General features: G+C 33.7%; 1 protein-coding gene and 1 pseudogene across 1 annotated transcript; both read left to right on the forward strand.

Annotated features, from left to right (window-relative positions):
- The first annotated feature begins 9,597 nt into the window (after positions 1-9,597).
- ADAM18 (ADAM metallopeptidase domain 18) lies at positions 9,598-89,971 on the forward strand. Its single transcript, XM_039853766.1, has 20 exons — positions 9,598-9,687; positions 10,201-10,283; positions 20,692-20,747; positions 23,163-23,241; positions 27,763-27,839; positions 28,314-28,491; positions 38,893-38,958; positions 47,026-47,097; positions 47,329-47,495; positions 48,478-48,559; positions 56,912-57,048; positions 60,504-60,690; positions 69,325-69,423; positions 72,150-72,345; positions 72,927-73,017; positions 73,284-73,476; positions 75,222-75,308; positions 77,552-77,672; positions 87,330-87,492; positions 89,908-89,971. The coding sequence occupies exons 1-20, from the start codon at positions 9,630-9,632 to the stop codon at positions 89,969-89,971; spliced, it is 2,256 nt and encodes a 751-aa protein (XP_039709700.1). The 5' UTR covers positions 9,598-9,629.
- Positions 37,468-37,586, forward strand: LOC120595739 (uncharacterized; annotated as a pseudogene).
- Positions 89,972-144,179: the final 54,208 nt, after the last annotated feature.

Consider the following 144,179-nt stretch of genomic DNA (forward strand, 5'->3'; position numbering starts at 1 on the left):
TACATACAGTGGAATGTTGTTCAGCCATAAAAAGGGAGGACATGTATGCATATGTGACAACGTGGATGAACCTTGAGGACACTGTGCTAAATGAAACGAGGCAATTACAGAAGGACAAATAGCTACATGATTCCACTTATATGCAGTATCTAAAATAGTGAGACTTATGGAAGCAGAGAGTAGAGTGGTAGATGCCTCAGACTGGGGGCAGGGGGAGATGGGAGTGTTTCTAATCAACGAGAATAAAGTTTCGATTATGCAAGATGAATAAGTTCTAGAGATCTACTGTACATTTTCACTATTAACAATATTGTACACTTAAAACCTTGTTAAGAAAGTAGATGTCATTTAAGTGTTACCACAATATGATAAATTTTTAAAAATTGAAGAAGTTTTGCTTCCCAAAAGAATTCGTTATGAAAGGGAAAAGGGGAGAGAAAAAAAATGGCATAGATGATAGAGGCTCTGTTCATCCTCTGGCAACCAAATCAAAGTTGTGACAGAAACAAGGAGCAGCAGCAAGAAAAAATCACCTGGGATGAACAAGCCATATAATTAGGGAGAAATCCAAGAAATCACCCTGCAACTTCAGAAATTAGGACGGGACGAGGATGTGGGGCTGCCCAGTCTCAAGCGCCCCGAGTGAGATGGAGGCTGCCACAGTAGTGCCAGCAGTGGCAGAAGACTCTTAAAGGGGCCACGTCTGTAAGCAGATTTTCACAGTAATGGACCTGCTCACGCTGAGCACCAGTGCTGATTCCACTGCTTGCAGGGGGCACCAGGGACTTACAGGTTGACATTGTTGCAGTGAGGGCCAAGGTGAGACTCACTACCTACAGGAGTGTTAGTGGTATCCATTGTTCCCTGTTGAGCCCTCCCCACTCCCAGTGTGCGAACACAGTGCTGCCATAGCCCAGACATCATCAAACTGGATAATAGAGGTCACTCTGCCCAAAGGATTCCCTGAAACCGTACCTCCTCCAACTTGTAGCCCCACCCAAGCCATATCCAGGTACATCCACAGCGAGTCAGGTGCTCCTTGCTGACCTAGACTCTCACTTTAGGTAGCAGTGCCTAGACTCTCACTTTAGGTAGCTGGCCTCGGTTTCTGATGTGGCCTTTTGAGGCAACTATAAGCATGGCATCTGTGGATTGCTTGCTGAATCTTAACAGGTGGCTCCAGAGGGGCACAGGCTGGGGCTAAATTTGGCCTGCAGCTGAACTCCTCTCAGGACTGTGCCACTGGACACCTGCTGCACAAATCCACACTAATAAGACCAGGAGATTTAGGAGCTTTGCTTAGTACATAGAAACCGACATGGAAAGATAGTCAAAATGGGAATGAAAAAAGGAAAAGCCATATGAGAGAACAGAACAGAGATCCAGATATAATGGAGTAAATCTAATAGATGCAGAGTTCAAAGCACTGGTTATAAAGACGCTCAATGAACTTTTGGAAAGTGTAGAGAACTTCAACAAAGGGATAAAAAAACATAAAATTGGAAATGGAAATTATAAAAGGGGACTAGTCTGAAATGAAGAACATATTATCTGAGATGAGAAGTATATTAAATGGAATAAAGAAAGGAATAAACAAAGTGCATACAGGAGAGGATCAAATGCCTTATCTAAAGGATGGGAAAGCCAAGGACACACAATCAGAATAGCAAGAGATAAGATGCCAAGACTTTAAAAATAATTTAAGGAGAATATGGGACACTACTAAGGGTCCAAATATCTGTCTAATCGGTGTAACTGAAGAAATCAGGATGTTGAACAGCTGCTTGAAGAAATAATGATGGAAAACTTCCCTAATCTGGTAAAGGAAATGGACATAAAACCCCAGGAAACTCAGAGGATTCCAAAAATCAGGGGCCAATTCCAAAGAGGCCTATAGCAAGACACATCATAATTAAAATGCCAAAGTTTAAATACAAGGAAAGAATATTAAAAGCAGCAAGAGAAAAACATAATTACTTATAAGGGAACATCCATAAGACTGGCAGCTGATTTCTCAAAAGAAACTATGCAGGACAGAAGGGCTTGACAAAAAATATTCAACAGGATGAAGACCCAAGATCTACCATCAAGAATAATTTATCCAGCAAAACTATCACTTAGAGTTGAAGGACAGATAAAGAGCTTCCCAGACAAAAATAAGCTAAAGGAATTTATCACCGCCAAGCCAGTATTACAGGAAATATTGGAGGGACTTCTTTAAGAAGAAAAAACATGTATCAAAAACAAGAATAAAGAATGGTAACAACTACATTTCTATCAATAAGTACCTTAGATGGAAAAGAATTAAGTGCTCCAACCAAAAGACAAAGTGGCTGAAAAAATAAGAAAACCCCTACATATGAAAAGGAAGGAGATGGATAAAGATATTTCTTTGATGGACCTAGAAGGTATTTAAGTCAGACAGAGAAAGATAAAAACTATATGATTTCACTTATATGCACATTTTAAGGAATAAAAAGACCAAACTAAAAAAAAAAAAAAAGGTGGTGGGGGGAAGGGAAGCCACAATGAGAAGGAAGATTTTGTAGTACATATTTCCAGTGAGGGACTCATATTCAGAATATATACGGAATCCCTACAAATTAGTAATAAAAGGTGGCAAAATATTAGAAGAGTAGGCAAAATATTAGAAGAGACACTTCACAAAAGACGGTATCTAAGGGGCTCGAAACATGTAAGATTGCTCAACAGAAAAAGTCAAATTAAAATCAAAAGTAGAGTTCCCCTACACTCCTATAAGAGTAGAAGAATTTAAAAGATCTGACATCAACAGTTGGTGATAATATCAAGCTACTAGGACTCTCACACATTGCAGGCGGGAGTGTATATATATTTTTTATTACAGTTTAGCAGTTTAGCATCTTCTAAACCTATTAGATTTCAATTAAATTATAACTCATTTTTATTTTAAAAACTATCATATTTATCATCTTTAAATTTTACATTTACTTTATAATTAACTCAACATTTATGTCCTAGAATTATGACAAAAGAAATTTCCCATGAATTCTGAGTCTAATTAGCTAAAATATTTTTTTCTTTTTCTATTTACCTTGAAGCTGACTGTCTTTACAACTCCCCTTTTTATCTTAACTTTAAAGCTTATCCTCTTCTTTTCTAGCATCAGTAATCTGAGCATATGTAGGTTTCTGTATGTTTAACATAAACTTAACCAAAATATTTTTTGTATTTATGAGAATGGAGAATTGTAAGGTTCTGAAATTCGTATGAAAGGAAAATAGGGTTATCCAGGTAAAATTTAGCACTAGTACCAAACGAACAATGAGTTAAAATACAGGGCATTTTATTTTCAAAATATATCTTTCTGATTTTAGTGTACTACCAACTATTTATTAAAATATCTAAGATACATTATTCAATAATATGAATTAAAGATAAATTTCTTGTAATCGTAATGCTCAAAGACAATTTCTATTAACAATATAGATGCATATTTTCTTAAATGTTTTTCTAAGGAAAACATAAAAATACTTATCCTTTTTTTAACTTAGAGACTATTATGGACAACTTTTTATCTTAAAATTAAAATATAGGCCTATATCATTTTTTGTGACATATAATATTCAATTTAAAAGTGAAAAATACTGTATTTTAAAAATCCATTAGTATGAATATTTAGACTACTTTCAGTTTTTCATTGTTACAAACACCCTGTAAAATCTATCCTTATATGGATACACATTTTGGAATAATTGTCCAATTATAGCCTCAGTATAATTCTTTAGAAGAGATTGATCAAAACATTAACATAATATGTACTCTGATGCTTTTTGATATCTATTGCCAAGTTACCTAGTTGTAATGCTCACCACTAATCTATTTGTATCAAGTTGTAACTTCATAAGTTATTTATTTTTTGTCAGTTGGACATGTGAGTGGTATACGTTCTGAGACCTAGCTCTCTCAAATTTTACATTTTTTGCTACCTTATTTTTTTGTTATTTTCTGCTATGTCATTTAATAAGGAGTTATTTTGATAAAGTGCATGGCATAGAAATAGAAAATACACAATATAATCATATGGAGTTAGAGGTAGTTTTGAGACTCCATTTAGTATAAGGGATGCTAAGTATAATTTTACCTTCTTCCATCTCTTACTCCACTGATTTTTCTATTATGTAAGTTGAGATTTTAGACCTAGCCTACTGTTAATAACTTGTTGTTTTTTAACATTATTTATCTTGATTTCAAAAATCTTTCGTTGTTTTCAGTTTTGCACTTAAGTGTACAACAAACATTTTGACTTAATTTGATGCTTAACTGGTTTCATTTTTCATAATTTCGAAGAGTGATTTCAGATTTTAAATGACATTAAGATCCTTTTCCATCCAGAGACCTTGGAATACCCAGTTCTTGCCTTGACTGTCCTATTCATTCAGTAAATTGTATGTGTATGTGAGTTGTGTGAACCATTCTGCTTATTACAGAAGTAACAAGTAATAAACATTCATTTAAAGAATATCGGTATGCAAAAGAATGAATCATCATCATTGTTAAAATATTTCAGTGTATAGATGTACACCCATGTGTGTGCATGTACAGCATTTTTATTTTTTATAAAATGTGATTGTACTTGGAATGATCACAATATTTTCCTTTTTCTCAATTAAAATCAGTTCACATACTCGAATGGAAATGTCAAGTCATGTTCCTTTATTGACCTAAATAGTTAGCAAACATGGATAGATACTTAGAGTAGCTTAGAAAGCCCCTTCTATTGCAAAACTAAGAGTTTTTGCAGTTGCAGTAACAGATAATCATTTTTTCTGGAATTAGTGTTTATTTCCTTGATCCTTTCCTTTCAATTACCCACGCCTTTTAAATTACCTGTGTTAGAATTACGTCAGCTCAGGGGAAAAAAAAAAAAGTAAGACTGCTATTTTTTTTCTGTTTTATTTTGTTTCATTTTCTCTTATAGTAACAGTCTCTAAGTACATTGGACTGGAGAGAAGAGAGTACCAGAAACTGGCCAAAACCAAGAAGGAGAAAACAATTTCTTCCTCACTTCTATTGTCACTACTGAAGGTTTTAATTCTGAAATAGTAAAGCCTCTACACCTGAATTATGTGTCCAGTGTCTTTACTGTATTTCAGTCAGAACTTTTACCCTGTCTACTCCACCTTGAATCCAGAAGAAGCTCCAATGCAAGTGAAAGTAGCCCAGGATCTTCATTCATGAAGCCAAGGGTAGAGAGTATCCCATTTTCCTTCTGCTCTTTAGGTTGACCCGAATCTCCCTCCCCCAGTCTGCCCTTCCTCTTTCCCTTCAGAGCTCCTAGCCTTCAGCTGGCTTGTGACCTTTCCCAGAGGCAGGATCCCTTACTCAGATGGGATCTGACTACAATCCTTCTCTTGTTACTGCTTCTTCTCTTTGAAAGCTGTATACTCTCTTCAGTGTGTTAAGATACCTGTTACCAAAAGTAGACCTATCATAAAGCTAAGGAAGAAAAAACATCAGGGCCACTTGCTTGCACAGGTCTGTTTCAAAGTCATGGACTTAATTTTGTGTTCTTTTCCTCAGAGAGAGTTCATCAAATTTTATATAGTTCAGGCCCCACTGAACCTGGATCTGCTTGTTCACCATCTCCCCTGGAGTGGTGTACTGGAGGCAATTCATATCAGCTCACAAGAGCTAATCACTCAACTATTATATATTTGGCTCTTATCAAAAAAAAAAAAAAAAGACTAGTATTGGTGATGATGTGGAGGAACTGGAACCATTGCATACTGTTGGTGGGAATGCAAAATGGTGCAGCTGTTATGAAAAATAAGATGGCAGTTCCTCAAAAAAATTAAAAACTGAATTACTATATGATCCAGCAATCCCACTTCTGGGTATACACTCAAAAGTTTTGAAATCAGGATCTATAAGAGATGTTGGCACTCCTGTGTTTACTGTAGCATTATTCACAATAGCCAAAATGTGGAGATAACTTAAATGTTCATCAACAGATGAGTGGAGAAATAAAAAGTGGCATATGCATTCAATGGAATACTATATAGCCCTAAAAAGCAGAAAATTCTGCAATATGCAGCAACATGGATGAATCTTGAGGACATTATGCTAAGTGAAATAAGCCAGTCACAGACAGACAAATACTGCATAATTCCACTTACAGGAGTATCTAAAATAGTCAAATTCATGCAATTAAAGAGTAAAATGGTGGTTTCCAGGGACTGAGAGAGGGGAGAAATAGGGAGTTACTAATCGGCGGGCATAAAGTTTCAGTTAAAGAGGATAAATAAGCTCTAGAGAGCTGCTGTATAGCATTGTACCTACAGTCAACAATGATGTACACTTAAAATGTGCTAAGAGAGTAGATCTCATGTTAAGTGTTGTTACTGTTAGGTAGCTAGTCAGACATGAACTACAGGGGAAAAAGGAATAGAGACCCAGCTCTGTAACCATAGAAACTTCCCTTGAAGACCTTTCTTAAGCACCTCCCAGAAATACCTCCCTTTTAGGGTTATAAATTACCCCAAATCCTAGAGCACAAGGCCATAAAAGCTGCTGGCTTAAACCAACTAAAAACACATGCACAGAAAGTATTGCCCCTAACTTCAGCCTCATTACACCATCATTATACTCTCATGACTATGCCAGGAAGTTCATAAATCTAATTATAATGGATCAAATTCTGGATAAACATGCGCAGTAGGAAAAAAGTTATATAGTAGCCAATTATCAGTCAAGGTGACCTCACATAGGGATCATCTAGGACCGCCCATCATGGCCCAAATATAAACAGATCTTCCCATCTGTACATTGTTACAGCTCTCCTGGCTGGAAACCTGCCTCTCCTTTTGGGGTGTACTATCTTCTCTTTATCTCCTAAACTCTTAATCTCTTTATCGCCTTCCTTAGCACAGCCCATCTCCTTCTAAATTGTACTTTCAATAAATCTTACTTTTTCTCAATCTCGCTGACCTGTAATTCTTTACTGCGTTGGTGGGGAAGAACCGAGGAACAACACACAACACCACCATCCACTGTAGTCCACTATCCACCACCATCCTCCTCCTCCCCCATGCCTTTTAGTGTGGGAAATCCAAACAGTTGGAGGAAAAAAGTTGATATTTAACTTTTTTAGTCTCCTAAGCCAGATTGTTCTAAGATGCCAAAATATACACAAGGAATAAATAGTGGGAAAATAAAGTTGTATTTCCAAAGTATTCATATTTGTGATATTTTTATACCTGATACTTAAATTCTATCTCCATACTGGGGGATTTAAAAAAAATACGCACATTTAATATTTAGTTTCTTTTTCTTTTTCTTTTTTTTTTTGGTATAGCACTTTTGACTTTCATTTCTTTTAAAAATACATTTTCTATTTTACATTTTTATTAAATTTACTGGGATGAGATTGGTTAATAAAATTATATACATTTCCAGTGTACCATTCAATAACATCATCTATATATTGCACTGTGTTTTTACCATCCAAAGTCAAATCATGTTTCACCATGTATTTGACCCCCTATCCATTTACCTACCTCCCTTTCCCCTTTTCCTCTGGTAACCACTAAACCTTTTTCTGTGTCCATGAGTTCTTGTTTTTCTTGTTTGTTGCTTTCGGTTTTATATCTCACATATGAGTGAAATCCTTTAGTTCTCAACTTTTTTCTGTCTGACATATTTTACTTAGCATGATAATCTCAAGACCCATCCTTATTACAAAAGGCAGTATTCCATCTTTTCTTATGGCTCAATCATATTCCATTGACCTGGTTGGCTTGCCAAATAATGTAGGGAAGAGGCAAGAGAACTAAATGTTAAATCAAGCTTTATTCTGAGATGGCAATGTACTGATCAGCCCTATGGCCAGACCACAAGAAAACCTACCGAATAAAGGAAGGTTTCTGTTGGGATTACCATGAAGGAAAAACAGGAAAATAGAGTCTTTAATTTAATGCCCTACACAAAATTAACATATTCATTCATTCCCTATGGCTAAAACCATGGGCAACCTATGGACCAAAGGCTGACAATTGCCCTCAGGTCTTTCTCACTACATACTCTTATCTCTCACACTGTATGCTTTCTGAAGAAAGGAAAATGAGTAAAAAAAGTCTTTAAAGTGTAATTCACAGAAAGTAAGGATGCTTTATAAGCTGAATTCCTTGAACACTTGCAGTCCCTCTCACTGACTTTTTCTCGGTCCCTCTCAATGTCTCTCTCTGTGTCCCTCTGAGTCTTTCTTAAGTCTCATTCACTTCTTGCCTCTGAGAGGAGACAACACTGTCTATGGAGTATTACTCCTTCTTTAATCAACTTTCCTTTTGACTCTTAAGTGTGGTGTGTGCTTGAATTTCTTTTCTGTCTTCAGTCAAGAACACACACACTCTCTCTCCCCCTCCCCCTCTCTGTCTCTGTCTCTGTCTCTGTCGGTCTCTCTCTCTCTCTCTCTCTCTCTCTTTCTCTCTCTCTGTCTCTCCTCTCTCTCTAATACAGGGCTTGAGCTCATCCCCCCTCAGAGAAATTTGCCCTGTCCTTCATTACAGGTACCACACTTTCTTCATCTAATCATCTATTGAAAAACACTTCTGGTGTTTCTATGTCTTGGCTACCTTTTCCTCTAAGATCAGAACTAAGACAAGGATGCCCACTCTCACCACTCTTATTCTATATAGTATTGGAAGTCCTAGCTAGAACAATTAGGCAAGAGAAAGAAATAAAAGCCATCCATATTGGAAATGAAGAAGTCAAATTGTCACTTTTCACAGACGACATGATTGTTTACATAGAAAACCCTAAAGACGCTACCAAAAACCCCTTAGAAACAATAAATAAATGCAATATTGTTGCAGGATACAAAATCAGTGCACAAAAACCCAATGTGTTCCTATATACAATGGAATTTTAGAGAAAAATGAAAAAAAAATCTTTTGGAATTGGAAGAAACAATAAATTACTTAGGAATAAACTTAAAGGATGTGAAGGATCTATACCCTGAAAATTATGAGACATTATAAAAAGAAATTGAAGAAGAGACAAAGAAGTAGAAAGATGTTCGTATTCATAGACTGGGAGAATCATCATAGTAAAAATGGCTGTATTATCTCCAAAAATATATATAGATTAATTCATTTTCTTTAACCAAAGACTTTTCTAAGAAACAAACTCATCGGCAATATTGAAGAATTGATTTACATTTTTTCACAATCTCTCTCTGTGTGTACCTTTTTATCTGCAACTTAAGCAGAAATCCCCCATTACATGTGGTTAAAATCGGCAATTGTCTGCCATTAAACATGTTGTGAATTTCTACATCCCTTGCACCATTTCTGGTGCCATTGAACCAGAAAGCTATGACATGGACCCTTATTATTGCCAAGAACTTCAAACGCAAATGTTCTACTTCCAGAGGAGAAACGTTAAATTTGGGGAAAATAAATGCGTGGGTAGGGATCCAGCTCCCCCAGCTCCGCATGCAGCCGGCCTGGATGGGCGGCCAGCTGGGTTGGGCGGGGCTGAGCAGCTGATCCCTCCAGCCGCCCCGTGGGGCAAGCGACCGCGCCTGCGCTCGAGCTGCCTCCAATCCGGGGCCAACTGCCATCACCGCGGAGAGGCCCGCCGGCCACGCAATGCTGTCTCTCTTACTGATCCTCTTAAGTCTGGGCCGGCTGACCTCCACTGACCATCGTAAGCTGGGCCTGCAGAGCAGTGCCCTCCTTGCTCCAGAATCCTGGGCCCGGCCAGGGACAGCCCAGCATTCCGTTGGAGCTCTCTTAGTTTCAGGATCCTGCTAGTCCTGGTGATTGGAGGGCTGAGAGCACTCCTGGAATAGTTGTCCTTCACTTACCTGACCCTGTACCGGCAGGAGAGGGAGCTCTGCTTCTGGGGAGGAGGGTGAAGGAGAGACCCTGGATGAGGTTCTCAGACCAATACTTCTTTACCTAGGGAGGGCTGAGGTCACCGAGTCCCAAGCGTCTCTGGAGAGCAGTAGGGTGTAATACTCCCAAGTCCAGCGGAGACTCCTCCTGGAATCGTACAACATATGATTTTGCCCTGTGTGTGTGTGTGTGCGTGTGTGTGTGTGTGTGTGTGTGTGGGTCTGGGAAGTTCAGAGAGTGATATGATAGAGGAGGACAAGTATGTGAAGAATAAAAATGCTCTATGTTCTGGGAATGCTCACACACGTTTCCCTTCCTGCAGACTCTGAAGCATCACTTCTGCAAATTACAGTGCCAGAGAAGATTGAGACCAACACCAAGGATGGCGATATGTCAGAAACGCAAGTAATTAAGAAATCTTTTTGTTTGTTTGTTTAAATGAACGTTTTATATTTCCCGGATTACACGACCCAAATGAATCCACGCATCTTTCTTGTTCTATTACTGTTAAAGAACCATTTTGTCTGAATAAGAGCAAGTTTTGTTGATTTGTTTTCCATTTCTCAAGTAATATATGAACTTTATGAAATTTTAAAGTTACACGGTGATCTGATAGGAATCCAAGGGTTGGCATCTCAGTAGCAAGTCTGAGAAGAACATTGAATTGCCAACTGAAAAAACTATTACACATCAAGGCAAGTTTTATAAATTGTATGGTCTATCTGACCGTCTCCTTTTGCTCACCAAAAAAATCCAGTGAGAATGTGTTTGTAAAAGCTATTACACCAAAAATATAAATATCCAGAGAGGTTAAATTGTTTAGGAGAGTATAACATATACTTGGAAAATGCTAACAAAAAGAAAATGTGAATATCCATGATAATAGCAGGGAAAAAACCAAAAGCATTGAATGCACAAACACTTAATACACACATTTTCATGCAAACATTATGAGTAATACGCATCATTACTTAAAATAGTTCAGTGAGAATGTATAACAATTCTAAATTTATATGAATTTAATAAAATGCCCTCAGCACATATAAAATAAAAACTGATAGCACTGGAGGGAGAAATTTTCAGATCCATTTTCATAGTGAGATCTTAAAATATTTTTCTCCAATGTTGGTTGACATATCATAAAAATATAAAGACAATTTGAACAACAAAAATAACCATTTTATTTCATGGATATATGTTTATAAAAGCGAGCCTATGGAGTAAATGTACTGTTTTCCTCTTTCTGCTCTTTGTTAGGACTGACTAGACCCAACAGGGCAGCAGTCCCCAACCTTTTTGGTACCAGGGCCCAGTGCTCCTACGAGAATCTAATGCCCGGTGGTCTGAGGTGAAACTGAGGCGGTGATGCTAGCTAAAATTGAGGAGCTGCTGCAAATATAGATAAAGCATAGCGGGGTAGCCTACCACTCACCTCTTGCTGTGAGGTTGGGTTACTGCCAGGCCACGGACCCAAACCTATCCGGGGCCTGGGGATAGGGGACTCCTGCCACAGGGTATCACACATGAGGCTTGCCTTTAATGGCAAAGCATATGGTGCAGCAAGAGAAAGAATTCAGGTAAATATCAGGATCCAAGAAACATCCAACAGTCAGCTCTCCATGAACCCAGTTTCTGCTCCTGGAACATGCTGAGTCTGTGGCTTGAAATAACAAGACCAATGGGAAGAATTTGGGCCTTGGGAGAACTCCTTACAAAGCTTTCGGTGACTCTAGCCAAAGTCACAGCCTTGTCAAAGTAGGCAGGGAAAACTAAGGAAGCTAACCTTGGCCAGGGGACTGTTGAAACCTAAATGGTGCATTATAAATCTCATTGCCTTTTTCTTAACTAAGAGTCAGAAACATTCAGGCCTGTAGGCATCCCCAGAAATCAGGATAGAGCTTTTCTAATCCAGCAGTAAATCAGCTCTGTCTACACAGTAGTTCGTATTCTTCTCTAGAATATACAGGTCATTTAACAAAATTTATAATAGCAAGTTAAAAAAATGAAAAATAAAAAAAATATCGTGCAGAACTCTGGTAATAATTTAATTTAAAACTTAACAAAGAGACTGGAAAATGTATTTGGTAATTTAAAAAAGCACTCGTACATAATTCATGGGTTGAAGAAATCATAAATTATAATGGATATTAAATAATAAATAATGGACAAGAATAAAGAAATTACAAACCGAAATTTGAGTCACGCTCTTAAGATGGTATGGTATAAGGGTATAATTTATAACTTCAAATACTTAAGTAAACAAAAAAATATGAAAATTAGAAGTTAAAAAATATCACCTTAAAAATGTTAAGATGTTACTAAAATTAAGAAGTAGAATTAATGAAAGTTAAGTTATAAGAAAATACCCCATATTCATAATCTCAAAAATTGATTTTTGAAAAGAATATAAAATAGATATTTTGATGAGATAGACTAAGGAAAAGAGAAAGGAGAAGGAAAAAATATGTCATATCAGAAATGAGAATAATGCAAAGTAGTAATAAAAATCCCCAAAATATATGCTAATGATTTGTTTAAGCAAAATAGTTAAGTGCAGAAAAATACTAGTGACCTACAAGGAAATAACAGCACCGATACTCTCTCCCCTGCCTCTAATTACAAGCTATACCGATTGTTTAAGAAATGTGTATAATTAGGGCAGCAGTAACGGGTCCAGGTGTCTCCAGAGGGGACCCGGCCACAAGGCAGGAAGTGGCCAGACTGTTTTATTAGAAGGCCGGCGGCCTATAGGATCTCCACTCAGGCAAGGAGGGTACACACAAGGCTGGTCAAATCAAGGTGACCCCAAGAAAATGTCTCTTCCCTACAATGAAGGAGGAAGAAGATAAAGAAAATGAGAGCAGAGGAGAGGTTATCATTCCTCAGAATAAAGGCAAGAAAGCTACCACAACTCCAGATAAGAGGGTGATGGTTTCCTCAATAAAAAAGGTTGCAGTCGCTACACCAGCAAAGAAAGCAGTTGTCACCCTGACAAAAAGGCAGCAGTTACACCAGCCAAAGCAGTAGCGACACCTGGCAAGAAGGGAGCAGCCATGGCAGCCAAGGGAGCAAAGAATGGCAAGAAAGAGAACAGTGAAGAGGATGCAGAGGAAGAAGATGTCTCTGAAGACGAAGCTGTGGGGATTGTAGCAAGCCAAAGGCAAGATAGCTCCTGCAAAAGCTGTTCCTGTGAAGGTGAAGAGCACTGCATTGGATGAAGAAGAAGTGGAAACTGTAGAGAAGAAGTTGAGAAGGAGGAAGAGGAGGAACAACCTGTCAAAGAAGCACCTGGAAAAGGAAAGAAGGAAATGGCCAAAGAGGAAGCAGCTCTTGAAGCCAAGAAACAGAAAGCAGAAGCCACAGAATCACTCCATCTTCCAGTCTCTTTGTTGGAAACCCGAATTTCAACTAATCTGCTTCTGATTTTAAAACTGGTATCAGTGTCATTTTTGCTAAAAATGATCTTGCCGTGTGGATGTCAGAAATGACGTGTCTAGGAAGTTTGGCTATGTGGATTTTGAATTTGCTGAAAAAGCCTTGGAACTCACTGGCTTAAAAGTCTTTGGCAATGAAGGTAAACTGGAAAAACCAAAGGGAAAAGGCAGTAAAAAAGATTGTGATGCAAGAACACTTTTGGTTAAAAATCTGCTTTACGTAGTTACTCAAGATGAATTAAAAGAAGAGTTTGAAGATGCTAGAGATCAGATTAGTCAGCAAAGATGGAAAGAGTAAAGGGATTGCGTACATTGAATTTAAGACAGAAGTTGATGGAGAGAAAACCTTGGAAGACAAGCAAGGAACAGAGAAATGGGCAATCCTTTTCCTTGTACTATATCAGAGAGAAAGGTCGAGGTCAAGAGTATAGCAGTGTAGAAAATAGAACTTGGTGTGGCGATGAAAAACTCTGGTTTTAAGCAACCTCTGCTGCAGTGCAACAGAAGAAACTCTTTAGTAAGTATTTGAGTAGACAACTTTATCTAAGTGCCCCAGAACCAAAAGGGCAAATATAAAGGGTGTACATTTATAGAATTTGCTTCATTCGAAGTTGTAAAGAAGCTTTAAATTCCTGTAACAAAAGAGGAATTGAGGATAGAGCAATCATGCTGGAGTTGCAAGGACCTGGGGGAACACCTAGAGCAAGAAGCCAGCCATCCAAAACTCTGTTAGAGGTCTGTTTGGACAAGGGTAGTCACCAACTGGAAGGCTAGATCTTCCAAAGGGTTTGGTTTTGCAGCCTTCAATGGTGAGGAAGATGCCGAAGCCACCAAGGAAGCCATGGAAGATGGTGAAATTGATGGAAACAGTTACTTAGGACTGGGCCAATCCTCAGGGGAAAGATGCCTTTGGGGGTCCTGGCGGAGGCAGAGGTGGCTTTGGAGGAGAAGGTGGTGTCAGAGAAGGCCATGGTGGATTTGGTGGCAGAGACCGGGGTAGCTTTGGAGGGTGAGGAGGCTTCCGAGGAGGCAGAGGAGGAGACCATAAGCCTAAAGGAAAGAAACGAATTTTGAATAGTTTCCTCAATCCCTATCTTTCCCACTTCCATTTGAAAGGAAGTTTTTACTGTTACCTGATCAATGACAGAGCCTTTTAAGGACATTCCGAGACAATATAGGGCCCCGTGGTCTACTTGGAACTCCATATAGATACCACTTAAAGGGAGATCCCCTGTTGGTTTGACTGCATATTCATATATTCATATAAACTTCTTAAAGAGGTGAGTGTTAGAGCTAACCCTCATCTGTAATTTTCAAATTTATATTGTTTCTACCTTTGTACCAAACTATTTGTTTCCCTACACATAGTTTTGTTTTGTTTTGTTTTGTTTTCTGCGTTGGGTTGTAAAGGAAAGCAGAATGTTTTATTGTAATTTTCCTTCAATAAATTTGAGACAAATTAAAAGTCCTAAACTCCGGTGAAATAAATGTGCATAATTATATCGAAATACACAAATCTGTAATTTATTTGTACATCTAAACTTCTGTGTACTCTCACCCAGATCAGAAAGTTCTCTTGTGCTTTTTTCAGACATTACTACCACCTTCACTATTTTGTTGTCTTGAACTTCACATGAAAGGGATTATTCAGTAGTACTATTTTTTGTGTTTCGTTTCTTTGATTGAACATTCTGTTTTAGGGATTCATTTACATAGATGCATATATGAATTAGTTCATAAATTTTACAGCTGCATAGCATGCTGAGAATTGAAATATTAACCTGGTACTGGACATTGTTTCCAGTTTGTAGCCATTATGAATAACTCTGCTCTACAGAAAGAAGTGTTTTGTTGATGTATGCTTTTATGTGCATATTTCTAGTGGTGAAATGCTGATTTATAGAGTATGCACACATTTAAATTGATAGAAATGTGGTAGATCATTTACTTTAATGGTTATAATATTTTTCATTTCCATTAGCAGTGTATGAGAGTTTTGATTGTTCCATATCTGCACCAACACTTGGCATTGTCACTCTTTTCATGTTTGCAATTTTGATAATTTTATTCCTTTTTCTTTATGCTTCTGGTTCATTTGGCACCCCATGATGAATAGTGATGATGAGTGACTTATAGATCGTTGATGGTCCAATTGGATGTGAATTGCAAATACCATTCTTCAGTCTGGGGATTGCTTGTTAACATTCTTAATCATGTCTTTAGATGAACAAGTTTTTAATTTTGATGGTGTCCAAGTAATCAACCATTCTATGGCTGTTCCTTGTCTTCTACTTAATAATTATTGGCCAATATGGATTGTGGAAATAGTCTCCTATATTTTCTTCCAGAAACTTCATAATTATAGTTTAGATTTGGGGTGGTTATGTCTAAATTAATTTTAATGATATGGTGCAGGGGTCAAGGGTCATTTTTTCCCATATGAGTGTCTATTGACTTACCTCTATTTATTGAAAATATCACCCATTTCCCATTAATTTAAATAGGTACCTCTGTCAAAAATATATATATTTTTTGTAGATTATTCTAGCCTTAATTCTTTTCAGGTGTTCTAATAGTCTTAACATAAGTTGTGCCCTATATTAATTACTATAGCTTTTGAGTAAGTCTTGAAATTTAGTGTTTTAAGTCTTTCTACTTTTTGCTTTTCTTCAGAATTATTTTATGTATTATTATAGGTCATTTGCATTTATATATAAACTTAAAATTATCTTGCCAAATTTTACCATTAAGCTAACATTCAAACTACAAGTCAATTCTGATTGAAATAAAATCTTAATATCAGCATGTCCAATGCATGAAATTGGTACATCTTTTTCATTTATTTAGGTTTTATTTAATTTTCTCTGGCATGCTTTGTATTTTTTATGTAGAGTCTGGATATCTTTTTATGCTTTCTGATGCTTTGGCAAGTGTTCTTTATAACTCTTTCTGTCTCATTTTATAGAAATAAAATAGATTTTTATATATTTAAGTATGTTAATTTTGCAAATAATCACTGTCATTAATAATAATTTTCTGTTCCCCTTTCTTGTCTATGTATTGCATTCATATCATTTCCCAATGAGGACAATTTTGTTCTTTTTCCCCTGATATTTCAGTCTTTTTTTGTGCTGGAATCCCATATGGTATTAAATAGCAGGTAATAGTTCATCTAGTTTATTGATGCTTTTGTGTTTGTTCTTTTTTTACTGTAGGAGGAAACAATATTTCAAAAATGAATATGGTGTTGGCTCTAGATTTCTCAAATGTCTTTTATTAATTTTTAGGAAACTTTATTTTTTTTGATAGATCGATTTATCTGCAATTACATATTAGTATACATATCTTTGTGTGTATTTATATATACATTTCTGTCAGTGTAGTGAATCAGCCTTTCATTCCTGGGATAAGAGCCATTTTGTCATGATATATTTTAAGTGGGTTGGATATAATTTGTGAGTACTTTGTTCAGGACTTTGTAATTATGACCATGAGAAGCATTTTACTTTCTTGGAATATAGTTGCCTTGTTGCCTTGTTGGATTACACTGCCTCATAAAATTAGATGGGAAGGGTTCTGCCTATATTCCATGAATTTCTGTAAGATTAGCATTTTTTTCCTTATTCACATGTTTAGTAGAGATCACCAACTGAATGAATATCTCTGGACCTGGAGATTCCTCTGTGAGAATATTATTAATTACAAATTCAAATTCTTGATATAGTTGGGTTTAAACCTATCGATTTTTATTATCTCCGTAAGCCCTTTTTTTCTGTTAAATTTTTCAGTTCTTACCATGTTTTCTTCTTTACTGTTCAGTATATGTCATTAATTGGATTTTAGCTAATTTATAATTAAAGAAACTATGTGCTCTTAGTGGGGAGTGGAAAATGGTGTTTAGAATCCAATCTCTGTATGCTCGGTATGCTAACTGCTACTGGGGTTTCATTGCTTATATATAACTCAGTGGCCCAAGCCAGAAAATATGTGTGCATACTCCCAGAAATACAGATATAAGGTGTGTGTGCACATGTGTGTAGATGTGTGTATAAATATGCACATGTGTAAATATTAAAGTTTATATTGATAGATCATGTTTATAAGTTTATCAATATGTTTATATTGATATATCTAATTCCCATTGAAAAATATAGAAGAAAGAAAATGGGGGAAAGAACAGATGATAAGATATGCCGTAAAGGAACAGCAAGAGAGTTGGCTTCTACTCTGATACATGAATTTCATTAAAAGTAATTGATGTGAACTTTGCAACTAAAGTCAGAGATTGTCATAATGGGTGAAAAAATTGAAAGTTGTCTACAAGAAATACTCTTTAAGTATAAGAGATGAATAGATTAAAATAAAGGAATAAAGAAACCTATATTTTACTAAAATCCAAATCAGAAGGAAGCACAAGTTGATAAATTGATATCAGGATGGTGGACTGAAGAACAAGGATATTACCAGGATGAGTAGTAGCATCTCATAATGATAAACCAATTACTTTATCATGATGGCATAATAAAACTAAAAATATTTGCATCTACTAAGAATGCATCAAGAACGTGAATTAAAAACCTATAGATGTGAGTAAAGTAGACAAATCCATAATTATATTAGTGACTTAAAAACTCAGTAAATGATAAAAAAAATCAGATTGATAATCAACAGGGATCTAGAAGCCTTAAAATACTAATAATCACCTTGACTTTAATTAGTATGTATAGAACACAGGAAGTGGGTAGAGAAATTTTATCAAATTCTTTTTCTATGGTTATTGATATGCTTTGTTAAGTCTGCCATGTTGACATTTGTTTTTCTGCCCATAATTTTATTTTATTTTATTAAATTTAATAGGGGTAACATTGGTAAATAATATAGGTTTCAAGTGTACAATTCAGTAATATGCCATATGTATATTGCATCGTGGGTTCACTACCCAAAATTAAATTTCCTTTCATCACCATATATTTGACCCCCTTTATCCTTAAGTACCTTCCCCTCCCCACTTTCCTCTGGTAACCACTAAACTGTTGTCAATGTCCGTGAGTCTCTGTTTGTCTTGTTCTTTTGTTGCTTTCAGGTCTATATCTCTCATGAGTGACATCAAAAACGCAAATCATATGATTTCACTCATATGTGGGATACAAAACTCATGTTTCTTTTGATTCAGGTGGAAATACAATATCTGATTGTAGATTATCCTTATAATCATGAAAGTATTTGAATTCATAATTTAAATAAGTTGCCCTCAAAATCTTACTAGTCCAATGGTTTTATGGCTTTACACAATATTCAAGGAAAGAAAGATATCTTTTTCAGAGAATAGAAGATAAATTAGCTAACCCTTCAGATTATGCAATATCATTTAAAAATGTAATGTTGTTATATAGAGGACAAATAAAGTATGAGAAAAGGAAGTTCTAGGTCCTTTTACTTACAAAATAATTAAAAAGCAAAATTCGTAAATAATTGTAAAACATGACTAAGTAGGTGTTCTCTCTGTGGAAATATGTCATTACTAAAAAAATGCATTAAATTAACTCACCACACTAACATATTGTTAAAAATTTAATTAATGCATCCAGAAAGAGAATTTTAGAAATTAATCACACATGTCCACACACATGCTCACCATCTACTCATAAAATATTTCATTTTAGAAGAGAACAAACTCAATGTGATTTTAATAAATCTAAGCAAAATGGCAGCATCAACAAAAGCAGATTATAACAGATATAATGCTTTTTGTTTTAAACAGTGCAGCATCTTGTTTTAGGGCCAGACTAAAGACAAAGATGCCCATTATTACCACTTTATTCATTTACAATATAAAAATCAAGGAAAAGAAATATAAAACAAGTATGGTTTCAAAGATAAGACATAGTCTAGTTATTACATAGACCAGGTTTTGTCTTGACTATCTGGGCATACGGTGATACCATTATCTAATGTCCAGAATGTAGAAAGCAGATTATACAGATTTATGCCAAAACAACAAAATAAAGATGGAATACTAAAAGAAATACTACTGAAATCTGTTTTTTTTTCTTTATTGTATGCATATGCACACAAATATAGTTATAAAACCCATCATGAAATAAATCACATTTGGGAGGCATTTTTTATACTAGCAAAGCTCTGGAAATTGAAACTTGCTTTTATCCTTCAGAATGCATCACTAAATTTTAGGTGAATATGAAAATTTTTTTAAAAACTACCTATGACATCAAAATGGATAAAAAGTTAAAATAAAAAAGTGAAAACATCGAAAGTAAGTTGGTACAACTATGTTAGTATCAGACAGAATAGAATTTAAAGAAACACTTCTAGAAATAAAAGATACCTTATTATGGATAAAGTAACCAATTTATCCTGGAATAACACCATGCTAAATCTTTTAACACACAACAGCAAAGTTCCAAAAACGTAAGCAAAGAAAAAACCCTATAGATTAAAAGGAGAAAGAAACAATGCAGAGTAATTTTGGGAAATGCCAACATACCTTTTTCAGTACCAGTAAGGTTACAGAAGACTGAACAGAAAAGGTTGAAAATGACATTTACAGAAAACTGCGCCCAAAGAAAAATTCACGTCCTTTGCAGATATGGAACATTTACCAAAATTAACCATGTGCAACCCCAAAAGATTGCATATGTTTTATGACGATGTCCCCGAGAGGATTCTTTGGGATGCAGTCGCTGAGAGGATTTGCGTGAAGGAAGTTTATTAGGGTATGCCCTTGTGGTGAGCCCTATGGAAAAAGAGGGAGAAAAGCAGGAATGGGGAGAGGGAGACTCAACTGAGTCTCAACAAGTGGGAAGCTGGCATGCCCCATCATAATATCTGGAGGTGGGATGAGAGAGCTTCTCGCTAAATGTGAGCTGTTCCCAAAAGTTGTGAGGCAATTCCTAAAGAGAAAAGCAAGACAAAGACTGTCTGCAGGTGGGGTTTCTGACAGCTATGGGACACTTCCTTTAATTTTAAAAGGGAACTTGCATTGCATTATTTAATTCTAAATTTATTTGTGCTAGAAACCGCAAGCTAGAAAAAAAGATAATAAAGATATTAAATTCAAGTTTCTTCAAAGGTTACGCAGCATTTCTATTGGAAATCATTTTTAATTTAAAATTTATTATGATAATACAAGCTAATGACTAATGCTCCTAATATGAAATAGATTTAGACTCCTTGATTTTCTATCTTACTTATCAAGGTTGAAGAAAGATAGAAATAGAACTATATATGTATAAATAATTTTGAGATGTGTTTGATACAATCTGTTTCTACTAAAAAGTACATTTAAAAAGTAGGTTACTTTTGACTTTAAGAGTTTCATATTTCTAATAATTACTTTCTCTCTGAACATGTTGCTGTAGGTCACTTATGCCATCAAAATTGACCAACAAACATATACTCTCCATCTTAAAAAACAGTAAGTGAACATTTTTCTTTTCATACAGTTGTTTTCTGTTGTTTTTTTTTCTTGGTCTTTAAACATTTTTTTTATTTTTATTTTTCAATGACAGTTGACATACAACATTATATTAGCTTTAAGTATACAACATAGTGATTGGACATTTATATACCTTACGAAGTGATCACCTGATAAGCCTAGTACCCATCTGACACCATGCGTAGTTATTATAGTGTTAGAGGCTATATACCCTATGCTGGGCTCTACATCCTCATGATTGGCCTTTTTCATGTATCCTCCAAACCCCTCCTTCCCATCTAACAACCACTAAAATGTTCTCTGTATCTATGAGTTTGTTTCTGTTTTGTCAGTTCATTTGTTTTTCAGATTCCACATATAAGTGAAATCATATGATATTTGTCCTTCTCTGTCTGACTTATTTCACTTAACATAATACCCTCTAGGTCCATCCACATTGTTGCCAATGGCAAGATTTCTTTCTTTGTTATGGCTGAGTAGTATTCCATTGTATACATGTACTACCTCTTCTTTATCCATTTGTCTACTGATAGACACTTAGGTAACTTCCATTCTTAGCTACTGTAAATAACGCTGCAGTGAACTCAGGGATGCATATGTCTTTTCAAATTAGTATTTGGGTTTCTTATGATAGACACCCAGAAATGGAATTGCTGGGTCCTTCTTTGTCTCTTGTTATAGGCTTTATTTTAAAATCTATTTTGTCTGATATAATTATTGCTACCCCCAGCTTTTTTGTTTTCATTTGTATAAAAATATGTTTTTCCATCTCTTTATTTTCAGTCTCTGTGTGTCTTTTGACCTGGAGAGGTCTCTTGTAGGCAGAATAAGTATGGATCTTGTTTTCTTATACATACAGCTACCTTATGTCTTTTGTTTGGAGCATTTAATCCATTTACATTTTAACTAATTATTGATGGGTATGTAGACATTGCCATTTAATTCATATTTTTGATATTCTTTTTCAAGAAGATCCTTTACCTTTTCTTGTAATACTGGTTTGGTGATGAACTCCTTAAAGGAAAAGTCTATCTGTCCTTCAATTCTAAAAGATAGCCTTAATAGGTATAGTAATCTTGGCTGTAAGTCCTTGCTTTTCATCACTTTGAATATGCCTTTTCAATCCCTTGTATCCTGCAAAGTTTCTATTGAGAAATTAGCTGACAGTCTTATGAGAGGTCCCTTGAATACAAGTAACTGCCTTTCGTAGTTGCTTTTAAGATTCTCTCTTTGTCTTTACCTTTTGGCATTTTAATTATGATGTGTCTTGGTATGGGCCTCTTTGAGTTCACCTTTTTGGCCCTCTTTGAGCTTTTTGGACTCGTATGTACATTTTCTTCACCAGGTTAGGGAAGTTTTCCATCATTACTTCCTCAAATGGGTTTTTCAATTTCTTGCTCTCTCTCTTTTCCTCTGGTATTGCTATGATATGAATGTTGACACCCTTGAGGCCCCTTAAGTTATAATTAATTTTTTAGATGCTTTTTTGTTGTTGTTCCGATTGGGTGTTTTCTGCTACCTTATCTTTCCAGTTGCTTTTGATCCTCTGCTACATCTAATCTTTTGTTGATTCAACGTGTTCTTCATTTCAGGTATTGTATTCTTCATTTCTGACGGGTTCTTTTTTAATGTATTCTGTCTCCATTTTTCTGTTTCCTATCTCTTTGTTAAAGTTTTCACTGAGTTCATCCATTGTTCCCCTACGGTCCTTGAGCATCCTTATAACAAGTGTTTTGAACTCTGCATCTGGTAGATTGCTTGTCTTCATTTTGTTTAGTTCTTTTTCTGGAGTTTTGTTCTGTTCTTTCGTTTGCCATGTTTCTTTGTCTCCTCATATTAGGGGCCTCCCTGTGTTTCTTTCTGTTTATCAGGTAGAGAGGCTACATCTCCCAAGCTTGGTAGAGTGGTTTATGGATTTTTATAATTCTGTTTAAGCTTAAGATGTAAATCCAGTGCTTTCAGCTACCTTTCTAAACAACCGTTTTGCATTTTTCAAGTTTAATCATGACATTCTTTTTATTTTTTCTTTTGTTGCAATTTTATGCTGACCCAGGTATTATTTAGTTAGAATGCTTTGAGATTATTTTCCTCGGATCGAACATGCAGATGGCATGAAATTTTGTGGTGAGAATCTGGAAGCCTCAATTTTCACTACAGATAAATCTACTTCATCATAGCATCCGTACTGGTATTTGCTTATACTGGTTATAATTTTTTCTTATATTCATGATATGCTTTCAGAAAGCAAGGTAGATAATGAGATGAGTCCATTTAATTTTGGATATTTGATTGAGCTTTTATAATTGAAAGTAAATTTTGTTTAATTTTATGATTCTTGAAGTTACTTTTTAATGATATTATTCTAATGAAGTGTCCTTATTTTGGTTGAATTAGGTCATTTTTAGACCCTCATTTCCTTGTATATTCATACAACAAATCAGGAACATTGTATCCAGATTCTTCATTGATAAAGGTAAATTTTGATTTATGCTGTGTAAATTATATATATATTTTTTATGTAGTTAAGGTCTCTTGATGGGAAAAAAGGAATACCCCAGAATTATTGAATAAACAGATCACAAATCCAAATGTAATGTGACAATTTCAATAAAATTGTATTGAATAGAACAAATATTTCTTGGATTTGGAACTCAAGAATCATTTATCTGAGAAGTTCATTTTAACTGTCTAGAATTATTATTAGGAGTTTGTGAGGAAGCCAACAACGACAAATGGGTGAAGGCGCTAACAAACCTCTAAATAACACGGAATGTTTAAATTGAGATGTCATAGGATCTGACTGGTAGACATAATAATGGAAATTATTTTATAGAATTACCACAGGGAAAGTGAGAATGCAAAAGCATATTGGATACAGAACCTGAATATGTTTACATGTGAAACATAGGAATTTGAATTTTTTTTCCCAAAATACAGGTAAGAGTCAAGAAATTTTTCAAGTGTTTGAGAAAGTTAGCTTCATTCTGTGATCTATTTAATGCCAGAACATATTTGGAAGAAACAAATTGTTTACAAATGATTGGTCAGATTCAATTGCTATATTGCAACTGAGAGATAATAAACTTAAAATACATGGTAAGTGGTACAATGTCTGTCTTTCTCACCAACTACAAGGAAAAAGCAGAACAAAATTCTGTACACGATGTACCTGTCTGTTTTCTGACATTTGACAATAGGAAAATCAGGAATTTTCTCTCAGAGAAAGGAGATATAAAAGGTGAGTCTCACATTCAACTTGGCCCTCTGACTGGGGGTAATGTCTTAACCGCAGCATAGGGAGGTGGAACCAAGCAGATCTCTTAAAAGTTAGAGTTCAAGACTGCTAAAGCAGCTGGGATTTCCATGAGACAGGACCGAAGATGAAGAGGGCCTATCAGATGTATGTTTTTTTGGGAGAGGGGAGTTTTCCTTAAGTCCTCAACTGAAGATCAGGCTGCACATGTGCTGTGTCACACTCTACTGAAGGGTAGAGAGTAAAACAGAGGTAATACTATATAAATCAAACAGTGTTGGGAGATGTTAGATTTTCAACCCAGGCAGAGTAGTGAGACCAGGCGTTTAGATGAGACCTGAAAGACTAATCCTTGGGAAAAAGGATCATGCTCTAGATTACGAAATATATTTATCATCCCCATTTCTCCTTCCATAGCCTAAAGCCCAGCAACGAGAGGATCAAGGAGGGATACCATTAAATTAGTTGTCTTCCAGGAAAAAAGGCAATACTCTGTAAAGGGTTACAAGGTAGTAGAGTAAGCCAAGAATCCAGATGAGGGCAGAAATCAATGAGATAGAAAAAGGAAAAAGAATAGAAAAAATTAAAGCCTTGAATTAATTCCGTAAAAGAAATAAAAATTAATAAGTAAGACATATACAGAATAAAAAATAATTCCATCAGTATTAGGGCTGAAAGGAGATAGTATTAATCATAGAGAAAATAAATATCTTGGAATATTATGAAGGCTTTATGCTCATAAATTTGATAATTTTGAAGAAATGTAAATTTTAATTTCTCTGGAATACATCCCGAGATATATAATTGCCCAGTCATATTGTAAGTTGTATGTTTATATTTTTCAAAGAAACTATCAAACTATTTACCAGATAGGCTGTGCCATTTTACATTTCCACGGCAATGTATGAGAGAGTGTCTGCATTCTTGCCACTGTTCAATCCCTTTTTAATATTTACAAAAAAACCCTACTCATTCTGATAGATGTGTAGTAATAGCTTATGTCATTTTGATTTGCATTTCCCTAATGACTAATGATGTTGAACATATTTTCAACATATGTTTATGAAGTTGAACATATATATGTGCTTACTTGTTACTCTTTGTGAAATGTCTATTAAATGTCTTTTACCCATTTTCTAGTTTATTGGTTGGATTTTCACTGTTGATTTTGAGCAATTGATATATTCTAAATACAGGTCCTTTGCCAGATACGTGGTAGGCTGATATTTCCTCTCATGCTGTAATTTGTCTTTCCATCCTTTTCATGAAGTCTCTCATTGATCAGAAGTTTATGCATTGTTCTCTTGACCTTTGATGTTTATAAGGGTTATTTTTAATTCTCTGTCAGGTAAATCATTTAACTTCATTTTATTTGGTTTATTTTGCTTGATTGTTTGAGACATATTTTCCTAATTCTTCATCTTACTTAATTCTTTGTTTTGGTGTCTACTTATTAAAAGACTCCTCCAGTCTTCACTGACTGGCCTTGTACAGCAGAGTACCCCTACAAATCATCCTGGAAAGTGATTTTGGAGCCTTCTACTAACTCTTTCCCCCTTCAGGGCAAAGCAGGCATTTTTCCCCCTCCCTACTTTCTGTGCTGGGTATGAGGGAGGATCAGTGGCATCTACCATCCCAGGCTGCCGCCGGTTGTTCTTTCCCAGGCAACTAGATTATGCTGGACCCATCAGTGCTCCAGGATTGGTGGGGACAGAGGGCAGGTATTTAGGCAGTTTGATTGAAGTGGGTGCACTGCATGCATGGATCAGTTCTTTCCTTCTCCATGGGAGAAGCAGAGAGCTGGGATTTTTTATCTACTCGCTGTGTGAAAAATGGGGTGGGGATGAATCAATGCTGTCTACTAGCCACCGTGTCCATTGTTGCCTGGGTAGCTCGACTGTCCTGAACCCATCAGAGCTCCAGGACTGGTCACACCTATATGCATTCTTTGAGTAGGCCCCTCAGAAACACAGAGGCAGTGAACATGTGAACCAACCCCTTTCCTCCCCGGGTCGAGCTGGGAGCTAGAGTGTTTCTTTCTGATCATATGGCAGTGCTCTGGAGCAGAGTGTCTGGTGAAAAGGTATCCCAAAACTCCCTACTGCTCTTCATGAGTCTGATTTTTCATTCTTTAGGAGTGTTCAGGAACCTTTCAATTTGCTCTTGATTTTTCACAAAGGAAATTTGTCAGCAAATTGTGGCTGAATTGGTAAGTTTGTTGGGGCATGGAGGAGCCAGGGCTTCCTACTCCACCATTTTTCCTAACCAGAATTTCATTTCATTGTTAAATTAAGGCATTTTTTACAGCTGTTTTAAAATCTTTGATAGTTTCACCATGTGACTCATTTCAATATTGGCATCAATTGGTTGTCTTTTCTCATTTTTGCTGTGATTTTCTTGGTTCTTGGTATAGTATGATTTTCAGTTGTCTGCTTGACATTTAAATCTTCTATTTTTGAAAGCGATCACCCAGTGTAAGTTTAGATTTGGTGTGCTCTGTTGTTCCAATGACAATTTAGTTTTCTGGTGTTCTGGTATTATTTTGCTGTACTCTCTTTTTCTGGCTCTGCTTGAGATACTGCTGTATCTTGCTGGTGCAGCCTATAGTGGTAAAAGGTACTTTGCTGGTCCCAACTTGTGTTGCTAAGTGGGGTTGGACGATGAAGCACCCATGGGATGAAGAGCATTTCCTCTGGCTGTCCTCCAGCCACTGGATGTCAGTGTGCTTCCCATTCGATCTCTGCTAGTGTCGCTTGGTGAAGAAAGATCGTAACTGAGCCACCTTTCACTGCTTGGAGTTGGAGGTGTTGGGAAGCATCTTATGGGATTATTTTCTCTGATTGGGTGCAAGGCTAGGAGATGCAGAATATGTCTTGCTTTCTGCTACTCTCTAGAGTCTGCTGCTCTGCATTCTACTTTGTGAAAGGCTTGTAGCTGCAATGTCCGCTGGCACCAGTGCAGCTGGAGGTAGCTGCAGTTATTGCTTGGAATGGAGCAGGGTGTGCTCAGCCATTGTCAGTGAGTAGGGGATAGTGGTTAAGCCTAGTTTTGAGAAAAAGCAAATGGTTACTGATGGAGATGTATGTCTGTTAGCTAAGCATGTATAAGCAAATTCATAGGGGAGAGCAGGACAACACTAAAGTTTTCATAGCACAAGATTAACAAAGGAACAGATTCTAGACATCACTAGACTTTTAAGGGAAGTGAAGGAAATAATCACGGAAAGAAAATATTGGGGGAGAACCTGGGAAGAGTAATGCTTTGAAAGTCCAAGGAGCTGAGAGTTTTAACTAAGAATAATCAACATGGTGAAATATCAAAGAGGAAAAATATGAGAAAATGTCATTTAAGATACTTTCTGGTTACTTAGAAAGAGCAAGTGGAATGTTCATAGTTGAAGTCAAATTAATGCTGTTAATTACATCAAATTAGCAGGTATAGATTATACCTTCAAGAAATGTGGCTGAGAAAGAAAAGATAAGAAAGCTGCTGGTCAGAATTTTACAACTTAGAATTATAGCAGGAATTGTTGGTGGGAGGATAAGAGTCATGATTATTCATGGGCAGAAGAGGGTTAAGAAAAAGAGATTGCAGGTAGACAACAAGGAAATGGGATATCTTCTAAATACTGTTATGCTAATGGCCAAATATGAATGATCATGATGTCTAGTCAGTAAGGATAAAACCCAAAACTTTATTTACAAATCATTCACGAATGTACCTTTATATATTCCTGTTTAGGGACATTGCTTTTATCAAGGACATGCGGCAGAGATTCCAAAATCAGCTGTGACACTTAGTATCTGTTCTGGACTCAGGTAATGGCATATTCCATAGATATGTGTGATTGAAAATCTTCTGTAAACCTTTAATTTTTAGAAATTCCTGAATTATAGAGTGAAAGCAAATAAAATATAGGCTTCGATTGTGTTTCTCCTCACATACTTTATTTTCCTCAGCCTCCTCATATTTTTCTTATTCTTGTTGTCTCTATCCTAGGCTTGCACTCATAAGATTTATTTAGAAAGAGCCCAGTAGTATAAAGAATATCTACTAGCCACACTATTTATTAGCCACACTAGAACACAGTGACTCTCAAATGCTATAATAGACAGAAGGTATGATATTAGGTTGAAAGTTAATTTAAGATGGGATGATTCTTAGATTAAATTAGACCATAATGACTACTCTTAAATTTCTATAAAATGTTTTTATTTAATGTCGATTTATATTTCTCAGTGGGAAATCTATATTAATTGCCCTGTTTTCTATTTATGTCTTTAAATATTCAGGGGATTATTGCAGTTGGATAAAGTCAGTTATGGAATTGAACCACTGGAATCTGCAGCCACATATGAGCATATGCTTTATCAAATACAGAATAATAAAATTGATTTTCTCCCCATAGAAGAAAATTATCCTATGACCCAGTTGGTAGATCAGTCCTACAGGATTCTTGTGAAGCAAGAAGTAAGTAATCAATTTTCTCAGATCTTCATTTTTGCTTCATTTGATACACATATTCATATTGAAATGTGTTAGACTTAGTACACTAATTTAAACTGATATTGATTATATTAAAACCTTCTCTTTTAAGATAATTATTTAAATATCATATGAACATATACTTTTGTGTTAGTTCATATAATATTTAGAAAATATTATAGATGTAAACACGCATACTTCAAACATGAAAATTTTCTCATTTTCCTAATTGCAAATATTTTTATGTATACATATATGGTTATATTGTTACTGAATTTGCTTCTTACTAATGTAATGATACCAAAATTTGCTGATTGTTATTTCATCAGTATTTTTCTTGCCAATACATATTTTTCTTTGTATAAATATATTATTTTGATAGAAAATTTAAAAGTCGAAAAGGCAAACATCCCAAATATCATTGTCTGGAGATAATGACCTTTAAATTTTGGAATACATGGTCCAATTATTTTAATATACTTATTTATAAATATAATTTATAACTTTATAGATTTTTTTAGCCAAAAAATGATTTAACTATATAAGTTTCTTTGTAATTTCCTTTTTACTTTTAAGAGGATAATTCATATTTCCACTTATCAAATTATATTACATTTATTACTTTAAAGTAAATAACATTGTTTAACATTGATTAAAATACTAAATATATGCATAGGTAGGGAAAATAAGAATATGCCATAATGCATTTTTAGAAGTAAATGCTGTGACAAAATCCACTGTAACCATTTTGATGTATACTCTTTTACACTTTTCCATATATTCATCATAAATTTAAATTGCATGTATTTTATAAAATTATGTCATATTGGCATATGTATAATTTTACTTTAATCAAGAAATGAACTTTACGAATGTACCAAATTTTGAGGCAATCACACTTTGCTTATAAGTACTTGCTTCTAAGGGTAGACATATTTTCAAACATTTTTTTTTCACTTTTTTGTTAAGAATATTTGTACAATTTTACTCTTTATCATCAGTGGTTAAGTAGATAAATCTCTGTCAACATATTCTCATCAAAACTGAATAACATGAAAGAGAAGCAAAACAAAATAGTAATGAATGAAACTGGAATTTAATTTATGATGAATTTCATCTAACCGTTGCTTTAATTTGCTTTTAATTATTTTGGCAAAGATACTCGTCCAAATATAAATTAATAAAACTGCCGTTTTAAAAAACCTTTAAAATGATAAAATATGATCATATATGGAGACAAAAATTTCATTTCTAAAGAAACTAAGATGTGATCTCAACTTTTATGTCAGCTCTGGAAAACACCAGCATGTTGCAATACAACGTGAGACATGGGACACAATTGAAGACAATTTTCATGAATGAAATAGAGCACTACTTCATAAAGTAAATTGAAAAATTTTAAAGGGTTTCATGAATACCCTTCTGTATCAGTGGGAAAAACAGAAGGGATAAACCTGCTTTGAGAAAGACAAATAACACTGCACTTGCAGCCATCCGCTTCCAATGAATCAGCCGTAAAAAGGGGATTGAAAGAGAAAGGCATAACATACAGTCTCAGCACCTTGGTTTGCAATCCAAGTCTGTCAGTATAGCCAAAAGAACTTTGACAACTAATATGACCTTTTTGTGTTTAAATTTTCTCATCTGTAAAAAAGCCAATAATAAAAATAATACCCAATTATTACATTATTTCAGATCAAATAAGTTTATACATGGAAATTACTTAGTGCAGTGTGTGGAGAAATATAAGTGATCAATAAATATTGCTACTAGTACTATTAATATTTGCTCACCAGATTTCTAATGTAGTGGAGCTAGGTAACAGGAAGTAATTATGGAAAGTTTGGATACAAAACAAAATTCAATAATGAAATAAAATAGAGACTAAAATGTCAGAACCTAAGGAAAACCAAGGCTATCACTGCAAAAATGGAGATAAGTGGCTATTGGTATATGTTAGTGAATTTTGTTCTTTTGTAGAGGAACTCGATAATTGCTTTGCATCCTGAATTTGATAGGCTCAGATCTGCAGGTTTAGTCAAACATATTTTCACATGCACTAATGCTAGCACAGATTAAACAAAGTGAACATCTTCAATATGATGGATTTTAGAAAGGAACAGAAAAAGATAATATAAAACATATTTTTGGCATAGGTTTACATTTATGAAAGTAAATTTATAAATAGGGTGAACACATTCATCATAACCAGAGTTGAATAGTAGCCTAGAAACCAGACACAATACAAGAAAAGGCTTATCTGTTAAAAGCATATTGGACACATGCATTTACCCCTGCCCTTTCTTTAAACCTCACTAAAGTTATAAGGGATTTTTTAAAATGACATAAACATACAAACACAAACAGAACAGGAGAGGTGTAATAACAATGGAAGCTGAATAGCAGATAGATAGATAGCTGACTTAGCCCCTAAAATGCTAATTCCTAAACTGGCAATTGGGACGAACTATAGGAAACTGCAGTAGTACTCAAATGTTTCTGGAATTGCATGTCCAAATACCTTAGGAAGTGATTTGAACGGTGGACCTACAAAGAGAATTGGTTGAACATCAGTTGTTCAAGTATTTAGAAATCCTGATTTCCTCTCCTATTCAATTAACTCTGTTGTCAACTGACAGATAATTGAGGCTGTTTCCTTTGGGAGTCTGTGATACAAGACAGCAGTCACACATGTTCTATTGTATGTCACAATAGAGGAAGAATACTGTACTGAAAATAGTGGGACTAAGATAAACTTAGCACGCTGGATTTGGGGAATCAGACTTACACATTCTAAGAAGTGTATGAATGCCTCTTCAGGAGGCAATCAGATCAGCCAAAAGAATCAAAATTAACCATATGGCAGCAGTTGTTTTAACCAACAAGCCAGACAAATTACCCTCTGCGAAGGCAAAAGGCCCTAAACGTCATATGTGGTCACAAGTGTTGGAATAAGCTGTTAAATGCTCAATTCTTAATATGAAGGGGCAGTAGACATATGATGAAACAATGTAATATGGAAGACAGAGACATGAAAACATCAAAGTTTTAAAGACTGAGACACCAAAAACTATAGAAGGTGAAGAAAATAAAATGACCATGTCCTTGGAGAGATGAGGGAAAATATTTCATCTACAAAATAAGAAGAGATTAGTATTTAAAAAATAACATTCAGCAGATAACAGTTCTTGGAAATCAAAAGTGTAATAATAAAAATGTAAAAAATGAATGGAAAATTCACAAGATACGAATTGCAGAAATCACATAAAAGGTAAAGTACGAAGACAAATGACAGGGAAATTTTATAGATGAGATATTAATATATAAACATGGGTGATACAATAAGAGTTCCAGTATGAATAAAGAGAAAATTGAGTTGAATAAATCACAAAAAAAACCCAGGAAACATTTTCAGAATGATTTAAGTTAAGTTTCTTGACTGATAGAAAAAAAAATCTTGTTTCTTATACATGTAGAATGGCATGAAATTTCTCAGCAGCCATACTGGACGTTGAAAGTCATTAACACAATTACTTAAAATGAGGAAAGTAATTTCCAATCTATAACTCTATACTCAGCCAGAACTATATCATTGATTTTTTTTTAAACTGAAACCATTCTTTCCTCCCTAATGTGAAATGTCCTTCCTAATGTATAAAACAAACAAACCACAGTTAAACAGATAAAAAGAATAGTTGCCAAATATAGTGAACTTTCAACCAACTAAAAAGATACAACAACTGGGTAAACAACTGTCCTCAAACTGTATTTTTCATGAGAATCACTGTTAGATCAAATACCACTAGATTCTGAAGCAAACAATGTCCAGCTCTCAGTGGCTTATCATAGCTTTATGTCTTGCTCATGCAAAGACCAAAGCGGATGAAATTCTCCTGGTTGATTCATTTCCTGGCTTTGACTCAGGGCCCCTAAGAATCCCCCACTAGATTATTTGAATCTAGTCATGAGTAAAGGGAAAAGAGCATGTATGTCCCTATATTGATACACATTGTCTCTCCTTGATGTCTCTTGGAGAGGGAGCGAACATCATTCCTGGATAATCGGCCATTTCTTATACTATAACCAAAGAATAGTATAAATCACTAATCTCCACCCTTTGTTCAAGAAAGTTTTGACTTGAAAGAACTGCACGTTTTCCAAAATAAAAAGAATAATCAAAAAAGAATACATCTAGGGCATGTGAATGAATATAAATATAAATTAGTATAGGAAAATACAAAATCCAAAGAGAATGAGAAACAATGTTGGTATTTTTTTATTCATGTACTGCCTCATAGGTGCTACATATTGTGCTAAGAGCTTTGCATATAGCCTGTCTTTCCTTCCTTTCAACAATTCCTGAGTTAATTCCATTGTTCTGCTTTTGAGATCAGGGAATAGAGATTTAGAGAGTTTAAATTATCACTCTAGGACACCCTCTTGTAAGTTGCAGCATTAAAATTCAAACCCATAGACATATTCTTCAGTACTCTATTGATCTACCAGTATATAGTCTATTAAAAGAACACAGGAAGTACTTAGTAAATAAATGTAAGAAAAATAAAGCTTTTTTTAAATTGAAAAAACATTGATAATAGAACTAGTGAATAACAGACTATAACTAGCTAAAACCCAATTTGTAATATTAAATTTAGATTAAAGGAAATAGAGAAAGCAGTAGTATAAAACAGATGTTAGATAAACCTCTAAATGTGTGATTGTTGATTTTTTATGTGTCACCAACATTATGTGTTAACATGGCTGGGCCACTGTGCCCAGATAGGTCAAATTTTCTGGGTGTTTCTGTAAGGGTGTTTTTGAATAAGAGTAAAATTTAAATTAGTGGCCTTTGACTAAAGCAGACTGTCCTCCAAAATGTGGGAGGACCTCATCTATGAGTCAAGGCCTTGAATAAGACAAAAGAAGTGACCCTGCCCTGAGTAAGAATGAATTCTCCAGCTGACGGTGTTGTGACTTGTACTGCAGCATTATCTTGCCCTGGTCTCCAGTATTAGGTCGCACCCTGGAACTTGTGAAGTCGCCAACCTCCATAATCATGTGAGTGAATTCCTTACAATAAATCTAACTATAATAAATTATAATAAATGTATATACACACATCTTATCAGTATTGTTTCTCTGGGAACTCTGCCTAATTGAGTATGAAAGACAGATTATGGAAATTCAAGGTAGCCAAAATTGTCACTCATGAATAAAATAGCACCCAAAATATTCCAAGTTATGGATTGGAAGAATCAACATACTTAAATTGACATACTTAAAAAGCATTATATAGATAAAATGCAATCCCCATCAAAATCCCATTGGCATTTTTTAAAGAAATAGAACAAAAAATCATCTGGTTTGTATGGAAGCACAAGAGACCCTGAATTGCCAAAGCCATCCTGAGAAAAAAGAATGAGGCTGGAGGCATCAATCTGCCTGACTTCAAACTATACTACAAAGCGACAGTAATCAAAATGGCATGATATTGGCAGCAAAACAGACACATGAACCAGTGGAACAGAATCGAGAGTCCAGAAGTAAACCCATATTTATATGGGCAAATAACTTTTGACAAAAAAGCCAAAAACATACAATGGGGAAAGGAAAATCTCTTCAATAAATGATGCTGGGAAAACTGGAAAGTCACCTGCAAAAGAATGAAACTAGACTGTTGTCTATCAACACACATCAAAATTAATTCAAAATGGATTAAGGACCTGAATTTAAGAACTGAAACAATAAAATGCATAGAAGAAAACATATGAACTAAACTCAAGGACCTTGGACTTAAAGAAGATTTTATGAATTTGACCTCAAAGGCAAGGGAAGTAAAAGCTAAAATAAATGAATGGGACTACATCAAGCTAAAAAGCTTCTGCTCAGCAAAAGAAATTGTCAACAAGATAAAGAGACAACCATCTGAATGAGAAAATACGTTTGCAAGCAACGCCTCTGATCAGGGCCTAATATCCAAAATATACAAAGAATTCATACAACTCAATAACAACAACTAAAAACAAATGATCCAATCAAAAATGAGCAGAGGACCTGAACAGACACTTCTCCCTAGAGGACATACAAATGGCCAACAAATATATAATGCTCATAAAAATGCTCAACATTGCTAGCTATTAAGGGAAATGCAAATCAAAACCACAATGAGATATCATCTCACGCCTGTTAGAATAGCTATAATTAACAGGACAAGTAATAACACATGTTGGAAGAGAATGTGGAGAAATAGGGACCTCATCCACTGCTGGTGGGAATGCAAATTGATACAGCCACTATGGAAAACAGTATGGAGGTTCCTGATCTGCCATATTATCTGCCATATGATCCAGCAAGCCTTCTACTGGGTATTTACCCCAAAGACTTGAAAATCCATATCTGAAAATATATTTGCACACCAATGTTCATCGCAGCATTATTCACAATGGCCAGGATATGGAAGCAACTGAAATGTCCTACAATAGAAGATTGGCTAAAGAAGCTGTGGTATATGTATACAATGGAATATTACATAGCCATAAGAAGAGATGAAATACTGCCATTTGCAACAACATGGATGGAACTCGAGATAATCATGCTAAGCGAAATAATCTAGACAGAAAAAGTTGAAAATCACATGATATCACTTATATGTGGGATATAAACCTAAAAGCAACAAATAAACAGGACAAGCAAACAGAGACTCATGGACATGGACAATGGACTAGTGGTTACCAGAGGATAGGGGTTGGGGGAGGAGAGGGGAGGTAGATGGCAAAAAGGGGGTCAAATATAGGGGTGTAGGGGAAGGATGAAGTGGGTAAAGGGGATCAAAAATATGGTAGCTGAAGGAAACTGGACTTTGGGTGGTAAACACACAATAGAATATACAGATGTCAAATGATAATATACACCTGAAAATTATACAATTGTATTAACCAATGTTATCCCAATAAACTTAATAAAAAAATATTCCAAGTCATTAGGAATAAAATTTTTTGTAAATGAGGCCTAAATTGAAAAATTTCCCAAGAAACCCTGGTGAAAACTGGCAACACTAAGGTATAATGTTAATATGTTGGACTTCATAAATAAAAATTGAACATATTGGACTTTATAAATAAATAAGCATCCTAGCCTCAAGGAACATCATCCACAAAGGTAGAAGAACTCAAACTTGCTTTAGCCTTTGCCAAAATGAAGTGCTTACAAGACAGTCAAGAATGTCTATCTAGGCAATACAAAGTATGGCTTTCCTAGGGGATATACCATATCCTAACAATTTTTACCAAGTCAATTTGCTATTATAGTATAGAAGCATTCCTACTCTCAGAAATTCTGAGTTTAGAGCATCTGTAATACACTGAAGTAATATTACTTAATTCAGTACCACAAAGTAGGGATTGAATCAAACAATTTAACAGATTTATGTAGAAAACCACAGGTTAATGTCAATAGTTCCAGAAATATCACTGAGCCAAATTCAGTACCCATTCACGATAAAAAACAAAAACAAAAACAAAAACAAAAAACTAGGAATAGAAAACTTCGTAATGAAAAAAGAACACCTACTAGTATCTACAGCTAACCTAATGAATGGTAATGACTGAATTTTTGCCCCTATTATGGACTGCATGCATACTTGTGTCCTCTCAAAATTCGTATGTTGAAACCCTAACTCTCAATACGATGAAATTAGGAGGTTAGGTCTGTGGAATGTAATACATTTAGATTAGGGCATGAGGATGTGATTCTCGTGATGGGATTAGTGCTCTTATTAAAAAAAAAAAATGAAGAGACATGGGATCTCTCTGCTCTGTCATGTGAGCATACAAAGAAAAGATGCCCATCTTTGAACTGGGAAGAGTGCTCTCACCAGACACATTTGTAGTTTCTTGATCTTGAACTTCCCAGCCTCCAGAACTGTGAGAAATAGACTAGAAGTTTGAGCTGCCTAGTCTATGGTATATCTGTTATAGACTGAAATGACTAAAACAGCCCTTATGTTTAGGAATAATGCAAGGCTCCCTACCCTCACTAGAGTCAACATTTTGCTAAATATTTTAGGTAGTGCAATAGGAGTAAGAATAGTAATAAAGGGCACACATTTTTAAAAGTAAAATTAGCCCTGTGGTTTTAATCACCTAACTCTGTAATAGAAAATTTCCACCAAAGCTATTAGGACTAAGAAGAGCCACAGAAAACAAAGAAATTCACATGGTTAAGATGTTCATCTCCCTAAATTGACATAGATTCAATGTTCCAGAAATTCCAGAAAACATTTTGTAGAATTGGTTCTCAAATTCATAAGAAGATTCAAATATCTTAGAATATTCAAATAGCTTTAAAAAGAACAAGATAGAGAACTTAAAGTATTTTTCTCTTAAAGGACCAGATAGTAAATATTTTAGGCTTGTGGGGCATATGGTTTGTTGCAGCTACTTCACTCAGCCTTTGTAGCATAAAGGTAGCATAGACAATATATAAATAAATGGGTGTGGCTGTGTTCCAATAAAATATTTTTTACAAAACAGGCGGCCATATCGTGGACCATAGTTTGTTGACACCTGCTATAACCTCTACAATTCATATAACTGTATACCACTATGGAAATACATATTTTACTATTGGTGTAAATATAGACATACAGAACAATGCAACAGAATAGATCAGAAGTAGACTCACATGTTATTGGCTAATTGATTTTCCACAAAGGTGCTACAGAGTTTGGAAGGTTAAAGAATGATTTCTTCAACAAATGATGCTAGGTAACTGGATATCTATATGGAATAAAATGAGTCTCAGCCCTTATTTAAAAAGTAAACTAGAGCCTAGACTTCAATGCCAAAGCTAAACATAAAATTTCTAGTAGGAAACTTAGGAGAATTGAAATTAATGATCCATAGCATGTGAAAAGATGTTCAACGTCATTATTCACAGAACTGTACATTAAAATCTCAGTGAGTCTATGGTCATGCTACTCTGAACGTACCCGATCTCGTCTAATCTCAGAAGCTAAGCAAGGTCGGGCCTGGTTAGTACTTGGATGGGAGACCACCTAGGAAGACCAGGTGCTGTAGGCGTAAAAAATAAAAATAAAAATATAAGGGATTGTAAGTTGACAAGGTCCTTGCAATCTGTGAGGTCAACCAAAGGTTGCCTCGCCTAATAATAATAAAAAAATAATAGTATAAATAAATAAATAAAAATCTCAGTGACATATCAATACAGGCTAACAAGAATGGGTACAATGAAAAAGACTGACAATACCAAATATACCCAAGAATGTAGAGCAATGGGCACTCATTAAATCTTGGTGAAAATGCTGAATAATCAAACTACTTCAAAAAATAGCCTGGTACTTTTGTACTACTTTACACATGCATAATTACTATATGCCTAAGGCATTCCATTTCTAAGTATTTACCGGGAAAAATGAAAGACTATAACTGCACAAAGACCTGTACATATTTATAGCAGCTTTAATTATAATTTAAAATGTCTAAATAAGCCAAATGATCAACAGATAAATGTATAAACAATTGTGATGTATTTCTACAATAGTACGCTGCTTAGCAATAAAAACTAGTGAATTACTAATAATCACAACAACACAGATGAATGCCAAGTGAAAGAAGCCAGGTAGAAATGTCATCTGATTCCAGTTGTATGAAATTCTAGAATCAATTATTACAACCTATGTTGAATAAAAGCAGCTCATTGGTTGCCTTGATCCATGTGGGCTATTGACTTAGAAGAGGGTGATAGAAACATTCTTTGTCTTACTTATGCAAATGGTTCCATGGGTCTACCATAAATACCAATTCATATAACCATATGCTCCAAATGGATGCACTTAATTGAGTATAAATAATTAAAGGTATAAAAATAATGAGAAAATAGAAGCAATGTTTGGGGCAAAGTCGATAAGAGTTTAGATTGAATGTTGGGGAAGGATCTTAGAGAAAGGTTTTGAGAGGAATTATGAGTTCTCTCTCAATTCAGTCACTTTTTTCGAGGATTCTAATTATCAAGAATATAAAGTACAAGCTTTTGATTTGATCCTAAAATATTTATTTGGGTTCTCACCGGCTTATTTACTTAGTCGGCATCTACCCTCTTATTTTCATATTATTATATATCTTTATGAATCTATATGCCTCTCTGTATGTCTGTGTCTGTCTATCATCTATCTATCTATCTATCTGTCTATCTATCTATCTATCTATCTATCTATCTATCTATCTATCTATCTGTCTATCATCTATCCATATCTATTAATTTGTGTATCTATACTTTCTCCTTATATACATATGTAATGTATATGATAATCACAAACAATATTAAAAAATTTTTAAATGTATTTAATTCATGTCCTCTGTTTCACAGGAAAATTCAGATGTTGTGCAATTGAAAAGAACTCTGAAAATACAAATTATTATGGATAAAGCCTTGGTATGCATTATTGATATATTTCATAATATCTTTGTTTTGCATTTAAATTCAAAGGGAATAAGAAAACTAAATTTTCTTTTTTGTAATATAGATATATTTTATTCTGTTCAAAATATGTATCTCCATATAGCAGGACATAAGGAAATGTCAATTGCCTCTATACTGTAATAGGGGGACCAGAGTTTATGGTATTGATCTCTAAATCAGTATGGAATTCTAGTAACAATGTATAACTTTGTATGTAGGGAAGGCTTCTACTACACTATAATCTATAGGATTATAACTAGTTGCAGATATTTCTGAATCCACCTCAGATTTTGGTGAAATTCTCTTCCTTAAGTTGATTTCCATTTTAAAACAAGCTATTTCATTTATTACTCAATTAGTGATCCTTGTTATTAAATATTATCTTTTATAAAAATATTTTATGCTTTATAATCACATGGGTTCCCTGGTGGACATCCTATATTTTAATAATGGGAAGAATTGTTCATAAGAATATTCATTTAGATATGGAAATATTTAGCAAAGCTATGTGGGCAGGAAGTTAAAAAATCTGATTTGTCCATTATCACTGATATTTTTCCATAAAATCTCTCAATGACTGCCATAATGATCCATGTTTTGTGCATGAAAGGAAATATTTAGATCTTTAAATAATTTTTAATAACAACAATAACAGGAAAGAGTAGGACAAAATAATAAAGAAAAAATACATATAATTTTATTTTCCAGGAGATGCATTATATGCACACATTTTCTGTCTTTAATATATACAAGCATACATGTTAATATTCACATATCTTTGTTTTATATATGCTATTTTGTATGCTATTTTGTTCTGTCTCACATTAATAAAATATGCTATTTTACATGAATTTTAATGTTTACATAATGTCCAATTAATATATTTAATATAATTTCAACTATTTTACTAGCTAATGCTCTTTTAGGGACATTTAGATTTTCATTGTTGTTGTTACATGGGGAAAAATACTATTTGGCTCCGAATCAAGAGCACTGAAATTATGCTCTACCACAGCCACTTCCATGAGGTTGCTAAAACTAAGTCTAGACAGCTACTAACTTCTCTCCACTTAACTGTATCTCTCTTCCCATTCCAATAATAGATGTTTTCTATGCAAACGTCATCATGAAAATAAAATCTTCAAGGAGTTTTTTTTTAATAATATCCTATGATTAATATTTCTCCTCTTTTTGTGTTCAACTTAACTGTCTTAAATTTTAATGTCTGACTCTATTGACAGCATATTGATAGGTACTTTTTTCTTTACCCTATCAGCTAATCTCTGCCGTTTCACTAGAAAGTTTAGTATACTTAAGTTCATCAAAATTGCTGATATTTATGGATGTAGATTAAATACTACTAGTTTGATATCAGGTAATATGATACCTCCAACTTTGTTCTTTCTCAAGATTGCTGTGGGTATTTAGGGTCTTTTGTGGATCCCTATACATTTTAGGCTTCTAATTCTTTGAAAAGTGCTATTGGTATTTTGGTGAGGATTGCATTGAATCATTAGATTGCCTTGGGCAGTGTGGACATTTTAATAATATTCTTTCTTCCTATCCATGTGCATGGCATATCCTTCTATTTATTTTGTATCTTTTTAAATTTATTTCTTTAATATTTTATAGTTTATTGATTATAGGTAAAAATATCTATTTTTAGATATTTTGGTTAAATTTATTCCTAGATGTTTCATTTTCCTGATGTAATAGTAAATGAGATTGTTTTCTTCTTTTTCCGTTTGTTATTGCTGTATAAAAATGCTAGTAATTTCTGAATATTAAATCTGTGTCTTGCTAATTTACTGAATTCATTTAGTTTGGACCATTTAGTTTAATAGTTTTTTGGTGGATTCTTTAGGATTCTCTCTATATAATATCGTGTTATCTGCAAATAATGACATTGTACTTCTTTTTTTCCAATTTGGATGCCTTTTATTTCTCTTTCTTGTCTGAATGCTGTGGCTAGAAATTCCACTACTTTGTTGAATAAAAGTGGTGAAAGTGAACATTCTTGTCTTGTTCTTGATCTTAAAGAATAATCTTTTAGCTTTTCACCACTATGATGTTAGCTGTGATTTCGTCATATGTGGCCTTTATTATGTTGATGGATGTTCCTCTATTCCCACTTTTTTGAGTTTTTATCATAAATAGATGTTGAGTTTTGTCAAATGTTTTTTCATCTATTGATATACTCATATAATTTTTACCCTTCATTTTGTTTATGTTGTGTATCGCCTAAATTGGTTTGCGGATATCGAACCAACCTTGTATCCTGAGAAAAATATCCCACTTAATCGTTGTGTATAATATTTCTAATGAATTGCTGAATTCGTTTTGTTAAAATTTTGTTGAGGATTTTTGTATTTATGATTATCAGAGATGTTGACCTGTAATTTAATTTTTTTGTAATATCTTTAGTTTTGATATCGGGATAATGCTGGCCTTGTAAAATGAGTTTGGGAGCCTTCTCTCCTGTTCAGTGTTTTGGACTAGTGTGAGAAGGACAGTTATTAATTATTTTTTGAGTGTTTGAGAAATTCACCTATGAAGTTATCTGGCCCAGGGCTTTTGTCCGTTGATAGTTTTTTGACTACTGATTTGTTTTTATTAGTGTTGGTCTGTCTGTTCAGATTTTCTGTTCCTTCTTGATTCAGCCTTGAAAGATTGTGTTTCTAGAAATTTATCTATTTCATTCGGTTTTCCAATTTGTTGGCATATAATTGCTTATAGTATTTCCTTATAATTTTTTGTATTTCTGTGGTGTCAGTAATCACTTCTCTCTCATTTCTGATTTTATTTATTTGTGCCCTTTTTTTTTTTTTTTGATGAGTCTGGTTAAAGGTCTATCAATTTTGTTTATGTTTTCAAAGAACCATCTCTTGATTTCATTTATCTTTCCAATTTTTTTTTTTTTAGTCTGTACTTTATTTTTTGCTGTAATCTTTATTATTTTCTTCTTTCTACTCACTTTGGACTTAGTTGTTCTCTTTCTAGTTCCTTTAGGTGTAAGATTAGATTGTTTATTTGAGATTTTTCTTGTTTCTTGAGATAGGCCTATATTGCTATAAATTTTTCTCTTTGGACTCTTTTGACTGTGTCCCATAGGTTTTGTGTCATTTTATTTCCCTTCTTATCTGTCTCAAGGTATTGTTTGATTTTTTCCCCTTGATCTCATTGTTAGCCCATTTATTATTTACTGCTTTCATTAATTGATTTCTACTTTCATACCATTGTGATCAGAGAAGACACTTAATGTGATTTTAATCCTTTAGACTTATATTTGGCCTAATATACGGTCTGTCCTGGGTCATGTTCCATGTGCACTTGAGAAAAATGTATACTCTGTTGCTTTTGTGTGAAATGTTCTAATAATATCAATTATTTTATCTGGTCTAATGTGTCATTTAAAGGCACTCTTCTTGTTGATTTTCCTTCTAGACTATTTATCCATTGATGTCAGTCAGTTGGAAAGAATCTCCTGTTATGACTGTATTACTGTCAGTATTTCTTTTCATGTGTTTTTTTTGTTTTTTTGTTTTGTTTTTTGTTTGTTTTTTTGCTTTATATATTTAGGTGCTCCTACATTGTTTATGTAAATATTTATAAGATTTATGCCCTCTAATTGGATTGATCCCTTTATCATTATTAAATGTCCTTCATTGTCTGTTGTTGCAGCCCCTTTTTTTTAAAGTCTGTTTTACCTGATGAAAATATACCCAAGCTTTCTTTTTTCATTTCCATTTTCATGAAATATCTTTTTCTATTCCTTTACTTTCAGTGTGTGTATCTTTCAATCTGAAATGGGTGTCTTATAGGCAGCATATATATGGGTCTTATTTTTTTCCCCACTCAGTCACAGTATTTCTTTTGATTGGACCATTTAGTCCATTTATATTTAAAACAATTATTGAGAGGTATGTAGTTATTGCTATTTTATTAATTGTTTTCTGATTGTTTTATAGTTCTCTCTTTCTTATTCTTTTCCTCTCTTGTATGTTGATGACAATAATGTATTTGAATTCCTTTCTCTTTATGTTTTGTATATCTCTTGTCGATTTTTAGTTTGTGGTTACCTAGTGCTTTCTTATAGCAAGCTATATTTTTAGGAGTCTGTGTTGACAGTTGCTTAAGTTTGAACAGATCCTAAAGTCACTACGAATTTTACTCGCCTCTTCCACATTTTTGGCTGTATCATTTTTTTTTACTTCTTTTGTGCATGTGTGTTTGTGTGTATCCCCTAATGTATTGTTGTAATTATACATGATCTACCTACTTTTGCCTTTTAACTTTTGTTCTAGCTTTATCATTGGTTGAACTACTGTTTTTCTAAGAAATTGCTTTTGTCAGTGAGAAGTTTCCTTTTCCTATATTTTCTTATTCATATTTTTGATTTTTTCTTAAAGAAGTCTCTTTAACATTCCTTGTAATATTGGTGTAGTGGTAATGAACTCCCTTAGTTTTTTCTTGTTTGAGAAATTTTTTATCTCTTTCTTGATTCTAATGATAGCTTTTTTGGGTAGAGCAAACTTCGTTATAGGTCTTTACTTTTCTTTGCTGAATATTGCATGCCTGAAATTCTGCCTTGTAAGTCTTCTGTTGAGAAATCAGCCAACAGTCATATGGGATCTCTCTTGTAGGCAACTACTTTTCTTTTACTGCTTTTAAGATTCTCTCTTTGCCTTTAAACTTTGGCATTTTAATTATGATGTGTCTTGGTGTGATCTTCCTTGGATTCATCTTGTTTGGGACCCTCTGTGTTTCCTGGACTTGTATGTCTATTTCCTCTGCTGAATTACAAAAGTTTTCCATGATTTCTTCAAAAGCTTTTCAATCCTTTGCTCCTTCTCTCTTCTCTTTTCGATACCCTTATGATGTAAATATTGGTATGCTTGATGCTGTCCTAGAGGTCCCTTTAACCATTCTCATTTTGGGGGGGATTTTGTTGTTGTTGCTGTTCTAATTGGGTATTTTCTGCTACCTTATCTTCCAGATCACTGATTTGATTCTCTGCTTCATGTAATCCATTGTTGATTTTCTCTAATGTATTTTTCATTTCAGTTATTCTTCATTTATGACTGGTTCTTTTTTATATTTTCTATCTCCATTTTTGTGTCCCTTATATCTTTTTTGAAGGTGTCACTGAGTTCATCTATTGTTCCCCTAAGTTCATTGAACATGCTTACAATCTGTGTTTTGAATTCTGCATCTGGTAGATTGCTTGCCTCCATTTTTTAGTTCTTTTTCTGGAGTTTTTTCCTATCTTTTATTTGGGATATGTTTCTTTGTCTTCTTATATTGGCTGACTCCCTGTATTTGTTTCTGTGTTTCAGGTCAGTCTCCTGGTCTTGGCAGAGTGGCCTTATGTGGTAGATGTCCTGTGGGTCCCAGTGATGTAGCCTCCCTGTTTACCTGAGCCCATTGCTCCCTGTTTACCTAATCCTGTTTTTCTTGTGTGGGTTGTGTGTGCCTTCCTGTTGTAGTTCATTCTTGATTGCTGTTGGTATGCCAGTGGGTGAAATTGACTCTCAGGCTGACTGGCTGTGAGCAGTGGCTGGGACTATAGCAGATGAGCTGTGGTGCAGGGGCTAAACCCGTAGGGCAGGAATTGCTTTGACAGGGTTCTGGTGTCTGCCCTTTTAGTGCATCATTTGTGGAACTGGTTGAGTGGTGCTCTGGTATGGTCTGAAGCTGATGACCAGGTGTGTTGATTTTGGGGCCTCTTGGGAGGGCCTCTAGTGCAGGCCATTTCAGTCATTGCCTGTGTCAAGCTCTGAGCCACCTGGTAAGATGTACAAAGTGGTCTGAAGTTGGTACCTCTTGTGCTGGGCTTGGAGGCACCTGGGAGTGGCTAGGCTGCAAATCAAGGCTGGCTGCCACTATTATTGGACATGGGGCTGCTTAGCAACAGGTACGGGCACATTGAGTTCAGCTGCTGCTTGTTTTGGGTTTGTGGACCTTTGAGAGATTTTAGGAAAGTCCACAGCATCAGTTGAGGAAAATCACTTATGTGAAAAAGCTACCTGGACAGATTCTGCCTGCGTGTATGATTTGGGTGGGGTGGAGTCTCAAGGAATCACCAGGGTTGGTTGAAGGGTGTTATCCCATTTAATGGGGAGCTCAGATGTGGCATCCACATGTACCTGCTGACTGGGTGCAGGGAGAGCTCAACAAAAGAACAATGGTGTCTGCCAACACTTCCGTCTTGAGAGAGCTTCCCTTTCCCCTGCCCCTCCAGCTCTCACCGAAAGTTAGTCAATTTATCCCCTCCTCATAAGTCCCTGGTGCTTATGAGGAGGAGATAAATTTCTATCCCACTGCTAGAGTTCAGAGGGGGTGAATTTGTGAGTGAACAAGTTTGCGGGCAGTCCCTTTATGACCTGCATCTCCTAGGTCTCAAGCAGCTATTCATCTCACTCGACCACAACACCTACTGGATGCCTGGTGTGAGGCTGGAAGCCCTAGCTCCTCAGAGGGGACCTCCACAACAGAGATATTTCTCTCACTTCTTAACCACCACACTGTGCATGTGGGACCTGCCCGTTCAGCATCTCCACCCCTCCTACAAGTCTCGTGTGGCTTCTTCTTTATATCCTTAGTTACAGGATTTCTATTAAGCTTATGTTCAGGTGGTTCTCAATGATGGTTGTTCTGTAAGTTAGTTATAGTTTTGATGTGGTCATTGGAGGATGTGAGCACAGCATTTACTTATCCTGCCATCATGACCAGAAGTCAGCCTTGATCTTTTAATGATTCAGAGAACTATGTAAAAATTCCTTACTATGATGTTAATTTCTATTTATAATTCTGTTAAAGTTTGTTTTTTATATTGTGTTCCTATGCTATTAGATATAATCAGGTTTAGAATGCTTCCATCTTTCTGATGAATATTTTGTTGATATTCAGTTATGTCCATTATTATATGTCCATATTATATATTATATATATAATATATTATATATTATATATATAATATATAATATTATTATATGAAAAAATATATAAATATATATATTATAATATGTCCATATTATATCCATTTTTTGCCTTAAGCTTTTTTTCATATTAATGTAACTATTATACTAATTAATATAACTGTCATATAATATAAAATATGCATTTTGTCTCCAATTTTCCTGGTATATATTTTCATGCTTCAATTCATATTTCAATGTCCTTTTAAGTTAGGGTTTTAAAAAGAATTTTAATCTGTATAAACTGGGTTGTTATACAATTATCAATAGCCCTAGTGTTTGGGCTATTGATAATTTGTGATTATTGACATATGCAAATTCATTTCAATAATTATATTTTAATTTCTTTCTCTTGCTTTTCATATGTTTGGCCTTGCAAAGGGTCACTTTCATTCATACCACACATGCTGTATTTTGTAAACAGAAAATAAGGTTTTTCGGGAAAAGTTACGTATAGAGAAATTGCAAAGTGCAAGCAGTCTTTAAAGAGCTAGTAGGATAGCATCTCTTTTTTTTCTATATCAGAGAACTCTATCCATTTCATTTTATTTTCTGCCAGTAGTCTTATGCAAACTTGCTGGAGATTATTAAAGATCCCAGCTGCCACTTTTTATGTTTTCTGGAAATATACATACAATTTGAAATGTTTCAGAGAAAATCTTATGACTTTTGTTCTTTTAAATGAGAAAATATTCTTGATATTGTTCACTACTATTACTCAGAGCTCTGTATTTAAACCAAAAGACTTAGTGTTTAGTTAGAGATTTGAGTCCTTGTTCTCACCCTTAGCATTGTGTGATCTTGGAACCTTAACTTTTCACCCTTAATTTTTATATGTGTAAAGAGAAAGGTAATCACAACCATATCACTTTAATACTATTGATTAATACATGAAGGCCCTAGGTTTACTTTATGTCTACAAATTATTAAGCATTTGATAAATTTTAATTCTGCTTATGTCCTTTCAGTTGAGCACTACATTATTGTAACATTTTATGTGCATTTAAAATATGGTAGTTTAGTGATTTTCACTAGTGATTAAGAAACCAACTTTGTCTTTTAGTATGATTATATGGGCTCTGAAGTGGCAGTTGCAGCTGAGAAAGTTGTTTATATCTTCGGTCTTATCAACACTGTAAGTATTTATGTTTTATATTTAAATAAGAAACACTCTGTTAATGCCATAACATTATTTGCATAAATAGCATTTACATTGTTATAAAATGTATATCCCTGCCAAGCAGTTTCACCCACCAATGGATTTATATCCAATTAACAGTAAATTGAATATATTAGCATTAAGTAAGAAAAGTAATGTTATGTTTATGATTACCTAAACTGTATATTGTATATCTTCTGTTTTCAGATGTTTTCCCAGCTTAAACTGACTGTTCAGTTAACATCTTTGGAGCTCTGGTCAGATCAAAATAAGATTCCATCTAATGGGGATGCTAATGAAGTATTACAAAGATTTGTGTCATGGAAAGAAAGATTTTTGATTCAAAGGTCCCATGATATGGCATTCTTATTAATGTAAGTATCATATTTGTATTGATATAGGGCATAACAAATTATTTGATGTTGACTATCAAAATTACATACAAAATTTATTATGTATAATAAGACACCTCAAGAAAAAAGAGTGCAAAATATAAAAATCAGATAATAAGGTAAGACACAAAATCATGGTAGGCCATTATTCTCAGAGTGGACTGTTTACCTATAGAAGTGTAATGAACTGGGAAATAAGAAAGCCTTAGGATAAACATGGGGCCTCTGGCCTCTTGTGTTTTTAAAGATTTTCTCAGAGGTAAATAATTGAAACCATCATTTTAATATTAAATAAAATATAAATAAGTTAACAATGCAATAATTACATATGAAGCTGGTTAATACAAAACATTAAAATAGTAATGTGGCTACCTTTTGGTATTTTTATATAACCAAGGTGTAGCTATTTAATTATATGCACCATATCTTTCAAGAGTCTTTATATAGATTTTTGTTTTAATAATTTGATTATTTTAGATGGAAAAACCCAAAAACACAATTCTGAAGTCTTAAGCACTATGGAATACATTTATAAATCTCTTGGTGTCTCCTGTGGAATCTAAGGTCAAGTTTGGGGAGCAACACTAAGAGCTTAAACGAGTGAGGACGCTTTGTATATCCTCTTTGTGTCTTTTTCTTAGTGAGTCTACTGCATATTCTGTCTCTTTCTCTGCTTGCCCTCCAATCCAACACTCTTACACACTTTAAGGGTTCACTATGTGCATATCATGGCAGTAAGCTATCCTGATTTTAACATCTTAGAATTATTTAGGTCCAGTGGTGACAGCAGTGTTGATTAATTTTTTAGATCTAAATACAAAATGATTGAAAGTGTTGGGCAGGATATGTATTATTCACATTTTAAAGAAAACTAAGCTTTAGTGAGGAATCTAATTCTTAAAAGCTCAATAAGTCATTAATGATTTAAAATGCATTTCTCAACAAGAAAAAATGTATTATTTAGTTATAGGAACTCTCCTAACTATGTGGGAGCAACATATCATGGAATGGCATGTGATCCAAAGCTTGCTGCAGGGATTGCTCTGGTATGCATTTTATTCCCATCTTTCAGTACTTATACAACATTTTGAAAGTTAATATATACTTTGAGAAACAAAAGTATACATAGTATATCTACCATGCAGTTTTGACAGAATTTTAGAAAATGCTTTCTTATGGATTTTGAAACTAAAATATCACAGGTTTTAAAAGATTTTTATAATGGTAAAATACATATCACATAAAATATTCAATTACTTTTAGGTGTACAGTTTAGTTGTGTTAAGTTTCTTTACATTGGTATGAAACATATCTCCAGAGCTTTTCATCTTGCATAACTGAAGCTTTGTAGCCTTTGAGCAATATGACCCCATTTTCCAAATCCTCTACCCGCTGGCAAGCCACCACCATTCCACTCTCTGCTACAGTGAGTATGACATTTTTAGATTCCACAAATAAGGGAGATCATGCAGTATTTGTCTTTCTCTGTCTGGCTTGTTTCATTTAGCACAGTACCATCCAAGTGCATCTGTGTCATTTTCATTATTTTTTTGAGTGAATGAAATTCCAGTATGTATTACATATGTATTTTTTTATTCATCTGTCAGTGGACACTTAGGTTGTTTTCATATCTTAGCTATTGTGAATAATGTTGCAATGAACATGGAAGTGCAGACATCTCCTTGAGATACCAATGTCAATTTTTTTAAATTAAATTTATTGGGGTGACATTGGTTAATAAAATTATATAGGTTTGAAGTATACAATTTGATAATACATAATCTGTGTATTGCGTTGTGTGTTGACCACCCAAAGTCAAATATCCCTATGTCACCATATATCTTATACCCTTTACACTTATCTACCTTCCACACTACTCCCTTGTCCTCTGGTAATCACTAAACTGTTTCTGTGTCTGAGTTTTGTTGTTTTGTTTATTTGTTGCATTCAGCTTTATATCCTACATGAACATGAAATCATATGGTTCTCAACTTTTTCTATCTGGCTTATTTTGCTTAGCATGATAATCTCAAGATCCATTTATGTTGTTGTCCATGGCAGTATTTGATCTTTTCTAATGGCTGATTGTATAATTGTACCATATCATCTTTATCCAGTCATCTACTGAAAGACACTTCAGTTGTTTCCGTGTCTTGGCCACCATCAATAATGCTGAAATAAACATCAGGGTGCATATATCTTTATGAATACATGTATTCAAATTTTTGGGAATTCTGGGTCATATGGTAATTCTATTCTCAATTCTTTTAAGAACCTTCATACTGTTTTCCACAGTGTCTGTACCAATTTGCATTCCCATCAGCAATGTATGAGGGTTCCTTTTTCCCCACAACCTCTCCATCACTTGTTATTACTTGCCTTGTTGATAACAGCCATCCTAACACGTGTGAGATGGTATCTCATTGTGGTTTTGATTTGCATTTCCCTAAAAGCTAGTAAAGTTGAGCATCTCTTCATATGTCTGTTGGCTATTTGCATGTCTTTTTTATCAATAAAAGTTTAATCATTTATGCAGTTGATTACATTAATTGTATTTTGAAACTACATTCTATGATTCTTTTTTTAATTAATTTATTCATTTTTGGTGACATTGATTAATGAAATCCAGTAAGTTTCAGGTATACAATTTAACAGTAAGGCATATATATATTGTATTGTGTGTTCTCCTCTCATAGTTAGATTTCTTTCTGTCACCACATATTTGACCCCTTTTACCCCATCTACCTTCCCCCTCCGCCACATCCTCTAGTAACCACTAGTCTATTGTCCATGTCCATGAGTCTCTGTTTGTCCTGTTAGTTTGTTGCTTTTAGCTTTATATCCCACGTATAAGTGATATCATGTGGTTTTCAACTTTTTCGATCTGGCTTATTTTGCTTAGCATGATTATCTCAAGGTCCGTCCATGTCTTCTTGAGAGAAATGTCTGTTCAGGTCTTCTGCCCATTTTTTAATTGGATTGTTTTTTTGTTGTTGAGTTGTATGTGTTTTTCGTATATTTTGGATATTAGGCCCCTATAGGAGGTGTTGTTTGCACACATATCTCCCTTTCAGTTGGTTGCCTCTTTATTTTGTTGATGGTTTCTTTTGCTGTCCAAAAGCTTTTTAGTTTGATATAGTTTCATTTATTTACTTTTGCTTTTACTATTCTTGTTTTTGAGGTCAAATTCATAAAATCCTGTCTTAAATCGATGGTCTATGAATTTAGTACCTATGTTGTCTTTTATGCAACTTATTGTTTCAGGTCTTATAATCAGGTATTTGATCCATTTTTAGTTAATTTTAGTGTATTTAGTTTCATTGTTTTGCATATGGCTTTTCAATTTCCCCAGCACCATTTGTTGAAGAGGCTTTTTTTTCTCCATTGTATGTTTTTGGCTCCTTTGTTGAAAATTATTTGCCCAGATATGTGTGGGTTTATTTCTGCGCTCTCAATTCTGTCCATTGGTCTGTGTGTCTGTTTATCTGCAAAAAACAAACTTTTTTGATTATTGTCACTTTGTAGTATAGTTTGAAGTCAGGCAGTGTGATATCTCTGGCCTTGTTCTTCCTCAGGATTGCTTTGATTATTTGGGGGCTTTTGTGATTCCATACAAATCTGATGATTTTTTGTTCTGTTTCTTTAGAACATATCATTGGGATGTTGATGAGAATTGCATTAAATCTGTATATTGCTTCAGGTAATATGATCATTTTAACTATGTTGATTCTTCTTATCCATTTACATGCAATATCTTTCCATCTCTATGTGTCTTCCTCAATTTCTTTTAATAATGCCTGTACTTTTCAGCATATAGATCCTTCACATTCTTTGTTAAGTTTATTCCTAAGTATTTTATTCTTTTGTTACAATTGCAAAAGGAATTTTTTTTTCTGAAATTTTATTGTTTATCTTAGAAAAAGGCTTTCAGTTTTTCACCATTAGATATGATATTCATTGAGGGTTTATTGTATATGGGCTTTATATTGTCGAGGTACTTTCGTTCTATACCTATTTTATTAAGTGGATGCTTTATATTTCCACTTGCTTTTTCTGCCTCTATCAATATGATCATATGATTTTTATCTCTTATTTTGTTTATGTAGTGCATCACATTGATCAATTTGCATATGTTGAATCATCCTTGTGCTCCTGGAGTGAACCCCATTTGATAGCGATGTATAATCTTTGTGATGTATTGTCATATTCGATTTGCTAGTATTTTGTTTAGGTATTTTGTATCTGTATTCATCAGAGATATTTTTTTTTTTTTTTTTTTTTTTTTTTTTTTTGGTTATCCTTACCAGGTTTTGGTATTAGAGTAATGTTGTCCTCATAAAATGAGTTAGGAAGTAGCACCTCTTCTTCAAAAATTTGAAAGAGTTTGAGAAGTATAGGTATTAAATCATCTTTGAACATTTGGTAGAATTTACTAATAAAGCCATCTTGTCCTGGACTTTTATTTTTTGGGAGTTTTTGATGATTGTTTCATTTACCTTGCTGTTGAGCAGCCTGTTTAGATTTTCCAGGTTTTCATGATTTCAAGATTATATATTTTAAGAACTTGCTCATTTCTTCTAGGATATTGAATTTGTTGGCATGTAATCTTTTATAATATTCTTATATGATCCTTTGTATTTCTGTGGTATCTGTCATAAGTTCTCTTTCATTTCTGATTTTATTTGTGTCTTTTCTCTTTTTTCCTTTGTGAGTCTAGCCAGGGATTTGTCAATTTTCTTGCTCATTTCAAAGAACTAGCTTTTGTTGCATTTATTTTTTCCATTTTTTTGTTTTCAGTTTCATTTATTTATGCTCTAATTTTGATTATTTCTTTCCTTCTGCTGACTTTAGGCTTCATTTGTTCCTCTTTTTCTATTTTTTTAAGATGAAGCATTAGGTTGTGTATTCGGGCTCGATCTTGTTTTGGGAGATATGGCTGTAATGACATGAACTTTCCTTTAATGACCATTTTTGCCGTGTCCCAAAAGTTTTGATATGTTGTACTATCATTATCATTCTTGATCTTTCTTTTTATTTCTTCTCTGACTCAGTTATTCTTCAGTAATATGTTGTTTAATCTCCATGTATTTGTGGTTCTTCCTGATTTCTTTTTGCAGTTGATCTTTAGTTTCAAAGCATTATGATCAGAGAATATGGTTGGTATGATTTCAACCCTCTTATATTTGTTGAGGCTCTCTGTGTCTCAGTATGTGGTCGATCCTTGAGAATGTTCCATGTGCACCAGAGAAGAATGTATAGGCAGTTGTTTTGGGATGAAAGGCTCTGTAAATGTCATTTATGTCCAGTCGGTCTAATGTGTCATTTAAAGATGTTATTTCCTTATTGATTTTCTGTTTGGATAATCTGTCCATATCCGACAGTGGGGTATTTAGGTCTCCTACCATGATAGTGTTTTGGTCTGTTTCTCTCTTTAGTTCTGTTAGTAATTGCTTTACATATTTTGGGGCTCCCTGATTGGGAACATAGATAATAATAAGCGTTTTGTCTTTTTGGGACATGATTCTCTTTATCATTATGAAGTGTCCCTCAGTATCTTTCTTCACCTTTTTTATTTTGAAGTCTATTTCATCTGATATTAGCACTACTACTCCCACTTTTCTCTGAATGCCATTTGCTTGAATTATCATTTTCTACCCTTTCATTTTGCGTCTGTATTTGTCTTTGGAACTGAGATGTGTCTCCTAGAGGCAGCATATGGTTAGGTTTTATTTTTTGATCCATTGTGCAACTCTGTGCCTTTGTATTCTTGAGTTCAATCCAATTACATTTAGGGTGATTATTGAGGTCTTCTTACAGCCATGTTATCTGTCGCTTTCTTGTAGCTTGGTGTTTCCATTGTTTCCTTGTTTTCGTGTTTCTGTTTTATTTATTTAGGTTGGCTTTTGTTGGTTTCCCTCTGGTTCTTCTTGTTTTATGTTATATACTTCAGTTCTGAATCATTGGTGTGTGGGTACCATTATGAATATGTATACAGTTGTCCGTTTTCTTCTGCACGTGCCTTATCTCCATTCCCTTTTGTGAATTTGAATCTTTGAATCCTTCGCTTTTCAATCACTGTTGTCTCAATTTATTCCCATGTATGCTGAACGTTCATTACTATCTTGCTATAGCAATTCTCTTCTTATCGTTTCAGCTTATAATACCCTGTTCTTAGTAAGGGTTGCACTCTGATTCTGTTTGCCTGATAGTTGCCTTACTCCTAATTATGTAATTTTTTTTTTGTCATTTTGTTTTAGGTGAGCTGACCCCTTTTCGTATTTTCTGTAATGAAGGTCTCATAGTGAAGAATTCTCCAATTTTTTATGTCTGAAAAGGTCTTTATTTCTCTTTCATATCTAAAGGAGAGCTTAGCTGGATACATTATTCTAGGCTGATATTTCCTTTCATTTAATAGTTTGAATATTTAATTCCACTCCTTTCTGGCTTGTAAGGTGTGAGCTGAGAATTCCGACGATAATCTAATGGGTTTTCCTTTATAAGTTACCATCTTGTTCTCCCTGGCTACCCTGAGAATTCTCTTTGTCATTGATTTTTGATAATGTTAATACAATGTGTCTTGGTAAAGGCCTTTTTGGGTTAAGATCATTGGGTGTTCTGTTGATTTCTTGAATTCCAAGCTCCAGTTTATTCCTTAGATTTGGGAAATTCTCATCAACTATTTGTCTGAAAATGCTTTCTAGTCCCTGTTCCTTTTTCTAATCTTTGATAAAGCCTATTATTCTTATGTTTATTCTCCTGATGGTATCAGCTCGTTCTTGTATTTCTCTTTCATTATTTTTCATTCTTCGGTTTCTCTCTTCTTCCTTCTGATTTATTTCTAGCTTTCTGTCTTCGATATCACTGATCCTTTCCTCCATTTGGTTGACTCTATTTCCCAAGCTTGCTATTTCATTTTTCAACTCTTGCAGTGTGTTTTTGATCTCTAGAAGACCTATTCTGTTCTTTTTGAGGGTTTCAATCTCCTTGCTCTGCTCATCTAGTTGTTTTTTCAATTCCTAAAATTGTTGATATGACTCATTTCTGAACTCACCACATTTTTTCAGAAGTACCATCCTGAATTCTCTGTCATTTAAGTCATTTCTCTTTCTTTCTGAGATGCCTTGTCACCTTGGTTGTTCATGGTGTGTAATGGACTATTTCTCCTTCTGGGCATTAATGTAAGTGTATTCTGCTGTTTTTCCAGAAAGGAGATTTATTATATAAAGGTCTCTCTTTAGCCTGTTGCAAAGAAGGCACTTTTCTTTTGGTTTCCAGTAGGTGGTGTCTAAGCCTCTTGGATCCCTGCTTTATATAAAGCCTTAATAATGTCTTTTTTTCCCCTTATAGATGTTTAATCACGCTCTCTACTCTCAGTCTCAGTCCTTGTCAGTGTTAGTGAGAGTTTCAGTAGCGTTCGCTCAGATTTCCCTGGGCTCCGTGGTGTTTGATCTCGGAGGATATGGGGGGAGGGGCCCTCTGCGTTGGCAGTTGGCGGCTGCTGCTCAGCCTCAGTTTTGCAATCACAGCTGGTAAAAATCAACTGTTATTTCTCTGCTGTCTTGCTTCTCTGCTTTCTGCCCTGATGACTCGGCCCTGTGGCTGGTCGCGTGGAGCTCACAGCACTCTCAGGCAGCACTGTTCAGGGAAGTTGCCACACCTTCTTTCCTCTCCTTCCTCCTACAGGAAGCTCTGGCAGCTGTGAGAGGCAGCTTCTTTATTTCTCCTTGTCTACCACTGGACACCTGGGGTTCTAAACTGTGATAGCTCTTATACACAGATTCCATGCTCAGATGTGCTGGTGTGCATTTTGTGTGTTTTTTGTTGAGTTTTAGATGATCAGCTTATTGTTGTTTCAAGGGGAGAGATATGGAAACATCTCTCACTCCACTATGTTTCTCCAAACTCCTCCCAAAAGTTTTGATCTATTGTATTTTCATTATTATTTGTTTTTATGTATCCCTTGATCTCTTATTTCATATTTTATATATTTCAGTGCTAGATATTTTAAAAAATAGTTTATACCTTTTTGTTGATACTTATACCTGAAATTTATTTCAGATTCATAAGATTGTTTCAGTACTTGGAAATCAATTAATGCAGTCTATCTCATCAATAGACTAAAAAAAAAAAATCATATGATCACATCAATACATTCAGAAGTGGCACTTGACAATATCCAACACCATTTATGATTTTAAAGAAATATAGCAAACTACAAATAGAAGGGAACTTCCTAAACTTGAGAAAGAACATCTACAAAATACCTATAGTTAATATCACCACTAGTGGTAAGAACTGAAATGCTTTCCCTCTAAGATCAGGAATAAGACAAGAATGTAGATCACCACTCCTATTCAGCATTGTACTGGAAGTGCAAAACATAACATCAAATGCTGTGAGGATGCAGAGCAGCAGGGACTCTCATTCATTGTTGATAGGAATGTGAGATGGTACAGCTGCTAGAGAAAACAGTTTGGCAATTATTTACAAAACTCGACATACTCTTATCATATGATCTAGATATTATTCTCTTTGGCATTTACCCAAAAGAGATGAAAACTTATATCCACACAAAAACCTGCACATGAATGATTAGAGGTGCTTTATTCATAATTGCCAAAAATTGGAAATAACTAAAATATTCTTTATTAGGTGAATGGATAAACAAACTTGGGTAAATTCACATAAAGGATTATTATTCAGTGATTGAAAAAATGAGCTATCAAGCCCTTAATGACATGGAGAAACTTAAGTGATTAGTGAAAGACGCCAGTCTCAAAGGCTAAATTTTGCATGATTTCAACTCCATGATATTATGGAAAAGGAAAAACTATGCAGAGAGTAAAAAAATTATTGGTTGTCAGGGGTTTGTGTCTTGCTCACATCAGTACTTATCTTTTTTTTTTTTTAATAAATGAAGGCTTCAGAGAGAGGCATTGTAGATCTGCCCAAAAAAAAAAAAAAAAAAAAAAAAAAAAAAACTAGTTTGACTTTCTCTCCTAAAACTATTTCTGATGTCAGAACTGCCAAATCAACTCTTAAGAATTTATGTATTTTTTAAGTGTTTACTTGGAAAGTAGTATAGTTACTGAAACAATGCTTATTCTTCTCAAAACATTTTTTTAAATTATTGGAATTTAAATCTGTAATATGGAATAAAAGCATATAATAGCATTAATTGTATTTTGAACATGTCAATGTCATTTGGGTTAAAGATACTATTTCTCAAAAAAACAAAACTTATCTAATTTTTTTTCTATATATTTAAGAAATAATGAGCTTTGGTGTACCAGTTTCTTAAATTTGTATTTGCATTTAGATAATATGCCAACAAATTATTGAAAAGATCAAAGGAGTGAAGAATTAACTTAGGCAACTTTTTTTGTTTTTGTATTAAGTATCCGAAGATGATAACTTTAGAGGCATTTTCAGTTGTTATGGTGCAGTTGCTTGGAATTAATCTGGGATTGACATATGATGACATCTATAATTGTTACTGTCCAGGAACTACATGCATTATGAATCCTCAAGCAATGTAAGGTGTTATTTTTAACAAATCTATTTTCTCTTAGGAAGTGTTTGTAGTAGTCCTTGATTATAATCTCTTGCAATATAACTTGAGTAAGTATATTTTTAATAAATATTTATGTGCTTATTTAAAGTTTATTAAAGAAAATGAGTATTTCATATTGCAGACAATGTGCTTAATAGTTTATATTCAGTAGTATAGTATAGAGAGAAAATGGATGTTGATAATACTCTTCTGGAGTTTGCTAGTCTTGAGGTTAAATTTATTTATTCAGTCTAAAAATATGAAATAAGCATTTACTGCGTGACCGATTGTATGTTTGTCTTACCAGTGGTTAACATGATAGATATGTCCTAAATATATTAGTCCATCAGGAACAGAAAATTAAAAAAGCGCTCAGAAGAATAAACAAAATATAAACAGGTTATCATAGGTGCAAGAAGGAAATAAATAGGGAATACATGGGGAGAAGAAAATTTCTAATAACGTGGTCTACAAAAGTTTCTCTGAAGGAATAATTATAATGGGACCTGAAAGAGAAGGAATGAATCTGGTCATGTAAAGAACTTGTTGAAAACTTTGCAGGGTAGGCAAGTGAGTGATACTTGGATAGCAAGAAGCTTGAAGAGCTCAACACAGTGGAATAGGAGATTGGAGAATGGGCCAGAGATAAAAATGAAAAACAAAAGAAATAGCTGGGACTATAAAAAAGAACATATAAGGCATAAGGAAAAGAAAATAAAATACGATGAGGCTAAAGAGGAATGAGTCTCAGGGGAAGAAGTCCAGGAGGTAATGTAGGATATGTAGAAAAGAGCCTGATCATGTAATAGTGATGCAGGAGTTGGGATTTTTATGATCAATGTAACAAAACACATTTTTACTTGATTTATGAAGTATGGACAATAAAAATTAAAATGAATTTATATCAGAGGGAAGAACAATATAGCAATATTTGGGAGATGATTCTCATAATAATTATAGCAATTTATTAAGACTGAGAGAGAGGGAAATGTCCAGAATGATTTGTAGGATTTTGGCTTTCACAATTTATTTACAGATATTGAAAAAAGGCAAATATTTTAGAAATAGACAAAAAGGGGGTTAATCTTGAGGCAGTTTGTATACGTTACTTTAGGAGTGCTGAGTCATTCATTAGAGTTAATTACACAATTATATGGGTCAGGATCTCAGAGAACAAGGGATCTGAAATGTGGGAGCCATCAGCATACTGATGGGAATTACAACTATGAACAGACCATTTAGAAAGAAATTGAAAAAGGTGAAAATAAGTGCCTTAAGGCATAGCTTTGCATACTTCCCATATTTATTTATAGGCTAATTTAGGAAAAAGCAATGACATGGAGGAGTAGGAATAGAAATGAAGAAATATTAGGGTAAGAACCAGGATAGTATGGAATCTTACCTAGAGAGGACTGTGTTTAAAGAATAAGGGGGAGGACGGTATTTTAGTCTCCCCCAATTCTCTCACAAAATAGAGAGTAAAACTATGAAACAAACAAAAAAGCAAAAGCATCTGTTTCCAAAACTGGAGTCCACCAAAGATACCAGCTGGTCAGGCCTATCCACTGACAAAATAATAGCTGTATGCAGTAGGTAGCTGTGAAGAGGAAGTAAAAGAATCACAATGAGACCTCTAAAAATCTTACAAACTTCGGACACCAAAAAAAGAAAATAATGAATAATAATAATAAAATAAAAAATAAAATAAAAATCTTACAAACTAAAGAGCTCAGAAATACTTGACTAATCTACATGCCAAAAAGTTGTCCCCACTGAGACTGAAATATCAGTATGCTCATGTCATTATAGGAGCCAAAATTGGTGGGAATACAGATCACAGGTGAGAGCAAAAGGACTGAACTTTTCTTAAGATGCTGGTATAGCCTTGGTGTCTGTCCTTTAAAAATCTAATAACAATGAGGACATGTAGCACTCAGATAATATTTTTGAAATTATAGTACCATTCTCTACTAAGAGGAATGGGGGCACCTTGGAGAGATGATTGATTCTAGGGTTAAGGCAGAGAAAGGCAAGTGAGCCTGGAACATCTTGTGTCAGAATATAAGGTGGTGTTCAAAGAATAGTGGATTTGTCAAAGGGACACAAAAGCCAGTTTGAAGGGCCTCCTTATAGCTAAATATGTGACGATTTGAGTGTCATAAGTAATAATGATAGTAATGTAAAATAGTAAAATAGGAAGATATGATTCCATATTTATATAAATACAGAAAAGAATAAATTGGAAAGTTAGAAATGGGAGATTTCCATAAAACCAAAGTACTTCTCTCTAAATAATTATTAACTGACAGACATACTTTTAATCATCTGATCTTAGAGAATTTTATTATTAATATAATAAATTAAAATCATGTGCCACTTGTTAGGAGGCAGCGAAATAAACTCTTGTGATATGTTGCCAAGATGCATAACTTCAGTCTAATTATGAGAAAACATTTCATGAATCAAAATTGAGGGACATTTTACCAAATAATCAGCCTATAATCATAAAATTTTGAGGTTATGAAATCCAACAAAACCATAGGTTACTAGTATAAGAAGGCATGAAAATTAAATGCAATGATTGACCCCGAACTGGCTCTTTTTTCTGTAAAGTGATAGTATTGTGATGAAGTGGAATTCTGAAAGAAATTTGAGGATTAGGTGTTAGTAATGTATCAATATTTTCTGGTTTTACATATCTGTTTAAGGAGAATTTATTTCTATGTAAGAATTCTACATTAAAATATTTAGAGTTACCAAAACATCTTGTTGGCAACTTACGGTTAACTGTTTCAGGAAACAAAATTTATTCTTTGGACTGCATTTGTATTGTTTCTCTAACTTTGAGATTGTTACAAAATTAAACAAAAACTCAATAAACCATACATTTAGGTGAATAGAAATTAAAAAGAAAAAGGAATCTAGGGCTTATGTATTTTATATACTTAATATGTAGATATTTTAATTGATTAATTTTGTTATCAAAGAACAAATATTCCTGATTTTTTTATTAACATAATCAACTATCTTCTATTCTTTCAGATTTCATTTAAATTTCTTAGTATATTTCATATTCTTAGTGATCACTAATGCTTCTTATAATGATTATAATTATGATTTTGGAAATAATACAAAAATAATAAATAATAGGTCATACTTAAATAGAGCTTTTTGTGTGCCAAATACTGTTGTATTTTAATATATTCCAGCTCATTTCATCTTAACTTCCTCTACTTGTTGGATTTCTATTCTATTCAGTTACCATAGAAATGGACTCATTGCTTTTATTTATGACTTATATTAAAAATAAAAGCACACTCTCTTTTTGGCTTTTTTTTTGAAACTGATGTTATACAGAATTAATAGTGCTATATTGAAGAATGTAACTTTGCAACTAATTTTATTTTATTTATCTAAGTAATATAATTTAATTTTAGACGTTCCCGTGGTGTAAAGTTTTTTAGCAGTTGCAGCATAGATGAATTTAAACATATAGTTTCACAGCCTGAATTTAAATGTCTTCAGAATCAAACAATTTCAAAAGTGAACGTCCAAGGAAGAGAATCAAGTTGTGGCAATAGCTTTAAGGAAAGTCATGAGGAATGTGATTGTGGCCTTCCAGAGGTTAGTGACAATCATTAATATTTCATCTAAATATTTGTTTTTGCGTTTCTCGTATAGTCTTATAAATATAGATGTGATATCAAAGGAGAGGGTTTTTTATTTTTTATTTTTTTATGCTGAGTTATTTTATCAGATATCTAAGATGAGGAGACATGGGGCATATGGTAACTGACTCATTCTGAATTTGAAGAGTTTATGGAGCAAGTGTAGCATGGATTAAATAAGATTTTCATCATTGTGTAACCATGAAGAGCAGCACCCACTTTCTGTAGCACAAATATCAGTACCATCAATAATACCATCTCCTGAATTCCTCCCAAGTGACTACATTTGTTCTCTAAATTATAAAATGTGTATATTTGTTTACCTCCTCATTTAATTTCAGTCCTTGCATCAGGGGGAATTCATTTATTTTAACTTGTTTTCACAGAATGGAATCAATCATAATCCTTGGTTTGTTATTGCTTTATTTGGCTTTTTGCTAAGATCTTTATTTTTCAGTTGTGCTTGGTAAGATGACTAGTTTTTGAATTTTGTTGTACCTGCCTTTGATATACATATACATGGTGGTTTTTTTGATAATCCGTATTTCCTAGAGTATATGAAAACTGTCTAATTATTAGGAACAAACTTCTATATAACTTGATTGCATCACAATTATAAATGAATGACCCAAATCTGTATTTTTACTAATTTTGATTGTCCAACCTCTCAGCATTTGAGGAAGCAGATCCTCCAGACCAAGACACGTGGTTAGATGATTGCAGCCATATTAATCTTTGGGAGAACAAAATCCATAAATACTAATCTGAGTGACTGCAAAATCCCTGATCCAAAGAAACCATAAAATAATTAATGACTGCTGTCGTTTTAAGCCACTAAGTATTTGTTATAAAGTAGCAGATAACCATTTTATGTGTATTGCTTTGCATGTCATAAAAATGTTCACATGTTTTCCTCTAAAGATATTTGGAAATATTTCTACAATTTACATTTAGATATGCAATCTTCCACAATTTTTTTGTATCTACAATAAGGACATCAAATTGAAAATCATAATTTATTTAAAGATTGTTATTCCTGTCCTGCACTGAATCATAATATTGGTCATCGATCAAGTAAACATTTATGAGTTTTTCTGTTTTTTCTACACTTGTGCTAATATTATACTATTTTAATTATTATAGATTTCTATTACTTCATGGAATATGATATTATATATCCCCCAGCATTGTTATTCAAGTTAATGATTATCTTGGGTGATGTGACCCTTTGCATATTAGTATGAATATCTGATTTGTTTTTTTAACTTTTTGCCAACAAAAAGATAGAAGACATTGTGTTGAACCTTTAGATAAATTTAAAGTTCAGTAAAATGGATGTATATTTCCCCATTTTTTATTTGTTTAATTTCTCTCAATTGTATTTTCTAGTATTCAGTATAAAGATCTTTCACTGATAAACTTTAACATTTTTATTGCTATATTTTTCATACATTTTTCAATGTAAATCATACATTGAAAAATTTTGTCTTCTCTTACTGATATATAAAAATGCACTAGATATTTGTATTTTGACTTTTTTATAGCAGTCTTGCTGAAATCAGTTATTAATTTCATTACTATTTTTTTAGAATAGGAATATAATGTGAGCCACTATGTATTTTATATTTTCAAGTAGCCACATTCTTAAAAAGTAAAAAGAAATAAATAGGGTGAATCTATAATAATATATTTTGACTATTATATATATCCATTATAGGATCATTTCAACATGTCATCCACATAAAAATTATTGAGGAATTTTTATTTCTTTTTTATATTTATGTGTTAATACTATGAAAATATAATACATATATATACAAGTATATATTTATAACATATGAATAAGGACAGAGAGAGAGAGACATTACAGGAAATGGCTCAACAATAATGGAGGCTTTGTCAAGGAGCCTAACTCACACTCACCAAGCCCAAGAGTCAGACAAACTGAAGGAAGATCCAGGAGGAGGAAGGGAGAGCAATTGCAGACCCAACTGTCCTTCACTTCATTGAGATGAGTCAGCAGAGCATCTTTAAGTTAACGCTGTATGAGTTTTGACTTTTGTGAATTTGGGATGGAGCACATGTATTTTGCTTATGAGGTGGGCATGAATCTTTGGAGACCATGTGGTAAAATGTGGTATGGTAACCCCCAAAGTTTCCCATGTCCTAATCCCCATAATTTGTGAATATGTTGGCTTACCTGGCAAAAAGAACTTTGAAGTTATGATCAAGTTAAGGATCTGAGGAGAGAGAGATAACCTTATATCATGTGTGTGGGCCCAATTTAATCACAAAGGTTCTTATTAGAGGGAGGCAGGCAGGTCGGAGTCAAAGGATATGTGACAGTGATATATGAAGATACTATACTGCTGGTTTTGAAGATGGAGAAAGAATCCATGAGCCAAGGAATGCAGATGGCCTCTAGCAGCTGGATAAGACAGCAAGATGGACTTTCCCTGGAGCTTCCAGGAGGAATGCAGAACTTCCAAAATCTTAGTTTTATTCCAATAAGACTCCTTTTGGACTTTTGACCTCCAGGACTATAAAATAATACATATATGTAGATTTAAGCCACTAAATTTATGGTAACATTTTACAGCAGAAGTAGGAAATTAATATAAGACTGAACCAATTTTGTGTTCCTTGTGGTGAACAAACTCCTTGAATGGATTTAAATATTCCCTGCCAAGCTGACTGCAGTTTTTCTGAGAACAGCAGTTTGGCTGTAATATAGCACACATAGATTCAATACATTGGGCAAAATCATTTCTTCCAAGACATTTGTAGCAACCTCAGCAGCAGCATTTTGCTGACATGAGGTAAGGATCCAATTCTTAAGAAACCGAAAGTAAGTATTATTAATGTGAGAAAGAGGTAAGTACAGGAAGGAACCCTGTAGGAGGGAATCAGTATTCTGAAGTGTTCAAAGGAACACCTAGTGATCTTCATCAAGTGGATCAGTGATGTGATAGGTCCCCAATCAGAGTAGATGCTATGGGTCTGAGGAAAGTTTACAACAGACTTTTATTTTTTCTTAGGTAGTAAAGGCAGACCTCCAGATTTGATAAAATGTGGCTAAGGGAAACCATATCCATTTTCAAAAGTTTATCTCGGCCAAATGCTGTCTACCTCTAAAGTCGACATATCTCAGGTTAAGATTTCCTGGTAGAATGGGTATCCAACCTTAGAGTAAGGGAAGTGGTCATAGTCCAGATCAAGATCACCAAAGCATTCTGAGCTGTATTCATTTATATTGTTTTCCTTCTGACTTGCCAAGTTTTTTGAACTGTATATTGTTAATGTATAAGTGCTTACAAGCAAGGTAAATAAACAAAATACTTCAACAGAATTATATGCGTAGAAACACAGCATAAACCAGATTGCACATATATGTAAAATTTTCAACACATTAATAATAAAAATTATAAAATTGAAACATATAAATGCTTATTATTTTTGCCTATTTACTAATTTTAAAATATTATTGTAAGTCTAGTAAAACATCATTCTTGCACTAAATAGATAACTGTATAGAAAGAAGGAAATCAGAATGCATTATTAAGGGCACTTACTATTTTTGTACTCTATGACCTAACAACTTTTTGACTTAAACTTTCGCATAAACTCTTGGAGCTATAAAAATAATAATGACAAAAATTTTCCTTTGAAACATGTTTTACAATAATAAAATACTACAATTTAGAAACCTCTATTTTGTCATAATCATAACTTGTTGTAAATTCCCCAAATGATAGCTTCTTAAATTAAATTTATTGGGCTGACATTGGTTAATAAAATTGTATAGGTTTCAAGTGTATAATACAATAATATATCATATGTATTTTACATTATGTATTCACCACCCAAAGTCAAATCTCCTTTCATCCTCTTTACCCTTTTTTACCTTCCCTCTTGTTTTTTCGTCTGCTAACCACTAATGTCTGTGTCTATGAATTTTTGTATGTTTGTCTTGTCTTGTTTGTTGCTTTCATTTTTATATCTCACGTATGATGGTAATCATACAGCTTTCAACTTTTTCTGTCTGACTTAGCATGATTGTCTCAAGATCGATTCATGTCACAAATGTCTGTATTTCACCATTTTTATGGCTGAGTAATATTCCATTGTATATATGTACCACATCTTCTTTATCCATTCATCTATTGTAGGACACTTTGATTGCTTCCATGTCCAGACCACCATTAATAATGCTGCTGTGAACATCAAGGTGCATATACTTTTACAGATAAAGATTTTCAAATTTTTTGGGTAGCCAAAAGAAGGATTGCTAGGTCATAGGTAATTCTAGTCTTAGTTTTTTGAGGAAACTTTGTATTGTTTTACATTGTTGCTCTACCAATTTACATTACCACAAGCAGTGTGTAAGAGTTCTTTTTTCCCCACAACTTCTCCAACACTTGGTTGTTACTAGTTCTGTTGATGATAGCCATTCTAACAGATGTGAGTGGTATCTCATTGTGGATTTGATTCGCATTTCTCTAATAGCTAGTAAAGTTTTGCATCTTTTCATATGTCCATTAGTGGTTGGTATGTCTTCTTGAAAGAGGTGTCTGTTCAGGTCATCTGCCCATTTTTTAACTGGATTGTTTTGTTGTTGTTGTTGTTAAGTTGTATGAGTTCTTTGTATATTTAGAATTTTGGCTGCTTATTGGAGGTGTTGTTTGCAAATATCTTCTCCATTCAATTGGTTGCCTCTTTGCCTTGTTGATTTTTTTTTTCTTTTGCTGTGCAGAAACTTTTTAGTTTGATATAGTCCCATTCATTTATTTTTGCTTTTACTTCCTCTGGCTTTGAGGTCAAATTCATAAAATCCTCTCTAAACTCATGATCTATGAATTTACTACCTATGTTTTCTTCTGTTCAATTCATTGTTTCAGGTCTCATATTTAGGCCTTTGATTCATTTTGAATTAATTTTTGCATATGATAATAGATAGCAGTCTAATTTCATTCTTTTGCATGTGGCTTTCCTATTTTCCTAGCACCATTTTTGAAGAGGCTTTCTTTTCTTTTCTCCATATTGTATGTTTTTGGCTCATTTGTTGAAAATTATTCACTCGTGTATATATATATATACATATATACATATATATACATATATATGTATATATACATATATACATATGTATATATATGTATATATGTATATATATATATACACGAGTGATATCACTCGTATATATATATATATATATATTAAACCTACATATATATAATAATAATATATATATATATATATATATATATATATATATATATATGTAGGTTTATTTCTGGGCTCTTAATTCTGTTCATTCGTCTGTGTGTCTGTTTTTTTGCCAGAACCATGCCTTTTTGATTATTGTTGCTTTGTAGTATAATTTGAAGTCAGGCAATGTGATACCTCTGTCTTTATTCTTTTTCCTCAGGATTGCTTTGATTATTTGGGGGCTTCTGTGATTCCATACAAATCTGATGAGTTTTTTGTTCTATTTCTTTAAAACATGTTATTGGGATTCTGATGGGGATGGCATTAAATCTGTATGTTGCTTTGTGTAATATGGCTTTTTAACTATATTGATTCTTCCAATCCATTTTCATGGAATATCTTTTCATTTCTTTGTGTCTTCTTCAATTTCTTTTAATCATGTCTTGTAGTTTTTAGTATATAGCTTCTTCATATTTTTGTTAAGTTTATTTCTAAGTATTTTATTCTTTTTGTTGCAATTGCAAAAGGAATTGTTTTTTTCATTTTTTTTCTGAAATTTTATTGTTAGTATATAGGAACACAATGGATTTTTGTACATTGATTTTGTATCCTGCAATTCTACTGTATTTGTTTATTGTATCTAAGTTTTTTTGTTGGAGTCTTTAGGGTTTTTTATATAGAGAATCATGTCATCTGCAAAAGGTGACAATTTGACTTCTTCAGTCTTGATTTTGATACCTTTCATTTCTTTCCTTTCCCTGATTACTCTAGCTAGGACTTCCAAAGCTATATTGAATAAGAGTGATGAGACCAGGCATCCTCGTCTTGTTTCTTAGAAAAAAGGTTAGTTTTTCATCATTAAATATGATATTAGCTTCAAGTTTGTTATATATGGCCTTTATCATGTTGGGTTACTTTCTGCCATTGAATATTCTCAGGGCAAACAGGAAATGGGTTAAAATGCTTTTACCTCCTTTAATTATTATGTAATATTTAAGTGTACAAATCCTTTTTCTGAATAAGGGTTGCAGTTTCCTTTTCTGTCTCTCTGTTAGTCATCTTTCTCATAGTTTTGCATCTTTTTATCTCTTTGTTTTAGGTAGAATAATACTCTTTAATATTTTTTTAATTCAGGCCTTGTGGTGGAAAATTTCTTCAGGTTCTGTATGTTTGAAAAGATCTTTATTTCTTCACATCTAAAGGAGAACTTTTCTGGATATATTATTCTTGGCTGGCAATTTCTCTCTTTCAATAGTTTGAACATTTGATTCCACTCCCTCCTAGTTTGTAGAATTTCTTCTGAAAATTCTGATGATATTCTAATGGGTTTATCTTTATAGGTTACTGTCTTTTTATTCCTGGCTGCTTCAAGAATTTTTTTTGATATTAATTTTGACAATTTTAATATCATGTCCTTGGAGAAGGATTTTTTGGGTTGAGGAAATTAAGTATTCTTTTTGGTTTTTGGATTTAGGTCTTTCCATAGGTTTGAGATGTTCTTGTCAACTGTTTGAATAGTCTTTGTGTTCCCTTCTCCTTCCCTTCTCCTTCTGGCATATCTGTTATTCTTATACTGCTTTTTTTGATGGTGTAAAATTTTTTTTTTTTACTCTCAAGTCTCTCCTTCCATCTACATCATTACCAGATTATGTCTTCACTATCACTAATTCTTATCTAGTCAGCTCTATTTCCTAAGCTCGCTGTTTCATTCTTCATCTCTTTTATCGAGTTCTTTAGGTCCAGAATTTCTATTTGGTTCTTTTTTAAAGTTTCAGTCTCTTTGGAAAGTATTCCTGTTGTTCGTTGATTTTATTTCTCATTAATTAAACTGCCTATCTGAGTTTTATTGCGTGTCATTGAGTTTTTTGAGAACTGCAATCTTAATTTCTCTGTCATTTAAATCACATATTTTTATGTCTTTAAGTTTATTTTGGGGAGATTATTATTTTTCTGAGTTGCCTTATTACCTTGGTTGTTCATGGTATTTGATGGCATTTATGGGAATAATTATGCTTAAACAAATTTTATTATTAAGAGTGGTGCAAGTTGAAGAAGAGTCTCCCCCGCTCCCCGCTGCACCGCCCCAGAATGTGTCTCACAAGCCTCTTGCTCTGCCGGGGCATCCAGGATCTCTGCTGGACAAAAATATGCCCTTTATTCCCTAGGGAGGTGGATTTCTCCTTTTTACCAGGTTGCTTGGATCCCAGGGCTCCACCCCCATAGGAGAATGTGGTAGGCAATGGTGTTCCAAGCACCTGAGGAGCCCCTGAACTCCTGGTGTTGCCACAGCAGCCAGATGCAGTGTTGTGCTGCCTGAGGTGTCCCAGAGCACCTTCTAGGATCAGCCTCAGTGGATGGGGGTGAAAAGGGGTGGGGTTGGGGTGAGGCCGCTGGTGTGTTTGTGGCTTTGTTTTCCTCCAGTAATGGCAACTGCCAGACCTCAGCTCCTTCACCTCTGTAGCTGAGATTAGCTGCAGTGTGCATCTGCCATTCATGAGCTGTCTCCCAGACACTTGCTGCTACATTTACTTCTGGGGCCCACTGCTAGCTCTGAGAGAGTGTGGGGTCCTGAGCTTTGGAAGGGTAGAGGGAGGTAACCAGGCTCTGTGATTGTTTTCTGCCTGGCAATGGTGGCTGCTAGAACATAGCTGTCATACCTCTATATTCCATTTCTGCCCTGATTACTGTGTTCTGCAGTAGTATGTACTGATCACTCAAGCAGGAATGCTCAGGGCTGGAGAGAGTGCACACCTCAGCCTGATTCTTTTTCCCCTCCCCGAGTTCCCTGGGGACTCTAGGCTGCATCCATGGCACCTGTCTCCACTCTTCACCTGTCTCCATTCTTCTTGCTTTCATCCTCCTTTGTTCATCTTATTTGCTCACCTTCAGATGCTTTGATGTGCAGCTCTCTCAGAAGTGTTTGTTTGTTAGGCTGGGAATATTCTGTTGAATTATAGCTTTTCAACTTGCTGTAGTTTCAAGGGGAGAGATCAAAGGGACCCCTCACACTACCATGCTTCTTCCCCAAATGATACCTTGAGAAGACTTGATATTATGGAAAAGTCCTTATGATGTATTATATGAAAAAAAATCTAAAAATGTATTGTGCATATTTTTACAAAACCAAAGATGATTGAAAGGAATTGTATTAAATTTTAACATTTCAATTTCTTGAGCATGGAATCATGAATAATTTCATTACCATTTTTCCCCCATATTGAAAATATATTAAGTTAGAATGAAGTGGTGTTAAAAATAAATACAGAAGTAAAAACTATACTGTGATTGAATTAACTTAGAGACAAACTTTTGTATGTTTTTAACAAAATTATTTATTTGATTAAAAATTCTAATTATTTAACTTGATTATATTTGCTTTTAGCAATGTAGTCATAAAAAATGCTGTCATCCTGAAAATTGTACTCTGATCGGCAAGTCAGAATGTGGCAGTGGACCATGCTGTGATAAAAACAGTTGTCAGGTAAACATTTAAAATATTACATTAATTTATTTCATGAATTTTTTTGTGTTCTTATGCATTCATTTTTATAGCTTTAAAAAAATTTATTTTTACACATATTTCAAATATGTTACTTTGTGTACCCAATTCATACACAGTTGGTTTCAGAATTCAGAGAATGTTCTTAAATCTTTTTCAACCTACTTCTCAGCTTCACCTTCTGCTCTATCATTTCAGTCTCTATTCAAGACCTATGCAGTTGTTGCGTTCAATACCAATTCTAAATTATTTGGATGTTACAAATTCCTTTTGGTCACACCTGAATGAAGTTCTTCATCATCCAACGACATATGACAGAACTGTGAATGAGCCACTTAATACACACTTGACATGCAATATTCAAATAAAAGACAGTAATTTCTTTAAAAATCTCATTTTGAAAACAGTAGAGAATAAATCCATGTAGAATAGTTAGCAATATGTATCATATAAAATCGTGAAGTCTAGCTTTGGCAAGGACTTCTAGCCTGGAAGTGAACTGAATCCTTGACTTCCCTTTGGAAGTTTTCCATTCAGTTTTTTTCTGTAGACACATTTGAGAGGACATGGGGTAAGATTTGTCTTCTATGGATTGCTTCATTGTAGCATCTCATCTATTTTGAGTCACTTTCAGATGGATAAATATACAAGCTAATTAATGAGATATTTTGCTTACCAGATCTAATTTTTCCTCTGCCAATGAAATCTCTCCTAACATTATAATACTCTGTTTTATATTGTTCTTTTAAAAAATCTATTGTCTACTAATTAAAGCCAATGGATATTTGTTTTCAAGGTACACGACTGTAGAGACCAGCATAGGCGTTCTACTTAGCACTGAACCTTGTTACTTTTCCATTTTCCAGAGCTCTCATCTTGACCCCTGTCTCCAAATAAATGTTATTGAGTAATAAGGCTTTTCTAAACAGTACATTCCCTTTTACCTAGATCCCAAAGGATAGTTCTTTAAAGTGGAGGTAATTGCTACATTTAGTCTAGTGAGAATTCACAGTACAAGGTGCTACAAGGCTTTAGGGAAACAGCTAAGTGTACTACATTAGTGTACGTTGGTTTTATTATGTGTTATAACATCAGTTTGGTTTCTGCTGTCATTTAAATGATCAGAGGTGTGTTATACTCTACTCTCTTTCATTATTGGTCATAAAAATAAAAGGCCTCCTATTTTCTTCTCTACTTTAAGTAGCCTAGTTTCCACTGGTGCTTTTCTGAAATTTAGTGATTTGATCCAATTTTTTAAAAATAAAATTTGAATTTAGATGGACACAAATGCAAGTGCGAAGATATGGAAGACGATAGTTTAATCAATTGTTTTGCTGAAACATCACAGTAAATAACATATTTCTAATCAGTACTCAGACATTCCTATAAGTAATTTTAAAAAGTGCAGTTGGTACTGTATAATACCAATTATGTTTTGGTCAGTTGTATCTTGATGAATGGCCAAGCAAAGAAAAACAAACACTTATGAAGCTTAAGTAAAAGATGAGTCTAGCTCATGCTCAGGTGAATCTTTGTTTCAAACAGGAACAACAGAATTCTTATTCTGTACCTCTATTGTGTATCCTTGCTTTTTTTGTTGACAGTTCTCAAAAAAAGTTTCTTTGTAAGTGATATAGATAGCTCATTGTGCCCACCTCCTGGCCTTTCTAGGTTATAGAACAGTATTTCAGAAGAGTAGAGGGATCTTTTTCTACATGTGCTTTTTAGTCCTTGGTTCTGGAGGAAACCATGGCTAATCCTAAGTTCCCACCACTGTACCAATCACTATGTCTAGGGAGAAGTGTTCTGAGTATCATCCTGAGTCAGAAGTGGGTTTATGACTTATAACTCCCTCATGGTAGAAGTTTAGTAGGTCCTGAAAGGAAAATTACTTGAAATGACAAAAATGAAAGAGATGTCTATTAAGCAATGTTTTAACAATATCGTAAAGACAGCATCTGCTCTTATACAGCATTTCAGGAGTACAGTTAGTCCCCAAGAATTGAAAATTGAAAAATAAATATGCATAGCTTTGTATCACTTATTTCTATTTATCTTGAACAAATATTCAGGACGACCATGGCCTTATGAAAGCTTTCACTAAAGCCTTTTTTAAAAATTGAGGTCAACATCACATAATATAAAATTAACCATTTTTAAGTGAACAAGTCAGTGACTTAGTATATTAACAGTGTTGTACAACCACCTCCTCTGTCTAGTTCCTAAACATGTTCATTACCCAAACAGAAAACCTCTGACCCATTAAGCACTTGCTCTTTTTTCTCCCTTCCCCTCAGTGTCTGTCAAACACCAACCTGCATTTTGTCTTTATGGATTTACTTACTCTGGAGATTTCATATAAATACAACTAAACAATATGTGACTTTTGGTGTCAGGTTTTCTTCATTTAATATAGTGTTTTCAAAGTTCATTCACCTTTAGCATATATCAATCTTCCATTCTTATATATGGCTGAAAATATTCTATCGTATGTAAATACTACAGTTTATCTATTCATTTATCGATGGACATTTGGGTTCTTTCCAATCTATTTTTCTAGAACTTTAAAGTCAATTTATAATTATCTTTAAGTAGTTCAAAATGCAATAATAATGGAAATAATAGCTACAAACAAAATGCTCCTATTTCAATTTTTTACATTTTTGGTTTAGTGCTTTAAAAAATATTTGTTTTTCTTTGTCTCACAGATATCTGAAAGAGGACGTATATGTCGGATAAGCACTAATCCATGTGATTTTACAGAATTTTGTGATGGAAATTCTGAATTTTGTTTAAATGATATAACTTCTGCTGATTTTGAAACATGTAGTAATAAAACTGCCTTTTGCTATAAGGGAAGATGCCGAGATCCGGATCGACAGTGTGTGGAGTTGTTTGGAAAATGTATATCTTTTTTCTGGGCTTTATTTTTAAATGGCATTTTTTCTAAAATTAGTAGTCCATGCTACGAAAACTGTGCCACAATAAAAAGTATTTTTTGTTTACATCCAAATTTGAAAATAAAATTGCAGATCAAAGCAATTTTGAATTATGTCAAGAGGTAAAACAGACCAAATAGGTACAGGACAAAGAGAATAGAACATTTGTTAAATTCCAGGTGATTGGTACAAAGAGAATAATAGATGATTAGAATTGTAGATAAGAGAGCAAATGGCTGTTTGATTTCTTAATCATTCCTGTACGATGGTAGTAGTAATTTTCAAGTAGGTAGTTTTTAGTAAGTATTTCTAAGGAGAAACACTTCTCCTTAGAAGGAGAAACACTTCTCCTTAGAAACACTTACTAAAAACTACCTACTTGAAAATACTTCTGATGTTAGCCAATGGATGATATCAGAAATTTGTAGAAGATTACATTGACTGGTCATTACAGCTGTCTAAATATCTCTATATTAATTTGCTACACTTTTACTTTTTGATGTTTTATTTTAAGATGAGTAATTGGAACTTTATTAATATTTTCAGTTGCTAAAGCTTCTACTTACCTATGTGCAGAAGAAGTGAATTTTCTAACAGATGACTTTGGGAACTGCGATAAAATCAGGTGTGATTTTAGGTATGTATTTAGAAAATTATACTTTTTCCAAATGTGTATGTATGTGTGTGTGCTGCAGAGAGTCACTTAATACAAATGAGAGATGAATATAATATATACGGATGAATTTATATGTTGCAATTCATAAGATGGTATGTGTTCTGAATAGCTTTGGTGTTGCAGTCTGAGTACCTTTTAAAATATACTCATATTTTGAATTGTTGTTTATTTAATACATGGTGTCCCTACATGATATATGGGAAAACTTTTCTGCCTTATATTGCCAGACATACCCTTTGTGGAAAGATTGTTTGTCACTGGACACATTCACGTATAGTACCAAGTACAGATTTTGATATTCAATATACTTACCTTGGAGGACATGTATGTATGTCAGGATATTTAAGAAATCAATCACAAGTACCTACAAGAAATGATAAAACATATGTATATGATGGCACTATATGTGGTGAAAATAAGGTAAATACAAATTTCACTTTATTCTATATATGGTATGTATGTGTCTGTGTATGTGTGTGTATGCATGGAAGAGGGAGAGAGAGAGACAGACAGAGACAGAAAGAGATAGAGAAACAGACAGAGAGACAGACAGGGAGAGAGACAGAGAGTGAGAGAGAGAGAATGAAGTAGAGTCAGAGAGAGTTTATTTCTTATTTATCACCATGAAGGAAAATATGTCTCCCTTATTATATAATAATAATTCTAAATAAAACACTCATAAATTTAATACTGTAATACAAAATGGACAATATTCTACATGGAGATAGGCATTATTCCAGTAATGCTAGTTTGCTTAATATTGGTTGTGATAGAAAGTGTCTTTGAATTTTTTATTTATAAGACAGAACAAGAGAATAGTTTATTAAACTGATCCTAGCACACTTGCATATGCTAGGGGAGATAAACATATCTCAGCACAATCATTTCAAATTTGAAAAGGAATATCTTTGGGGTATGTAATTGTCTAAAAATTGGTAAGCTAATCAATGAATAAATAATTCATTTAGGAGAAATTCTGGCATTTCTCCTTTGGAAATATATTTTTAGTTATCTTAGGGATTTTTTTTGAACTGTGATGTGACCATTTCTTGAACACTATTTGCGTCTCTTGTTCAAAGGAAGAAGTCTTATAATCTAGTTCATATTCAGAACATCATGTTCTGAATATGATGTTCTGAATATTGCTTTCCCAGCCACGTCTTTGCTTTTTTTTGTCATTACGAAAGAGCCAGCTAAAAAATGATCTATTTAAGGGGAGTTATGTCAGAAGCATAGGTCTTAACATTTGTGGCTTATTTTTTTCTCTGAAAACAACCCAGTGAAGTATGACTAACTTATTACTGCCTCAATGACAGTGTTTAAGGTGCACTAGAATAAAAGTAGCTTTGTGGACAGGTAATGCTGGTTTGCCCAACGTTTTGTTATCTTGCTGGCTTCACCAGAGCATTTTAAGTTAATGAACAAGCTGATAACTGTTTTCACCTTTATTTACCATGCTGGTGGTCAATAATGAATGATTTAGACTCTTTATCATATATTATATACTCTATCAGATGATAAAAGCAAGCAGATAATCTTACAGCATTCCCCCAAATATATTCAAATTAAATTAAAATTTGAGTAGAGGAATATTAACATAAAGTGAAAGACAAGAGATATTATTATTAAAGTTGGAAAAAAGGTAAAGATTACAGAAACACTTGTATTTAGCATTGATCAATGCGCTCTGTGAGTAAAATAGTTCTTGCACTGAATATTGGCCACTCAGGACGTGGTCTTAAACATGTAAATTTAATTCTGATCAAGTATAAAATAGGATTAAAAACATCTGTTTTATGGTATCAATATGAATACATGTTATAAGGATGCATAGAAAGTGCTAAGGCAGATCATAACTCATTACAAGTTATCGGTACAAGTTGGCTCTTTTTGTTCTTATGCCACTCTGTATCAATAAACACACAGTTCTGCTCCCTTAGGGGAAAAATAGTATCTGACTCACAATATTTCATAATTGATAAAGTAATAAATTCTTTTCTTAGAATGAACAGATGTCATAAAATCCAGATACATCTGATAAATATATATCACACACATGCATACATATACATATTTTGTGAATCTAGTTTTGTATCAAGTACAATTGCTCATCTTTTTATATTTCATGTTTGTTTTTGTTGTTGTTGATTGTTTTAACCTTTTAGGCTTGTCAAGGCGGATTTTGCAAATTGCTTTCTGAGCTCCAGAGTCAAGGAAACTGTAATTCACAAAAAAAATGCAGTGGACATGGGGTATAGAAAGATCACTCTATTTTTATATATATTTTTTATAATCCATGTCAATAACATTTCCAGGATAATAATAAGGTTCAGAATTATTCTATATGAAAATTTCTTAGGGAAAATTGCAGTTAAATAAAGAAAGCAGATTACATTATTTGTACATATGAATGTGATGTATGTGTTCGATCAGATTGTTATAGGCTCATGAGCCAATAAGCTTTGAACTTAGTACAAAACATGTATTATTATAATATTAGATCAAGATTGTAGAGTTTTGGAAATGGGTTTATTAGAGGTTATAAATATACATTTATACATACATAAACATTGTGTATAATTGAGAATATATATATATTAATATATAAACGCTCATGCACAACATATATTTCACACATAATATTTATAGTTTAATATTTCTGTGTTGGTTATTCTTTTTTTAAAATTTATTGGGGTGACATTGGTTAATAAAATTATATAGGTTTCAAGTGTATAATTTGATAATATATCATATGTATATTGAATTGTGTGTTCAGCACCCAAAATTAAATTTCCCTCTGTCACTGTATATTTGACCCCTTTTACCCTTATCTACCTCCCTCCTCCCCTCTTTCTCTCTGGTAACCACTAAACTGTTATCTGGGTCTATGAGTTTTTGTTTGTTTTTCTTATTTGTTGCTTCCAGTCTTATATTCCACATATAAGTAAAACCATAGAGTTCTCAACTCTTTCTGTCTGACTATTTTACTTAGCATGATAATCTCAAGATCCATCCATGTTGTCTCAAATGGCATTATTTCATCTTTTACTATAGCTGAGTAGTATTCCATTGTATATATGTACCACATTTTCTTTATCCAGTCATTTATAGAAGAGCACTTTGGCTGTTTCCATGTCTTGGCCATGGTGAATAATGCTGCATAGTCTAATATTTTTGTAAGAACAGAGTTTCTTGTCTATTCAGATCTTTTTCACCCTTAAATGGCATCAATTTGTTTTCCTGTATCCTCTTCCATACTATATTTGAAAAGTCATTCACTAATAGACTTTTGTATAATGTTAAATATTTACTTAATTATTATAAATAGTGGTGCAATAGACATTGTTGTGCATTCACCTTTGCATATTTATGTGATTTCGTAAACTTTTAGCAATGAAATCTGATGGGCTAAATATATGCACCATTAAAATTTTCAGTAATATTATATTGTTTTCAAGAAACAGTATACCAGTTTGTGCTCCAACTTATCATATATGAAAAGGTGCATCTCCTCAAATTCTGACCAGACTGCTTTCTCAGTTTTTAAAAAAATCTAACATGTTAAATCTATTGTTAATTTGCATTTATTGAATAATTAATGATACAGTTCTTAAGTAAGCATGTATGTTCATATTTGCCATTTGCATTTCTATTTGTCCATTCATTGTGAAATTATCTGATGTGTTACAGAAATTTTGTAAACTTTGGAAAGTCTTCCAAGCATGCCTTTGGTTTAAATTTGTGGCTAGTGCCTCTACCATATTGACACTTCAAATATTACATAGTAATCCAGGAAAAAAATGACATGTCTGTGTGTCTTGATTCAACATTTTCTCCTAAATCACTCACATGTCCTATTATTGACAGTTTGTTTTCTGTTTCTTTCTTTCCTTATTTAATTTTAATGAAATTTTTTATGAACTTGTTTCTGGGTTCTCTATCTGCTTCTGACCCTTCTTTCAACTCATCTGCCAGATCACCTTTATAGATATTTTCTAGCCTTCCTATTTTTTAGCAAAATAAATTTTGTTATCTGTAGCTGTTTAAGCAAGCTTCTCCCTTTAGTTTTTTCTCCCATTTTCTTTTTTCTTTTTCTTTTTTCTTTTCTCTTTTTTTTCTTTTTTGGTAAAAGTTGGCTCTTCTCACAGCTACTTTTTTTAATCCAGCACAATTCATAATAAATTTCAACTCCCACTATTTTATAATTTCTAGCCTCATAACTTCTATGTCTTTCTAGAATAAGGCATTTCAGTTGTATCAAGAATGTTATCTTAAAAATACAAGAGACAAATAATAGAAAATTTCTATTATATTTGAAAAGATATTGCAAGGACATTTATTTTATTGAATTTTATTTAAAAAATTATTTTTCCTGTTAAAATAAAAATTACCTATTAAGTTAGAATCCTTTAATAATTTAAATTGACTAATGATCTTAAATAATGCATTTATTTTTTATGTAACGTTTTCATTATTTTTTTGGTTTTGGTTTTAGATGTGTAACAGTCGAAACAATTGTCATTGTGATGTTGGATATGGTCCTCCAAATTGTGAGCTAATGCCATCATCACCGGGAGGAAGTATCGATGATGGGTATTGGTCTATAATCGGAGGAGGTTAGTATCTAAATCATTGTGCTCTAATAGACCGTTCTGCACTTAAAGAAATGTTCTACATATCCACTATTTATGTGGCTCTTGAGCACCTAGCATTAAGGAACTAAAATTTCCATTTTATTTTTCTTTATTTAATTTAAATTTAAATAGTCACTTGTCACTAGTGGTTACTATATTAGACAGTGCAACTATCGATCACACTGTCAATAAAATTTTGTATACACTCTTAATTCAAATTTAGAGTGAAGATCTTAATAGGTCTCTTACTAATTTTAACTGTGGTTCCCGAAACATTTCTATTTACCCAGCAGAGATTTCTAGGTTGGTATTAAAAAATTATGGGAGATAATTTTATTATATTCTATATTCCAGGATGTTAACTATTGTGATATCCTGGTTCATAAGGTGCATCTTAATTAACCAAACTGTAGAAAGGCAAACATAGCAGAACCTTCCATAATTATAGTAATCAAATAGTAAATGGTACAAAACATTTCTAAATTTATTTGGTGAACATTCATGACCAAATGGAGCATATTTGATTTTTCTAACTTCACAGTGTAAAAAATCTCATAACAGTATAATTCCCTTAATGTCTTTTCATCATTGGCACTTTTGTTGTTATATATTTTAATTATATAGATGTTGTAAACCTGAAAATATATTATGTGCCTTAAATAGCCAATAGAACATTATTTCCCTAATGAGTAATAATATCCAATATCTTTAATATATTTAATTTGGTATCTCTGTATTCTCTTCGGTGAAAAGTCTGTTCATACCTTTTGATCATTTTCCTTTTGGATTTTGTGGTTTTCAGAGCTGTTTCGTCTTCTAGATACATACATTTTGTTGCATATGTGATTTGTTGCATATGTGATATTCTCTCTAAGCCTGTAATTATTTTTTTCTCAGAGCTTAAATTTTTAAAATTCTTATTTTGATAACGCCTACTTTTTTCATTTATGGATCATGCTTTGGTGTCAAGTATATGAACTCTTTGTCCATCTTAAGTCCTGAAGATGTTCTGCTATATTTCTAAAAGGTGTAGTTTTATTTTTTACATTTAAGTCTGTGATCCATTTTGAGCTACTTTTTATAAAGAATGGGAAATTAACTTTTTTGATTAATGAGTGTCCATTTGCTCCAGCGCATTTCTTTGAAAAAGCGATTTCTCATTCATTGAATTGTTTTTGCACCTTATTCAAAATTTAATTGGATGTTTTCATGTTGGTGTATTTCTCAGTTCTCTATCCTGTTTCATTTTTCTATGTCTCATTCTTTTCACCAGTGCTACACTGTTTTGACTATTGTAGCTGTACAGTAATTTTTAACATTGGGAAGAGCGATTCCTCCCATTTTATTCTTCTTTTTCAGAATTGTTTTGGCTATCCTAGGGTCTCTCCTTTCCCTACACATTTTAGAATAAGTTTGTCTATATTTACAAAAAATCTTGTTGTGATTGTAATACAAATTGTGTAAACCCGTGGATAAGTTTAAGAAGGTTTTATTTCTTTACTATGTATTATTGAATCTTTCAATTTATGAGCACAGTTTTCCTCTCCATTTATTTAGATCTTATTTTATTTCTTTCACAGAATTTTTAAATTTTCAGCAGATAGTGCATGTTTTCTTATAGAATATTTTCTTTTTTCATATTTATTTCATTTTCTTTGAAACAATTGGAAATGATGTTATACTGTAATTGAACATATTTTTATTTTATATTTATAAACAACAATTAAAATGATTAATCTTAATGTTTATCACTCTTGCACTATCTAACTCCTTCCATCAGTTTTGCATACATATTTGTCCACTTGTGAACCATATCAAATTAATGTTCATGTCCAAATGCTGTAAAAGATGAAAGGATACTATTCTAGATCTTCTTTACAATGTAGAATGTTCCAGATATTTATGACAAAATATTGCATGCTGAAGTCTGACTAACTGGATGAGAATACCATATTTCCTTGTCATGAGAAATACTGTGTTCACTCCTTGAATTTTGAGTTGGAGGAAAATTATCATAACAGTATCTGAAGGCTCATAGTATGAGATTTCATTTGTATGATCCATTTCAACATCACCATTCATTACAGACTAAGTTCTGCTCTCTGTTTCTCTACATTTGTCTGATTACAAATTACAACTGTCTTCTTCTAACAATATTCTATTCTTTATCACTATTGGCAATAAAACAAATTTCTGAATTCTCAGTTGTGTTCAATAAAAGCTAAAACAAAAAGATGGAAGTTGACCCTGGGGCTCTAATGTACCTTCTTGGAAGTCGATATATTTTTGGCAACGAAATAAGAAAACTGAAATTTTTGGATGGAATGAAATTGGGAGCCCAGAAATAAATCATCACATATGTGGACTAAAGATTATATTGGGGTGACATTATTAACAAAATCAAATAAGTTTCAAATGTATTATTCAACAGTTAAGTTGTATATATATTGTGTTGTGTGGTCACCACCCAGAGTTAGATTTCTTTCCGTCACCAAATATTTGACTCATTTGCACCTAACTACTTCCTTCCTCTACCCCTTCCCTCTGGTAACCAGTAATCCACCGTCCATGTCCATGAGTCGCTCTTTGCCGTATTTGTTTGTTCCTTTCAGTTTTATATCCCACACATGAGAAATATCATGTGGTTTGCAACTTTTCCGGTCTGACTTGTTTTGCTTAGCATGATTGTCTCAATATCCACCCAGGTTGTCGCAAATGGCAGTATTTCATCTTTTCTTATGACTGAGTAATATTACATTGTACATATGTACCACATCTTCTTTATCCATTCATCTGTTGTAAGACACTGATTGCTTCCATGTCTTGGCCACCATGAATAATGCTGCTATGAACATCAGTGTGCATATATCTTTGCGGATACAAATTTTCAGGTTTTTTGGGTAAATACCCAGGAGAGGGATTGCTGGGTCATATGGTAATTCAATTCTTAGTTTTAAAAAAATTTCATACTGTTTTTCATAGCGATCGCGCCAATTTGCATTTTTACCAGTAGTGTATAAAGGTTCTTTTTTCCCTACAACCTCTTCAACACTTGTTGTTGCTAGTCCTGTTGATGATAGCCATTCTAACAGGTGAGATGGTATCTCACTGTGGTTTTGACTTGTTTTTCCCTAGTAGCTAGCAGTGTTGAGCATCTTTTCATGTATTTGTTGGCCATTTGTATGTCCTCTAGGGAGAAGTGTCTGTTCAGGTCCTCTGCCTATTTTGGGATTGCGTCATTTGTTTTTTTGTTGTTATTGAGTTGTATGAGTTCTTTGTATATTTTGGAAATTAGGTTCTTATCAGGAGCATTGTTTGCAAATATAGTCTCCCATTTGGATGGTTGCTTCTTTGCATTGTTGATGGTTTCTTTTGCTGATAGAAGCTTTTTAATTTGATATAGTCACATTCATTTATTTCTGCTTTTACTTTCCTTTTCTTTGAGGTCAAATTTATAAAAATTTTTATATAGATGCAATGACCATTCAGTGAGGGAAAAGACAGTTTTTCAGAAAACAGTATTTGGATAAGCAGATGTCAACAAGCAAAAGAAAAAAGTAGCATCTTAACTTAAACCATACACAAAAAGAGCTACAAATGGATCATAAATTTAAATGTAAGAGTGAAAATTATAAATTCTTAGAAGATAACAGAGGGGGAAGTATCATAACATTGGATTTGCCAATGATTTCTTGGCGATGGCACCAAAAGTACAGGCAACAGAAATAAAAAATAGATAAATTTGAATTCATAATACTTAAAAAATATTTTCTATCTAAGAGTACTCTCAACAAAGTAAAGACCCATGGAATATGAGAAAATTTTTGCGAATCATATATCTGATGAAGAATTAATATCCAGAATATATAAAGAACTGCAACTCAACAACAAGGAAACAAATTATCCAATTAACAAATGGGCAAAGGACTTGAGTAAACATTTCCCTATAAAAGATACACAAATGGACAATAAGCACATGAAAATATGTTCAATAACACTAATTGCTAGGGATTTGCAGATTGAGACTACAAGATACTAATCGACACCTCGTAGAATGGCTTTTATCAAAAAATTCAGAAAATTTCAAGTGTTGATGAGGAAGTGGAGAAATTGGAACCGCTGTGCATTACTGGTAGAATGTGAAATGATGCAGCCGATGTGGAAAATAATATGGTGGTTCTTCAAAAAATTAATCATAGAATTACCATATTATCCTTCAGTTTCACACATCTAGGTATATACCCAAATGTATTGAAAGCATAGAGTCAAACAGATATACCCCCATGTTCATAGCAACATTATTCACAATAGACAAAAAGTGGAAATTCAAATACTCATTGACTGATAAATGAACAAACAAAATGTGGTATATACATAAAATTGAGTATTAGTTAGCTTTAAAAAGGTATGAGATTCTGGCATATTCTACAACATAGATGGAACTTGAAGGCCTTATGTTAACTGATAGCCAGTCACGTTGGGACAAATACTAAGTGATTGTGTGTGTTTGAAGTACTTAGAGTAGTGAAATTCATAGAAAGCAGAATGGTAGTTGTCAGGCGCTATGGGGCATGGAAATGGCAAGTTAATGTTTAAGGGGTAGAAAGTTTCAGTTTGAGAGAATGAAAAGACTTTGGAATTTATTGGTGGTAATGGATTCATAACAATGTTAATGTGCTTAATGCCACTGACTGTACATTTAAAAATGTTTAAAATGATAAATTTTGCATGTTGTGCATTTTACCACAATAAGAAATTAAATAAGGAAAAATTCCACTATGATATCACAAAAAAGAATATACTATTTAGAAATCATGTTAATGAAATGATATACACTGGCTGTGAACATAGTCCCCACAATGAAAACACCTCAGGCCTGGGGATTCTTAAATGACCAAGATGCTAAAAAACGTTTCACATTATAAGGGAGATACCTGCCAATGTAGAAAAGTATCGGCAGAGTCTTGGAAATGTGAGCCCTCAGGAAAAGAAGTGGGGTATAATCATGGTACAAGAAACCAAATCTCATTGTTCAACACTTCTACATGGCTTATTTTTACTTCTCACCTCCTCTTTTTTCTTCCAAAGTCACAACCTTAACTGATATAGGTTAAAATATTTCTCATGCTTTTCATTGCTAGTATTATGATGGACTAGGTAGAATGATTCTCCCACTACTATGTGGCTAGAACCTGGATAACTTTTAAATAAAACATTCATACATTGCTGACATACAAAAAATAAAAGGTATTCTCATTTGCAAAAATGGAAAAATGAAAACAACTGAAACTGGAATGCATCATTTAAATAAATGCAAAGGCTAGGATTGTCTTGGGAGGAAAATGTCAATACCAGCTAGTGGAATTAGAAGACTAAGCCGTAGGCCTTCTGCAAAGTGGAGAGCGAGACACTTCCATTAAGCTAGGGTCTTTTAAGGGGACTATAGAGATCTCAAATCAATGGTCTCCCTGGGTCTATGGAGAAACAAATACGAATCCCCACTTGAGTCCTCTGATTTGCAAAGATTAAATACAATCAAATATAATAAGAAATTAACAGACATACCACAAATGAATGTCAGGAGAAAATAATAACAGCAAATTTAAATTCTTGAGAATTTAGATATCGAAATTAGCAGATAAAGAGTATAAAATAATTATGGTTCAACTGTTTTAAGAAAGTAAAGATGGAATAAAGGCTGAAAAAGAATCAAAATATAAATCTAATAAAAGTACCAGGCATATTTGAAAAAAGAACCAATTTGAATATTTATAAATAAAATATAATTATTGAAATTAATAACTCAGTAGATGAATGAAACAGCAGAATATATGCAGGTGGAGAGAGACTTAAATCTGAAAGAAATATTCAGACTATAATACATAGAGACAAGGTGGTAAATATGAAAGAAAGGTAAAGCTACATGGAGGATATAATAAGTATAACACATCTAATTAGAGTTGAAGAGAAAAATCAAAAAGGCAGCATTTGAAGAATTAAAGGGTTAGAATTTCCCAAAACTGATGAAAGGTTATGAATCCACAGATGGAGGAAATAAGAGTTCAAGATAGAATCTATATATGTAAAAACCAAAGAAAATCAAAGATAAAGAGAAGATCTTAAAACTGCGCAGAGAAAAAAGGTAGATAATTTACAAAGGACAAGTAGCTATCAAGTTTCTCAATAGCAACAAGGGAAGCCAGAACACAGAGGAATGATATCTTCAAAGTTTGGAAGAGAAAATAACTGTCAACCCAGATTTGTGGATTTAGCAAAACTCTTTTTCAAGGAAAAGGGCAAAAAAGACATTTGCAGATGAATATAGACTGAATTTACTACCAAGAAACCTTCCGTAAAAGAATTTTTAAAGAATGTACTTTAGAAAGAAGAAAAATAATTCTAAAATCAATTTCAGGATACTCACATGCAAAAGAGTGAAGTTGGACTCTTTACCTCATACCATATACAAAAATTAACTGAAAATGGAAAAGACATTGTGTGAGAGGCATAACCATAACACCCTTGGAAGAAAATGTAGGGGTATATCTTCATGATCTTGGATTTTGCAATGGTTTCTTAGATATGACACCAAGAGCACAAACAGTGAAGGAAAAAATATATTGGACTTCATGAAAATTAAAAATTTTGCACATCAAAGGACATTAAGAAAGTGAAAAGATAACATGGAATGGAAGATTTTTTTAAATCATAGAAATCATATGTCTACTATTCAGAATTTATACCAAACTTTTACAACTCAACAACAAAAAGACAAAACCCAATTAACAAGTGGGAAAAGGACTTAAATAGACATTTTTTCCAAAGAAGATGTACAAATGGCAAAAAAGCACAAATCAAAATTGCAGCGAGATACAAATACATGCCCAGTAGAATGGCTATGATATTTTTTCTTTATAGAAAATATCAAGTGTAGGGGAGGATGAGGAATGTTTTTACATTAATAGTGGGAATTTTAAATGGTGCAGATGCTGTGGAAAAATGTTTGATGGTTCCTCATAAAGTTAAATATAGGAAAAAAGAGACAATAATATACACTGAAAACAATGTATATTAATTATTGAAAGAAAGATTTGCATAAATGTAAAGACATCTCATGTTCATGTATTGGAAGTCTCAATATTGTTAATACAGAAATACTCCCCAAATTGATTACAAACTAGAGTTCTGTTCTCTGTTTCTCTGCATTCAAAACAATTCTTAATATATCCAAGTTGGGTTTTTTTCCCCTTTTTGCAGAAATTGACAAGCTGATCCTAAAGTCATGCAGAAATTCAAGGGATATAGAAGAGTAAAAACCATCTTGAAAACAGTTTTCAGGAAAACTGGAAACTGAAAACATACTTCTCAATTTCAAAACATATTACAAAACTAAAAAAGCCAAAACAGTATAGTACTCTGCCCCAAATAAGGATAGACATATAGTTCAATGGAAGCAAAAAAGAGCAGAAATAAAGCCTTATTACTTACCAGTTGTTGATATTTGGCAAAGATGTTAAGACAATTCAATGGGAGAAAGAATGGCCTTTTCAACAATTGATGTTGAGACAAATAGATACCCACATGTAAAACAAAGATGTTGGATTGCTACATCACGCTATCAAAAAAATTAACTGAAAATGGAACATAGATCTAAATGGAAGAGCTAAACTTACAAAATACTTACAACACATTCAAGTACATTTTTGTGACCTTGGCATAGACTATGTTATAAAAGACACCAAAGCACAAGCAAAGAAACAACACATTGATTGAATTTCATCAAAATTAAGAACCTTTGTGCTGCGAATGATACAACCAAGAAAGTGAAAGACAAACTACAGAACGGGAGAAAATATTTACAAATCTTATATCTGATATGGGACTTGTGTATCCAGAATATATAAGGAACACTTAACAAGTCTGTAATAAAAAGAAAAATAACAATTAAAAATGGGAAGGAATTTAAACACATTTCCATAGAAGAGATAAAAATGGCTCATAAGTTTATGAAAGTTACTCTGCATTTTAGGAAAATGTAAATCAAAACCAAATGAGATATTGCTTTATACTCATTGGTTGATTATAATAAAAAATACAGGCAACATGTGTTAGTGAGAATGTGGAGAAGTTAAGATCTTGGTGCTCTTTTTCCAGCACTGCTCAAACTCTCATATCTTGTTTCTACTATCATATCAGTAAGAATAATCTAGTTAGCTCCAGGTTATCCTTCTACCAACAACACCTGAGAAGCTCCCCCTAAACACATCTGGGGGCCCTAATCTACAGAGCAGTTTTCTCTCTAATGCTGCGCCCTGCAGATCCAGCCATTTCTGGGGCTGTGAACTCTGTCCTCTGTCTCCTTAACTCAGTGGCAATGCTGTACTTAGACTAGGACTCCAATCCTCTGTGCTGAGATCAACAAGTTGTCCATAGGTAGAACTGAATTTTCATAAAATCAATGCCATATTCTCCTTCCTTTAGATATTATTATAGTTTTAAATTTCCCGTTGACTTCCAGAAATCATTTCCCTCATGATTATTGTCATATGTCATATTTTTATTATAAGAGGGCCAGTTTGGCACCATTTAATGGAAAAATTTCATCATAGCCAAAGTGGAAGCCTTACCTTTCTTCCTTAGAGTAATAGGATCTCTCAATTAATCTAATAAGTAAGTACAATTTCTTTATTTTGGGTGAGGATGGACTAATGGATTGTTGACCTCCTCTGATGGAAGAGGCAGACAATGGAGAGCTTTGAAAGTGTTGAGTTCTACCACAATGTAAGACTGCTGCATATTTGCTTAATTTCAGTATTTTTTCATATATGCCAATTTATTTCCTATGATACATAAAAAATTCTGAATCTTTTTAATTTAGGTGAATCATTTCTTGTCACAGTGTAATTGAATTGGGTCTGTGCTTTAAAGTTGGACTTTAGTCTTTTTTGGTCTTTAATTTCATTTATATTTAATACCATCACATTATGCTAGTGGTAATTTTGACTGCTTAATTTAGTTTTTGTACTTTAGTTTTCTGGATTATTTCTTTTGTTAAATTGGACCAATTTTCCATAGATTTTTCTAAGTTTATGTAATGCCTTTATAACATCTAGAAGAATATCCATTTTTCTAATTAATATAATCAGAATTAGGACAATAACATCTTTTACAGATAAGATGGAAATTTAACCTAGTATGCTATTATTAATTGTTTTTTAAGATTAGACTTCAGTTATGTCAATCACTTTTCATTAAATCATTTTTAAACCAGTTCTTTTTTTGCTCTATTTTTTAAATGAAGAACTTAGTACTAGATAGTAAGAACAGTTTAATGTGTTCTAAGTAGCAGTTCACAGATGGTAATAGGATACAATAAAATATTTTAGAATATAGCACATAAGTAAAGGTTATACATATAATGATTAAAAAAATCAACTTATGTCAATGATATACATATATATTGAGTTGACAAAAATATAAAATGTGCTTTGTGGCATAGTCACAGAATATTGGAAAACACTTTTTAAGTTTATTTGTTTCATGACTGTATTATTTTAATCCAAAATTTTTATAGTTCAAATGACTAATATGCTTTGAATATCATCTTTAAAAAGTTAAAAGTTAGTTTCACATTTTCAGGAAAAATTGCACACATGCCTGTAAAACGACCTGGTACTCATCGAAAAAATGGCCTCTTGATCAGTTTCTGCATTTTTCTACCTTTCCTTATTTTAATTGCCATCATTGCTTTTAAATGGAATAAAATGAGGTTTTGGAAAAGAGAGGGAACAGTAAGTGGAGGGTAAGTAAATATATTACCTCTTATATATATATTAAAAACTAACCATGAGAAGAATTAAAATGTAATTCAGAATATTACAAGGAGGGATTATTAGATAGATCAATCATTTGGAAATACTGAATCTTAGTATATAACTTTTTTTTTTTCAGGTTTCAGGTAGGTGGTATTTTCATGAACTTGTAGGCCCAGGAACAACTGAAAATACTCAATAAATCCTCAGTGCCTTTCAAATAGAAAGCCATGTTGGCTATAATTTCTCTAGGAGCTTTTGTCTATTTCTCAAGTAACCCCATGTTCCTTTCATTGACAGTCAGGTGTTCCAAGGAGATTAATAGAGATAGGGAAGCAAATTTTGTGAAGAGAATATGTAGAAACTGAGAAAAATATATGATAGCAAAGAATAAGGGAGAGAACACAGATAGGATACTGCCCATTTTACACATCATTAACATCACTCATGTGTTTCTAAAATTAGAGTTTAGGTACTTGGACAGTTTTTTTCTTTAACTCTAACACTGACCAATACCAGGCACAATTTGCTTAGTGAATGTTTAGAAAAATGAGAATGCAGAAGTGAAGATAAGTAAATGGATCTCATTTATTTATTCCATGCTAAAGGAAAATGGTTCTCTGTTTCTTACTTATGGAGAGAGAAAACAATAATAGAAAATTTGCATCAACAGCTCTATTTCCCAAGTTAGTTAATTTTATTTATAAAAAAGTTAGGAGCAACTAGTTAAATTCAGGGTAGTATTCTGCATGATGTATATAGACATTTACATAATCATCCAATTATTATAAATTGACTTGAATGAATGATATCTGGCATGTCTTCTCGTGTTCTTAGTTAAGACCTCATATAAAAATCTGCATGTATGATAGAAGTAAATCTGAATGTTGAAAGAGATGTTATAGACGGGAATAACATCATAAATGACTGGAAGTGACAGTCTAAGTTTTAGAACAACACTAATATCTTCAGAGTTGTGAGGGTAAGAAATGACACGGAACTGAAGCACCAAAGGGTGGTACTGACTATCCGGTCAGAAACTGGGTCATTCTCAAAGTCCTTATGATTGACATTATCTCTTCTTGTCTATGTCCAGTCTCTGGAAAATGATATTCTGCTTGCACATGGCCCAAAATATTTATCTCAACCCTTTCTGGATTCATTTCCAAACAAAATACCAATAATCTGTCCACAGCTGTCAGCGGTAAACTCATCCCGCAGACTACACCAAGTGTCAGCGCTGAGCTGATCGAGAAGGGAAGGTTCAATGGTGAGCCGCCCGGTTTGAAGAATGCACAAGAGGCAGACATGAGAATGAAATGGCAGGCACCAACTTTATTGTGCGGAGCGCAGTTCTGTTGGGGGAAGTGCAGTCTATTGTGAGGGACGCAGTATTGCGCATACTTCTTCTGCTCCCCTTTCTTGTGCTCCCTTTCTTGTGCTCCCCTTCTGCTCCCCAGGGGACTTCATGGCTCCACACATAGCAGAATACAATAGTGGCATTCGGCCACACATGGGTGATACAATAAGCTGAAGTATGTTTACATATTTCAGGCGCAGGCACATTACTACACTCATGTAACATTCTAATCTAGTGTCCTATTTCTAGCCAGGAGCCTGGATCACAGCCAGACCTAGGACCAGCCAGACCTTGGACCAGCCATACCTTGGATTCAGCCAGGCCTGGTGCCCACAACAGCAATGCCTCTTAGTTTATATTGTCAAGAGTCAGAAGGACATAGCTGTGGAAGTATACCTAAATTCAGCCAGTGTTTTGTCTGGATTATAACCCTAAATTAGGTGTTAAAACCTGATCTTATCATCTGTGGCCAAGGAATTTTAGCCAAGTACAAAGAATCTGCTCACCATGACAATCCTCTTCAATGGAAACTGTGATGTTTAGGAGTTTGCCAAAGGAAATTTTGGAGACTGTATAAATAGTACAAAATATAACTAAACATAGCTAAAAGACACAGAGGCCTCATTAAGGATCTCATTAACAAGTGAAAAGATATACATAGTTTTTGATAGAAATATTATAATTGGACAGACAATAAGAATTTGGCAATTTGCCTGTGAATTACTTTTTTTTTTAATGTTGGAGGAGCACTATCATAGATATATTAATATTCCTCTTGTCTTCCATGTAGACAAGATAGAGAAAAATAATAGATCAGATTTTAGTTTGAAATTTAAAACTTCTTAAAATCTTTAATAGTTAGATCAACATTAGAAAAACCAAATATTAAAATATAGATTTACTGAGTGGAATATGGGAAGCAAAGTGAATGTCAGTACATATTAATTGAATAATTAGTACTAATCTAGCTTTTTTACTTTTCTTGATTTTGTTTTGAATGATAATGTTTCCTAACTCTAAAACTAACGCTATTTCTTTTATACAGATCTATATCAGAAGATGGCAGTAGTGACAGCAACACGTCATACACAGAGTTAAAGGTGAATTGAAGGAATCAATCTATTGACAAAATGATGTAATTTATGAAACAATTTTTTTATTTTTAACAATACCTCAGTAATAGAGACTGGTTATTTCCCTAATTCATCATCTTCACCTTTATTCATCAAGATAATTTTCATATACTAAAATAAGACATTAAAATTTTGTTTTATACTTTTTAGAAATATTTAATGTTAACCAATATTGGGATTTATTAACTGACTTTATGTAAAAAGTAGTAACTTTGAAGAGATTTAAGTATGTTCCTAAAATAGCTATGAGCTATCATGCATCTTGCTTTGTTATTTAAGGTTGTAATTGGTGGGTTTATATTGTTTCTTGGCATTTATATTTCTTCGTCACTAAGATTCCATAGTTAATGCTATCGTTATCGTACCATAGGTAACAGACATAAGTATTTAAACAATTCCCCATGTGTATAAAAGTTTTGGAGTTGGAATATAATTTTAGGCAATCAAGTTCCAGGGTTTAAACGCTGAATAACTCCATCATTTTAAGACTTACAGCCTGATATATGAATGGGGATGGGGAATGAAATTTACATTTATTGAAGACATATTAGATGCCGAGGAAAATGCTAAATGCACTCTCTTTCCAAAGCAGAAAGACAATTATTTACTCTAAGATGGGATGAAGTAGGCATATGTATATATTGTTCAATCTTATAACTCATATGTTTAAAGAAATCAAGATATTTGACATATCAGACCTATCACTAGGAGTAAATGAAAAAATTCAAAACCTTCAACCAAGAGTAAGGTCAGAGTTCTCCCAATTACTTTCCTGACATTAGCAGTCCCCCTCTATATTAGCGGTCCCCAACCTTTTTGGCACCAGAGATTGGTGCTCCTATGAGAATCTAATGCCTGATGATCTGAGGTGGAGCTGAGGTGGTGATGCTAGTGCTGGAGAGTGGCTGCAAATACAGATGAAACTTTGCTTGCTAGCCCCCCACTCACCTCCTGCTGTGCATCCCAGTTCCTAACAGACCACCGACTGGTACTGGTCCGCTGCCCAAGGATTGGAGACCCCTGCTCTATATCTAACTTTGATTGAGATTTAAGTGGATTTCTGTTTCTTTATATGCCGTCAGAGAAAACATTTATAACTCCTACTGTCAAAATAAATTAGTCTTCTTTCTGCCCAGATCAATCTCTGCTACTTCTTTAATTACTCTATTAAAACCCACATCTTGGGTGAAGATTGTGGCACTTGGCTCAGTCTTCTTCTCATGTCCTTCAGTAACAGTCTCATTATCACGCTGGGCATTTTCACATGAACTTTTCACTGCCACCCAACTTCAGTCACTTCCTCCTAAAACAATATACTGGTCTTGTTATTTTCTTGATTTCTTCCAACTCTTAAGTCATAAATTCAATATGCTGCTTTTTAAAAATTTTTTTTATTTTTACCATTTTCTTTTTTTCACAGTCTTCTCTTTCCACCAGTACTTTATGGTTACATTAAGATCTTGCCTCAAGAATTTGAAATAGTGGGTTAAGCAGTCAGTCCATAAGCAATACATATATATTTTATAAGTGGATTATATAGTGTATTGGAAGTGATTGATAATATGGAAAAGATTAGTGCAGTAGGGTAATTGGGAGAGTTGATGTTGAAGGACAAATTGATAGCAATTTTAAATATGGTTGACTCAATAGGACCTATTGAGCAAGTGATATGTAAGCAAAGAATTGGGGGAGGTGCAAATATTTACTCAGTTTAGATATTTAAAATACGTAACCTGGACACACAGGGTCAACTCACATAAGTCATTTATTTAAATGCACAGGATACACTACACAGCAAGAGAGAGTGCAAGAAAGCAATGTTGATCAGAGTAACATCTCAGATACAAGGTTCCAGGGTTTCTTATTTTAAGTTTTAAACAACGCATCATAAATCTCACTGCCCTTATCTTGGTAAAAAGTGAAACCAGACATCCAGCCTTTCCCATAGATAAAGATAGAGCTTTTCTATTCCAACTGTATGTAAATCAACACTGTTTTAACACAGGCATACAGCTGGCAGAGCTTTCCATGCATATATCTGGGCAGAAGCTTTTCAAACACAAGAAGGGTACAATGAAAAAAAGTTAGGAATGTTTGATAAATAACAATAACGTCAGTTCATCTGAAGCACGGTTAGCAGGAGGTCACATGACTTAAATTTTGACGGCTGTTTTGTTGAAAGTAGTCTGTAACAATGGCAGGAGCAGAAGTGTAGAAACCAGTTACTGCAGTGCTACTGCAACAATCCAGGAGAGAAAGGACAGTACCTCTGACCAGTGATATTAAAAATGGTTTTAGAAATAAAAGTTGAAGCTGAACCAACAGAATGAATTGACAGTTTCTGTGTAAAGGGTATGAAAAACTGCTTAAATGGTCTTCATTGATATAAAGCAGGAATAGCAAGACTAAAATGTAAACCCAGACTGGTTTCTAAATTCATGCTCTTAATACATTTTAAAACTTATTTAAAATGTATGAACATTGAGAGATAAACTCTACATAGGTAATCTGAGCCAAGAGAACTGTTTGTCATGACATGGTGTTTAAATTTTCTCATAAGAATAGGAACATAGCTAAAGTATTTTTAAGTAGTAAGGGAGGGATTTAGCAATCAATGGTTTGCTTTTTAAATTTCATAGTGATAAAATAGGGAAAAATTCAATCAGATTCAGCCAGAACTAGAGAGGAGTAAAACAGCTATGAGAATATGGAATTCACAGGAAGGGTGTGATGCGGGTAGGATTGGATTAGAGGAAAAAATTTTTAAAATCTTGTGATATATAACAGAGGTAGATTTAATTGAAGTAGTGACTGATGGATGTGTTTGTGCTAGAATGAAAAATCACTACAGAAATGTTTATTTCTGACACAGTGGATAATGATACCTTTTACTAATGACATATTGTATAATAGGGTAAGAACAAGTTTGGTGTTGTATTGAGGACGTGGAGGGGAGTGAAGATTTAGTTTGGTTTTGAACATGTGTGTGTGGGACACCTGTTGGATATGCATAGAGATCTCTTGGAAGTATTCCTCTGTAGATAAAAATAGACCGATTAATAATAATCATTATTTATTTCTTCAGATTATTGTTCTTTTCCTCTCTGTTTCCTTATTGGTGATTTTCTTTCACCCACATAAAGCATACAGACTGTGTAAATGAAATATATATAAATACAATTTATAATATTACCTTTTAATATGGCTATCACAAAGGGTTCTTGAAAAATAAATGATTTACAAATTTCGTGGGGTGCAGGCATAGATTGTGACAGTATAACCAGTGTCTTATTATACTAATTTATTGATAAACCTGTAGTTGCATAGTATGATTAGACAGCTTTTATTAAAATTTAACATTTCTATTTTTCCATATTTCTTTTACAACAGTGACTAAACAATAATGTCAAAAAGCCATAGATTGGAAAAAAGATATTACCAAGAAACTCACCATTAACTGGCCTATTTCAAGAGTGAAAAAAAATCTGCTTTCCTCTCCTTTTGTTATGGCTTAAAGCTTTCAGTTTCACAAACCAAAATAAATCCTGTGAGTGAAAATATGTAGGCTTGTGTCTGTTGACTTCTCTACCCGCTGTGATCTTTTAGTAGGAAATAAGCAGTTTTTGCCTCTTTTGAACCTTGGAGGTTGATAAATCTCAAGGCGAAAATGTTCCATTGCCTGTTGCTGTAGTTCATGCTCAGATGCCTATAGCTCCAATCTCAAGAGAGCATACCTATAGTTCGCATCTCTCCAATAGCTCATGACCTCTGTATCTATTCCAGGATTTAGATATTGAGAGGAAGAGTTGCTACATAAGGCCAGCCCCAAGCCCTCAGGTAGTCGCTAACATCCATTCTATATTCGCGGAATTGCTCAAACTGAGTTCCTGGTCATAGATAACTATTCTGTCTCCAGGTGACATTTCTATGGCCTCATGTGAATTGAGATCTAGAATACATCTTTGTCCTTTGGGAGAACCCAGACTTGCTGCTCTTTCTTTACCTGAAGCTGAGCTTTCCGAGGTAAGATTTTCTTGTTTCAGTGTCTCTTCTCCCTGTCTCCCACTCTGTGATCGGTACACTGTGATCGGTACACTTCTATATGCCTCAAAGCATTATACATGGATTACGGAACCATCAGCCTACCTGGAATCTAATTAGGACCTACTGATCCTCGTCGATAAACAAAGATGCTCCTGGGTGATGGGTGGGATTAGCTCACCACAGAGGCCAAGAGTTTCCTTTTCCAGATGTCCGCCAACTATAGAGGTAAGTGATGGTTTTGCCAGAGTAGTTTCAGAAAATAGTCAGGGATCAAAGCCTGACTGCACTAAGCAATGAGAAATGGTTTTACATTTTGATTTCTGAAAACTTGTATCTATTATTAAATGAAGATTTCATACCTCCATATATCTATATAATTGATGGACCAAGTCTCTGTGGATTAAGATAATTCCATTGGTAACCCATGTACTCATGGTGATTTATTTCTTTCCCATACTTACAGAACAGCTTTCACTTCACTTCTAAAATTATAGGTTCTTCCTCAGGAATCCTTTTCAAAGGTATCTGCCATTCTTTTGTCTACTCTGTATAGATTTTTAGTATACTCTTTCACTTTCTCTTTATTTTGTCCTGCTCAAATAATGTGCTTCCTTATTGGTCGTTCAGCATTCCTAGTCTAGCTTTGAATTTCCCTTTTATTTTATGAATCTTCTGGTAGAGTTCTCTTGGTTTTCCTGTTGTTTTCTAGTCTCACATTGGCTATAGTGATAGTTCTCTTTATCTCTATGTGATAGTCATTAAAAAACTGCATTCACGACTCTAATCCTGCTTTAGTCACCTTTAACTTGTGCCTCTCGACTGTTTTTAACAAATTTTTAATGTTTCTTCTGTCATCCATCTTTCCTTTTTACTTCTGGCCTTACCTTTTCACATTCTTACCTGATAATATTTATAATTTCAGTCTGCTGTTCTTTTGCTTCTCAGTCAATTAAGTTTAACAGTGCAAATCTGTTTTTTATGTAGACTTTGAATCCACTAGGAATGTTATTTATATTATATTTTGGCACTGCAATTATTTCAGTGCTCTTCTTCAGCTTAATTCTAATGCCGGATATTAACAGTTCGTAGTCTGTACCACAACTTGCCCCTGGTTTTGTTTTGGCAGATAGCATACTGTTTCTTCTTCTCCTGCTTCTAATTACATGGTCTATATTCTATACTCTGAGGTGTGCCTGTATATATACAGGTGTAGATACAGATTTAGGTATAGATATAGATATCATGTTTTCCATTTTATCCATTCATCTGTTGATGGATACTTACATTGTTTTCATGTCTTCTCTATTATGAATAATGCTGCAATGAACATGAGACAGCATATATTTTTCGAGTTAGTGTTTTTATTTTCTTCAGATTAACACCCAGAAGTAGTATTGCTAGATTACATAGGTTTTTTAAAACTTTTTAAGGAGCATCCACACAATTTTCCATCGTGGTTGCACCAATTTACATTTCTATCAAGAGTGCACAAGGCTTTCCTTTCCTACACATTCTTGTCAACACTTTGTATTGTTTGTCTGTTTGATATTAACTATTCTAACAGGTGTAGGTGATAACTCATCGTGGTTTGATTGCATTATTCTAATGATTAGTGATGTTGAGCACCTTTTCATATATATGTTGGCCATTTGTGTCTTCTGAGAAATGTCTATTCATGTCATTTGCCTATTTTAAATGGGATTATTTCTTTTTCTTGCTTTTGAATTGTTTCTTCTATATTTTGACTATTATGCCCTTATCAGTGTGTAATTTACAAATATTCTCTTCACTTGCTGATTGTTTCCTTCGCTGTACAGAAGCTTTTTAGCTTGATGCAACCCCATTGTCTATTTTGCTTTTGCTGCCTGTGTTTTGGGATCATATCTGAAATAACATTGTCTAGACCAAAATCAAGAAGCTATTCCCTATGTTTTTCCTAGAAGTTTTAGAATTTCAGATCTTACGTGTAAATCTTTAATCCATTTTGAGTTTATATTTTGGATAAGGTGTGAGACCAGAATCCAATTTCATTCTTCTGGATGTGCATATACAGTTTTCTCAACACCATTTTTTGAAAAGACTATCTATCCTTTTCCCAATGTGTGTCCTTAGCAGTCTTGGGCTGCTTCTACCTTTAGCTATGGTTAATAATGCTACTGTAAACATTACTATACAAAGATTTCTTTGAGACCATGCTTTCAATTCTTTTGTGTATATACCTGGAAATGGGATTGCTGAACCATATTGTAATTCTCTTTTTAATATTTTTGGTAATTTTTTCACAGTTGCTGCACAATTTATATTCCTACCAACACTGCACAAGAAGGGTTCTAATTCTTGCACATACACACCAACGCTTATTTCCTGAAGGTTTCGACAGTACCCTTCCTAATAAGTGTGAGGTGGTCTGTCATTGTGGGTTTTGATTTGCATTTCCTTGATGATTAGTGATGTCGAGTATCTTTTCATGTAGTTAGTGGCCACTTGTATATCTCTGAGAAATTTCTATTCAAGTCCTTTGGTCATTTTTGAATCAGATTATTTTGTTGTTGTTGACTCTATTTATTCTGTATTTTAATCGCTTATCAGATATATGATTTGCAAACAGATATGGGATTTGAAAATATATTCTCCCATTGTGTGGCTTGCCTTTTTATTTTTGTAGTGTCTTTTGATGCACAAATTTTTTAATTCTCATGGAGTGAAAATTTGTTTTTCTTTTATTACCTGTGCCTTTGGTGTCATATCCAAGGAATCATTTCCAAAACCAATATTGTGGAGATTTTGCCCTGTTTTCTTAGAAGACTTTTATAGTTTTAGTTTTTACATTTTAATCTTCAATTGATTTTAAGTTAATTTTTGTACATGTATTAGGAAAGGGTCTAATTATTCTTTTGCTTATGAATATTAGTTTTCTAGCACCATTTGTTGAAAAGATTGTTCTTTCCTCATTGAATGATCTTGCCACCTTTCTAGACCCTTCAACACCACATACACGAAAGTTTCTTTTTTGGACTCTCTAATCTCACCCGTTGGTTTATATGTCTGTCTTCATGTCAATACCATTCTCTTTTGATTTCTGTAGATTTGTAATTAGATTTGAAATTATGAAGCATGAGTCCTCCAACTTTGCCCTTTTCAAGATTGTTTTGGCTATTTAGGATTCTTTGAGATTCCACATGAATTTTAGGATGGATTTTTCTATTTCTGCAAAAACTCATTCCTATTTTGATACATTAAATCTATATATTGCTGAGGGTGGTATTGCATCTTAACGATGCATTTTCTTCCAATCCACAAACAGGGGGTGTCTATTTATTCGTTCCTTTAATTTACATAAGTAATGTTTGTAGTTTTGGTTGTACTTCTTTCACCTTCTTGGTTGTTTATAGGTATTTTTTCTGCCATTGTAAACATAATCATTTTCTTAATTTCTATTTGGTTGTTCACTGTTAAAATGTATAGAAATATCATGTTTGATTGTGTGTGTATAACCATTAGGGTTTTCTACATATAAGATGATATCTGTGAACAAAGATAATTTTACTTCTTTTCAATTTGGATGCCTCATCCATTCTTCATAATTTGCAATGCCTAGAATTTCTAGTACTCTGTTGAATAGAAGGGGTAAAATTGGTATCCTGTCCTTCCTGAATTTAGAGAAAACCTTGTCAATTTCATCATTGAGTATAACATTAGCTATAGGTTTGTTTATATGTCTTTTATAATTATGAGGCAGTTTCCTTCTGTTCCTAGCTTGAGTTTTTTTTTGTCATGAAAGGATATTGAATTTTATTAAATGCTTCTTTTGCATTAATGAGATGATCATGTGGTTCTTTCCTTTCATTTAGTTAATGTGGTGTATGACATTGACCAATTTTGTAGGTTAACTCCACAATGAATTTTATAACTGTATTTGCTACAAACTCTATAGGAAACAAGCCAATAAAATTTTTATTTTTTATTAAATTTTTTGAGGCGACATTGGTTAATAAAATTATATGTTTCAAGTGTATAATTCATCATCTGTATATTGCATTGTGTGTTCACCACCCAAAGTCAATTCTCCATCACCATATATTTGACCCCCTTTTCTTTTATCTATCTTCCCCTCTTCCTCTCTTTCTCTCTGGTAATCACTAAACTGTCGTGTGTCTATGAGCTTTTGTCTTGTTCATTTGTTGCCTTCGGTTTTATATCCCACATATGATGGTGATCATATGGTTCTCAACTTTTTCTGTTTTATTTCACTTAGCGTGATTAGATAAGAGGAAATGCTGCCATTTTGGAAAACATGGATGGATCTTGAGATAATCATGCTAAGCAAAAATACTTCTTCTTTTAGTACCCTTCCTTATCGTTTTAATATAAAAATGTATAGTTTGCCCTCCACATTCTGGAATGGCATCACCATATACTATTACTCAAGACAGAAATCTCTTTCAACAACATAATATACAGGCATACTTCCTTTTATTATACTTCATTTAAAAAAGTTGTGCTTTGCTTTATTGTGCTTCATAGATGTTGCATTTTTAAACAATTGATTATTTGTGGCAACCCTGTATTGAGCAAGTTTATCAATGCCATTTTCCCAACAGCATTTACTTACTTTGTGTCTCTGTGACATATTTCAAACTTTTTATATTTTTTATGGTGATTTGTGTTTGGGGGCTGGAAATGATTAAGCTTAAAGAAGGCTTGTCAAAAGCCAAGACAGACCAAAAGCGAGGCCTCTTCTGCTAACAGCCAAATTATGAATGCAAAGTTCTTGAAGGAAATTAAAAGTGCTACTCCACTGAACACATGAATGATAAGAAAGCAAAACAGCTTTATTGCTGATAGGAAGTTAAATTCTAATTCCAAGCAATGCCTTACTTAACTCTCTTTAATACTATGAAGGCTGAGAGAGGTGAGGAAGTGCAGAAGGAAAGTTTGAAAGGAACAGAGGTAGGTTATGAGGTTTAAGGAAATATGCCAGCTCCATAACAAGGTGAAGCAACAGTGCTAATATAGAAGCTACAGCAAGTTACCCAGAAGATCTAGCTAAGATAACTAATGAAGGTGGCTATAATAAACAACAGATTTTCAATGTAGACAAAACGAACTGATATTGGAAAAAGATGCCATCTAGGATTTTCATCACTCTAGAGGAGAAGTTAATGCCTGGCTTCAAAGTCTCAAAGGGCAGGCTGACTTGGGTTCCAAGGCTAGTTGAAAATCAACTCTGGCACCTGTTAGTGGAGTGGCTCCAGGCAAGTCACTTTGCACTTCTGAACCTCCATTGCTCTTCTGCAAACTAGAGAAAATAGACTCTCCCAGGATGAGTTGCTTTTTGGATTTAAGATTATAATCTAAAGAGGTAGATACATATTTTCCCTAGGAGCAATGATTCAGTATTAACTAATCAGTATTGTGGGACTTTATAGGACACAGCTACAAGAATCAAATACATTAGTCTGATCTCACTTATATAAGAATAAATATTAAAATTACAAATTTTCTACAGACAAAAGGACCAGTGGATTTATATATAGCCTTTTGTGAGTTAGAAATTTGGTCACTTTTTCCCCCTGAGTTTATACTTTTAAAGAATTTAAAAATGTTTCCTGATATATACTGTATATTACTTAAAAAAAAATCATGAAAAAATAAATATCAAAACACTCTCATTTAGATAAAATAGCTCTTTAACAAAGTAAATATGAACATAGACATAGTTTTAAAATGAATATGTAGCAATTGATTAGGGCCATTTAGTCCAATAAGAATAAAATAACCCAAATATAAGAAGACTGATTTCTTAACTGCAAATATTTCTGAAACATTGCCATCATTAGTGTTTGTCGCAGTCTTCTGTGGCATTGTAATATGCAGATAGCACATCTGCATTTCAGAATCTACAGTAAAGACAATGTGTGAACATTCTCAACACACAAAATATGTTGTACGATTTCAGGAGGAGTCTCTTCTGAACTTGGGAGTATTACACCCCTCCGCGTCCAGAGATGCTTGGGACTCTGTGACCTCAGCCCTGCCTAGGTGAAGTAGTGCTGGTGTGAGGACTTCATCCAGGCTCTCTCCTTTCCCCTCCCTCTCCGGAAGCAGGGCACCCTGTCTTTCTGGTGCAGGGTCAGGGTCGGGTAAGTGAGGGCCTGCTCATGGCCCTCCAACCACCAGGTGCAGCAGGACCTTGAAACTAGGAAGGCTCTGAGAAGACGCTGGGCACTCCCTGGCCCGCCCAGGTTATGGAACAAAGAGGGCGCTGCTTGGCACGCCCATGGGGGCACTGCGCTGGGCTGCCGTCCCATGGCGCAGATCCTCCACATACTATGCCCGCAGAGGTCAGCTTTCCCAGGCCTGAGAGGATCAGCAAGAGAGACAGCATTGCATGGCTTACAGGACTCCTCCTCACTGTGCAGGCCCAGTTGCTCTGCAGCGCCGGAAGGGCGGTGGTGGAGTTGCGGGGAAGAGATGGGGACGGCTGCAGTGAAAACGTGGTGGCCCAAGGTGGAGGGCCCCGCTGCTCAGCCCCTCCCATCCCAGCTGCCCGCCCACCCAGGCCTGCTAAACACAGGAGCTCGCTGGAACTTGCCTCCTGCCCACGAATTTATTTTCCCCAAATTTGACATTTTTAAAGGCCTTCAGGGTTATAAAGCATGCTTTCTCTTCTGGAAGTAGGCTTTGTTTGTGAAATTCTTGGTAATGTTAAGTGTTCAGGTCATAGCTTTCTGGTGCAATGGTTGATTTACTGTAGGGAAAGGAGAAGAAAATAAGAATTCACATGTTTAGTAGCAGACAGTTGCTTATTTTAACCGTATCTACTGTTGAATATCTACTTTAAATTTCAAAACACACATACACACTAAAAAATCAAGAATTGATTTTTATTATAAATAAGTTTTTTTCTTTAGAAAACTAAGGTGTCTTAATAAATACCTAAGTATTAAATGTGCATATGTGTTTTATTACTTTAGTATTGATTTTATAACTTAAGTATGAAGCAAAAAATTTACAATTATGAAGTGGTTCTTGAAAACAACTGAAATCTATTTGTTCAGTATTGTACATGTTTGATTCTTAGAAAAATCTATGGCTTGGGGAAACTAAGTGAAAGGGTAAACAGAAAAATTTCCTAATTAATGTAGAATTCACATAATGAAAGTCAACAGAGTTAATTTGGAAAGAACTTTTATTTCATGTTTTAATATACAGGATGGTGACTTGTTTTTTCAAAATTTATTTTGTATAATTTTATCGTGTTAAAATACATAGAACACAAGATTTACTATCTTAACCATTTTTAAGTGTACGGTTTATTGCTATTAAGTATATTCACATGGTTGTGCAAACATCACCACCAGCCATCTGCAGAATTCTTCTTGCAAAACTGAAACACTGTACACATTGAACAATAACTCATTTCTCCCTCTGCCAGGCCCTGGCACCTACCATTCTACTTCTTATCTCTAGGAATTTGACCAGTCAAGATACCTCCTATAAGTGGACCTATAGTATTTGCCTTTTGTGACTGGTTTATTTCACTTAGCATAATGTCCTAAAGATTTATCTATATTGTAGCATGTGTCAGAATTTCCTTCCTTTTCAATGCTGAATAGTATTCTTATCATGTGTATATACCATTTTGTTTATGCATTCATCAGTTGATGGATGCAACTGTTGATAGTAAATTGATTCCATCCTTTAGCTAATTTTGAATAATGCTGTGATGAACATTAGAGTACAAATATTTCTTCAAGACCCAGCTTTCAATTGTTTTGGATATATATCCAGAATATTAACGGTAAAAATGCAACTAAAAAAATACAGGAAATATTTGTAAATCATATATTTCATAAAGGACTAATATCCAGAATGTGTAAAGAACTCCTAAAACTCAACACCAAAAAAAATTAAATAACCTGATTCAATAGTGGCCAAAGGATTTACATAGATATTTCTCCAAAGAAGATATATAAATGGCCTACAAGCACACGAATAGATGCTCAATATCACTAATCATTAAGGAAATGAAAATAAAAACCACAATGAGCTACCATTTTACACCCATTAGGATGGCTACTATTAAAAAAAAAAAAAGCAGGAAATAACAGGTGTTTGTGAGAGTGTAAAGAAATCAGAACCTTTGGCCACTGTTGTTGTGTTGTAAAATGATACAACCTCTGTGGAACACAGTGTGGCAATTCCTCAAAAAATTAAAAAGAGAATCACCTAATTTCAATTTTGCAAGGGATTTCTTTGCAAGACATTTCTTAAATTTTCCATCCCTGGAGCTTTGCTTGTATACTTTACAATCAATATAATCAAAAGAAAAAAAATGACTGCTTTTCCTGTTTGTAAACAGAAAAAAAGATAATTTTTTAAAAATTTATTTTCTATGCTTCTTTCTAAATATTTGAGTAGCACATAATAATTAACAGAGGAACATGTAGCTCCAAAATAGTTACGTCTGTTTATTTTACTAAATTATTTCCTTCTTAACCATGTAGTTTTTTTCTTTTTTGATGTTATGATATATATTGAAGACATGATAAATATTAGTTATTCATGATCTTATTAAATCTCTGGTGTTCTATCAGTTCACCAAAAGGGAAAATATATTTTAAATTCTTTACTGGTGATGGTCAAGATGGTGGAGTAGGTAAACAATGTGCTTGCCTTCTCCCGTGACCACATCAAATTACAACTAAATAATAAGACAATCAACCTGGAAAACCATCTGAAGACTAACTGACCAGAATTCCTATAACTAAGGATATAAAAAGGCCATATTGAGATGGGTTGGAGGGGTGGAGATGCTAAACGGACTGGCCCCACATCCACATGTGGTGGTTGAGCATCGGAAGGGATATTTTGGCTGTGGAGGTATCCCCAGAGGATCGAGGGGCCCCAGCCCGATACTGGACTCCCCAGCCCACATTGCCAGTGCTGGGAAGAGGCATCCCCAAAAAATCTGGCCATGAAAATCAGCAGGGATTCTGACCATCCTCACGAGATGGAAAACTGTGAAACTCAGACGTCCTCTTAAAGGGCACATGAGCAGACTCACTTGCTTACACACACTCATTCCAGTGGAGGGACAGCAGCTCAGGAAGCAGCAGAGACTTATAAGAAAGTCTCAGTTGTGTAGCTTCAGGGCAAGAGCTGGAGAGACAGCCATCATTATCCCTACATTGAGGCCTCCTCCTGTGCAGCCTACAGGTGGGTGCCACAGTGCATGTGTTGAGCCTTCTTCCTACACGGCCAAATCTGAATCTGCATTGGCCTGCTGAAATCCTTTTGCTCCACGCTGGTGACTCCCTGAGATTCTCCCATGAAATGCGTACAATGCCAGAAGCAGTTTCATGGCTGCACAACCAGCCCCACCCCACACTCAGGCAGAAGGCTCCTTCAGCAGCAATCAATAGGCTGTGGCTTGTGAGCCTCCAGAGGCACTTTTGGTGATAAGCAAATAAGTCCTGATCAGAGCTGCAGTATTTCTTGAACAAATCTCTGGTCTGCCAGTCCTGAGGCAAGCGGCAGCTAGCCTTGGTATGATCTGAGACTTTTGCAAGTAGCCACAGTTTCAGTACTGGCACCAAAACTGAATGTGCACTAACCTTAAGAACACTACTTGCTCCACCCTAATGAGTCCCTGGGACTCCGCCTCACCCAACTCATGTACCACCTGAGGCTCTTTCGGCTGCTGAGTCTTATGAGCAGTGCTCAGGCAGCCTCAGGTCTTGGGGTGCCTCCAGTCTTTTGCTAAGTGGCTCTGGGGCTGGTACTATTGGCAGCCAGTCTCAGTTGGCAGTATGTCCTCTCTCATGTGCCTCCAGATCCAGCATAGGCAGCGATCAACCTCAGATAGTTTTATAGCTCCTACTAGATAATCCTAGGCTGGTCATAGGCAGCTGCTGACCTTGGCCTGCATGGGAGCCCTTCCCAAGGGGCCCCCCAAACCAACTACTCAGTAGCTGGCGTCAGACCACAACAGAGCACCACCTGACTAGTCCTACAAGCAGTACCCCCAAAGGGTGATCTCAACACGCATACTAGCCAACTGGAGTGAGTCCTACTCTATTGGGTTAGTCGCCACATAGCAGCTTATATGCTGTGGGCATGGCCAATCCTCACAGCCAGTCAGCATGAAAGTCAGCTCTACCTGTTGACATGCCAACAACAATCAAGGCTCAACTGCAACAGGAGGGCACACACAGCTTACACAAGGAACACTCCTGGAGCACCCGGCACAGGTAAACAGGGAGACTGCGCCACTGGGCCACACAGAGCACCTACTACATAAGGCCACCCAGTCAAAACTGGGAGATGTAGCAGATCTACCTGATATATAGAAATGAACACAAGGAGGCAGCAAAAATCAGAAAACAAAGGAACATATCCCAAATGAAATAACAGGAGAAAACGCCAAAAAAAGAACTAAATGAAATAAAAGCAAGCAACCCACCAGATACCAAGTTCAAAACACTGGTTATAAGAATTCTCAATGAACTCAGGGGAAGAACAGGTGATCTCAGTGAGAACTTCAACAAAGAGATAGTAAGCATTAAAAAAACAACAACTTAGTAACCATAAAAAAAGAACCAGTCAGAAATGAAGAACATAACTGAAACGAAGAATACACTAGAAGGAATCAACAGTAAATTAGATGAAACAGAGGATCATCTAATCAAATCAATGAGTTGGAAGACAACGGAGCAGAAAACACCCAATCAAAATGGCAAAAAAATAAAATAAATAAAAAAAAAAAGAGAAAGTTTAAGAGGTCTCTGTGACAACATCAAGTATACCAAGATCCACATCATAGGGGTACCAGAAGGAGAAGAGAGAGAGCAAGGGATTGAGAACCTACTTGAAGAAATAAAGGAAGACTACTCTACCCAGCAAGGCTATCGGTTAAAATTGAAGGTATGATAAAGAGCTTCCCAAACAGGAAAAATCTAAAGAAATTCGTCACCACCAAGCCAGTATTACAAGAAATGTTAAGGGCTTCTATAGTCATGTAAATATGAATAATAAAATGGCAATAACTTATACCTCTTAATAATCACTTTAAATGTAAATAGATTAAAAACTCCAATTGAAAGACATAGGATAGCTGAATAAATAAGAAAGCAAGACCCATACATATGCTGTCTACAAGAGACCCATTTTAGATCAAAACACACACAGAGACTGAAAGTAAATGGATGGTTAAAAATATTTCATGCAAACGGAAATGAAAATAAAAACCTAGGGTAGCAATACTTGTAACAGACAAAATAGACTTTAAAAAAAGGCTATAATGAAAGACAAAAAAGGATATTACATAATGATAAAGGGACCAATCCAACAAGAGGATATAACCCTAGGAAACATTTATGCACCCAACATGGGCACACCTAAATATATAAAGGAAAAGATTGATAACCGATGGACAGATCTTCCAGAGAAAATCAACAAGGAAACAACAGCCTTAAATGACACACTAGTCCAAATGGATTTAATTGATATTTTTATAGCATTTTACCTCAAAGCAGCAGAATATACATTCTTCTCAAGTGCATATGAAACATTTTTCAAGATACAATACATGTTAGGCCACATAACAAGTCTCAATAAATTGAAGAAGACTGAAATATCAAGTATCTTCTTCAACCGCAATTGTATGAAACTAGAAATCAATTACAAGAATAAAAACTGAAAAATATACAAACATATGGAAGCTAAATAACATGCTAGTAAACAATAAATGAGTTAACAATTAGGTCAAGGAGGAAATCAAAAGATACCTTGAGACAAATGAAAACAAAAACACAACAACCCAAAATCTATGGGACACAGTGAAAATAGTGCTGAGAGTAATTCACAGCAATATAGGCTTACCTTAAAGTGAGTAGAAAGAAAAAAAAAAGAACAGAACAGAAATAAACAAAATAAAGTCTAAAAAAAAAAAAAAAAAAACCAAAATGTCAATGAAACCAAGAGCTGATTCTTTGAAAAGATAAACAATATTAATAAACCTTTAACCAGACTCATCAAGAAAAAAAGGAAGAGGACCCAAATAAATAAAATCAGAAATGAAAGAGGAGATGTGACAATTGACACCACAGAAATACAAAAATTATTAAAAAATACTACAAGCAATTACATTCCTACAAACTGGATAATCTAGAAGAAACGGATACATTTCTATAAACATGCACTCTTTAAGACTGGGTCAAGAAGAAATAGAAAATCTGAACTGGGCCATTACTAGTAATGAAATTGAATCAATAATCAAAAAACTCCCAACAAACAAAAGTCCTGGACAAGATGACTTCACAGGTGAATTTTACCAAACATGCAAAGAAGAATTAACACCTGTTCTTCTCAAACTATTCCAGAAAGTCAAGAGGAGAAAAGGCTTGCAAAATCATTTTACAAGGCCACAATTACCCTGATTCCAAAATCAGGCAAAGACATTACAATAAAAGAAAATTATAGGCCAATATCTCTAATGAACAGAAATGAAAAAAATCTCAACAAAATATTAGCAAGCTGGATTCAGAAATTAAAAAGATCATACACTATGGTCAAGTGGGATTTATCCTGGGATGCAAGGTTGGTTCAATAGATATTCAAATTAATTAATGTGATACACTACATTAACAAACTGAAAGATAAAAATCATATGATCATATCAATAGTGAAGAAAAAGCATTTGACAAAATCCAGCATTCATTTATGATAAAAACTCTCACAAACTGAGAATAGAGGGAGCATACCTCAACATAATAAAGGCCACGTGTGACAAACCCACAGCTAACATCATATTCAATGGGGAATAGTTAGGAGCGTTTTCCTTATGATCAGGACAGGACAAAGATATCCACTTTCACTACTTTACTCAACAAAGCAGAGCAATTGGACAAGAAAAAGAAATAAAAGGCATCCAAATTGGAAAGGAAGAAGTAAAACTCTCCTTATTTGCATATGACATGATGCTATATATAGGGAACCCTAAAGAATCCACATAAAAGCTATTAGAACTGAAAAATAAATTCAGTAAAGTAGCAAGATACAAAATAAATATTTAGAAATCAATTGAATTTTTATACATCAATAATGAACTATCAGAAATAGAGATTCAGAAAACAATCCCATTTACAATTGTATCAAAAACAACAACAACAACAACAACAAAAACTTAGGAATAAATTTAACCAAAGAAGTAAAAGACTTCTACTCAGAAAATTATAGCATTGAAAAAAAGTTTAGAAAGATACAGATTCAATGCAATCCCTATCAAAATACCAACAACATTTTTCATAGAACTAAAACAAATGATCCTAAACTTTACATGGAACCATAAAAGACCTCGAATAGCCACAGCAATCTTGAGAAAGAACAAAGTTGGAGGTATCACACTATCTAATATCAAACTATACTACAAGGGTATAGTAATCAAAACATCATAGTACTGGCACAAAAACAAGACACATAGACAATGGAACATAATAGAGAGCCCAGAAATAAATCCATGCCTATATGGTCATTTAATCTATGACGAAGGGGGCAAGAATACACAATGAGGTAAAGACATTCTCTTCAATAAATGGTGTTGGGAAAACTGAACAGATACATGCAAAAAAAAAAATAAAACTGAACAACCTTTTTATACTGTACACAAGAATAAACTCAAAATGGATTAAAGACTTAAATGTACTTCCCCAAACCATAAAACTCCTAGAAGAAAACATGCAGTAAACTCTCTGATATTGCTCTTTGTAATATTTTTTTCTGATACATCTCAGGCAAGGGAAACAAAAGAAAAAATAAACAAATGGAACTACATTGAACTAAAAAGCTTCTGCACAGCAAAACCATAACAAAACAAAAAGACAACCTACTGAATGGGAGAAGATATTTGCTAATGATATGTCTGATAAGGAGTTAATATCCCAAATTTATAAAGAACTCATACAACTCAACAATGACCAAAAAACAAAAAAACAAACAAAAACCCCACAAACCATCTGATTAAAAAATGAGCAGAGGACCCGAATTGCATTTCTCCAAAGAGGACACACAGGTGGCCAATAGACATATGAAAAGATGCTAACATTATTAATCATCAGAGAAATGCAAATTAAAACACATCTGTCAGAATGGCTATCACCAATATATCAAAAAACAACAAATTTTGGTGAGGATGTGGAGAAAAGGGAGCCCTTGTGCACTATTGGTGGGATTGCAAATTGGTGCAGCCATTATGGAAAACAGTTTGGAGGTTCCTAAAAATATTAAAAATAGAACTACCTCATGACCCAGCAATTGCACTCCTGGGTATTTATCCAAAGAAAACCAAAACATTAATTCAAAAGATTTATACACCCCGATGTTCACTGCAGCACTATTTACAATAGCCAAGATATGGAAGGAACCTGTGTCCATTGGGATATATTTGGACAAAGAAGATGTGATACACATATGCAATGGAATATTACTCAGCCATAAAAAAATTAAATCTTACCATTTGCAATGATGTGGACAGACCTAGCTGACATTAGGCTAAGTGAAATAAGTCAGACAGAGAAAGACAAATATCATATGATTTGTGGAATCTCAAGAACAAAATAAATGAGCAAACAAAACAGAAATCAACTTGTAGATACAGAGAACAAAGTGGGATGGGAGCGGGGTTATGGAGCTGGGTGAAAAAGGTAAAGGAATTAAGGGCTGCAAATTGACTCCTTCTGGTACTCCTATGATGTGAATGTTGAAAAAGAAAAAAGGAAATACAAATCTGTAGTTACAAAATAGTTACAGAGACGCAAAGTACAGTATCGGGACTATAGCCAATAATATTATAATAACTATGTAGCGTGCCAAGAGGGTACTAGACAACTGGGGGGGATCATTTTGTAAATTATATAAATGTCTAACCACTATGCTGTTCACCTGAAACTAATATAATATTGAATATCAGCTATAATTGAAAAATAAAAATTATACATATATACATACAAACATGCATACATACATACATACATACATCCAATTACTTATCTTTGTCTGACTGGAATGACTCCTTTTATAATTTTTTTAATGCTCATGATAATAGACATTAAAATCCTTTAAATTCAATTCAACATTTATTGTTTGAATGCTCACTATAAGCCAAGTAGTAGGCCTGGGTTATCAAAATATGAAGGCTATCATGCCTATATCCAAATAGGTCAGGGCTAGAAGGATATCAGAAATGTAAAAGAGATGACATTGCTAGAAATTTTAAATTTATTGTTAACATGATGTACAAACTCCTCTGGGCATATAGCTGAATTATTTATTTATTTTCTATATCAAGTGTAGCTACAGAAAGGATATGACATTTGAAATCGACCATAATTAGGTGAATGAATGACTTGTATAAAGTCAGTGCATTTTCTCCTAAAAGTAATATTAAATCATCCAAGAGTTTTAAGTGTAAATGGGTGATGATATTTTGCATCTTAGAAAGATAACTTCTAATAGTTTGGGAATGATGAGATAGGAATGATGACTGGAAACAGTTCTACAGTTTGCTTCATCATTCATCCATCAAAAGAGTACTTGGGTAATTTCCAGCTTGTAATTATTACAAATAACATTGCTATGAATATTCATGTACAGGTTTTTATCTGAATGCAAAATTTCCTGTCTTTAGGATAAGTACCCAAGAGTAAAATTTTGGGCTTGTGTGATAAGAACTGACAAATTGATTGCCACAGCAGCTATACTATTTTGTATTTCTTCCAGCAAGGTATGAATGATCCAGTTTTCTGCATCCTTATCAGTATTTGCTATTATAACAATTTTTTTACCTTAGTCATTTTGTTGGGGAAAATGTGATATCTCATTGTGGTTTTAATTTGAATTTCCCCAATGATTTATGTTAAGCATATCTTAATGTGCTTGTTTGCCATCCAGTCAATTCTCTGTTAACATCTTTGCCCATTTTCTAACTGAATATTTTTAACTGTTGAATTTAAAATTTTAAAAAATATGTTGTAGGTAGAAAATCATTGCCAAATATATGATTTGCAAATGCATTCTACCTGACTGCAGTTTGTCTTTTCACCCTCTTAACAAAGTGTTTTTCAGATCGAATATTTTTCATTTTGACTAAATTCAAATTTTCCTTATGGTTCATGATTTGTTCTCATGTGAATGAACTCTTGGTACAGTCCTAGATCCACAAAATTTTCCATGGTTTTTCCTAAAAGTTATGTAATTTAAACTTTTACTAACTATAATCATTATCCTGTACCTTAGGTCCCCAGAACTTAATTATTTTATAACTGGAAGTTTGCACCCTTAGACCTACATCTCCCCATTTCCCCCAATCCCCAGCTACTGACAACCATTGGAAATAAATTCTAATAATGGAATTTCTTTTTGGGGTGATGAAAATGTTCTAAAAAATGTTCTAAAATTATTTGTGATGATAATAACATAATTCTGTGAATAAAGTAAAATTGTTGATTTGTACACTTAAATGAGTGAATTGTATGGTATATAAAATTATATTTTAATAAAGCCATTTAAAAATATAATTGATTGTTTAAAAAATAATGATAATTTAAAAAATATACAGTTATAACAGGTAACTTTCTTGAATCCGTGTGGAGAACCAACTGAACGTTTTATATGTGAAGTGAACTACACATCTGAAACTTGTTTCACCAATAATGTATTGTATTTGAATAGAATCCTTATGTGAGTATGCTATATGGAATCTTGAGTTCTTTGAGATATCCAAACTTGTGAAATCATTGCAAGACAAAATTAGTAAACTAGGTGAATAACTGAAACTGTTTATGATTTTATCTTAAAGCATGTAGATGTGAGTGAGATGATTTTAATGATTTCAGATTAAAAGACTGTAACTTTGCAATTACTTTCTTAAACAGACAGTTATTTAACATAGTAAATTATTCTATGCCCAGTGTCATTTAAAATAAAAGGCTATGTCATTATCAAGGTCTCAAGACTGAGAAAATGTTACTTGCTAACAAATAAAAAAGTAGGTATATATATAAATATATAAATACATAAATACATTATTACTGAAACAAATTTCTGAGAAATACAATTAATTTATTTTCTACATAAAATGTTCTGTTAGTCCCCCATTTGGGTTCAAGATATTCTTTATTTGAAAGATATTCCTTATTCTTTATATGAAAAAATATATGTATGTTAACAATAAACTATTGGAAAACAAAATTGTAAAATGTCATTTATATTAGATTAAAAATAACATACTTAAGAATAAATATAATAAATATTCTGTAATATAATATAAATTTATGACACCATTCAATGACCAGTTCAATTTATGGTAAGTTATTTATATAACCATATTTACCCCTCATATTCTGTGTTCTCTCTGCTGCATGATTTTCTCATTTCATTTCGTTTTATAATCATAATGGTGAAAATTATGAAAAAGGGCAAAGCAATGTAGAAACTCAGAATAAGCCAGTTGTTCCGTTGTATATTGTAGCCTTTTTTAATAAAAACTATATTATCTAGAAATGAAACATAGAGATCAGTGGATATTCACTGAATATTTAAATAAATTTATATTTCTTTGACTTTAATCATATATATACATATATACACATATACATATAAAAAGATTATTGAAACTTTGATACAGTTCAAACTCTTATAGGGAAAATAAAAGAACGATTAAGTCATTACCCAAAACAATAATAGTACTTTTTTCATAAACTCCCTATTTGTATTTTATGCATATTTGTGTAATTATTATGGTACTATATACATGTTTTAAGTCCTGCTTACTATATTCATCTCATTTATGACATCAACATTTTAAAAAGTTATATATTAGTAGGGCTTAAGTTAAAAATTTGGGAAGAAATATACTGTAAAAAACCCCAAACTCCTTGGAGAAAACCATTTTTAAATGACTCATATTTCTCCATCTAGTATTTATATTTTATGCACATAAGTAAAATCCTTATCTGTACCTATACTTGTATCTGTATCTATATACCTACATGTAATGTGTGTATAGTTCCTCTTATTAACATTCTATAACATGTTAGACCCCTTTATTTCTTACACTAAAAAATTTAATTCAGAAAAGTACACTATATATAAATATATTAGAAATAAATTAGCAAAACTACCTAGACCTCAAAATATAACCTGCTAGAATCCCAAAAGCATCCTCAGATCATTTTCTTTTACTTAATTAAATTTATTGGGGTGACATTGATTAATAAAATTACATAAGTTTCAAGTGTACAATTCAATTATATGTCATATGCATATTGCAATGGACAATTCTAATCATCTTTCCTCTCCAAAGTTTCTGAGTATCTTGATTCTTTTTATTATTTTTATATAGTAAATTTTTACTGAAGTATAACATGCTAACAGAAATGTGTGCATGCCATCATTATACAGCTCAAAGAATTTTTTAAATTGAACCAGCACCAAATCCAAGAAACATGTCACCAGCACTTCAGAAAACTCAGTCTGCTTTCTTCCACTTATTATTCTTTCCAAAGATAATCACTACTTTGGTCTCTTGGAGCATAAATCACTTTCGACAGATATTTAACTTCATATAAATAGAATTATATTGTATGTATTTTTTCTGTCTTCTGTTTTTGTTTTTTTATTTTACTGAATATTACCTAATTTTGCAATTTATCCATATTGTTACTTACAGTTGCAAAATGTTTTCTCATCTCTACATGCTATATCATTGCATAGTTACAATGGCCGTTGATGTATTCCATTCTAATATATAATAAATAGCGCTGCTATGAATATTCTACTACATGTCCTTTAATTGACATATGTACACATATCTCTCAGATATATGCCCTTGAGAGTGGCAATGCTAACTCATAGCATATGCCTATATTCAACATCAGTACATTGTCTAATGATTTTCTTAATGGTTGTAACAATTAGTAGATGAAAGTCTTGGCTGTCGCATATATTTGATATTTCCCTTCTTTTATTAATGTTATTCCTTATAAAAGAAAATACAAACATTTTAACTGCACTGATGAATAAGATTTGACAAACGTATACCTCAATGAGGCAAACTAAAAGATTTTTGTTTTTGTTTTGACATCTTTGGGTTTTCTCCTTTTACTATAAAATTCTTACAATTTTTTTTTGATAAATAAATTAAATGGATTTAACTAGTGCCTCAGATTTGACAACAAAAGTGTGAATATCTTCTTGTATGTTGTTTTGTTGTTTTAGCAGCTTTATTGAGGTATTTTGAAACATAATAAATTTACCTATTTAAAATGTACAATTTGATAGGTTTTGTTACATGTATACATTCACAAAACCATCACATCAATCAAAATAATGAATACGTCCACTATCCAAAGTTTTCTCTTGCTACTTTGTGATCCTGGCATGCTGTCACTCCCTCACACAAGCTACCACTGATTTGATCTGCATTCAATCAGTATAAATTAGTTTGAGTGTTCTACAATGTAATATAAACGGAGTCAGACAGTAATGTATTCTTTTTTGACCTGCTTATTTCTCATAGCATGAGAAATGTTGCAAAGCATCCATATTGTTCCTTTTTATTTGTTCAGTGGTATTTTATCATTTGGATATATCAAAATTTGTTTATCTATCATCTTTTGATTTATATTTGGGTTGTTCCCAAATTTCATCTATTACAAATATTTCATCTATTAAAAATACTATGTGCATTTGTATGCAAAGCTTTTTATGGACATACATATTCTATTCTCTTGGGTAAATAGTGGAATGACTGGATTATATGGTAGTGAATGTTTACCTTTTTAAGAAACTGTGGCACAGTTTGTACAATTTTACATTACAACAGCAGTTTATGAGACAGTATCCTTATACTTTGGCCAAACTTCATGCAGTTACTCCTTTAAATTAAAGCAATTTTTAAAGGAATGTAATGGTATATAATTGTGATTTTAATTTGCATTTCCCTGATAAACAATGATGTTGGGCATCTCAGTACTTATTTGACATCGATATATTTTCTTTGATGAAATATCAGTTCAAATATCTTGCCCATTTGTTAGAGTTGTTTTTTGTTATTAAGTTTCAAGGATTTTTGTATGTTCTGAATATAAATTTTTATATATTCTGAATATAAATACTTTATTAAATGTATAGCTAACAGTGACTTTTGAAAAGCAAAAGTTTTTAATTTTGATAATGTTCAATTTATCACTTTTTCTATTGGATTGTGCTTTTGATGTCATATTTAAAAAAAACTCTTTGCTGAACCAAACTCACTAAGATTTTTTTCCAGAAGTTTTATATATTTAGGCTTCATATTTTGGTCTATGAACCACTTAGAGTGGATTTTTTGTGTATGATGTTAGATATGGCTCTAAATTCTCTCTCTCTTTTTTGTGATAGATATATAAAATCAGTTTTCCATGTATCTGTGGATCTATTTCTAGGTGATTATTTTGTTCCATTGATCTACATATCTATGTTAGTGTCAGTGTTATATTGTGTTGATTATTTTAGAAAGTTTTGAAATTAGGTGGTGTACTTCCTCCAATACTGTGCTTTTTCAAAGTCGTTGTTGCTATCTTAGGTCCATTGAATTTCTATATCAAATTTATAATCAGATCATCAATTTCTGCAAAAGAATCTGCTGGATGATTTTTATAGAGATTTTCTTGAATGTATAGATATACATGGGGAGAACTGCCTTTTGAACAATAGTGAGTCTTCCAATATTTAAATTTTCTTTAATTTATCTCAGCAATGGTTTAAAGTTTTCAGTGTACAAATCATTTATTTTTTTGGCTAAATTTATTCCTAAGTATTTTTTGATGCTCTTGTGAATGAAATTGTTTCCTTAATGTCATTGTTAGATTGTCTCTTATTAGTGTATAGAAATATTGATCTCATATTCTGCAACCTTGTTAAACATGCTTATTAATTCCAGTTGGGGGTTTTATGAATTCCTTAGGATTTTCTGCATGTAAGATCACATTACCATACTCTTTTTTTTTTTTTTAAATGGCCGCCTTTCTTTTGTTTTGCCTTATGTACTGGCTAGAACCTCTGCTACAATATTGAGTAGAAGTGACATGAGTGGACATCCTTTGAGGGAAAGCATTGTTTTTCATCATTAAGTAATACGTTAACTGTACATCAGATTGAGGAAGTTCCTTTCTATCTTTAATTTATTGAGTGCTTTTATATTGAATAGATATTGGATTTTTCTAATACTTTTTGTACCTCTATTGAATTGATAAGATTAATAGAATGTTAATTTATTGTTTATCACATAAATTAATGTTCAGAAAAATAAAACATGAATTATTAGAATATCTCACCTGGACACAGTATATAATCCCTTTTATATGCTGAATTATTTTTGCCAATGTTTTGTAATAAAATTGTGTGTCAGAAAGGTGGAAAAATAAAGACATAAGAGAACCCAACTTCACTATCTACCCACAAAAATCTATGATTAAACATCTATTAACAAAAACAGCTCTAGGAGATGTTTTAGCAACACTGTGGACCACCGCTAACAACAACAACAACAACAACAACAACAACAACAACAATAATCACAGAAGAAGGAAAACAACTTCATGTTTTCAATATCATCTAATAACACTGATCGTGGTGTTGTTCATCGCCAAGAAGGAACTAGAAAGAGTTCCTCTCACCAGGAAAGGAAGAGCGAGTTGAATGACCAGCTTCTCTAGCCTCTGAGGACATTGTACAAAGGTCCTGCTTTGACTTCATTCCACCTAAAATGTCAATAAATACAGAGCCTTCTAGAAACAAGAAAGGAAAGCAGAGGCTATTATTAGCAAACACACAGTGTAAGTCCTTGCAGTAGCCAGGGACCTGCCCTGCAGACAAACTCAGCAGATTCTGCCGCTGAAGAAGTCGCCAGTCAGCAGAGCTGCTGTAGATCTCACCAGCTATTCCCTACAGATATTTGTATTCACTAACAACAACCACCTTAGTCTTTTTAAAAATTTTCCTCCCCCCACCCCACTCCCCCAGAACAAGTTGCAACCAAATTTTCTGTGGCTGCAAAAGCATAAATTGCCAGTTGCCTAAGGAGTCATGCCTGCAGCCTGGGCTTCTGCAACCGCATGAGTGCAAGACACAAGCCTGAATGCTCCTGGGTGATACCCAACTCTGTGGCCTGCACTTGCCCCCCCAAACTGTGCATCTGAAGGCCACTAGCCTGATGCCTTCCACTGATCTCTATTGCAGCACACAGGCAAATGCATAGATAATCAGGGCCCTTGAAGCTCTTTGTGGGCATGGTTAGGCCCTGACTGCTATCACTGCCCAGCACTACCATGCTCACCTGTTGATAATCTCTCCAGCAGTACACATGCATGCCTCCAGCCTGGCTTTCATCACTGCCTTCCACTGCAGTGTGTATGCCCAAGGGGAGAGAGTGAAGCTACAGGAGAGCACACTGACAGGAAGGGTCCCTGCAGCTGATTCTGGGCCCAGATCAGACCCTTCTGTCTTTCACTGGCTAGTACCACCATGCCCACTTGTGAGTAGTCCCTCCAGCTGTGTACCTGCTCACCCCAGCCAGACCTCCATCACCAGCCATCATGGCAGTGTACACACTCATGGGGATACAGTACAACCATAGGAGAGCACAATGGCATCCAGGGCCCATGTAGCTACTTGTCAGGTCAGATCAGGCTCTGCCTTTCGACACCAGTTCATATCACAAGGTCCGCTCACAGATAGCCCCTGTAGGTGTGCACCTGTATGCTCCACAGCCTGACCTCCATCACAGGCCTCCATTGCATTATGTATGCATACATAAAGGTAGAATGTGAAGCCATAAGAAAGCATGCTGACACCTTGAAACACTGGAACTGCCAGTGAGCCCATAGTTGGCCCAAGCACTTGTTACCTACCCTGACCCTGATTACTATGACTGTGTCTGCAACCTCTGACACTAAATAGGGTCTGGCACCTGCAGTTGGACCCCTCAGCCAAGCGTGTGCATACCACTGTTTGCAGCCACTACTGCTGCCTGACCTTGTCCCTACTTACTGTTTCTAGAGGTGCTACTTAGGACTCCAAGTGTCCTTGCAGCCACTATGGACCCACAAACTACTCAAAAGGGCCACACATTTATTGACAATATGAACCCCGATGGATGAGTTGAAGAGACATACGTCCCCTTGAACCTAGTGCCACCATATGCTCCTGCACTTAGATCCCTGCACCACTAGACCCAGGGTCACAGCATGATCAAGTGTACCACCATCCACAGGTGAAAGACTACCCTTAGGAAATCATTCCATAAAATCTGAAAGAAGTGACTGCGTCTTCAAATGTGCAAACACTTTTATAAGACACAGGGATCATGAATAAAACAAACAAACAAACAAAACACCAAAGTGATACAGTAAACCTCCAGTAATTGGCTACAAAAATGGTGATCTAGGAATTGCTCAACAAAGAATTAGAAGTAATTGCTCTACAGATGCTCAGAGACCTATAAGAGAATATAGATAAACAATTTAATGATATCAGAAAAAAATACAAGAACAAAGTGAGAAACTCAGTGGAGAGAGAGAAAGCAATAAAACAAACAAACAAACAAAAACAAAAAAGCAAATGTTGGAGCTGAAGTACATAATAACTGAAATGAAAAATTCAATAGAGAGTATCTACAACAGACTTGAACAGCAAAAGAGAACATCAGTGAGCTAGAAGACATATTAATTAAAATTACACAATCATAAATGCAAAAAGTAAAAAAAAGAAAAAAATAATGAAGAAAGCCTATGGGAATTATGGGACAACATGAAAAGATATGATATATGCATTAATGGACTCCCAGAAGGAGAAGAGAGAGAGAAAGGAATAGAAAGTTTATTTAAAGAAATAATGGCTGAGTACTTGGATATGTCACCTCAAAATTTCAATCCAAAGTGTTATTCTCTAAGGCAAATAGCAACAAAACTGTTTAAAAACAAAGGCAAAAAGAATTTTAAAAACAGCAAGAGAAAAAAGAAACTCTCAGATAAGGGAGCTGAAGAATTCAGTAATGAGATGAAGAATGCAATAGAGAACATCTATAGTAGAGTAGATAAGTTGGAAGACAGAAAGACAGAATGAGTTAGAGGAATGATTAGAAGAATAGAAATTTTGAAATAATATAGAAGAGAAAAAAGAATAAAAAAACAAAACATTTTTATTACCTATGGGATACCATCAAAAAGACAAATATTGGAATAATTAGAATTATAGAAGGAGAAAAGAAGGATAGGGGCATAACATTTATTTAAAGAAATAATAACTGTAGACTTCCCGAGTCTGTTGAAAGATTAGACATCCAAGTTTATGAAGCTAAAAGAGTTACCCTCTTATCTCAATGCCAAAAGACTTTCTCTGAGACACAAAATGAAACTGTCAAAAAAATCCAAGGTAAAGAAAGAATCCTAAAGGCAGTCAGGAACAAGAAAAATATAACCTATAAAGAAATTCACATTAGTCCATCAGTGGATTTTTCAGCTGAAACCTCTTATAGACCAAGAATGACATATTCAATGTGTTGAAAGAAAAAGTTGCCAGCTAAGAATATTCTATCTGGCACAGTTATCCTTCAGATATGAAGGATATAAAGATTTTCCAGACAAACAAGCTGAGAGAATTCATTACCAGTAGACCTGCCGTATAAGAAATGTTGAAAAAAGTTGTTCAAGCTATAATGAAAAGACATTAATTAGTGACATGAAAACATTTGAAAATATACAATACATTGTTAATGATAATATATAGTCAGATTTAGAAAATTCGAATTCAATATATAGGGTCTTGTATTAACTACTTAATTATAGTATAAAGGTTAAAGAAAAAAAGTATTGAAAATGCTACAGCTACTACGTTTTGTTCACAAATACATAACATAAGAAGAGGTAAACTATGACATCAAAAATATCAAACCTAATAAGTAAAGGGGAAGAGTCTGTGTAGACAATTGAAAATAAGTATCAGCATAAAAATAGACAGTTTTATCTGAGATGTTTTATGTAATCCTCATTATCCACACAACATAAAATCCAAAGTAGAGTCACAAAAGATTAGAAGAAGGAAAACAAATATCGCCGTGACAAATCACCAATTTACCTATGTAGGCAGAAGTAGATGGAGGGAAAAAAAAACACTGGAAATACAAAACAAGAAATCAGTCAATAAAATGGTATTACTCTAAATATAAATTGATTGAATTCACCAATCAAATGGCACAGATTGGCTGGATGGATCAAAAACAAGATCCGCCTATATACTGCCTGCAAGAGACTCACTTCAGCTTTAAGGATGCACATAGGCTCAAAATAAAGGGATGGAAAGAGATATTCTATGTAAGCAGAAACCAAAAGAAAGTGAGAGTAGCTATACTAATATCAAACAAAATAGACTTTAAGCCAAAGTTTGTAACAAGAGATAAAGAAGGTCATTATATAATGTTAAAGGGGTCAATTAATCAAGAAGATATAACAGTTGTAATTATATATGTACTCAGCATCAGAGCACCTAAATACATTAAGCAAATACTTGAAATATGAAAGAAGAAATAGAAAATATACAGTAACAGCAGGAAAACTCAATACCCCCTTTTCAGCAATGGATAGATCATTTAGAAAGAAAAATCAAAGAGGACCAAGTGAGCCTAACAGACCTTTATAGAACTTTTCATTAACAGCAGCAGAATACACATTCTCATGTGAACACAGAACATTTTCCAGGATAGGACACAAAACAAGTCTTCGCAAATTTAAGATTAAAATCACATCAACAATCATTTCTGACTATGATGGTATAAAACTAGAAATTAACTACAAGAGGAGAAAGCTAAAAAATCTTCTAATATGTGGAAACTAAATGACACACTTCCAAAAATCAGTGGGTCAAAGAAGAAATCAAAAGAAAATGGGAACACAACATTCCATAAATAATGAGATGCCACAAAAGCAGTTCTAAGAGGTAAGTTTATATCAATAAATGTATACATTAAGAAATTAGAAAGATCTGAAATAGACTAATTCAATGCCTCATGGAACCAGAAAAAGAAAAATTAAGCCCAAAGTTATCAGAAGAAAGGAAATAATACAGACAAGATGAGAGTGGAAGTAAATGATATACAGACTAATAAAACAATAGAAAAGATCAATAAAACTAAGAGCTGGTTCTCTAAAAAGATGAACAAATTGACAAATCTTTAACTGGACTAAGAAAAAAAGAGAAAAGGCTTAAATAAATAAAAACAGAAATAAAAGAGGAGATATTACAATTATTACTAAAAAATACATAAGATCATATGAGACTACTATGAACATTTATATGTCAGCAAATGAGATAACCTAGAAGAAATTGGTAAATTCCTAGAAATATAACATAAGAAGACTGAATCATAAAGAAATAGAAAATCCAAGACAAATAATGAGTAAAGAGATTGAATCGGTAATCAAAAACTCTCAAATAGAAAAGCTGAGGATCAGATGGTTTCACTGTTGAGTTCTACCAAACATTTAAAGAATTAATGCCAATAAATTTTAAATTCTTCAAAAAATTCGAAGAGTAGGGAACACTCCCCAACTCATTCCATGATATCAAAATTATCCAAATACCAAAGACAGATAAAGATACTACAAGAAAATGGAAGTAAAGGCCAGTATCACTAATAAATATAGATGCAAAAATTATCAACAAAATTTTAGCAAACTGAATTCAAAAACACATAAAAGAATTATACACCATGACCAAGTAGAATTTATCCCTGAAACACAAATGTAATATGTAAATCCATAAACATAATACACCACATTAATATAATAAAATATAAAAATCACATAATCTTCTCAACAGATGTAGAAAAAGCATTTGACAAAATACATTCTTTTATAATAAAAACCCTCGACAGATTGGGTATTGAAGCAATGTAGCTAAACATAATAAAAGGCCATATATGACAAATCCACAGCTAACATTATACTCAATGGTGAAATATTGAAAACTTTTCCTCTAAGATCACAAAGAAGAGAAGCATGTCCACTACCACTTATCTAATATATACTGGAAGTCCTAGTTAGCACAATTAGGCAAGACAAAGAAATAAAAGGTATACAAATCATAAATGAAGTATAATTGTCATTATTGCAGACAATATGAGCTTAAATACAGAAAACCCCAGAATGCCACCAAAAAATTGTTGGAATTAATCAACAAATTCAGTAAAATTGCAGGATATAAAATCAGCATGCAGATATTAGTTGCATTTCTATACACTAACAATGAAACATCTGAAAAAATAAACAATCATCACATTCACAATAGCATCAAAATATTAAATGCCTAGGAATAAATTTAAACAAGGAAGTGAAAGATCCCACATATAAATGAAATCAATCAACTTTTTCTGTCTGACATTTTGCTTAGCATGATAATCTCAAGATCCATCCATGTCGTCACAAATGGCAGTATTTCACCTTTTCTTATGGCTGAGTAATATTCATTTACATGTGGTATATAAAACTGAAAGCAACAAATGAACAAGACAAATAAACAAAAACTCAAAGACATAGACAACAGTTTAGTGGTTACCAGAGGGAAAAGGGGGATAAGGGTAAACGAGGTCAAATGTATGGTGACAGAAAGAAATTTAACTTTGGGTAGTGAACACACAGTGCAATATACATGTGAAGTATTATTGAATTATACACTTGAAACCTATATAATTTCATTAACCAATGTCACTCCAATAAATTTAATAAAATAATAACAAAAATAAAAAAGGAAGTGAAAGATCTGTACAACACAAACTGCAAGATTTAAAGAAATTGAAGAAGACAAAAACAATAGAAATATACCTTGTTCATGGATCAGTATTAATATTGTTAAATATTACCCCAAGTCATCTCTATACTCAATGTAATCCCATCAAAATCCCAATGTCCTTCTTCACAGAAATAGAAAACACAATCCTAAAATTTGTATGGATCCACAAAAAAAACCCCTTATCTTTTCCTTTATGATGGTCTCATCTACTGACACTTCCTGTTAAGTTCATAGTTATTTCCTGGTGTGTTTTTCCTAAAAGGCCTGCTATCTCAGTATAGCAAAGAAGTTATTCTCCATGTTCCCCTGACAAAAAGATTGCCACTGTAATTAACAATACTCCAACAAATTAAGTAACCCCCTTCCACCCAATTCACCCTGAAACTGTGGCAGCAAAGCTAATGGTTTTCACATTTTGCTGTGGCCTGGTTGAACTACCCTATGAACAAAGCTGGAGCAGGAGAGATAGGAGCAACCTCAAGGATGGAAATTCATACTTCTGTTAACTGTTGTAGTTTTCTTGAATAAATACTTTTTAGGTTGCCTTCTATTGATTTCCAACATACTGAAATAATTGGTTTTGACAATCTTAGTCCATCTTTTAGTTGCTTTTGGGGAAGTCGTTTTGTTTACTTTCTTTCTCCATATTGTAGGATATTAGAAGTCTAGCTCCAACTGCTTTAAAATTTTTTCTTTACCATTGGCTTTCAGAAATTGATTATGATTTTCTTAAGTATAATTTTTTTTTATATTTATCTTGCTTGAGGTTCACTTAGTTTCTTGTGCCTTTGTGTTGACTTTTGACTTTTTTTTATCTTGTTTAAGGAACTTGGGGTACTATTTTTTCAAATGCCTTTTCTGTACATTCATTATTTCTCTCTTTTTCCTTTTCATCTGAAACTTCTATTAGACATATGCAAGAATGATTGATATTGTCTCACAAACGTTCAATAATAAGTATCATGTGTTTTTCTTATCTCAAGAATCATAACCTTATACTATTACCTTGTGACAAAAACCTCATGTAATTTATTCTATCATGGCAAAAAACCTTATAATCACTATAAATCTACTCCTTTTTATCATCTATTTTTTTTAAGAATTATCAATAATCTCAGACATTATGTCTCTCAAATATTGTTGCTTCCTTTAGTTATGTCCAAATCTCTTATCTCATCTCACATAAAAATGTACTTATTTTTACCATTCCACGAATTACTTTACAAGTTAACTATGGAATATCAATCCCTGATATCCTTATTGAGTTGAAAACATTATTATCAAATTCACTCAGATTCCTAGATATCTTCACATGAATTCTTCCACAAGTAACCCAAAGTGTAGCTATTCTTTTCTTTTATGCACATTTGGATATATCATCATTAGATTCTTTTATGCACATTTGGATATATCATCATTAGAAATTCTTCTCCATGGGCCAAATACAACTGATCATCATGCCTTATTTTTGTTAATCACAAATATTTGATATTATATAGCATCTGTTTCATTGTTTACCTCAGGCCTTTATAATTCAGGCAATTGCTTCTCAAGTAATTTATCTTCATTCAGACTCATGAAATCAAACCCATTCTCCACATTGCTGTGTGTGTAGACTTTCTGAAATGTGATTCTCAATTTTAATGCCTTATCAGACACTTAATGACATGTTTGTGAAGGAAAGGTACTAATGAATAAATGAATGGTTGAATCAATAAATAGCCTATGACACTTGCCTTCCTCTTTCACAGGAACAAGAGCAAGTATAAACATGTACTTCATCATTCAAAATGTGATTTACTATTATTTTCTAATAAATATATATATTTATATTTTGCCATATGGTTTTTCCAAATTTCATTCATAATGAACACCTTATCCTATGATTGTTTTTTAATAACCTATGAAGTTTTTCATAATGTGGAATGCAAATCATTTGTGTGGTATTTATTCTTTCATATTTGTTTTGAATTCATACTATGACATTTATTGAAACTTAAGAGTACTATATTCTAATTTAACTAAGTTGCTTAAAACTGAGTGTCTCTAAAAAAAATCTCATTACAAATTTTGTTTAACTCTTATTTAATCAAAGCCACTTCATGATAACTCTTACTTAGGAGATAATGAAAGATTCGACTCAACAGTACATTTCTTGAATTATTTCGTAAAATAACATTGCATTTTGTTTTAAAAGTTTAATTTCTACTCACCAGATTTTTTAACATTTCCATCATCAATACTTCCCCCTGGTGAACCAATCTGGAATTTGCAGTCTGGAGGCCGATAGCCAGGAAAGCAATGACAATTGCCCAAATTATTACATATCTGAAACAGAAAACTTATAATCACTATAAATAATGTTAGTCTTCATTTACTATATATAAATACCTAAATTTAGAAGTATAAAATAACGATTTTTCTAAGTTTATCAAGACTATAAATAGTCATGTGTCACTTAACAACAGGGATACTTTCTGAGATCTGCTGGTTAGGCGATTTTGTCATTGTGTGGACATCATAGAGTGCACTTACTTAATTCTAGATAGTATAGTTAACTACACACCTAGGCTATATGGTATAGCCTATTGCTCCTAGGCTATAAGTCTGTATAGCATGTTACTGTACTAAACAACACAAGATTAAATCAAGTACAAGAGAAAATGATGTGATCAAGAGACGTGGTAAACTCGAGATGTATGAGGCTGCTGCCAGTATAACACAACACACTTTTTTATAGCAAACTTTTTTTATAAGTAGAAAGAGTACACTCTAAAAAACTGGTGGAAGTGTAATATAATCAATACATAAACCAATAACATAGTTGTCATTATCAAGTATTACATACTATACATAATTATATAAACTACATTTTTATAGCAAAATAAATTTGTATAGACCAGCATCACAACAAGAAAGTAATGCATTGTGTTATGAAGTTACAATAGCTGAGACAGCTACATCATGCGGTGATAAGAATTTTTCAGTTCTATTGTAATCCTATGAACCACCATCTCATATGCAGTTATTGACCTAAACATTATGTGGTGCTTGACTTTAATATGGGGAATAGATTAAAAAAAGTAGTGAAAATTTTGACAACATAATAGTCAATGGCAAAATTATTACCTACATGATAGTATATTTGATTGGCTGCTTTAAATAAGCACTTTGTCATCCCCAATGATATTTTAATAAAATTATGGCCATTATATTCACAAAGAAGAGCACATCATTAGGTGAATTTAGAATTTTCCACAAATATTGTATCATTTATTTATTTTCAAAACATTTGCTGTTAGCATTTTTTCTGTTTCTATTCATGTATTCTAATTTCTATACAAAATATTGTGACAATGTTACCCTCAATTGACCTAGCCATTTTAATTACTTCTTAAACCCCTTTTTAGAAATTGACCTAGCCATTTTAATTTCTTATAAAACCCCTTTTTAGAAATTTGGCCCACATACATATGAGCAAATAATTTTTGACAAAGGAACCAAAAACATACAATGAAGAAAAGAAAGTCTCTTCAACAAATGGTGCTAGGAAAATTGGAAAGCCAAATGCAAAAGAATGAAACTAGACTGCTATCACCATAAACTAAAATTAACTCAAAATGGATCAAAGATCTAAATATAAGACTTGAAACAATAAATTGCGTAGAAGAAAACATAGGTACTAAACTCATGGACCTTAGATTTAGAAAGGATTTTACAAATTTGACTTCAAAGGCAAGGGAAATAAAAGTGAAATAAATGAATGGGACTATATCAAACTAAGAAGCAAACGAAGTGGCAGACAACTGAATGGGAGAAGTTAGTTGTAAGCAACGCTTCTGATAAGGGGCTGATATCCAAAATATATAAAGAACTCATACAACTCAACAACAACAACTATTAAACAATCCAATTAAAAATAGGCAGAGGACTTGAACAGACCCTTCTCCCCAGAAGACATACAAATGGCCATCAGGCATATGAAAAGATGCTCAACCTCAGTAGCTATTAGGGAAATGCAAATCAAAACCACAATGAGATAAAACCACCTCACACCTGTTAGAATGGCTATTATCAACAAGACAAGTAATAACAAATGTTGGAGAGGTTGTGGGGAAAAAGGAACCCTCATACACTGCAAGAGTGAATGAAAATTGATACAGCCACTAAAGAAAACAGTATAGAGGTTCCTCAAAAAATTAAGAATAGAATTACCATATGACCCAATGATCCCTCTTCTGGGTATCTATCCAAGAAATTTGAAAAAATTTATTCATAAAGATAATATGCACCTTGATGTTCATTGTAGCATTACTCATGGTGGCGAAGACATGAAAACCACCTGTGTCCTTCCCTAATGTATGATTAGATAAAGAAAATGTTGAAGATGTGGTACATATATCAAATGGAATATTACTCAGTCATAAGGAAAGATGAAATACTGCCATTTGTGACAACGTGGATAGATTTCGAGATTATTATGCTAAGGGAAATAAGTCAGACAGAAAAGGACAAAAACCATGATTTCACTCATACAAGATATAAAACAGAAAGCAATAAATGAACAAATAAAACAAACAAGTAAACTCAGACACAAACAACAGTGTGGTCATTACCAGAGGAGCTGGGGGTCCGGAGAGGTAGATAAGGGTAAAGAGGGTCAAATATATGGTGACAGAAGGAAATCTGACATTATGTGGTGAACACACAATGCAATATACATATGATGTATTATTGAATTGTATGCTTGAAACCTATATAATTTTATTAATCAATGTTGCCCCAATAAATTTAATAAAAAAAGAAATTTGACATTATCGATCATTTATATTTAATTTTTAGTGACTATATTTTTCAAAATAATATAACAGATGCAAAAATATATTTAAAATGGACAATAAAATAAAACTTTATGATAAGCTTGTATCACTAGCATTCTATGCAGTTTACGTTATTTGTGCTTTTACATTTCAATAGTTTAGTATTAATTTTCATTTTAAATAAAACAAGTAAAATTTTGTGAAGTTCAAACATTAAAATACGCACAACTAAAATAGTTCTTACTTACTAATTAAATTCCACTTCCTACTGCTAAGTATGTCCTGTATTTCATTCATATATATATATATGCATATATAAAAATATACACCCACATTCACAAACACACATAAACAGACATTCATGGGTTTTTGCTAAACTAGTATCACTAATGTTATACCATGAACTTACTTTCATATCTGTATGAATAAATGTAGGGCTGGTACATTTTAGAAAATAGACTCATAATATTTAATTGTGCGGATATTTCCTATAATTCTACAGATATTGCATCCTATTCATTTATAGCCATAATGCTAAATTATTTGTGTTTAAAACTTCATTAAAATTTTTAAACCTTTTTGCCTAAATTATTTTATAACAACCTGAAACTATATTTATATCAAACTACATACTCTATAGTATCCTCAGATTTTTCCATGTCACATTACACTCTCCATTTGTTAAATGGGATAGATCGGGAGAATTTAATTCTATTTAACTTTTTTTTAGATTACATAATTGTGTGAAAAATTTTAACTGTAAAATATTAGGGAGTATTTTAAATATTGCATTTATTAAAAAACTATATATAATTTTCCAAATTTTTCGATGAGAGATTTTGTGAACATAATATTGTCATATAAGATTTTGTGCTTAGTTTACATCTCCTGATCCAAAAATATTAACAATAATCTCTGGAAAATTTTTAATGTATTTAGAGAAGAATCTTTGTTTATATAAGTAAGCAATTAAAAATGGAATTACTGTATATCCAATTAAAATTTGCAAATTAAAATTAAAATATAATTGAAATTATATTTTAAATTTTAACCAGTATTCTTTTTATTTTTATATTTTTAATAAAAATAGTATTTAATGTGTACAACATTATTATTTGATATACATTTTCATAGTGAAATGATTATCACAGTCAAGCTAATTAATGTATCACCACCTCACATAATTATCATTCTTCTGCATGGGACGAGTATACTTGAAATCTGTTAGTATATTTTCAAGGTTTAATACAATATCATTAAGTATAGTCATTATACCTGTACATTAGATCTCTAGATTTATTCCTCCTGTAAACTCAACTTTGTACCCTTTTGAATAGCATCTCCTCATTTCACCCACAACCTCAGTCCCTGATAACTACCATTCTACTCTCTCTTTCTATGAGTTTGACTTTTTTTTTTTAGATTCCACATAAAAATGAGATCATAGTATTTACTTATCCTTGTCTGGTTTATTTCACTTAGTGTATCTTACAGGTTCATCCATGTTGTCCAAATGGCAGGATCTTCTTCCTCATTGCTGAATACTATTCTACTGCATATATATAGAACACAACTTTTTCCATTCATTCACCAGTAAACACTTAGGTTGTTTCCAAAATTTGGCTATTGTACATAATGTTGCAATGAACATCAAAGTGCATATATCTCTTCAAGATCCTGATTTTATTTCCTTTGGGAATATAACCAAAAGTGGGATTGATGGATCATATGGCAGTTCTATATTTATTTTTTTGGTATCTCCACACTGTTGTCTGTGTCTGAGTTTTTGTTGTTGTTGTTCAGCTTTGTTATTCTTCCTCAAGATTGCTTTAGCTATTCAGGGTCCTTTGTGGTTCTAAATGAATTTTAGAATTTCTTTACTATTTCTTTGAAAAATGCCATTAGCTTTTGGTGAGGAGAGCACAAAATCATTTTGGGTCGTATGAACATTTTAACAATATTAATTCTTCCAATCCATGAACAAGGGATATGTTCCCATATGTCTTCAAATTCTTTCATTCAATATTTGATCTTTTTCAGTGTACAGATATTTCATCTTCTTGGTTAAATTTATTAATATTTCTGATGTCACTATAAACAGGATAATTTTCTTAATATCTTTTTCAGATACTTTGCTGTTAGTGTATAAAAACACAACTGATTTTTACATTGATTTTGTATCCTATAAATTTACTAAATTTGTTTATCTAACAGTTTTTTGGGGTCTTTAGGGTTTTCTACATATAAGATCATATTATCTTCAACAAAGATAATTTTACTTATTCCTTTCCAATTTAGATGCTTTTATTTCTTTTTCTTTTGTAATTGTTCTGGCCAGAACTTCCAGTACTAGGGTGAATAGAAATGTCAGGAAAAGGTACCTTTCCCCTGTTGCTTTTAGAGACATTAGAAAAAAACTTTTAGCTTTTGCTGTCGAGTATGATGTTAACTGTGGGTTTGTCATATATGGTCTTTAGTATATTGAGCTTGTTCCATCTATACCCGGTTTGTTGAGAGATTTTATCATGAAAGTATGTTGAATTTTTGTCACATGCTTGTCTGCATCTATTGAGAGGATTATATGATTTTTATTCTTCATTCACTTAATGTAGTGTATGACATTTATTGATTTACGTACTTTGAACTACCCTTACATGCCTGGAATAAACCCCACTTGATCATGATGTATAATCTTTTTAATGTCTTGTTGAATTCAGTTTACTAAAAGTTTAAGATTTTTGTGTCTATGTTCATTGGAAATAGTGGCCTGCTCTTTATTATTTCTTTTCTTTTAGTGTCCTTGTCAGCCTTTGGTATGAGGGTAATGCTGGCCTCAAAATGAGTTTAGAAGTGTTCCTTCCTCTGCAATTTTTTGGAAGAGTTTGAAAAGAACTGTCATTAATTCTTGTTTACATGTTTGCTAGAAATCACCAGTGAAGCCATCAGGTCCTGGGTTTTTATTTGTTGATAAGTTTTTGAGTACTGCTTTAATCCCTTTACTCACTATTGCTTGTTACAGATTTGTTTAGACTATTTTTTTTTTTTTTAATTTGGGAGTGACATTGGTTAGTAAAATTGTATGTTTCAAGTGTACAATTCAATAATACATCATTGGTATATTGCATTGTATATTCACCACCCAAAGTCAAATCTCCTTTTGTCATCATATATTTGACCCCTTTCACCATTATGATTCAGTCTTGGTAGGTTATATGGTTCTAGGAATATATGTTTCTTCTAGGTTGTTCAATTTTGGGCATACAGATGTTCACAGTAGTCTCTTATGATCTTTTGTATTTCTGTGGTATCAGTTGTAATGTTTTCTCTTTCATTTATAACTTGTTTATTTGGTTCTCCTATTTTCCTTTGTCTATGAAAGATTTGTCAATTTTATCTTTTCAAAAAATCATCCCTATCTTTCATTTATTTTTTTTACTGTTCTTCTAGTTTCTATTTCATTTATTTCTGTTCTGCTCTTTATTACTTCTTTCCTTCCTGTAACTTTAAATTTAGTTTTTTCTCTTTCCTAGTTTGTTTTGTGAAGTTGCTTGTTTGATTCATTTTTTTCCTTAATGTTGGCATTTATTGCTACAAACTTTCCACTTTCAACGTATCTCATAAGTTTTGATATTTTGTGTTTCCATTTTTTATTTGTCTCTAATATACTTTGATTTCTTTACTTGATTATTCATAAATGTGTTCTTTAATTTCCACATATTGGTAAATTTTCCAATTTTCCTCCTGTTATTAACTTATACTTTCATATTATTATGATTAAAAGTGTGGAGAGCAGGTTGCAAGCTGACAAGGTCCTTACAATCTTTGAGGCCAACCAAGGATTGCCTCACCTCCACAAACCCTCCTAAGAATGGGAAGTAGGAACCGATGGGAGAATAATGCGGGTGTTGAAATGCAAATGGTTTTAGCAGGCTGTGTAGGATGAGGGTTACCCTATGGAAATGCAGATGATTATAGTAGGATGTGGAGGTTGGGTGGGGATAATCTCATTTTAGCCAGCAAATGTATGCTCTTGTATAAAAGCAACTTGCAAAAATAAAATTGCTCTCTACTCCATCATCAGTGGATATGGGGCCTCCCGATCCAGCTTTCTGTCTTCTTTATTTTCTCAATCTCCCACCGTTCTCACTCAGGATTATTTCCCAGGGCCACGCTGGACGTGGCAGAATTTACTACTTGCTGGATTTCAATCTTCTTAAAACTTTGAAGACTTGTTTTGTGAGAACGTTCCAAGCACACATGAAAAGAATGTGTACTTTGTTGCTATTAGGTGGAATAGTCTGTATAAGTTTGTTAGGTCCATTTGGCGTATAGTGTTGTTGAAGTCCATTGTTTCTTTATTTATTTTCTGTTTGGATGATATATTCATTGTTGAAAGTGGGTATTAAAGTCTCCTACTCTTTACTGTATTGTTGTTTATTTCTTTTACCTCTGTTAGTATTTGCTTTATATATTTAAGTGTTGTCAATTGGATGCATGTATATTACAATTTTTATATACTCTTAAAGAGACAACCTCCAATATAAAGAAGAAAGAATGTAGAAATAAAATATTTTCATATGTATAAGACAAAGTATTTGAGCGAACGCGTTATATGTAGATAGATTAACTAAACCGATAAAGGTACTAAGACCACCACTATAGTTTAACAAACAACTATATGTTACTTGTAAGAGACAGTTATTGTAAGGACAGAGAAAAGTTCAAAGCAATGTAATGAAAAAAACGTATATTCCAGGCAAACATTACCACAAGTAAGCTAATATAATTTTTCTAATATGAGAAAAATAAAGATTTAAAGCAAAAAAAAAAAAGTCCCAATATATTTCACAGGATAACATAACTTAGAGTATTTTCTGTGATCACAATGGAATTGGTAATTATTATAAAATAGAACTGGAAAAGCCAATCAAGATTTTGTTCAGTAAGTAAATGAATAAACTGTGGCAAATCTAAACAATGAAATATTATTTAGTGTTAAAAAGAAGTAAATTATTAGGCCATAGAAAGACATGAAGAAACCAGAAATGCATATTACTAAGTGAAAGAAACCACTCTAGAAGGCTACATACTGTTTTTTCAACTATATGACATTCTAGAAAAGGCAAAATTATAGAGACAGTAAAAAGATTAGTGATTGCCATAGATTGAGGTGGGGGGTGGGGAAGGATAAATAGGGAGAGCACAGAGGATTTTTAGTCCAGTGAAAATACTCTTATGATACCATAATGATGGATACATGTCATTATACATTAGTTCAAAGTCATAGAATGTACAACACCAAGAGTGAACTCTAATGTAAACTATGGACTTTAGGTGATTATGATGTGTCTGCGTAGGTTCATTAACTACAACAAATATACCACTCTGATGTAGAATGTTAATAGTAGGGGAGGCTATACATGTGTGAGGGCAGGAGATATATGAAATATTTCTGTTACTTTCCTCTCGATTTTGCTGTGAACCTAAAAACTGATCTGAAAAATAAAGTCTAGCTAATAAAAGTATATCATGAAGTAAAAAAGAACAACAGTACATTAACTGTCAACATTTTGCAATTAATGAGATTTCTAAACAACTACACGCTCATAAAATTGAATTGGGATTGTAAATGATAGAGTTGCCAATCAACTCCATCTATTTTAAATAATAGAGCTGCTTATTTGTTGAGATGTCATTGGGAAGTAAACACAGCTTCTCCTAGATTCACTTGACATTTTAATTACTTTTAAATTGTTTTATTTTTTAAAATATTTTTATTGTAAAATATTATTCACAGTAAAAAGTTTCATTGAAAGAAAAACACATTCAAAAAGTCTAAGTAATATAAAAATGGAATCTAAATAGTAATAGATTAAGAAAAGTTTGTATCCAATAAAACAAAGTATCAATGATATCCAATCTGTAACTTTGCTTTGAGGTTTTATAAAAAATATTAATGTTGAAGGTTTAAAACAGAAAATTAAACAAAGGAAAGCAAAAGAGCAGGCCAACAATTGTCATTATAGAAAATAAAAAACAAAATATAAAAATGTAGCTATCCTCTTTGTTAACAGCCCACAAAAAATTAAAGATAATGTAGTGGCCTTTTATATCTTCTAAACCAATCCATTTTAAAATTATAAAGTTGAATACTGATAAATTTGGTGATTTTGGGATCACTTATATAACATTGATTACATACATCGATTATGTATTAGAAAAATTATAAAGGACCAAATTTATAAATATTAAGAAATGAAAATTAAATGTAAAAATAATGATAAATTTGTATTATTAGATTAAAATAGATAAGCAGTTGAGAAGAAATAAAAAGATTTTTACATGAGAATATATTTCCTATTAGAAACCTCTTTATAAAAACAAACAAAATTCTGTAATGTGGTAACACGTTTTTTAAGTATACTCTCTGTAAAGTATTATACAGCTATAAATTTTAATTCTTGAGTATAACGGAGAACAAAATATGTTATTAATATAAGTAAAATATGTATTTATTGCATGAGAATAAATGTTTTTCATTTAGACATGGTATTAATTCATAAATTGAGGGTACCCACAATAAATTCAATACGCATATAGTACAATTTGTTTAATAATGTTTGGATTAGCTCAGCTGATTTTCTTTATGTTAGTTAGGTAGGTTCGGGCATGGTCAGTTTAAAGGTAACCTAGATTATCAAGTCTCCCAAACAGGATACATTTTTTACTTTGAATTAACTACAAAAGTAACATGCAATTTAGAACCACAAAAATCGAAGTTACTTACCCCATTTCCTTTACATTTTGTAGTGGCATTACAGTTATAGCCCATTAAATGAACTTTGTTGCAGGTTTTATTTTCACAATACTAAAAAAAAAAAAAAAAGCATAATATTTTGTAATTAATCACAAATTTAATATAATATGAGAAAAAATCATTTGTTATATATGCATAAGAGATGCTCAAGGAGATACTTTTTATTCCATATTACTCTCATGCTGGCTCCTATGGTAATTCTATTTTTAATTGAAGAAACTCCATATTGTTTTCCACAGCGGCTGTACCAATTTACATTTTCTCCAGCAGTATATGGGGATTCTTTTCCCCCGCAACCTCTCCAATACTTGTTATTATTTGTCTTGAAAGTTCAATTATGTTTCTTTGTGCAGCAGAGAAAATTGAAAATTGAAAATTAAAATTTTATGATTTAAAGCTATTAGAATTTTAAAATCTAAAAAATATCACCTGTTAGTGGAATCTTGTGCTTACACATATCTTTTTACATAAGGACTGATGACAGGTTAACTGAAAAAGTGTTATTGGATAACTGAGGCTTAGTTTAATTATCTTTTTAATATCATATGGAAAACAAGTGATAGAACTAGGTTGAAATATACTCAGTATAACTGTGATAGTCATCATGTAATGTATGGAATATAGTATCTGATAATTACGTAATTTAACACAGCTAAGTATAAATGAACATTTTGTTACCATTTGTGCACCACACACAGTGCCATCAGCTACATAAGCATAATCTCTTCCATTTGATTTCACTGATGACCCAGTAGTTATGGATAGGCATACATGCCCTTGAGTATATGAATAAACTGTAGATTGAACATTAGTTTGATAAGTATTCTTATGTGGCCAAACACAAGCTAATTTTCCACAGAGAACATCCCTGAAAATGGAAAGCAGAAAATTTCTTATCATTTAGTTTTTTAATGATACCAAGTTCCAAATAAATGTTACATGGGTAGTAACATAAATGTTGTTTAACTGATGATATAAAACCAGAAAAAAAATGCCAAAATAACATTATCTTATGGTACACAACAATTAAGTGCAATCCAATTAACTAGCACTGTAGCAGAATTGAAAATTATACACAACTCAAATGTGCAAACATATTTAATTTTTTATTTCAGAGTTCAACTTTGTTGCCTAGCCTTGAGTTGTATTAGAGCACTAATCATATTTTATTATATTTTTAGGGAAAATTCATCACCTCTCCCAACTTTGATACAGCTTGGCCAGTCTGGTCATTTGTTACCCAACATTTGCTGAGAGTGACTGATTGCATTTATTCACTCTTTTTGTATCATTTGGGCCCCTTCTAATGGTGCCCATGGTCCCTGCCACACTCTTTAGTCAGCACATTACTATAGTATACAGACTCTTCAATTTTATCCCAAGATTCTTCCAACATGCTGATACTTCCAATAGTTCTGCACTTCTTTCTTGAGAATTAAGAAACGTTTAGATCCCCTTTATGGCATGAGTATATCAAAGGTTATTCCACAGTTTATTTAGCCATTTATAATATATCATTGGGTAGAATACTGGCTTCTCTAAGGGGCTTACAGATTTCCTAGTCTATGACCTAGAAAATAATCTATGTTATTTCTTGCTCTTGGAATCACCCAAATCTCTCCACTAACTCTCATCTTCAATGGAAACAACCATTTGTAGCTACTTATATGAATCTGTGGAGCAAGTCCTTATTATTTTATCCATTTGTCCTAAAAGACCATGTGGCTCTTTAATATCACAGAGATTAGCTTAATGGCATCATTAAGTAAAGACTGAAATGAGGTTTGGAGCCCAAACCTAAATCTCTTTCCACACTTTTCTCCCCTACAGCATACTTTTTTATTTTCTCAGATCTAGATATTTATTTTGATTGTGGCTCCACTTTGTTTCTATGGAATATATCTTAAACCAGCTTTGCATGGTAAGTATCTTTTTATTCTGGAGTACAAACTCTTCCTCCAAAGTCTATTCTCTCAAATTTTGCATTTATGGTTGAATTCTTGGTACTGGCTTTTTTTTTTTTTCCTGAAAAGGAATCATAATCTACTTAGAGCAGATGAATTGTACTATTAAATTCCAGTCTCATCTAGTGATTTTATTTCAGAAAAATATATGTACTATTATCAGCTCAAATGAAGTTCATCTGAATCATTCTTGCTAAATTTCATGGTACCTTCCACCTTTTATCCCCTTCCTTTCATGGGTCTATCTTAGAACAAGAGCAGCAGATAAACCTCTGGCCATCAGGAAGAAAGATTAAGTGTGGATGGTTTACCATCATCTCCTGTCTTTATTGGCATCTACTGTGGTGTAATACAGTCTGCTTGATCACTAGTGCTCTGTATTGATATTTAAAAAGGTGTGACTGATTATACCTTGTCTGTTAGAGATTATATAAGGTCTCTTCATGAGATCTCCCCTTGTCACCATTCACTTTGTGATTCCAGGCCTTTGCTTTCAGTCCATTATTCTTCCTGCTATAGTCCTGTAGGACTTGTGAATGAAAGTCCCTTTGACTGTCAGAGCCAGGTGATCTGAGGACCCGTTCCTTGGTCAGTAGAACAAAAGCTGGGGTGCAGGCATGTGTACAAGCTTCTCGCAGGAAGAATCTGGTTACTTGGAAATGGACTACAAGGAGATGGCAGGGGAAGTGTCCATCAGTTTTTGAGTCTCTGGGTAGGAATGCAGCTAACCCCTAATAGTGTGTTAAATTAGAAAACTGACCCTTAGATGGCAGCTTTCTAAGTATGCAGATGGACCTTTTCAGAGAAAGACTGAGAGATGAGTGAGTTTGTCTGCTCCTTCTGCACTGTGTCCAGGGGGTAAATCTACGGCAAGTGCTTATAGTCCTGTTAACAACCACTCTTTTGTTTGCTATAGTCTTGTGGATCCCCTGAATACAAACCTCTTTGGCTCTCATAACTACATACTTTATGATCCTGTCCTCAGGTGAGAGTCTTAAATGTTGGCACACTAAATGCGAGGTCCAAATACTTTGCTCCTCAGAGAGAATCTGGGAGTTGGATGTTCCCTTTCAATTGTATGGTGCTGCGGCAGGGGCTGGGTTTATGGTAAGAATATGTCTCTACCTGTTTCTATGTGGCTATTTTCTCATTTGGCCAATACGTAGAAGTCACTCAGCTAGTTTCGGTATTTCTTTCAGAGGTAATCCCTCCGTGTTTACCTGAACATTCAATGTATCTGTGTGGAAGGAGGAGAATTCAGGAGCTTCCTATATCACCATCTTGGTCAATCTCTTATCTGTTACTATTTTTGTGATTCTTTTATTTTTAGTATTCTTATGAAATTCAGGAAGTATTTATTATGGAACACGCACTTTCTTTATTGGGTTTCATGAATTCCTTTATTCTATGGCTTATAAGAACACTATATTTCAGAACTCCATATTAAGCTATTGATAGGTATTGCCATATTTTACATATCAGTGTTTTGGAGACAAACAACAAAAAGAAACAAAAAACTATTCTTCAAAACAATCATATGTCTTAAATCAAAGCACTTGCTTTAGGATAATTATCATCTGTTGACTTAATTAAAAATTCAATTTTAATTCTCAATATAGAGCACTAGTTTCTGACTTTTTGGCAGTTTGTGTCCACTTCCTACCTCTGGTAGTAAGCATCAGCCTTCTTTTAGTCTAGTTTCATTATTAGAACAATATTAGGGAAAAATAAGGGAAAAGACAATTGAATTGTATAGAAAGAAAATACATATAATGTTATTTCAAAATATTCTCCTGGCATATGATTTACTGTCCATTACTTTTTAGTATCTCTTGACAAGGAACATATAATTCAATGAAACAATTATTTTTCTATACATACTTCGGTTCACAGGGTAATGGTTGTAAATTTTTAAAACCACAGTTTCCAAATCTATCACGAAGAGAATTAATTTCTTCAAAACAGGCAAATGGAGCACCTTGAGCACCTTAAAATGCAAACAGATCTGTTAAATTATTATTTTTAATCTGAGTTAAAACTATTGTCAATTAAAAGGTAATAAAATGCTTATTGCATCATCGAAAAAATCATCTTGATCATACTTTTTTCCTACGTGTACCTTATCAATACAAATTGAAATAATTGTTTTACCTAATAGAAAACAGATTATATCTATTGTAGTAAATTATATTACTGTTAAAAACAATTTGCTTCTGCTACCTGTAGTAATGCATACTTCCTAGTCCAATGGGTATCAGGCTTGATCCTATAAATTGCTCTGCTTAATAAAATGAGATTTGAAATATGTTGCTTATGGGCAAAAACCTGTGAAGCTAGTACCTAGAGAGCCATATTCTTTTTTTCCCTGATGGAAGATAAGCAATGTTTTAAGTAGAGGTTCATTTATCAGTCTGGGTGTAAAGACAATGCGGAGTAGCAGAATAGCTGTATTGGATATGTAAATCTCAGAGATTTGAAGGTTATTTTCATTTCATTAAGCACAGGGATTGGTACCTAGAAGTGGAGTTTTATTATGAAATTTGCCTAAAATGTGTGGTGTTGTATTCGGAGCCAGCCAGTAGATGACAAACAAAACAAAATAAAAATTATCAGAGGCTTGAAAGAGAGTAATGCATGATATGTAATGGTGTAGAAAAATTATCTTCTCAATAATTTAATAGGAGATGATGGCTTTAATAAATTTGTTGCCTTAGGCAAAGAGATATGGACAAAGAATGTGTCTTGGTTACTCAGTTGCGTTTGACCAGATGGTACAAGTACTTGGGAAAGGTATAACCTAAACTCAGAAAAGAATCAGTTATTTCAGAAGCAGTAATTAAAAAAAATAGAAAAAGTTTAGAAATGTGTCCATCCTACAAACACTGAGGTGACGACAGATGTTAGCTTATGTAAACTGGCTAAATCATGATGTTTATTTGGTTGTTTTGTGACTCTTCCATGATGGGTGCCCTTTGGTGGATGTTAATCTGGTAAATTCTACAGAGATTTTCACATTTCTTGTTCATTTCTATGTGTCTATCCACATATGTCTATCCCAGAACTCTTGTCTCTAATTTTCTATTCTTACCATAACCAGGATCCCCACCAGCTCAGCCTTTGTTGATGTCCATGGGTACATCTATAATCTAACCTCTGGCCGTTTCTCCTTCTCTAGAAAATGGATGACAAGGTGGTCATCTTTCAAGGCATACTCCCAAGTGAGATCACAGTATGGCTAATGTCCTTTTTCAGTTTCTAACCAGTTACTGAGCTAACACAACTATAAAACAGGTATAGGCTTGTTCCTTCTATGTCAAAATTGTAATGAAATCCCATGTAGCCATAAATGTGAGCTGAGGGAGAAGCAAAGGTATAAGGTGAAGAAATACTGCAATGAATTTCCTGCTCATAGATTTTTCTTCTGCTTTCTCTTTTTGCATGTGCTGGAACCAGATGAATGAATGCCTTCCATCTATTTAACTGTCTAACTTAGTGGTTCTGACATTCCTGAGCTTATGATGCACAGCTCTGAACACATCTGAAAGTCAGATTATTCATTTCTATAAGGGCAAGTAGTTTGCCCAGAGTTGTTTTGTCAAAGTGGTATAATTTTCCAGTTTCGAAGGCACAGCCTTGCTGTAGGAATCCAGAGAACTGTACTGTCATTCTACCAAAGAGGCTTGGTATATGCCCCACCTGACATTTTTTTCTCACAATCTACACCTCTTATATTACTGAGTCTGCTGTGTTTTATGATTCAAAATACAGAACTGCTTGAATTGCAGTCTGAACATGCTGCAAAACCCCTTCTTGCTTTCACTTCATTCAACATTAGCGATATGTCATGTCACCCAGTAAAGGAATCAAGCAGTACATCCCCATTTGGAATATACTGACTCCAGAACGCAAATAGGACTATCAGTTGTTGTACTTATTCTTTGTCATAGGATAAACAAGATGCAGTTTGTCTTTTACTTTGTAGAGGATGTCAAGTTATGCCTCTGACCACTGGACTCCTAAAAATTTTACTGTTGTGACATGTTCCTGAGTATTTCCAAAGTCTATTTCCCATCCTTTGTAGCACATGTGTTTTATTTAGCCCTCTAGCATACTAGCTATACTTTGCTTATTTAGCCACATTAGTACAAAATCAGTGATGGAGTGGATCAATGTGATATTTTCTAGGATGTCCAAATCTCTTCAGCTACATTATGACTGAGGGCAGGAGAGTAAACATAACCCTGGAGTAAAACTCAAAATTAATGCCATTATTTATTCCAAGCAAACTTCTTATAATTCTCTTTTCAAATAGGAATAGAAAAGAATATATTTGCCAAATCAATAACTGTCTTACTACATATCTGAGGCCATGCTAATCTGCTGTGGAATAGACAACAATCTGGCATAGTGGATGCAATTACTTAATCTACCACTTGACTACATTTGCAATAGATTATTATTATCCTACAGGTACCATCTGGTTTATGCAGGGATCAGATTGAGTAATTAAATGTAGATATACAGACAACCACCTCTGCATTCTTTAAATCTTTAAAGGTATCACTAATTTCTGGAAGGGGACATTTATAAAGGCTTTCTCCTACAAAATTTTAGTACTGAGAAATAATTACCAAATGAACTTGTGAACCTAGTGGACCCATTGTAAACTGAAACTTGGTAAAGACTGTATTTATTCACTGACACCTATAAGTCCCCACTCTCACAGAAAGACCATAATGATAATGGATTTTCAGATATCCACGTTAATTCAGATACTTTGTCCACCAGCTTCTAAAATGTTTGGGTATTTCCTTTTCTCCAGGTAACAGATACCTAATTAAATAGTTGTAGGTCATTTTGGGATGTACTAGGAGAATTGTTAACATAAATATTTGCTTAAGTATTGTGCAATTTTCCTTCTGGGCCCTTAACTTTAAGGCATATGGGTTTTGGTTCTGAAAATTCAGAATTTGGAGATGATATTATGACATTCATTAGAATAACTCTCTTCAGTCTCCTAGTTATCAATATTTTATTTCCTTTGATGGTACAAACTGGGTAACACACTTGTTGGTTTCTCATAGAACACAATGCAATAGAAATCGTATTCTAACATCTATCTTCCTGACTGTCTATAGATCAGGTATTTATGTCTGCTACTCTGTTCCTACTTCTTATTACAATAATTTCATCCATCTCATTTCTGGCAGTCAAGCACTGCTATTTGGCCTTGATTTTTTTTTTCAAGATCTTGTAATGCCCATTACTATCAGTGATCCTATTTCTACACTACCATTTCCTACCTACATCCCTGGCTGACAGAGAAGGTCATCATTGAAACTTACAATGATTCTAGTATCTCTCTTACCAGCACATCCCCTATCACATTGAGCCTTGCTACTGAGCCCAATTATTTGGCCTTACAAATATCCTATACCCATTAGAGTATATCCACTTCTCTGAGCCTTTTCTTTCTTTCCTCCATTATCTGTATGGTAACTATCATTTAAACATCACTTAGAGTGTTCTTTTTTTTTTTTTCATGCTTCTGGAAACAATCCTGGCAGAAACCTTTACTATCTTCTAGGACCCTTGCCAGGATATTAAATGCTGTATCTTTAGAGAATGCTCCAAAAACAATAAACTCTTCTAGCCAATCCTATATTCCCCCATCCAGTCATATGATCAAGCACTCTCAGAATCCAGTTCCATGTGTACTCCATTGATTCTGGTAGTAACTGCTGGCTAGGATCTACAGCTCTATCAGGGTCTAGTTTCATTAATCCCTTATAAGTTCCAGCACATTCTGACTCTATTCTGCTGTGCTATAACTCTATTTTCAGCTAGTGGCCAGGAGGGCTAAGGAGCAGATCCTAACAAGAATACAATTTCTGTTATGAATGATAGGCTTCTGCATTATCTTCAAGCAAGGGTAACATACATACACCATTCCTAATTGAGAGCAGCTGCTGGTGTGAGGGGACAGGGCTATATACATTCAGAAAATTCAGAGAAGTTTGGAGGCTCAAAATTTTGGGAGGGAATATTTTAAATTGTTCCTATCCCAAGTGCTAATCCCATTCTTTCCCCAACAGAACCTTAACCCTGGCAAAACAGACCTGATTGAGAATTTAAACTTCTCTGGAGTTCCCCCAGTTTGGTAATTAAGTCATCTATCATCTCTAAGATACTATTTTGAAAGGAAAGCCTCTTTCTAAGTTAACAGGGATCGGGGGAGGGTGGGTGGGCACCAACCAGCTCACACTCTGATTTCAAATGTATACCTTTTGTTGTCTTTTCCTAGATTTCAATTTTGCTAGTAATAGTCATTCAATCCCACTGTCTCTATAGTTACTGTTTCCCCCATACATTTCAATTAAACCAGCTAATGTTTTTTTCACTAGTATACTAACCCAGTTTACTAAATGAGTGTATTATCAACTTCCACCAGTGATGGGGTGCTCATTGACAGTGAGTGATTTAGTTTTGAAAATTTATCTTACAGGCTATTTTCTCACACTATTCTCAGTACCAACTGTTTGTGGTTGGAGCCTTGAAGCCAGCATCTAAAGTACGATATGCAAGCTATTTATTAGTGAACATCTAGAAATGTGAGGGAGGAAGCAGAATGGGGAGGAGAAGAAGTAAAACTGAGATGCAGGCCCAACAAAGATTTGACCACCCCTCTGGATAACTGTGGAGCACAAATACTCTGCCACGGTACAAACTGTGCCTGAATGGGCCAAAGTATCCAGACCTTAATACCCCATCTCAATTAATTCTTGGATATGTGTTGCGTTGGGAAGGGTGTGCCCTTGGTGAGGAGTGCCTGTGCAGTTGAGACAAATTCTCAAGGAGTGAGCTGACAGCTGGTGACTAATGACAACTGGCAGTATATTCCTTGTTTACTACACCTCATTTTTCTTTCAGCATTCTATTTTTTCCTTTAAAATGCACTTAGCAAAAGTAGAAGTTTTATATTTCCTTGTGTTTATAGATTTACTGCCTTTATTTCTTAATCATAAACTCCATGAGTATATTAACCACATGATCATGTTTGTCTTGTTAAATATTATCAGCTCTGTGTGCATACACACTCAGTATATATTTTTAATGGATGAATATGATTAATCTGATTAAACATCTAAAGTTGTTTTAAAAGTTAAAATTTCTTTTAAAATAATGCGAAATTAATAAAAACAACTATTTGTTAATTCATATATCTCATATTTTAGAGTACCTTAGAGTAGCCTTTTGCCCTATAGATTTTGGTAACATAAAAACAAGAAAAAAAATGACTACACCAGACAGGAGCTAAATAAATGAATAAAAGAGAAATAAATAAATGAATAAATGAACTGCATCAAAAGTTCAAATTTTTGACCCATTTGAGTAACTTTTATGGGGGTACTAGAGCATATAGTAGAGAAAGAAACATGTATGAATGGTTAAATCTTACCTAAACATCTTTATTTTAATTAGAACTAAAAAATATGTCAAATGTCAAGTAACTAAATTCTGGGTCAAAGATTTATTTATTCAAATAAGGAGTATGAAGTGGCATCAAAGGATGGCAGCATGAGAGGTCCCCTTGATCTCTCCCCTTGAACAATACAACAAATTGAACAGATATAATCCAACAGAAGATTCTTAGCCTAACACACAAACACTTCTGAGAAATCTGAAGTTGATCTCAAAGCATCTGAAGTTGGGCAAATCGAGCGAGCAAGGGAGGAGGAAAGGGAGAAGAGCTGAGACAGGTGCCATGGATGCAGCTTAGAGCTCCCTCTCTTATGCAGGGGGAAAGGGGAGAATCAGGTTGTGATGTACACTCTCTGTAACTCTAAGCATTCTTGTACAAGTGATTAGCATATACTACCTTGGAACCCAGTGAGAAGAACAGAAACCAGAGCAGAGACAAAATACAGAGGTGCAACAGCTGTGCTCTAGTAGCCACCATTGCCAGGCAGAAAGTGGAATCATGGAGCCTGGCTGTCTCCTCCTACCCTCCCAGAGCTTGCCTCCCCACACCCAGTGGGACCCAGGAAAAACTGCAGCAGTGAGTGTTAGGCTACAGAGAAGGGAGTCTGTAGCCCGAGGAACTAAGGAGACATCTTCAGAGTGCCAGACTCACATTGTAGCTGGTCTCAATGATGGGGTAGAGATACAAATGGGAGGCAGATGAGGTCTGGCCATCACCATTATGGGGAGGAAAACAGCCACAGGAACACCAATGGCCTCTCCCAACCCACCCCCACCCGTTGAGACTGATCTCGGTGGAGACACTGCGGCAACTCAGGCAGCACAAAACTGCATATAGATGCTAGGGCAGCACCAGGACTTCAGGGATTCTTCAGGGGCTCAGAACCTCACTGACCACCATATTCTCCCACAGGGATAGAGCCCTGACTGAAGTGACCTAGTCACAGAGGAGACACAGACCTCTCCAGAGAATAAAGAGCATTTTTGCCACAGAGCAGAGATCCAAAAGGCCTGGACAACGCAGGAGGCATATGTACTGCCTACTGGAAAATGAAAGAAAAACCTCTTCTTATCAAACTGCTAAAAAGACATCACTCTTAATAATTATAAATGTTTTTAAAAATGAGAGTTCAGCGCCATTAACGCTTAGGTGGAGAAATAGTCCATCAAAT

This window comes from Pteropus medius, unplaced genomic scaffold, assembly GCF_902729225.1.
Source record: "Pteropus medius unplaced genomic scaffold, Ma_sr-lr_union100, whole genome shotgun sequence".
NCBI classification, from domain to species: Eukaryota; Metazoa; Chordata; class Mammalia; order Chiroptera; family Pteropodidae; genus Pteropus; species Pteropus medius.

What these genes read in the sequence shown, in the direction of transcription:
- ADAM18 (XM_039853766.1), top strand. Translation starts at nt 9,630, where the DNA reads ATGCTGTCTCTCTTACTGATCCTCTTAAGTCTGGGCCGGCTGACCTCC. An exon ending in GTGATAAAAACAGTTGTCAG is followed by an intron (nt 69,424 to 72,149) that starts GTAAACATTTAA and finishes TTTGTCTCACAG; the next exon opens with ATATCTGAAAGAGGACGTAT. An exon ending in GAGGGAACAGTAAGTGGAGG is followed by an intron (nt 87,493 to 89,907) that starts GTAAGTAAATAT and finishes TCTTTTATACAG; the next exon opens with ATCTATATCAGAAGATGGCA.